This window comes from Vulpes lagopus, chromosome 5 (genome assembly GCF_018345385.1).
Source record: "Vulpes lagopus strain Blue_001 chromosome 5, ASM1834538v1, whole genome shotgun sequence".
Lineage (NCBI taxonomy): Eukaryota > Metazoa > Chordata > Mammalia > Carnivora > Canidae > Vulpes > Vulpes lagopus.
Genome location: NC_054828.1, coordinates 52,812,208 through 52,946,287, shown reverse-complemented (window position 1 = coordinate 52,946,287; position 134,080 = coordinate 52,812,208). Strand labels below are relative to the sequence as shown.

Sequence of the window (134,080 nt, the reverse complement as noted above, 5' to 3'; positions counted from 1 at the left end):
TGATTGGTAAACGGGTCCCAGCTTAACTTCTGCAAACCCTCACCCTGCCAGCGCACTGGGTTTCCTGTCTTGCTCAGGAAAGTCTTCCTTTCCTCCTTTAAACCTAAAACCTTTAAGTTCATTATGAAACAGTGATAAATAAAGCGATACAAGCAACGAACGGCCCACATTGTCTTTACAGCTAATCGCCGAGAAGCTGTTACCGGGCGGGGACCCTGGCGACGAAGCCCGACCCCACGACCCCATGGTGGCGACTCCGGGCAGGTTGCTTAACTTCCCCTGGGTCTCAGTTTCCTCATTATGCAAATGAGGGTACTGGCCCCGGAAGCCTGCACCCCTCACTCCCCTTCACCTACTTTTGCACAGGCTTCCGGGAATAAAATAAATGAGGAGGGCAGCCCCGGTAGCGCAGCGGTTTAACACCGCCTGCAGCCCAGGGCGTGATCCTGGAGACCCGGGATCGAGTCCCACGTCGGGCTCCCTGCATGGAGCCTGCTTCTCCCTCTGCCTGTGTCTTTCTGTGTCTCTCATGAATAAATAAAATCTTAAAAAATAAATAAATAAAATAAAATAAAAACTTTTCAGTAAAACGCTCCTGAAAAAAGAAAATAAATAAATAAATAAATAAATCGCTCCTAACGATGTTTTTAAGATGTATTGACTTGGGAGAGAGACTCGAGGGAGTGCACAGGGGCAGGGAGTGGAAGGAGGCCCAAGGAGGACAAGCACCCCCAGCCCCCCCCGCCCTGCAGGGCTCAGGGCTGCATCCCAGGACCCTGAGGTCATGCCCTGAACCCAACTCAAGACTCTGGCGCTTTACCCGCTGAGCCCCCAGGCGCCCCGGGGTGTTTTCTCCATTTCTGTATCGCAGGACCAGGCTCTCGGCTTTGTCTTTAAGCTCGTCTGCGTGTTCTGTGGCTTTTTTGTCTCACTGGCCTGCTCTCGGCCACAGCAGATGCAGCGTCCGTCCGTCAGAGCCCTTGCTCCTGGCCACGTCTCCCTGCGTCTTCACCCCCCACCCCGACGCCGGCACCCCCAGCCCCAGGGGCCCCTCTCCGCTCCCTGCGTCCGCGGTGACCTCCCTGAGAAGCCACAAGACCCGCCGCGCTGCCCCAGGCCTCCCGTTGGAGGGAGCTCAGGCCGCCCCGTCCGCGTTCCGGTGCAGCCTGGAGCCTGGGCGGCAGGTGGGTCACCGTTCCGCAGGGAACTCTTTTTCGTTTCCTTTCTCCTAAGAAAGACGCGAGGTCAACCCGGAGGTCCGTGGGCAGAGGGAGGAACTCGAGAGGGACCTTTGTTCACCAACGAAGGCTCTTCCTGTGTGTTGATCGTGCAGACACAGGGCCCGTCCGCCCCGTGCATCCCCGCCTCACCTCTGCCCTCGATGCCTTCCCGCTGCGCTCCTGGTTCCTGCCTGGCCTGGGCACCACCGGGCCTAGGAGAAGAATGAAGGAGAAGCTCCGTGACCCGCGTGCCAGCTCCCGACCCTCGTCCTCCCCCTCGGGCCAGGCCGATTCCGGGCAACGACCCCCGCCCCCCCCCCGCAGTCTGCAGCCTTGACCTTGGGGAAATCAGGGAAGCAAATGGCACCTGCTATGACCCCATTACTGCCCCCAGCAGAGGCCAGCCCACCTGCGCCGGGCCACATGCCACCTGCACAGTAGCCTGGGCTCCTGAGAACTCAAGGCCCAACTACAAGTGACCTACATGAAGTCAGAAGCGGTGTCGCTGGGCACCAACGTGACCCAATAACACCGCGGCAGCCAGAAAGGACGGGGATGGGCTCGCTGAACGACTCTCTTTTTTCAATCTGATTTTTATCGAAGCACAAGTGACCCACAGGGTCGTACGGGTTTCGGGGGAGCCGCACGACTGGACAGTTCTGTGTGCTCCCTCCAGCTCTCCGCAGCAGGTGCCGTCACTGGGCGCCACCGACTCGGCGGGCCACACTGCTGACTGTGGGCGATCCTAATCTGTAGCGTGGGGATGATGTCTAGGATATTTTGTGAGACGGAAACCACCGAATTTCAAAATCCTACATAAACGGGTCCATTGTAGTGATCTGTGTTCACGTACACGCAGGGCCACCGGGATAAACGCCGGAAAACCAAAGACACTAACTAACTACAGAGCGATGATTCTTGAAGTGACATCCCTGCACCAGCAACATCGGCCTCGTTAGGGAATGGGTTAGAGACGCAGATGCCCGGGCCCCGCGCTGACCCAGAGTCCGCAGGCCGCCCCGCTCGCTGGCATTTGAGAACCGCTCTGGGGGCGAGCGCTGACCCGGAGGCCGAGAAGGAAGAGGCCCGGCGCTCCGGGAACTTCCCTTGTTGGCTCCTCTCCAGGCCGTTGGACGGCGTCACGCCAGCGGGGAGCGCTGCTCAGTGTCACGGCACGTGGCAGGGGCTGCACTGCCTTAGCCGTGAGTCAACGCCACGGCCCCGAGGAGTATCCAACGGGCACAGATTCAGGGTCGAGAGGCCGGTGACACGGGGACGCAGGCACAGCACATGTGGCCTCTGACGCCCCGGAGGCAAGGCCGGTCCACACGGAGGCCTGAGCCAAGGCAAGGGAGCCGTGGGCCGCCTCCGCCAATGAGGGCCACCAGGCTGCCCGGTCCCTGCGGGTTGCAGGAAAGAAAAGGCACAGGGAGGCTCACTGGGTCAGAGCAGCGGGGCCGTGACGGGCTCTCGGCCGTCCATCAACTCGTTCTGCTGCTCAATGGTGGCATCACCGGCCCAGGGAGGGGCCCGTGGGCCCTGCAGAAGCCCAACGATGGGGAAGCATGGGTGGTCCCCCTCAGATACCCCTTGGTCCCCCACCCGGTCCCCCCTGCCCCCCACCTCTGGCCACGGAGCAGGCTCCTTTGCTTGCTCGTGGTGCTTGCAGCTGTCGGGGCCCCGGGACACGTGGAGCCAAGAGCGGGAACGGGCTGCTCATTGTGGGACCCGGAGCTCTGACCCGGAGCCCCAGGGCCAGAGCAGCTCGCCGTGGTGTCTTGACCAAGAAGTCTTTTCTGGAAGCACCTCGCAGGGCAGGTGGCCACCAGGGGCGGCTGCTGGGGACATGCCCCGGGGGCTCGGGTCGCCTGCGGGGACCCCCTCGGCCGCAGCCGCCCTGGCCGCCGACGGTTTCCCTCTGCTCCCCTCTCCCGGCGCCCGTAGCCTGACAAGGCGGCCGAGCTCAGGACGCGGGGCGGAGGCCACCCGGGCCACCGTGGAACCCCAGCCTGCACCTCTGCCGCCCGCCACGGCCTCCCAGGCCCTCAGCGCTGAATATCGGGCACGCGGAGCCCCGAGACATGCCGTCAGCCTCCTGGGTGCCAGCCACCCCGGCCCACCTCGGGGTGCCCTGCACCAAGCACATGGGCGCTAGCGTCCCTCTAGTGCAGGCGTTTGTCGTCTCCTCCTTAACCTCTTTAGATCAGGAAATAAATAGAGATGCAAGTTCTGGTTCCTGCTCCCCGTGGGTCACCGCCGGCGTCTCGCGGTCGCTGAGAAGCACGTGACGGGCGCCCCACTCACCGCAGGTGCTCAGTGGACGCGAGGCCCTTCCCGGGAGGGGACGCTGGGCTGTCCCCTGTCTCCGCCGCACTGTGGACCCCACGGGTGCAGCTCTGCAGGCAGGGCCTGGGCGGGGGGAGCCTGGGACTCTGGATTCTGGCTGCTGAGAGGCCAGGCCAACGGCAGGGGCGAGTGCTCAGCAAGGCCGCGGCTGCTCACCGGTGCCCTGGCAGCTGGGGCCCGAGAACAAGGGGAGGCCGAGGGGGGAGCCCAGGTCCCCGGGGCAGCTGCTTCACCCCACGCACCGAGCCCCCGGCCACCAGCAACACGCAAGGTCCGGCCCGGCAACGCCCCTCCCCTCAGCAGTTGAGCACCCGCCTTCGGCCCAGGGCATGACCCCGGGGTCCTGGGATCGAGTCCCACATCGGGCTCCACACAGGGAGCCTGCTTCTCCCTTGGCCTGTGTCTCTGCCTCTCTCCCTGTGTCTCTCAGGAATAAATAGATAAAATCTTAAAAAAAAAAAAAAAAAGCCTTTGAGGGTAGAGGGAAGAAGTATACCCATACTTTATACCATATGTTGACATAAATCTCAGACAAACACTTAGATGTATAAAATGAATTTATGAAATAGAAAGTAAATATACTTTATCTTGGTGAAAGGCAAAGCTTGATTAACATGATACTAAAAGCAAAAGCCATAAAAGAAAAAAAGGCTGATAAACATGAGTAACATCTAAAATATTTAAACACGCCTGGGTGGCTCAGCGGGTTAAGTGTCTGACTCCAGATTTCAGCTCAGGTCATGGTCTCAGGGTCACCGAACCAAGCCCACACCGGGTTCCAGGTTCTCTTCCTCTCCTTCTCCCTCCCCCTCTGTCCCTCCCCCACTCATGCTGTCTCTCTCTCTGTCTCTCTCTGTCTCTGTCTCTCTGTTTCTGTCTCTCTCTGTTTCTGTCTCTCTCTGTCTCTGTCTCTCTCTGTCTCTGTCTCTCTGTCTCTGTGTCTCTCTCTCTGTCTCTGTCTCTCTGTCTCTCTCTGTCTCTCTCTCTCTGTCTCTGTCTCTCTGTCTCCCTGTCTCTTTGTCTCTATCTCTGTCTCTGTCTCTCTGTCTCTCTCTCTCTCTGTCTCTCTCTGTCTCTGTCTCTCTGTCTCTGTCTCTCTGTTTCTGTCTCTGTCTCTGTCTCTGTCTCTCTGTCTCTCTCTGTCTCTGTCTCTCTGTCTCTCTCTGTCTCTCTGTCTCTGTCTCTGTCTCTCTCTCTCTGTCTCCCTGTCTCTTTGTCTCTATCTCTGTCTCTGTCTCTCTGTCTCTCTCTCTGCCTCTCTGTCTCTCTCTGTCTCTCGCTCTCTCCCTCAAATAAATAAAAAAGTAAATAAAATATTTAAGACCTTTAAAAATCTCTTCATAGGAAAAAAAGAAAGCCTTAACTAAAATGAAGTCATATAACAACCTGGAGAAAACGTTCCCAACACACCCGGCGGTCCAGCTACAGAATGTTTATCCCGATCAATGAGGGAAAGGAGAAGGGGAGCTAAAAATCGGCAAAAGAAAACATGCCCCCGGGCCACAGGGGAGACGCAGTCCCCCCGGGGGAGCCCGGGACTTGCGATTTACCGCATCCTGAACAAAGCCCGTTACTTCTGGGGCCAGATTCTGGGGTCCAGGACAGAGCTTACCCCCCCCTGGGCTGAACTCGAGCATCGACCTCTGCTGGGCCTCAGGTCCACCTGACCAGGCTGACTTACCGAGCGCCTCTACCTTTAGAAGTTCACTCTCCATCTATACCGCTTGCTTCCTTCTTTCAACGTCATTACACAGAGGACATGGAAAGCTGACCTGTCACCAGTATCCGATTTGGGGTGGTACTGGCTTCACTGCAGCAATGCTTAGGTTGTAGGAAAAGGGTCTGGGTTTACATTGCTTAGGGGAACCCTGGTGAAAGATTCCTTACTCTCTGGGTGACCACAGCTTTGTAACGCAGCCTCAGGTCCAGAACTGCGATGCCACCAGCTGTGGTTTTCTTCTTCAACATTCCTCTGGCACAAAAACAGGCACAGAGATGAGTGGAACAGAAGAGAGAACCCAGAAATGGGCCCTCAACTCTGTGGTCAACTAATCTCCAACAAAGCAGGAAACACTCTCCACTGGAGAAAGGACAGTCTCTTCAGTACACGGTGCTGGGAACACTGGACGGCCTCGTGCGGGAGAATGGAACCGGGCCACTTCCTCACACCACACACAAAGCCACACTCAACGTGCATGAAAGACCTAAATATGAGACAGGAATCCATCAAAATCCTAGAGGAGAACACAAGCCACAACCTCTGTGACCTCGGCCACAGCAACTTATTGCTAGACACGTCTCCAGAGGCGAGAGAAACGAGGGCAAAAATGGACTATTGGGACTTGATCAAGATAAGAAGCGTCTGCACAGCAAGGGAAACAGACAACAAAACCAAAAGACAACCGACAGGATGGGAGAAGGTATTTGCAAACGACACATCAGATAAAGGGCTGGTGTCCAAGATCTATAGAGAACTTATCAAACTCCACCCAAAGAACAAGTAATCCAGCCAAGACACGGGCAGAAGACATGAACAGGCATTTCCCCAAAGACGACATAGACGTGGCCAACAGACACATGAGAAAATGCTCCGCATCACTCAGCATCAGGGAAATACAGATCAAAACCACGATGAGATCCCACCTCACAGCAGTGAGAAATGGCTAAAATGAACAAGTCAGGAAACGACAGATGTTGGGGAGGATGTGGAGAAGGGGAGCCTCTTACACTGTTGGTAGGAACATAAGCTGGCACAGCCACTCTGGACAACAGTGTGGAGGGGCCTCCAGAAGTTGAACACAGAGCTGCCCTACAACCCAGCAACTGCACTGCTGGGGATTTACCCAAAGATACAGATGTAGTGACCCAAAGGGGCACCTGCACCCCAATGTTCACAGCAGCAATGTCCACAAGAGCCAGACTATGGAAGGAGCCCGCATGGCCAACGACAGACCAATGGATAAAGAGGAGGTGACGTACGTACACATACGATGGAATATTCCTCGGCCATCAAAAAGGAGAAATCTCACCATTTACATCAGTGTGGATGGAACCGAAGGGTGTTGTGCGGAGTGAGATAAGTCGATCAAAGAAAGATAATTATACGGTCTCACTCCTACGTGGAATGTAAGAAACAGCCCAGGATCATAGGGGAAGGGAGGGAAAACCGGGAAGAAACCAGAGAGGGGGACAAACCACGAGCGACTCAGCCTAGGAAGCCCACCGAGGGCCGCTGCAGGGGTGGGGGCCGGGCGACGGGCAGGAGGAGGGCGGGTGGTGCGGCGCGCGCCGGCCTGCGGGCCGCTGGGGAACTGCTGACCTCTGCATCCGAGGCTAGTGCCGCCCTGTGCGTCGGCTGATTTATTTAAACAGTAAAGAAGAAGCGTCCCTTCCCTCCCCCCAGACGCAGCGCTCTCTCCCCCGCATCATCGCCTCCCGACGGCGCCCGACAGCCCCGCCCGGCCCACGGCCCGGCCTCCTGGCCCGCAGCCTCCCCGCCGTGGCCTGCGTCCCGGGGCTGCCTGGCCGCAGCGCGCTCAAGGGAACAGCTGACGCCCTGCGGAGGGTCTGTCGGTGAGACGTGGAGCTCGAAATGCTTCATCCACTCTAGAGCCCTGCTGGGCAGCGTCGGCCCGCGGATTCATTTTCGGCCCCTTAGCAACCACCCGCATCTGTGGCAACAGCTCCAAGACAGAAGCTTCCAGCCGTCGGGCACCGGGGCTTCCTCTGGCTTTGCCTGCAGCCTCCGCGCTCCGCAGCTCCAGAGCTGAGCCCCGTCTCCGAGGCAAGGACCTGAAGGAACTTTCCCAGGAGATTACCAAGAATTCAGGCCGCCCGGGGGCTCAGCGGCGGAGGGGCTGCCTTGGGCCCAGGCCGTGACCCCGGGGTCCCGGGATCGAGTCCCGCGTCGGGTCCCTGCAGGGAGCCTGCTGCTCCCTCTGCCTGGGTCTCTGCCTCTCTCGCTCTCTGTTTCTCATGAATAAATAAATAAAATATATTTTTTTTAATTCTCAAGAATTCAGTCAAGCTCCACGGGGAACAAGCAGCGCGAGAGCAGGCATCTCCGGGCGCGGGCCGGCAGGGGCTCAGCCGCAGGGCAGCCCTACTTCTACGTCTTTGCCCCCACACCTGGAATCCCCGGGCCCGAGAGATGGTGAATGTCCAAGACGGAGCAGGAACCGGTCCTTATCCGCACACACTCCTCTCACGGCGTAGCAAGACGTCGACACTCCTCAGCCAAGCACTGGCGTCCGTACCCCCCCGACCCTGGGCAGACCTTGAACTCCCTGGGCATCGGACGGGCTACATCGATGCCACGAAGTCCCGAGGTTAGGCCGTAGCAGCCGCTGCGCTGCCCGGGAGCCGCCCTCCCGGAGAGACCAGCTGCAGAGAGGCCAGAGGAGCTCAGGGCCCACCCCCCAGGAGCACCAGCAGGCCTGCGAGCGGCCGACTCATGTCGCAACCGGTTCTCGCCCCAGCCCCCAGCTGCCCCCGAGGGGAGTCTGCCCCGAGGTGCCCTGCTCCTGACCCGCAGGACCCGTGTTCCTAACAAATGCCGCTTCTACGTGAGGTTTTGGAGCGATTCGTCAGGCAGCCAAAGCCGTAGGAGCCAACCGTGTCTTAAGCTGTGAGCAGAGCCCACTGCCGAGGGGCAGCCGCAAACTCGCGGCTGACTCACTGCGTCGGCTTGCTCAGTCCTCCTCTCCGAGTTACGAGTTACGGGGTTCTCGAAAGACGCCGCGCTCACTGGCGAAGCCCCGGCTCCACCCGCCCTTCAGCCGAAACAGCCGTGGGGCCTCCTAGTCATCACGTGGCCCTAAGCTCTCAGATCGCGCTGGAGGCGCCTATCCCGCCAGAGATGCTGGAAGAAGGCAACCCTTTTACCGAGGGACCTCTTCATAAAAGTCGTGTTCCTAGATATAAATGGATTACATTTATTATACATTTATTTATACATTTATTATATCTACACTGTCCCCTGCATCAGTCAACGACGGCCCAGGGTTGGATGCTGCGCACGACGTATCATTCCAAACCTTTGTATGAGTCTTAATGTTTCAGCTGTAAGAAATAGAAAACCTTACTAAAATTACTTTAATCTAGAAAGGGAAATTTCCAAATAGGGAAATTTGGCTTCTACGACAAGGGGTCCAGAACAGGACAGCTCCAGGATCGGCTCATCCGGGGCACATCGATGTCATCAAAGACCCAGCTCGCTTCCACCTCTCTGCTCTCCCGTCCTTGGTGGGTCCTACTCACTCTAGGTCCCCTCATGGTCCCAACAGAGCTGCACGGTTCCAGGCAGCAACACGCAGGGACCCACGGGCATACACGACGACGACCAAAAGGAGAGAAAAGGGACTATTTGGTATCAATTTCTTAACTTCAGCCACTTATGGTTTACCCCGTGGAGCTAGACGTGGGGCCCCTCTGAAGACATGGAAGGTCGACAGCAGACGTAGGGCCTAGGCATCAACCCTAAATCTGCTTAGGGAAGATAACAAATGAGACAACTAGACCCCAGTTACTCTCTCTCTCAGTACGTGAGGTTTCTCTTTTGCCGCTTCCTCCTTCCTCTGAGGATCCCGTAAGGAAGAGAGTCTGTTCCCAGTTCTTGCTACAGTGTCCTCAGCTCCTTGGAGAAAATTCATGACTCAAAGAGCTAAAAATCCGAGCTTTGTTATCTGCAGATCGCCTGCTTAGGACACTTGGGCGCCTTCTGTTCAGGGTGAAGTGAGAGGGAAAGTGGGGCTCCTACCTCGACTGACGCTCCTCGTGGAGGAGCTGGTTTGCAGAAACCGGGCCTGGTCTGGAGCGTGGTCCAACCCGCCCGTCACCACCGTTCGGCCGCGCGGGAGCTGCACACGAGCGTGGAGACACGGCGAGGCGAGGCGCGTAACCTCGTCGTTGCAGGCGCAGTCAACTGACTTCAGCTGTAGACGAGTGAGTCCCGCAGGTTTCCCAGGCCGAGGAGCCCCGGCCTGCAGAGATCTCCTCATGTAACAGAGACACAGTATCTCTCCCTAACCGCCTCTCACTCGCTCGCTTTCCTTCACCGAAGACGGCAAACCAGAGCCTGTCCCTGCCCAGCGGGGGACCGTGTGGATGAGCGTCATTCTCCGCGACACCGGACCCCCTTCTCCTCGGCCTGGAGTGACGCCGAACCACACGCCTGCCTGCCTTCACTCCCTCGCCCAGCAGGTACTTCCTGAGCACCAACGCTTACCACACACTGAGGATTCTTAAACACCATGAGAATGAGGACCCCAAAGGAGCTCACGGACTAGGGAGCGAGACAGACAAATGAACCCAACGGAGGAGATGCTGGAGAAGAGCGAGTTTTGGGAGGAGTCTCCTTCGTTCTGTCCTGGAAAGTTGACATTTGAGGTGGCTTATGGACATCCTGGTGAAGATGTGTCGTTTGTGTTTGTATATTTGGGGGGTTTTCTTGTTTTGTTGTTGTCGTTGTTTAAGATTTTATTTATTTATTCCTGAGAGACACACAGAGAGAGGCAGAGACCCAGGCAGAGGGAGAAGCAGGCTCCATGCCGGGAGCCCGACGTGGGACTCGATCCCAGGACCCCGGGGTCACGTCCTGGGCCGGAGGCGGGCGCTAAACCGCTGAGCCCCCCAGGGATCCCTGTGTTTGTGTATTTGAACCTGGAGTTCGACGAAGAAGTCAGAACCGAAGATATTAAGTGGGGAATCCTCCGCGTGCTGGTGACACTGGGGACAGTACAGATGAGAGCAAGGAGACGGGGAGGGCCGCCAGGAGGGTGAACAGCAACCAGAGGTCGGCACTTGGCGGGACCTAAAAGGGGCGTCTGTCTCCAGCAGGAGGAGGAGGAGGGAGCTCCAGCTGTTGGACACTGGTACAGTCCAGGAAGAGGACAAGAGAGAGCTCGTGGCCTTGACAGCACGGAGGCGACCGGTGACCGGAGCTCTCGGGCAGAGGGGGCCACACGGGGCGGGCTGAGAGCCGGGGTCCGCGGTCAGGGCAGGGGTGCAGACGGCGCTCCTGGGGGCTCCACTGCCGGCAGCCGAGCCGGGAAGGCAGGGGCACGCAAGGTCAAGGTGAATGTATTTTGCTCCGTTTTAAGGCGGGAGACATGACGTCACCCTTACGTTGGGGAAACAGACCCATGGTGAGAGGATCGCAGGGAGAGGGAGGGGAGCTAAGCACAGGAAGGGAGTCCTGGGGGGATCCCGGCTCAACGCCGACTCCCGGCCGAGAGGAAGCGGGGGGCTGAGTGCGTGCCCGGCGCTGCGGGAGCGGGCGGGAAGCCCCCCAAGTCTCTGAACCACGGGGCAGGTCCCGCAGCCGTGGAGGGCGGGGGGGGGGGGGGGCAGCCTGGAGTTCTAAGAACGGAGCAGAGTCTAAAATAGGCACCTGCTGAAGGCGAGGCAGCCTCACCGGGAAGCGTGGGGTGGCCAGGTGGGCCGAGGGCTCATCTAAGGTAAGGGGTCATGACCTTTAAATGGAACCCCCCCCACCCCCGCACCTTGTGTGATTCCCCAGCCTTGTTCAGCCGCCACGACGTGAATAGCTGGGTTCAACCACAGCGGTGACTGTGCCAGGAGAATCCAACAGGGAACGGGGGGGGGGGGGGGGGGGGGGGCTGTGATAAAACACTGATTCTGGAGCCGACCACAAAGGAAATGAGGCCGAAGGGAGAGATGGATAATGACAGAGCCGTAGGGGCAACGGATGAGTGGTCCAGGGATCCAGGGAATTCCGCAGCGTGGGGGCCCCGGAGCCGGAGAACAGAGCATTCGCGGAGGAGGGGATCCTTGCCACCAAACTGCAGAGCTAGGAGCAGCTGCTGGCAACAGCGTGATCCAGGCCGGGACCAAGAGACTGGAGGGCTGAGCTGGTGGCGGAAAGAGGATTCTGGAGGTTAGGTCAAGGACCAAAGGAGCCGGGGCGCTGCTGGATCACACAAGCAGACGCATCGCCTCGTTTCACCCCCACAACTCTTGAATTGTCCCACTTGACAGATGAGGGAACAGCCCCAGAGATACCCGGCAACCTGTCCGGTGGAACATGACTAACAACTTCCAGAGAACTCGGGCCCCCCTGACCTCCAGCTCAGGGCCAGCCCAGCTTCCTGTGTCACGCAGATCCAAGCCTCAGGAGAGCCAGCTCCCTAATTTTCACTTTGGATGAAAATCCAGCTTGAAAGGTTTGGCAGGTATCCCTTTTCCTGACTCCCAGGCATCTGGCAGCGGTCGGTGTATGTTTCCAGAGATCCTTTTCTGCCTGGAGGATGAAAAGGGGAATATAGTTCTGTTTGACTAAGAAACATGTCATCCCAAGGACTCTACACAACTTCCAAATAACAGAGACCTGTGCAAGCGGGAGAGACAGGAAAGTACTGAGTTGGATGAAAACATGAATTTTATTGCAAAGAGGCCTTTTAGGATATAAGACCTATTAACATAATCCTAGGTGGAGGCAGAAAGGATTTTCCAAGGCTCTCCCACATTGAGTGGCGCTCTGTATTTCGGAGGCCCCAGGGGCCCATGTGTCTCATAAGTCAGAAGCTTTGCCCCGGAGTCCTGTGTGGGCAGAGGTGGGCACCGAGAAATCAGCTCCGGTGCCTTGAAAGCCACATTCAACGTCAGCACGAGTCTGCTATGGCGAAGCCTCCAACGTACGACTCTGCAGAAAAAGAAGATGCTCCACAGCCCTCATCACTATCAGAAATGACCAGGATGGGGATCCCTGGGTGGCTCAGTGGTTTAGCGCTGACTTTGGCCCAGGGCGTGATGCTGGAGTCCCGGGATCGAGTCCCGCATCGGGCTCCCTGCATGCAGCCTGCTTCTCTCTCTCCCTGTGACTCTGCCTCTGTGTGTGTGTGTGTCTCTCATGAATAAATAAATAAAATCTTAGGAAAAAATGAAAACAAGCAAATGAATGTCAACAACACTGGGAAGAAATATAAATAGGATAGATGCCTTTGACCTCCCCGATGACCACATGGCAATAATCTTTGACCACTGGGCAGGTGACTGAGGCTGGCTACTTGGGTTTCCCGACCCCGTGACCCTTTGTCTTGCTGGTGGCCAACAGAATAGGTCAGAGTTGGAAACTGTAGTATATCCACTCAAAGAATACTTACTGCTCTCCTGCTATGTGCCAGATACTGTTGTAGGAGCCGGGGATCCAGCAGTGACCAATAGCCTTGACCCCATGGCCTATGCGTGTAAGCAGTTAACAAGGTCATCTCTTTTTGTTTTAAAAAAGATTTTATTTATTTATTCATGAGAGACACAGAGAGAGAGAGAGGCAGAGACACAGGCAGAGGGAGAAGCAGGCTTCATGCAGGGACCCCGACGTGGGACTCGATCACATCCTAGGGTGAAGGTGGCGCTAAACCACTGAGCCACCCGGGCTGCCCCATTTGTTGTTTTTAATTATTTTTTAAAGTGGGCTCCATGCCCAGTGTGGAGCCCAATGCAGGCTTAAACTCACGACCCTGAGATCGAGACCTGAGCTGAGGTCAAGAGTCAGACACGTAACCCAGCTGAGCCACCCGGGGGGACGCTATTTGTTTGTTTTTAATAATGAGTATTAGGATGAACTTCTTTGCCAAATGGCCACGTCGTTGCCTCCACCAAGTATCTTCACCACCCAAATCTTCCATAAGTAGTAAGTGTTCCTCCTGGCTGCCATTTACTGGTTGTACCGCCTTGTGCCACACATATACTATCTCAATGAATTCTTAAAAGAAACTTTTAGATCTGGATTTATTTAGGTGGTATTACTGTCCCTGTCCTACTGATGAAGAAACTGGGGCTTGCAGAAGGTAAGAAACTTGGCCTCAGGCATACGGCTCTTAAGCAAGGGGCACAGACGTGAATCAAGTGAAGTCAAAGCCTATGCTCTTATTTTTTTTAAAGGTTTTATTCATTTATTCACGACAGACACAGAGAGAGAGGCAGAGACACAGGCAGAGGGAGAAGCAGGCTCCATGCGGGGAGCCCGATGGGGGACTCGATCCCAGGACCCCGGGGTCACGCCCCAGGCGGAAGGCAGACGCCCAACCACTGAGCCCCCTGGGCGTCCCTCAAAGCCTGGGCTCTTAAACCAGCAGGCTATCCTGCCTCTCACAAGGTAACAAAATCAGTGAATTGCCTTTTTTTTCTTCCCCCTCTTATATCAAAACTCGATCAGACCCGGATTGTTCAGTTATTTGCTAGTAAACAGCACAACCGCCTTTCTGCGTCGACTGGGCCACAAACATCATGTCATCCAGGTGTGTCCCAGTCGGACCAGAGCTGAAGCAGAGACCAGCCACGGCCACCCTTGCCTGCCCTCGAGCAGTGCAGCGTGGATGAGGAGATCGTGTTTTCTCTCGGCGTGTGGTCTTCTGGGGCCTGCTTCCCCGCTCCCTGTCCCGGGAGGACACGGGCACAGGTGAGTTAGCTTACAGGAATGTTCCGGCGCTCCAGCGAGGCGCCATTTCCAAGGCCCCGGAGACACTGATCTTCATCATCTTTTTTTTTTTTTTTAAGATTTTATTTATTTATCCATGATAGAGAGAGAGAGGCAGAGACACAGACAGAGGGAGAAGCAGGCTCCCTGCAGGGAGCCCGACACGGGACTCGATCCCGGGACTCCAGGATTGTGCCCCAGGCCAAAGGCAGGTGCTAAACTGCTGAGCCACCCAGGGATCCCCTGATCTTCATCATCTTAATGAAACCCTCATCAGGTCATGTGCCCATTCCCCCACCTAGGAAAGACCGAGGCCCACCCCGAATTCCTCTTGATGATATTTTAAATAACAAAGTTACCTGTCACCACTGGCTGCTGGCATTCTCCAAGGAAGCAGCTGTCCTCTCTGGGTGAAAAAGAAAATCTGTTCTCTCCTGTCAGATCTGTGGTTTCCTATAGTAGGTTGGCAGGGGCCATTGCCTCATTCTTCATCTCGCTCTTCCTGGAGCCCTCAAGACCCTACCAGGTACACCACACGTTAACTCCCACCACAACGCCCTCTCCGTCCCTCTGGAGGACAAGGAACCCCGGAACGCCCTCGAAAAGGGCTCCGAGTCCAGGCCCCCGGGAGGTCTCCCAGTGTCCATTTGGTAGAAAAGGTTTTGCAAATCCTACCCTCTTGGAAGACCCACCCCACCCCATTTTTTAGTGGCCACCTCAGAGAAAGCCATGCAGTAGCCCTCAGTTTTCCACCAGGGCTGAAGCCCAGAATCGGGCTCTCATCTGCTCCGCTGGCAGCACACGCCAAGCTGGGTGCCAAGAAAGTGGTACTTTAGCCGAGGGGGTTCAAGCGGAAAGGAAAAGATACATAACTGCAGCTGTGCTGAGTCATGACATCAGGGCCTGGAAAGTGAAAAAGGTATGGGATGGAGCAAGGGGAAGGGTGTTTGCTTGGAAACCAGCTCACACGGTCCAAATTAAACAGGCTGTTTCTTCAAGTCCACTTTCCATCGCTGGCCCTTCTCCTTTACTAATCCTACCTCCCCTGAGATCCCTGTCCCTCAACCCAGTGTCTCACCCCCAGCAGGGTCTAGGGGGTTCTTCTGATCCTCCAGGGCCTGAGATGCCCACGTAAACTGGTATCGCTCGTCTCATTCTAAGAATGCCAAGAGCAGGTCAAGGCCCATATTTTCTCTAATTTCTCTCCATCGTCACTCGGTCATCCGTTGGAGCACTTGAACCTCTCTTCAGCCCGAGGGACGACAGCTCTTCCATCTTGACCATTCTCAGGCTGTTTCATGTATGTATCTTATCTTCCCGGGAAAACTGTAAGTCCCCTGGAGTCTAGGACTGGGTCATGCAGTCCTCTTATATGTGACACCGTGTGCCCTTATGGATCCGAATACAGCAGGAAGTGCTTGCACTTGTAAAGCTGCATTGAGCTAAATAGAATTAAAGAGGGGCACACAGCCAGACATGAAGCCACCGGGCACTCATCAGGAGGATGGAGAGGAGCCTCCAGTTTCAGGTGAATAAATCCTAGGATGGACTCAAGGTAAGTGCCAGGACCACGCGAGCCAGGACCGTTACCGCAGGCAGGTAAGCGGAGCGAGCGCTCCAAGGCTACACTGCGTGGCTGCACGTGGAATGGACAAAAGGGGGAAGAGCCTCGCTGCGCTTGGACCAGGCTCAACACCAAACCGTAGGCCCAGTCGAGCCATGCTGCCGAAACGGCAAAGCCCCTAGAGCGGGTGCGTGGTCGCTATTCATTTCTGCACTATTTTGCGTCTCCCTGATTATCCAGTTTTCAAGGAACATTTAACCTCAACCACTGCCTGTGTTGAAACAAAACGTAATTCATTAACGGGTCCAGTTGGACAAAGCAAGTCAGGGACAGCCGTGGGGATTTAACTGACAGCTCTGGAATTGCAGATCTACTCCAAGGACCGGAACCCTGCCTCTTGCCTCTCACTGACACGTGTGAGCCCTGAGGGGACCTTCATTCTTGGCCTCCCTTACAGATCCTAGCAAGACGGAATTTTCTGGCTACTTTATGAATGAGAAAAATCAGCAACCCGGGAAAAGACGGAGCTCGCTGGAGTGTCCAGTGAGAGGTTAATGGCAGTGAGAGGTTAATGGGGACGGGCCTCCGGGATCCCCTGCTCCACTGCTAGAGGAGTCTGAGCCCAGGAGCACCTGTGACCTCCTCAAGGTCGCACAGCCTGATAACAATGTTCTTGGCTTCCGTCTCTTAATTTCCAGCCCCAGGTTTCCCCAGCACGCCAGGAGGGAAATAATGCAAAGAATAAAAAAAGGGAGGTAAAACTCTGGTTAAAATAGAATTGGCAAGATAAGACTTCATTCCTTGTGGAATCTAAAAGACAAAACAAATGAACAAAAAAATCAGACACCTGTTTTTTTAGAGAGATTTGGACGAGCGAGGGTGGAGTGAGGGTCAGAGGGGGAGAGAGAATCCCAGGCAGGCCCCACGCCGCAGCTCAGAGCCCAACACGGAGCTCGACCCCACACCCCTGAGACTGTGCCCTGAGCCGAATCAGGAGTCAGATGCTTAACCAGCCGAGCCACCCAGGGGCCTCCCCCAAACAGAGAGCAAACAGATGGCTGCGGGGGCGGGGGGGGGTGCGGTGAAATAAAGGGGAGTGAGAGGCACAAACTTGCAGCCAAAAAATAAGTAAGTCACAGAGATGGAAAGAAAAGCACGGGGAACGCAGTCAATAATACTGTAATGACGTCGTGGGGTGACACATGGTGACCATGCTCACCACGGGGAGCCCTGAGGAACTCGGGGAGCCGCCGAGTCGCTGTGTTGTGCGCCTGGAGCTGGTATCACCCCGTCTGTCATTACGCTGCAGTGATGCGAGAAGGAAAAGAAGAAGAACCGGTGGGCAAGAAGGACAATGTCCTTGGAGAGCTCAGAAGAAAAGTCCTGCAGATCCCCTGGGACTGGCCGAGCAGCTCACAGTTGCCAGAAAAATAAGGAGCCCAGGCCCGTGTGTTGGTGTCCCGGGCGGCTGCAGCCGACACGCGGACCAGGCGTCTTGCCTCAGGCTCGTGTACCCCGCGTGTGCAGGCCTCGGGCCGTGAAACCTCGGTCACTTGTCCACGGAGACCGGTGGCCCTCCGGCCCACGTGGCAGAAGCGGCACACAACACCGCCGCCAAGCAGAGCCAAAGCCGCCCACGCCGGTCACACCCACGCTCCCCTCGGGTCGCTCTCCTTGACGAAAGTCCGGGTCCCAGGACACAGGCCCACATCAGCGAGGGCGATCCCCTCCCACCCCGAGCTGGGCGGCCCCTTCGCTTCTCGTGGCTGAGTCGGCACCGGCCAGTCCCCGGGGCCGCCTGCGGGCCTGGCGCAGAGCTCGGCTGTCCCGGGGCTCCCACGGGGTCTGGCCCGGCCCCCCAGGTGTGCTCTGCTCTGCCTGTGTAGACAGTGGACTTTTCCCCTCACGGTGCAACTACACGTGACTCCTCAGGAAGACCAGTCACCGGGTGTGCCACACGGGACCGGGAAAACCACGAAACCCAGAGTCCACGGCGGAAACGAACCGCACAGACGGGAAGTGGCGTCCTGTGGCCCGTGAGCCGACAACACAGCACAGTGAGCGAACTGCCCGTCTGACTGCTTTGTCCCACGCGGGTCCCCATCCTCAGCGGGAAGGACAGGTGTCCCCGGGGCCTTCTTTCCCCCGCGGCGGGTTCCCGGTGGCCGCTCCGCAGGCTGCCCGGGAAAGGGGGGGAAAGGAACAGCCTAGTCGTCGAGCGTGGGTTTCTTCTGCTGGACACCAACGGTCTCATCAGCACCCACCTAGTACCGCGAGCGGGCTCGGGGCGCCGGGGCGCGGGCGGTTGAGCATCTGACTCTTGATGTCAGCTCAGGCCATGATTTCTCTTCAGGCCTCATGCACAGCAAGGAGTCTGCTTGTCCCTCTCCCTGTATGCCTCCCCCATTGTCTGTCTCTGCCTCTCTCTCTCTCTAATAAACTTTAAAATTAATAATAAAGGGGATCCCTGGGTGGCTCGGTGGTTTGGCGTCTGCCTTCGGCCCAGGGTGTGATCCTGGAGACCCGGGATCCAGTCCCACATCGGGCTCCCTGCATGGAGCCTGCTTCTCCCTCTGCCTGTGTCTCTGCCCCTCTCTCTCTCTCTCTCTCTATCATAAATAATAAATAAATAAATCTTTAAAAAAAATTTTTTAAACAAAATTAATAATAAAAGTAAAAAGGGTCAGTTTTCCCCCATATTATCATAATAAAAGTTGGCACCAAGTAAGGAGAATCAAAAGAGCTGTGAATGCATGAGACATCCCCATGACACTCGTGGCTTTCGTGGCCACAGAATGTTAATTATTCTGCAAAAAAAAAAAAAAAAAAGCACAAGGCAAAGAAGCACTTATTCGTGGTTCCATACGGTCGGCTCTTCTCTTCACTAGGGAAAGGCTCATGTGGTCATCCCGTCGGGGAGGGGGTCCGGCCCGGACACGCGGCCTCAGGGACAGAGCAGAGCAGCACGAAGCAACCGCCTAGACGGCGCCCCGGGAAAGAGCGGGTGCAGCAGAGCCTCGAGGCAGCTCCAGAGGCGGGTGACACGGGAACCCCTGCTCTGCGAGAGGCCGGGCAGGTGCCAGGGACGCTGTACCGGGAGCCCCTCGGCGGTGCCTGGTGCCAGCCCAACGGCACGCACGCCCGTGGGGGCAGCCCAGCCCTTGCCACCTCCTGGAAATGACCGTCCTTCACGTCCTTCACGGGCCGCAGCCCAGGTGGAGAAGGCGCCGGCGGAGGCCCCAGGCTGACCGAGGACGGAGGAGGGCTGCCTGGGCTCCCCGAGGAGGGCTCCCCGAGGAGGAGGACCGAAGCCGGCGTCTGGGGAGACACACGAGGGAAAGCACCTGCGGGGGGGGGGGGGTCTGTGTGACGGGGAGTCACGTTTAAAGAGTCGGTGGGAACCTTCTATGTCAGGGCTTATTAATCGTGGAAAACTCGTGGGACCCGGTTCTCCCTCCCCCCCCGCCCCGTCTGTTAATGTGCGTTTCCGTCCAGTTTAAAGCCGAGGGCGTCCTTCTGTGACGAGCACGTGCGGGAGCGTAGAGGCCGACCTGTCGGGTCGCTCGGAGTCCCCTGACAGGTATCCGCAGCAAAGGAGGGTGACTCTGCGCACCCTCCTTCAGGCAAGTACATGGAGTAGGAGCTTCCGCACACCCTGGTGGGCAGGACTCGGCCCCTGACGGCTCCAGAGCCACTGCCAGACCTTGTGGCGGGTTGCACGAGCCTGCTCACCCCCTCCGCCCGCGAGGGCCGCTGGGACTTACTGTAAAGGGTGCAGCTCAGGGGGGGAACACCGCGTCCAATCCGGGGAATTCAACAATGAGGCATCAAAGCCAGAGCTGACTGCACACTTGCCCCGCCTTGCCCAGACGGAACCCCTTTCCCGAAGCATCTCACAGGTTTAAAACAGGTCCCGGAAGTCTGGCCACGCGGACGGGCCTCATACGTCATCTACTTGCTTCCCAGGCAAGGGCATAAATGCTGAGGATTGAGGGGTCTGCCTGAAGTCACAGAGCCGACGCCTGTCGGGCTGGGGCCCAGGCCTCCCTTCAACAGCACTCGGCAATATAACAAGCAGGAATCGGCCAGCGATTTCTATAAAGGACCAGAAAATATTTTAAGCTTCGCAGCTATTGTAACTACTCAGCTCTGCCTTTATAGCTCGAAAGGAGTCATAGACAATGTGTGAACACGCGCATGTGGCTCCAATAAAACTTTATAATAACAGGAGGCCGACAGGATTGGGCCCACTATCCTCAGTCCGCGGACAAGAGTATTGGTCATTCGCTGACCCCGTACAGGGTTCCGGGTCACGGCCGAGCACTCTGCGGGCGTTCTCCCAATTAATCCTCAACAGTCCTACGAGACTGGCGTGATTGCCACAGTCCCACAGATATGGAGAGCGAGGCTCAGATCGGCAGGGAACTGGCCCAAAGCCTGGAAATGGTAAGTGGCAGAGCTGAAAGTCTGTCCTAGGGCTTAACCTCCAGAGTCTTAACTAATCATCCATAGACCATGGTGCCTCCCAGATGCACTAAAACCTTTGGTTTCAGAGGTTGAATGAAACTACTTTGAAGACTGCTCCTGTCCAGACACACTGACTGAGTAGCCATTCCGGTTTGCCTGGGCTGCCGGGGCTTCTCAGGACTTTTTATGGTAGGACCGGGATGCTCTCAAGCAAACCAGCACGGCTGGCCACCCTACAATCAGGCATTTGGATGGTACGTTTGTGGCCCGTTCAACTGAACAAAGTGAAGTAGACATTTGTGGCTACCGAAGGCAGGGTTTGAACCGAGGCCCCTTGCCTTGAGTAGAGCGGGATGCCAGAGAACAAGTCACATGACAGGCCAAGAGAAGAGGGTTCCTGGGAAGAGGAGGGTAACAGGATGGGCAATTTCTCTCCAGAAGCCAAGAGGAAATCACACTTGTGCTTCCTGGTTGGCCTCAACCATTCTTTCTATTTCTCCTTTCTTAGGCTTACTCGGCCCTCCAGGGTCCTCCGGGGACTCCTGCTGGGCGTCTACACAGTCCCATTTGCACATTAATCAAATAAAGAGGGAGAAATCGCTGGAGAATTGGTCCTGGGGGAGGGTCAGTTGGAGCCTTGCGTATCTGAAACACACTGGGGTCCCTTGCCTACTTTTTAAGATGTCCCAACACACTGAGATTGCTTCCGAAGAGAATCTTTCCCTCTCCCTTCCCCAATTGCCCCTTTCCTGTGCTCCCATATCATCACTCTGCACATCACTCCCATAAAATATGTTGTTCTCCTGGGTGTATGATTATCAGTCGGGCTTGTGCCTCCCTGAGTACACTTTGGGCTCGGTGTTGGCCACTCCTGTTCAGTTCCATATCCTGGGTGCCCAGAAAATATGTCAAAAACAGGGGCGCCTGGGTGGCTCAGTGGCTTAAGTGTCTGCCTTCAGCTCAGGTCGTGATCCCAGGGTCCTGGGACGGAGCTCTGTGTGGATCTCCCTGCGCAGAAGGGAGCCTGCCTCTCTCTCTGCTGCTCCCCGCCCCCGCTCCCGCTCCTGCTCATGCTTGCTCTCTCTTTTTCAAATAAATAAATAAATAATCTTTTAAAAATATGTCAAAAAAGGGCAGCCCGAGTGGCTTAGCGGTTTGGCGCTGCCTTCGGCCCAGGGCATGATCGTGGAGACCCGGGATCAAGTCCCATATCGGGCTCCCTGCATGGAGCCTGCTTGTCCCTTTGCCTCTCACTCTCTGAATAAAAATAAATGTATAAATAGATAGGTAAAATCTTTAAATAAAATAAAATAATAAAAAATATGTCAAAAAGAAGTTCTCAATAAATGTCCATTGAAAGGGAAATGTGTTACCCCAAGAGGAGAAGAATGGAAAGAACAGTCTTATTAGACTTTTAGGACACCATGAGTGCTCCACATAGGTTTTGTTTTGTTTTCAATAAATGGATACAAATATGATCACCAAGTAGGATGCTGAGCACACAGTGGGTACACTTTTGAGCTTCTCTCAAGAGATTGGTCCGGTACATTTTAGTCTTTCCAAACTCTGAAGGCCATTCCTTAGGACAAAGGGTAAGAAAAAGAAATAAAAAGTATCCAGACTGAAAGGAAAAAGTAGAACTATCTCTATTCACAGATGATATGATCTTGTATATAAAAAAATCCTCGGGGGATCCCTGGGTGGCGCAGCGGTTTGGCGCCTGCCTTTGGCCCATGGCGCGATCCTGGAGACCCGGGATCGAGTCCCACGTCGGGCTCCCGGTGCATGGAGCCTGCTTCTCCCTCTGCCTGTGTCTCTGCCTCTCTCTCTCTCTCTCTGTGTGACTATCAAAAATAAATAATTAAAAAAAAAATCCTCGGGATTTTATCCTCGGGATAAAATCTTTTTTAAAAAATCCTAAGAGGGATCCCTGGGTGGCACAGCAGTTTAGCACCTGCCTTTGGCCCAGGGCGCGATCCTGGAGACCCGGGATCAAATCCCATGTCAGGCTCCCAGTGCATGGAGCCTGCTTCTCCCTCTGCCTGGGTCTCTGCCTCTCTCTCTCTCTCTCTCTCTGTGACTATCATAAATAAATTTTAAAAATTAAAAAAATAAAAAATAAAAAAATAAAAATAAAATAAATAAATAAAAAATAAAAAAGGGGATCCCCGGGTGGCTCAGCGGTTTGGCGCCGCCTTCGGCTCAAAGCATGATCCTGGAGTCTGGAGTCCCGGGATCGAGTCCCACGTCGGGCTCCCGGCATGGAGCCTGCTTCTCCCTCTGCCTCTGTCTCTCTGTCTCTCTCTCTCTCTCTCTGTCTATAATAAATAAATAAATTTTTTATAAATAAATAAATATTAAGAAAAAGAAGAAGTCTTTGGTGAGGATGTGGAGAAGTCGGAACTCTGTTGCGTTGCCAGTGGAGGTGTGAAGTGAGCGAGCCGCTGCGGGAACCGGCGCGGTCGTCCCTCAAAGACGTCCACGTGGGATCACCGAGAGGCCCACAGCTCCAGGCCGGGGTACACACTCGAGACCCCCGAAGGCACTTGTCCACGCAGAAACCTTCACACGGCTGTGTCGAGCGGTCTGTTCACAATCACCACAAGGCAGCAACAGCCCAAGCATCCAGAGGCTGATGAACGTGTGAACCATGCAGCGGAGCATTACTCAACTGCAGAAAGGGATGGAGCATTGACACACGCCACCGCACGGGGACCTTGAAGACGGCCACGGGAAGGGCGCCAGTCGGGGAAGACCACGGGCTACGCGCTCCCACGACCCCATTCCTATGGAGTCCAGGATGAGGAAATCTGTGGGAGCGGAGAGCACGCGGTCGCTGCGGCCTGAGGTGGGACGGGAGGTCGGGACGGCCGGTGCGGCAGGGCACAGGGTTTCCTCTCCAGGTGATCAACGTTCTAAAATGGACCTTGGTGACGGCCGCACACCTCCGCGTGAGCGCTGAAGGCCAGTGAACTGCACGCTTTAAACGGGGGAACTGTGTGTACGTGAGTCACATCTCCATCAAGCCGTTTTGAAGAAAATGAAAGTCTGTTCCCGCCCCACGCTTCCAGACGCCCGCACAAAGCCGCGCTGTCTCCAGGTCAGTGCCTGCCACGCTTACCAGGGCGCCAGCCCATTCCCCGACTTTAGGAAACTGATCCTTCCTGGAGACTTCTGGGCCCTTCTGACAGTTTGAGATAATTGGCCGTTTACGCACAGGGCAAACCAGCGCCTGGATAATGACTAAAGCCACAGTCCTGGATCACAGGGCCTGGAGTTTGGAAAAACACATGGACCGACCCAGCAGCCAGGTTGCCGTGAAAGGAGGCCTCAGCTCCTGATAACTCTCAAGTGCGCTCCTGGCTGCCTCCACCCTTCTCTAGCTCCTCCTTTCCCATTTTGGCAAGTTTCCCTCCCGCCTCCCACCCCAACAAACTCTTGACTGAGGAAAAGCAAGAACATTCCTGCCATCCCCTTTCCAACCGAACTCAACCCTCAACCGCCTCCAGGCCCCAGCTCACAGGCTCGCCCGTAAAGGCCACCGAACTCTCTGATCTGAGTTAAAAGCTCTGTGCTGTGTGTGCTAACAGGCTGGGGTTTTGCCTTTTCCTCTAGCTTGGGTCACCTAGGTTCCAAGCGGGCCAGCCCCGGGAGAAAGCCTCCCAATCAATGCCCTCGGCTGAGGCCTCAGTGTCCTGCCTCTGGAGTAATCCGGAGGACTAGGAAGCCGACCAGAGGAAAAACATGTTGCAACACAATTATTGCATTATTTCTCTATAACCGAGGTCTCCGGGGGGGGGAGGATGAAAGGTTCTCATACTTAATGAATAAATGCCTTGTAGCCCTCTTGGCTTTCCTTTGAAGAACTCTGAACCCATCGCAAATGCTCTCTCAGTCCTCCGTCTCGCCATCCCCTCAGCAAGGAGGGAGCTGGAGAAAGGAAACCCATTTCACAGATCCGGAAATGAAGGCAGCAAGAAGCCTGCTAACTCTGCCGATCCCCAAACAGTTCTCAGGCTACAACCTGCACCCTCAAGTTCATTTTTCACGTCTCTTCAAATGTTCCTCCTAGATGCCCACCACTTGCTTTTCCAGGTTGTGCCCACTTCCCCCGTGATGTCACTACCAAAGCCCACACCACGCGGATCCTCGCTTTTCTGGAACACACCGAATCCCGAGGCTAGTCATAGTATGTCCTATTCTCTAGTCTTTTTCCTGAGGACGGAGCGCCCCCAGCAGAGGGGTGCCCTGCCACAGATGGCATTTGGGGGTGTTTTTGTTTGTTTCTTCATCTGCTTTTTCATAATGAGTGAATTCCCTGCTTCTTCAAAGCATTGGCCATGACAGGAGGTAAAATAGCCTAGAATATTTTTTTTTAGAATATTTTTATATAAAAGAAACAAACACATAAGATTTTTAAGACGTAACAAAGGAAGGACATCTGTTGAGCTAAAACAAACTGGACTAAAACCCAATTCAATGGAAATGGAAAAGAAGGACACTTGGGTGGCTCAGTGGTTGAGTCTGCCTTCGGCCCAGGGCATGATCCCAGGGATCGAGTCCCACGTCGGGCTCCCTGCACGGAGCCTGCTCCTCCCTCTGCCTGTGTCTCTGCCTCTCTCTCTCTCTGTCTATCATGAATAAATAAATAAATAAAAATCTTTAAATAAATAAATAAATAAAAATAAAAATGATTGCGGGAGGAACCGATGGCAGAAATCCTCAAACCTCACCTCAGTCTGTGCCTCAGAATTGCTGGGCGCCCCGGGCCACTCCCAGGTGCTGGAATTTGTCGAGACAAGGCTGTGGCTCCGGTGTGTTGCAGGCCCCCCGGGGTTCTGACGCCCACCAGGCTGACCCCCGCCCTAAGGAGGAAGCCTAACGCATCTGACCACGCGAGGCCGCGCCCGGCCGGCTTCCAGGTCCAGAGTGTGTCACAGGTCCTGCTCTCAGAATCCGCCTTAACACAGTAGGAGTGGAAACCAGACACACAAACTCCACTTGGGGCGACACGAAGAGCCAACTGCAGCCCACGTGCTAACAGAGCACCTGGGAGAAGAGACCCGTTGGGGTGTCTGGGGGCCCAGGGCCTGACCCCGGGTCCCGGGATCGAGTCCTCGTCGGGTCCCCGCAGGGAGCCTGCTCCTCCCTCTGCCTGGGTCTCTGCCTCTCTCTCTGGGTCTCTCCTAAATAAATAAAAAAAATCTTACAAAAAAAAAAAAAAATAGAAGAGAATTGGCAAGAGAGGAGAACGTAATTACCTGAAGAGAGACTACCAAAGAGAAGCAGGACATTTCTAAGCAGAACTCCAAAAATGCTCAGAAGCCGGAGGCACCCCGAGTCACCCCGAGTCACAGAGGGGAGGATACGCAAGGGGGCTCCAACAGGAAGGTTGACTGAGGGCCACAGACGGACCCCTGGAACCTGCCCTGACCCCTTCCTGGGGGGGACCAGGCCGCAGCCTTCTCCCCTCCGGGAAGTGCAGTCCCCGGGTGGACTCCGAGCCTGCACCCCGGGAAGGAGCAGACGAAACGCCGACCCCACCTGGGCCTAACCCGAGGTCTCATCTGTCCTTGGGCCTGCCCAGGGACAGCGGCCGAGCCCCCACGTCTCCCTTGGGGTGCAGGTTGTGGGGAGCCTGTGCCCTTCGATAGAAGCGCCGTCCGGGGGAGGGACGGGGGTCCGTACAACCCGGCCCTCAAGCGCCAGGGGCAGCAGGACGAGCCTGTCCTGGCCCGACGGGAGGCAGGAGGCGGCGGGCAGGTCCCACAACCCACAGGTCCCGACCTGAGCAGATCCCAGGTGAGAGCGGAGCCTGCGGAGACACCCAGCACCCATATGGTGGCTCCTTAACTGCTCCTGCACCCCGCGGGGTCGGTGGGGCTCCCCTGGGTCGCGGCCCAAAGCCCAGAGGCCCCACCGCCGCCCACAGGCCTCCGGGATTCCTTGGCCGGCCCTCTGCGGCCTCCCGTGTCGGGGCTCCGTGGCTCCCACCTGCTCAGGCCGGCAGGTGTGCTGCCCCGAGGGGAGGGGGCGTGAGGGGAGCTGGAGCAAGGTTCTGGGGGGCCCCTGTGCAGGCCGCGGGCCTCCTCCCTCGGCGCTCCCGGCACCCGCTGCTCCTGGGCCCAGCACTGCCTCCCGGCGGCCTGGCCAAGGCTCCGGGCCCCTGGGTGGAGCCCCTGGTGCTTCCCGGCAGCCCTGGGCCCAGGCTCGCGGCCCCGGAGGAGGAGGAGGAGCACCTGCAGCCCCACACCTGCTCGCTCGGGCTCAGGAGACAGGAGGCAGCAGGGGCCAGGAGGGGGCAGGGGGCAGGAGGGGGCAGCAGGGGGCAGGAGGGGGCAGGAGGAGGCAGGAGGCGGCAAGGGGCATGAGGAGGCAAGGGGCAGCAGGGGCCAGGAGGGGGCAGGGGGCAGCAGGGGGCAGGAGGGGGCAGGGGGCAGGAGGCAAGCTCGGGCACCAAGGGAACTCGAGGCTCCCTCGACAAAGCGGCCTTCCCATTCCCTCCCTCCCTCTCTCTCTCCTTACAGTTCAGACTTTTCTAAGTTTTTCAACAAATATAACTTGCGGGAGGCTGTTCATCTATTTTGTATTACGGTGAGATCCGCATGGCGCTAATCTAGCATTTTAACCTTCCGCGTCACGCGTCTCGGGGCACGAATGTCGCGGCCGGCGATGCGCAGCCTCACGGCTAAGCAACTCCAACACAGCTGCGACCCGAAGGGAGACCTCACTGTTACAGGGCGCTCGCTGCCCAGGCACCCCCCCACCAGCCCCTGATTTGTGGGGCATTTGTCCATTGTCTACGTCTGTGATTTGGCCTATCCTGCATTTAGATTTTGTGTAAATGGAATCCTACGGCATTTGTCCCCCGGTGTCCAGCCGCTGTCACCCGCATGTTTCCTAGGCTCACGGAGCAGCCTGCACCGGCACGTCGCGGCTTTTCAGGGTTCCAAAGTATTCCGCTTGGTGAGCGTACCTCATTGCATTTATCCACTCATCCGTCGACTTTCTTCTGACAAGCAGGGCTTTTGCAATCCGAAAAAGAAATAATAATACCGTTTGGGATGCTGTTTGCTTTGTTTTATTTGGGTCGCCAAATCCCTTCTGTCGAGGAAGTGGGAGGAAGCTCATGTTCCAGCTCTTTCTCCAGCCACTGACCAAAGGCAAACACCGTATTTCCTCAACTCTAAGCCTCATGGTTTTTGTTTGCTTCTCGGTTTCAATTTTTTTTTTTTTAATGTTTCTAAAACGCAAATGCATCCTGCAACCTACTGACTCCTACAGCGGCTTCTCCTTCCCGTAAAGCGATTACCGGGCGTCATCAGCTTGAAGCCACAATCAACAGCAAGAAGCGGCCTCATGCCGCGTACTGCGAGGAAAGCGTAAGAACGGCAGCTGATCTGCGACACGACGCTCTGCTCCCCTGAAAAACAAAGATTTAAATTTAAATTATATGTACAGCCTGGAGGGACCCCCGGGTGGCTCAGCGGTTTGGCACCTGCCTTCGGCCCAGGGCGTGATCCTGGAGTCCCGGGATCGAGTCCCGCGTCAGGCCCCCCCCATGGAGCCTGCTTCTCCCCCTGCCTGTGTCTCTGCCTCTCTCTGTGTGTCTCATGAATAAATAAATAAAATCCTAAAAAATATATAATATATGTATAGCCTGGAAAAGCACCCACCCAGCTCTTGATCTCCACCACTTACGGAAAGAGCAGTTCTTGCGAAGACTGATGGAACGTGGATGTTTATCCAGGTCACCCTTGCGCTTACGTTCAAAAGGAAAATTAAGTGAAAACAGTCAATGAAGATTCTCCCAAACTCTCCTCACGTTCAGCCTAACCCTTGAGCGTCACTTGCCGGCTCTGAGTCCTCGGTGTCCGCGTTGTCCCGTCCGTGTTCTCCTCTGTGGGCCCTTCGCCGTCGGCGACACAGCGGCCCTCACAAGAGACTTTCGCCATCTTCCAGGCCGCTGCCACCCATTCTGCAAGGTTCAAGGCTGCCCTTTCCAGAAGTTCACGGGTTTTCAGACAACCAAAGCTTCCCATTCCTCCCTTTAAATGATTTGCTGCCTGAAAAGTCAAAGAGTAGAAGCCGTCCAGTCGCCCCCGGAAATAGCAACGGGGCGAAGGTGTGCGTGCCCCGAGCCGCTGCGTCACGATTGCCACCTGCTCAAAAGCCATCGAAAGGCATCATGTTGCAAGAAAACCCACAATTTCAGAGTTGCCTTAAAAAATTGTTTTAATCTCAGAATGCATGGACTGTGACGATCAATCCCTGAGGACGTAGCACGGAACACCGTGCGTGTGCGCCCCTGCAGAAAGGGAGGGTGTGAGGGGACACAGAGGGACGGCGGTTCGTCCTGTGGGCACGTTGGCCGCGAAGTAATCGGGGAAATGGGGACCCCAGAGCTTCGGGAAGGCCTTTCAGAGACCAGCCAAGCCGTCCTCACTCTACACCTGAGCACCCGGGGGCCCTAGAGGCGCACGACTCGGCGGAAGGAAGCCAGGCCTCCCGGCCCACGCGTGTCCACGGAGGCGCAGCACGCACAGCCCCGCAGCCGAGCGAAATCACATCACATCTTGCCAGGAGAACCGTGAGAGCCTCCGTGCCGTTCTCTGTCTGGGACTAAGGTCCAGACGCAGATGAAAATGCAAATTCCTGGGTCCTTAGAAACGCACGGAGGTTGTGTCCACTGACAGGCGGTGGAGCTTTGCCCCCGGGAGAGTCCGCTTGACCGTCCGCCTGTAAATCCTTCCAGAACTCCCTGAGCTGTGCCCGCTGCAGTCCTTTCCGTTCCCCCCTGAGCCAGTGGCAGCACCTTTCGGGGTCCCTCATTCATGAATGATTTCAGTGAGATCTCCGACGTGCTCACTTTTTTTTTAAATATTTTATTTATTTACTCATGAGAGAGAGAGAGGCAGAGACGCAGGCAGAGGGAGAAGCAGGCTCCATGCAGGGAGCCCGATGTGGGACTCGATCCAGGGTCCCCAGGATCACGCCCTGGGCCAAAGGTGGTGCTAAACCACTGAGCCACCCGGGCTGCCCCGACGTGCTCACTTTACGCGTGTATGAGAGGCATGATTTTACCTTTGAAAAATCACCCAGTAACTATCTCCGAGACAGTGTCAGTCAGTGACTCAGCCAGTGAAAACGAGGTGCACAGGGGCGCCCGCGTGTCTCACCAGTCGGACGTTGGCCTTGGCCCAGGCCGTCACCTCGGGGTCCTGGGATGCAGCCCCGTCGGGGGGTGGGGGCAGGGGGGTCGGCCTCCACTCCGGGGGAGCTGCTTCTCCCCTCTGCCTCTCCTCTCTGCTCTTATTCTCTCTCACTCTCAAATAAAATCTTTTTGCAAAAAAAGTTTTTAATAAATAAAAATTATGTTGACAGAGGTCTCTGCTTGAATGATAATAAAACTGCTTAAGAAATAACATCAGGGTGCTTCTCCCTATGCCTGTGTCTCTGCCTCTCTCTCTCTCTCTCTCTCTCTCTCTATGTCTATCATGAATAAATAAATAAAATCTTTAAAAAAAATGGGGACCCCTGGGTGCTCAGCAGTTCAGCGCCTGCCTTTGGCCCGGGGTGTGATCCTGGAGACCCGGGATCGAGTCCCACGTCGGGCTCCCTGCATGGAGCCTGCTTCTCCCTCTGCCTGTGTCTCTGTCTCTCTCTCTATGTCTCTCATGAATAAATAAATAAAATCTTTAAAAAAAAAAAAAAAAAGAAAGAATGTCATGGAAAGAAAACAGGAGACAACAGTGAAAAATACAATCTGATTCAATTATATCAAAAATATAAAGAAAACTGGGATGCCTGGAGGGCTCAGCGGTTGACCATCTGCCTCCGGCTCAGGTCGTGACCCCGGGGTCCCGGGATCGAGTCCCACATCGGGCTCCCCGCAGGGAGTCTGCTTCTCCCTTGGCCTGGGTCTCGGCCTCTCTCTCTGTCTCTCATGAATAAATAAATACAATCTTAAATATATGTATATATATATAAAGCAAATCAAATGGAAAAAAACAAGACAAAATATGAATAGGAACTGCCAATACTCATTACTCAAGTACTGGGAGCGTGCGGGGTGGGGGTCCTTCCTGCTTCTCTCAACAGTCTGCACCTGGCACATTTTTGCAGCGACCATAACTGCTCTCACAGTCACGCACACAATCTTTGAAGAGGAAAAACAAAAACATGCTCCGTACTCCGAGCAAGACCGAAGACACTGAGAAACAGGTAGGGCAGGGATTAGGAAACAAACAGCACCTGCGAGGCAATAAATGACCCAATGTCTCCACAGGGGAGACGGGACTGGCACTTCGCCAAAAACCTAAAGGACCTCTTGGCATTTCGTGGATATTTTATTTTTTCTTTTTTACAATGGAAATATGCAGTGGCGCAGTGTTTGCTCCTAAGAAAACAACTTCGAGACTAATCGGTGAAAAATAAATAAAGATTTAAATTTAAATTATATGTATAGCCTGGAAAAACGCGTACCCAGCTCTTAATCTCCGCCAAGATGCTCATTAGGCGGTGCGGCGGATGCTTATTACCTGTCCCTCTCAGAGATAGCACCGGGCCTGTTCTCTTTCATTGGGAGACCTACCGGAACCGCATTCTGGACCCTTCCAGAATTACCTAAACTGGAAAACCTTCCAAAACTTTGGGCTTCACACACGTCAGTCACTGGCATGAAAGGACACATGCCACGTAGAGACGAAGCATAAAGGCCCAAATAAGGTAATGAATTTGCTTACGCCCGTTTTTATATCTTCCTTTATAACAACAGTTTATTTGTAGGTTTGTCAGATGCTTTTCTTAGGCCAAAGCTTAGCCCCCCGCCCCCCCCCCGTGCTTCCCCATTCCTGGGCCTGGTTCCCTCCCGGCTGCCACCACATCAAGAGGGAAGCAGTGAAGGTAACGGTGAAGGGGCCCCGTGAGATCACAGGTGGCTCCATCCTCCGTGGCCCCAAGGCCCCCTGCCCCGGGGAGCAGAGAAGCGTCTGCAGCGGCATCGCCGGGGCCCGTTGCTGGACCATGGGAGTGACTCCCCGCACTCTTGCCTGAGTAAAACTTGATCCACAGACAGTGGGTTTATGTCTTTTTTTTTTTTTTTTATGATAGTCACACAGAGAGAGAGAGAGAGAGAGAGGCAGAGACACAGGCAGAGGGAGAAGCAGGCTCCATGCAGGGAGCCCGACGTGGGATTCGATCTCGGGTCTCCAGGATCGCGCCCTGGGCCAAAGGCAGGCGCTAAACCGCTGCACCACCCAGGGATCCCTATGTCATTTTCTTAAAAAAAAAAATCTGTCTTGGGCACCTGGGTGGCTCAGTGGCTAAGCACCTGCCTTGGGGTCAGGGCGTGACCCGGGGTCCCGGGATCGAGTCCCCACGGGGAGTCTCTTCTCCCTCTGCCTGTGTCTCTGCCTCTCTCTGTGTCTCTTGTGGATAAATAAAGTCTTTTAAAAAATAAAGTAAATGATAAAGTTATGGTGACGTCATTCTGGATGGCCTCCTTCCCCAGCTGTGACTTTTTCAGGGGTAGCAGCCAGGCCTGGCTCATCCCCGCGGGCGGCTGGGTGCCCTGGAGAAGGAGGGCGTGAGGGAGGAAGGCGGGGAGGAAGGTTCAGTAGGGCCGCGGCCTCCCATCATCTTCACTTCTGTCCACTTCTCTAAGTAATTTTAAGTCATGATAGACCAGGGGTGGACTCAGACCTTCTCTCTGCTCCGGTTACCCGACCCCAGGACACTCGAGCAAAGGAACTTGACGAAAGCACAGAACATTTGGGGGCGCCTGGCTGGCTCAGTCAGTTGAACGCAGGTCACGGCTCGGGGTCCTCAGGGGGAGCCCCCGCGTCGGGCTCCACGCTCAGCAGGGCCTCCGCTTGTCCCGCTCCCTCTGTTCCTCCCGGCCCTGCTCGCTCTCTCGCTCTCTCGCTCTCTCCCCTCAAATGAACAAATAAACAAAACCTTTAGAGTACAGGATATTTGTGGGATTCCCCCAGCGGCGCCCAAGGCAGGGCTGCAGAACTGAGGTGGGCCACGCAGAGGGGGCCTCACAGCGTCAGCTCCCACCGCTGTCACTGCGCTCCTGGGAATCGCTGGCAGGTTGGCTTTGTTTCATTAAACAGGTTGCTCAGAAAATGGCTAAATAAATAAATAAACAAACAAACAGGTTGCTCTGTCCAAAGAGACTATTTCACAGAAAATAGTCTAATGACGTTTTCAGTGAACCTTCTACGACATGCTCGAGCAGCCCCACTTGCCTTCCCTCTTGGGAGGTTGCTGTAGTGGGAACAGTCCGGTCAGGTTGTAATCCTCTATAGAAATGTCAGCTGATCGGTTTTTCTTTTTTTACTTATTTGTGTACTTTTTTTTCTTTTATACTGTAGACAAAGCTGGAGCCCATGTGCGATATAGAATAGTAGCTTTAAGTCATTATCTTCAAGGTCCCACAGACCTTGGGTTCAAATCCAGACTCTACCTTAATTGTCATGTGACCCCAAGCTATTTAATTTCTATGAGCTTTAATTTCTCCTTCTGTAAAACGGCCTGGTGAGCGGTAGTGAGCATCCGATATAACGCGCGTCAAGTTCCCCGCAGGGCACCTGCTCAAAAATATCAGCTGCCATTAATAAAACCGCAAATATCAGCCATTGCTGATCAGGTTATTACATGCAGGTAAGCCAAACCCTCTTGAGGAAGATAAAATGTCTAATCTCTCCACCCGGACGAGCCGGGGTCTGGGGTGTTGTGCAAAACTGAAGCTCTGGGGGTCCCCCGGAGAATCCACTGCCAGGGAGTCCCTCTGGGAGACTCAGTAGCAACCCAAAGACGTGGACAGAGGAAGAGACTCTGAGTCTGGGACAGCTGAGGAGATACCGCGGTAACCAGATGAACTCAAGGGGTTTCAAGTGGAAAGTAGAAGCCGGAGGTTAGGGAACCCGGAGACCCCAGCTCTGTTTTCCTGGGCACTAAAGTCCTCGGGTTACCTGCGGCCAGGAATCCATAAAGGCACCACCAGGGCCTCGCTCACGTCCCCATCCTTCTCCAACCCAGTGTCGTGGTGATAAACGTTTCACAACCACCTTGGGTGGGACGGCCGAGGGCATATAATTTTACTGATACAAGGGATGTCCAGGACATGATTTACCAATAATAGTAAAATATACAATGCTCTTTAGTGTAAAACAAAACAGAAACAAAAACAAATATTTTATTGTAAATACCAAAGCCTTTTACTGATTTTTTTTGCCAACCTCTCGTATGGATGGACAACCTAAGGTCGCAACTGGCCAAGGCGTATAGTTGGGACGTGACGGTGGACGGGTATTTCGTTCATAGTAACAAGTGACCTGCTCGTGATAATACCGGAGGAACACGTCCTCGCGCTTCTGCGACCGCCGATGCGACAGCCACAGATGTGATACGCTCGTCAATTCAATCTCCACTATTCGTGTTTGCTCCATCACTTCGAGTTCCAGAGTCATCGTACTTGTATCTTCCCGGAGAATGTTCTTTCCTCAGCATCCACGTGGCCAGCTCCCTCACTTCCTTTATGTCTTTACCCAGAAGTGGCTTTTTTAATATGGCCTTCACCCCCCGCCCCGGAGATGGCGACACCCCACACCCGCGCCCACACAATCCTCCCCCTCCGCCTTGTTGTTCTTCGCAGCAGGTACTTGGCTTTCTTACCCTCTGTGCACTTCTCTCGCATTATTCGTTATTCTGACTCCCTCACTATAACATAAGCTCCTCAAGGATAAGGGTTTTGTCTGCTTTGTTCACTGTTGAAACCCCAGTGCCTTGAATGGTGCCTGGTACATAATAATAATGGGCCTCGGTAAATATTTGCTGAGCGAGTGAAGCAGTGCACGAGCGCCCGCATCTAATCGATCTCATGAGTCACTGGCCCCACTGGTTCTGCCTCCCTTAGCATCCTGCTCCCCCCGGCCCATCTCCCAGCGCCCGCCGCCCCCACAGGCCCCTCTCCAGGGCACGACCCGTGCGGCCAGCAGCCCCCACGCTAGCCTCAGGGGGCCACTGTCCTACCGCAGCCCCACCCCAAAAGCTGATCGAGACGGGGGTACAACGCCTGGCCTCTCCGCGAGTGGAGGACACCTGTCGGCCCAAATGCTCTCTGGGGCTTCGGGTGGGGTTGGCCATGGCTTTGTCATGCCTGCGGCGGGGAGGAAAACTTTTCCCTTCTTCCCTCCTAAGGTCTTTGGCTGGTTGAATAATTAAATGACGTAAGGCAGATTAGCAGGAGAAAAAAAAAGTTAATTTCCAACGCACAGGAACCGCGACGATATGAGGCTCAGGCAGGCGGCGGGCGAGGAGAGGGCGCTCGGCCCTGGAACTTCAAAGGGGCGGAAGGCGATTCACAGGGAGATGGGAAGAGCAAATGTTTGGTAAATAAATGTTTGCCATACCAGTCAGATAAGTCCTGATACGGAAAGTTATCTCTGGTATTAGCTCCCTTCCTGGTACGGGCCCTCCATCTGAATTCCTTTAGGCAGTTAAGGGAGAAGTAAAGAAAATAAAATTAAAATTAAAAAAACAACTCTCCCTGAGTCTGCTGGGCCTCGATGACCCTCAGCTCGAAACATCCACGTCCCGCCACGGCGTCTTTGGGGTTCCACGTCTGCGCCCCCTCACCTGCATTGCAGTCTGGCTCCTCTCTGCCCGCCCCGGCTTCTCTCCCCGCTTCCTCAGGAAAGAACAAATGTCCTGCCCACCGAACTCCACCCCAGAGCTCGCAACGACGATCTCTCACCAGCTTTCGCCCATTAACTGCCTCTCTGGTCTCCCCGGCGTTAGTCCTCCCCTCCAGCTGCCCCCCAGTGCGGCCAAAGAGATCCTTTTGAAACCAAGCTTAAAAAAAAAAAAAACAGAAAGAAAAAGAAACCAACCTTAACGCCCTGTTTAAAACCTTCCCCGGCTTCCCGGTGCTCTTAGCACACAGAAACCAGACCTTTGACCAGAGGCCTAGCGTGGCCCAGCCCCTGCCTGCCTCAGGCCCGGAGCAGCCGCTTTCCGACGGAGCCCGGCACTTCTGGGTTTGCTCATGGGATCACCCCCGCCCAGACCAAGGGTTCTCAACTCCACTGCACATTACGTCCCCGGGGAACTTTTGCCCGTCTTTAGATCTCCACGCCCAGGCCAACCAGTCCCTGGAAGGGGCATCCAGGCATCAGGATTTTTCAAACCTCCCGGATGACTTCAAAAAGCAGCCAAGGGTGAGAACCACTGGCATGGAACCTTGCTGCTCAGCATGAGGTTCGCGGGCCAGCAGCTCTGGAGCCACGGGGAGCTGGTTAGAAATGCAGGGTCGTGGGGTCAAATGCCCATTGCACAGCCAAGGTGCCCAACAGCCCGGGCCGCCGGTCTGGAGCCCATCCCGCGGCGCCCACCGCCCTTCGCCTGCCACCTCACACCCCCTCCCCGCCTCCTCAGTGCTCTTCCCTAGGTGCCCACCCTGACTCAGCCCAAGCCCGGGGTGCTTCCCTGGCACCTGCACCCCTCCGGGCCTTCTCTCACCACGGAGCTGCAATCATCATGCAGTGATTCTAGTGAGCGAGTTCCCGGAGGGGGGCACTAAGACAGGAGCCATTCGCCCCATCCATTACTATGCCCCCCGCACCAAGAAAGACGCCCAACACATAGCAAGTAAGTAAATGTTTAAGTGTTGAAGTGACTTCCAAGGGCCCGGAGACCCCGCGTGCATTGCCACCGCGGGAGGAGCAGGTGAGCAGGTGGCAGGGAGGACAGCTTACCTGTCTACGAAGGGAGGGGTGCTGAGAGTGCGTGCAGCCCCCGAGACCGAGAATCTCGATGATAAACAGGTTGGTGCCAGAGTCTGAAGGACACAGGAACCGAAAAGGATCAACGTCACCTGGGAGGGGGAATAGAACCGGGCAAAAGAAGGGGCGCGTGGGTGCCCGTGAAGCACCCGCCTTCGGCTCAGGTCCAGGTCTCGGTCCTGGGATGGAGGCCCCCTGGCTCAGCGGGGAGTCTGCTTCTCCCGCTCCCTCTGCCCTGCCCTCCCCCTGTTCACACTTGCTCTCATGCTTGCTTGCTCGCTCTCAAATGAATAAATAAAAGCTAAAAAAAAAAAAAAAAAACTAGGTAAAAGAGGCAAGAGATGGACTCTAGAACAATGGAGGGTCAAGGATGTTCAGTGACCAAAAGAAGCTGCAGCCCAGACAGGCACTAGTAGATGTTAGACACACGGGACACTCGGGAGATTTCTGGATCTCAGACACACACACGCACACGCACACGCACATGCACACGCACACACACACACACACCCCTGCACTGACGGTGCAGCATCCTCCTCTCTCTCAGGACAGAGAGCTTGGGCTTTAGCGCAACCTCAGCGCGACTGCAGAAATGTACTCTGCTGGGACAGGGCGGACCCTGTGTCCTCGTGGGGACCGTCACAGGACGTGCCACTGGTCTCAGGCGTGGACGGGGGACCGAGCCCCCCATCTTCGGTGCCAACCAAATGGGGAGTACAGGGAGTGCGCCGACAGGGTCCGCTGGGCTGCCAGAGGCGGCCTTGGGACGGTGACAAGGGGGCTCCTACGGACCTCCCGCCTCCGTGGGGGTTGGTTTGGGAAAGCTGAGGGCGTGGAAGCACGGAAGCTGCACCATGAGGGCCTCCCGAGGCCGTGCACTGGTCCCATCACCTCACTCGAACGTCCGGGCAAGAGGCTGCAATCCCGCAGCACACTGGCCACGGACTTCATCCCTCTCCGATCACTCGTAGCCTAAAGATCCACTCGTGGTTCATCCACTCACTCCGCCAGTACTGGCTCGGGGTCGTTTACGCGTCCTCTCCCAGACCCTGGTGGTGCAGCGGTGAGATAGAGGCTGTTATTGCCCAGTGTCCCAGCTCAGCGTCCACGGGACGTAGTGTTCAGACATCACCGAGAAGGGTCACCAACCACCAGCCACCAGCCACGTGTATGTAATATGGTTGTTTTTATTTATGCAGCTATGATCATACGTACGAATTACCAGCTGCACAAATAGGCGTTTACGCCCCCTATTATTGTACGTTACAATATGCATGTCCTTGGTTATTTTAAGTTTTTAGGAATGTCACTTACGACACACAATTTACCAAACAATGGACATTTTATGTAGCCGTCCTCTGAGTACGACACACTGTGTCCATCCCAAAGTATCAATATCTGCATAACACTCCCAGAGCATCGTGGTGCACGCGACTTCACTTGCATTTCCAGATTTGGGCTTGGGGTCACAGGAGGAGGAAGAAGAAAGGAACATTTTTAGGGTGCCCGGGTTATTCTTACTTCTGCCTACAGACTTTACAACACAGCACGGTTCCTGCGATCTTCGAAGACCACACCTCTGTAGGCGACACATTCCAACCCCTGACCTGCGTCTGGAGTTTCTGGAAGGACTGCCACACCCACGACGCTGGAAGAGGCAGGTGTGGCCTCCACCTCAGGTGGACGAGCTTGATCAGATCAGGTTTGAGCCCAGGACCCGAAATCGGGGGGCCCCGCTGCTGGCTAGAAAGCTACCATACTTTTGTCCCCACAAACACTGACCTGGGGGCCCCGACATCCTAGGAAACGGCTGGCGGGTACTTGGGGAGGAGAGACGCTAGATCAGAGTGCGGGCGGCCCGCGGCCACGCAAGCTCGAGGAGCAGAAGCGCTGTCGGGATGGACGGGAGGACAGAGGGAGGGGCGGGCGGGGTGACGGGGTGACGGGGAGCGGCCTTTGCTCGTGCGGCTCCTACCTGCCCAGCTGTGTCCTGCCTTGGGTTCTGGGAGACCCCCGTGTCCCCGCCGCCCCCAAATAAATGCCACTTCTCACTTGACCTAGCACGGCTCCTGCAGGCCCGCTCACGGCAGGTGCCACTGTCTCCCGAAGCTGAAAATCCAAGAGCCCGGTTCTTCTGTGCCTGCCCTGGGGAGGCCTCGTCCCTGTGCCCGGGGGGGGGGGGGGGGGGGTCTGAAGGATGGCGACTGTTTGCAAGAATGAAAAATTAGAAACAGCCTATGAGTCCATGAAAGAGGGAATAGCGGAGTCACCAACCAAGCCGTGCGTTGCCTAGGCCGCGGGGATCAGCAGGGAAGCACCATGGTAATACCCAAGGTGCGCTGTTGGGTCAAAAATACAAGTTGGGGAAAGAAATGTGCAGTCCGACGTCACTTACATTTACATGTTTTTAAAGATTTTACTTGTTTACTTGAGAGAAAGAGAGCACAAGTGCGGGGAAGGGGCCAGAGGGCAAGGGAGAAGCAGACCCCACTGAGCAGGGAGCCAGACCTGGGGCTCAACCAGGACCCCGGGATCATGACCTGACCCAAAGGCAGCCGCTCAGCCCACTGAGTCACCCAGGCGCCCCTGCCACTTACATTTTTAAATAAGCCACGGACCCAAAACAATCTGATTCTCATCGGTCTGTTTCTGCGTGTGCACATACGTGCATAGAAAAAGGCCCGAAAGGAGCAATGGCCGAAGGGGACGTAGCTTCCTCTCGCCATGAAGTATAATCGGGTTCGAGAACACAATAACATGTTAACTGTGTGATTTTACATTAATAAAATTAAGGTTTTGGGATCCCTGGGTGGCGCAGCGGTTTGGCGCCTGCCTTTGGCCCAGGGCGCGATCCTGGAGTCCGGGATCGAGTCCCACGTCGGGCTCCCGGTGCATGGAGCCTGCTTCTCCCTCTCCCTGTGTCTCTGCCTCTCTCTCTCTCTCTCTCTCTGTGACTATCATAAATTAATAAAAATTTTTAAAAAATAAATTAAAAAAATAAAATTAAGGTTTTAAAAATACACACGCATGTACATACACATAAAAGAAAATCTGGAAAACACACAACGAACAAAGAAGCAAATAAAATGCTCTCTAACCCCCTACCAGCCCACTGGAGCTCTTGTGGAAAGCGTCGGGGGGTCTGCTCCGGGCCCCTCCGCCCACAGGGGAGTCCGGCACCATTCACTCCAGACCTCCTAATTCAAATGGGACCCCAGACTCTGCCAAAGGCCACGGTGCCCACCCACCGTTCGTGATTCGAATGCATGACACGAAACAAAATTCTCAATTTTCTCATGACTGCTTTAATGCTTTTTTTTTTTAAGCGGTGAAGATCAAGATCGCCCGAAACGGTGCTCTCCCCTCCCTTTCTTTGTCTGGGTGCATGTTTTGTTTTGCTTTGTAGTGTCGGGGGTTTTCGAGTCCCTGCCTCTTGGTATCCTAAACCCACACACAGTGGGCCTGTTGACTGATCCGCTGGTCCCTCCCCACCCCCGGGACGGCCGCATTTGGGAGACACACCCAGCCCGCCTGCCCCCACCCTGCCCCACGTCCAGCCCTCCTGCTCCAGCCTCGCCATTGTGTCCCAGGCAAGTTGCAGAACAATGAATTCTTAGCAGATGATGATGTCGCCCTGTGTCCCCGTTCCGAGCCAACCCCAGCTATGCCTGGCATCCGGGAGTCAGCGTTTTGTAGGCTTCTGTGACATTTGAGAGCTCACATCCCACTTCCTCCAGCATTTGGAGAAGAGAAGGGAAGACTGAGGGTGGCTCTTGTCACCACCAATGAGCTCATCCTTCTCGGAGATGCAATAAGAAAGCTGAATTTCACCCTGTGAATCAGGAAGCTTGAGCTCAGGAAAAAGCACACATTCCCCAGCTGCCTGGCCCCCCGCTGACCTTTTACTAAGAGGAGCTCCTGACTGGGCCTCATCCTACAGGCCTCATCCTAGAGGCCTCATCCTACAGGCCTCATCCTACAAGCCTCATCCTAGAGGCCTCATCCAACAGGCCTCATCCTACAGGCCTCATCCTAGAGGCCTCATCCAACAGGCCTCATCCTACAGGCCTCATCCTACAGGCCTCATCCTAGAGGCCTCATCCAACAGGCCTCATCCTACAGGCCTCATCCTAGAGGCCTCATCCTACAGGCCTCATCCTAAAAGCCTCATCCTACAGGCCTCATCTTACAGGCTTCATCCTAGAGCCAGGTAAATGATTGAACAAAGAAAGTTTTTTTTTTTTTTAACAAAGAAAGTTTTAGTGAAACACACCCTCACGCCATCCACCTGAGCCCTTTGGTTTCTGTGCCCACCCCACCCCCACCCCACGGCTTCCTTGGCCCGGGCCCTACAGTCCCCGGACGCCTTCCAAGCCTCAGTGCGAGGCAGCCTAGCCACGGCCAGTCAACCCCGGTTCCGGCTCCGGCTCCACAACTCTGTTCCGAGGGCAGATGGGCCGGTGTGACCAGCGCAAAGCCACGGCTCCCCAGCCACCTGCTGGGTAAATGGGGCGCGGCTCCGGCTCTCCTGGCACTTGCTCCCCTGAAGCCCCTGCGCCGCCTCCAGTGCACGCCGTGACCTGGCTCTCGGGCCTCCCGCGGGCTGCTCAGAGCCCAGGCCTGGGGGCCCTTGGCCTGTCGGATGGGCTCACGGGCGCACGCCCCCGTCCCCTGCCTCCAGGTGCTCCCACCACGGGCCAGTCCGCCGCTGCTCCCCCTGAATCATTGCCCTCCCTCTGTTCAAGCATCTCTCTGACTTCCCATTTGTTTTGCTCCATGGGAATCTTGAAGGCTTCCGCACCAGTGTCGGCAGGTTCCTGTCCCCCGGCCCGCAGCCACGGCCCCCCAACCCCGCAGGGGGCTGATTCACCCTGCAAGCCTCCAGCCTTTCCTGAGGCCGTCGAAGCACTACGCACGACTGGGGCGCGGGCCGGGCCGGGGGCTTGCACCCCGCGTGCAGCAGCCTGGCTGCAGCTCTCTAATAAGCGGTCCGGGTCGTCGTAAAGGCTCTAAGGTGTCCTTCGGTTCCCCTGTGGACTGGCGGTCATTGCCCTAGATCTCCTCTTTAACGGTACTGAAATCCCTAATGTTTTAATAACTTTAGAAAATTCCAATATCTCAGGCAATGAAAAGAAGGTTCTTGGGTTCTTTCTCTGCAATGGATTCCACGGGTTGAAAGCTCCTGGAGGGAAAAGCAAAACTACGGAGACAATGAAAAGATCAGGGGTTGCCCAGAGCACGAGAGGGGGCAGAGACGAGTGAGCAGAACCCAGAGAACTTCCGGGGCAGCGCAGACGCTCTGCATGGTCACATAATGGAGGATCTGCATCATCGTACATCTGCCCAAACCCATGGAATGTCCAACACGGAGACTGAACTTAATGTAAACGCAGGACGTTGGGTGATGAAGATGAGTCTGGGGAGGAGCATCTTGGTAACGAATGTACTACTCTGGCGAGTGGTGTTGATAATGGGGGAGCCACACTTGAGAAAGGGCAGGGATATATGGGAAATCTCTACATTCCTCTCGATTTTATTATAAACCTAAAACTGCACTAAAAAAAAAATTAAGTCTAAAAAAAAAAAAAAAGAAAGAAAGAAAAGAAAAGCTCTGTTGTCCTTCTTGCTTAGCTAAAGAGCTTCCAGGAGGCTCTTCAGAAGTACTCAGACTTCTAGGATTCTAGGAGCCTGACCTCAGAGGCATTCCGCTTCGTTCTCCATAAGGTCTTCATTTTGCTTCTTTTATTTTTTTTATTTATTTTTTATTGGAGTTCAATTTGCCAACATGTAGCATAACACCCAGTGCTCATCCCATCAAGTGCCCCCTCAGTGCCCGTCACCCAGTCACCCCCTCCCCCTGCCCACCTCCCCATTTTGCTTCTTTTAATACTCTTCTTTGATTCCCTCCACCCTTTTTCTTCATCTAGACCTGCTTTCCTCCTTTCTTTCTCTTTTCCTTTTCCTGTCCTTGTTTGTCATGAACATTTTTTTGTCCTCAAAGAGGCTGAGATGACGTCCCAGCCTGTATACTAGATTAGGATGGACCCTAAATCCAGTAACACGTATCCACATGAGAAGAGGAAAGAACACGCAGAGACACGCCGAAGAGAAGGCCACGTGAAGGTGGAGGCAGGCATCGGAGTGATGCAGCCGTGAGCCGAGGATACCCAGGACTGCCAGCAGCTGCCAGAAGACGGGAGACAGATATCAGATTCCTGCTCGGGGCTTCCAGATGGAAGCAACTCTGTCATCACCTTGATTTCTCACTTCTAGCCTCCCTATTAAAGAATACATTTCTGTTGTTTTAAGCCAAAAAAAAAAAAAAAATCAAAGTCAGCAGTGATTGCTTATACTAATGGTTGCACAACTCTGTGAACACACTAAAAGAAACTGAAGTGTATACTTCAAATGGGTGAATTATATGGTACGTGAATTATATCTCAATAAACCTGGGTTGTTGGGTTTTTTTTTTTTTTTTTTTTTTTTTTTAGTTTCTGGGGTAGAATTAATCTGGATGTGGACTGACGCTTGAATTTATTTAAAGTGATTGGGTTGTGTCTTTATCACCTTGCATATAGTGGGCATTAAATTCTTCAGAACGTGTTGTCCTCTGTGGTTCCCGATTTTTTTTAATGCATCCTCAACCTGCCAGTGGCCTTGTTTCCTCCCACTTTCAGGACCAGCTTCAGAGGCTTCTATACACATTCCTCATACATAGACTCATGCTTCTTGGGCTTCTGCCTACATTGATCCCAGTTCTGGGGCTTTCCCACCACACCCACCACCCGCCAGGGCCAGACAGAGAGACAGAGACAATAGAAAGAGGAGGAGGAAACTGTTCAAACAAAGAGAAAGTATAGGAAATAACATAGCACATACCCAGTGAGGAACATTTAGGTTGTTCTCACTTTTCCCCTCTACGGAGAAATGCAATGGCCGTTCCTGAGCACTGGTGTGCGAGTTTCTCTAGGGGATAGACTAGAGTGGAAATGCTGGGTTGTAAGACATATATATATATATATATATATTCAACTCCCCTAGACATTAATAAATTATTCTTCAAAACAGTTAAAATAACTTAGATTCCTACCAGCAGTCTGTAAGAGTTCCCATCTACCCATACACTCACCAGCCCTCAGTAGATGAGATTTCTTTTTTTTTTTTTCAATATAATGATTATAAAATGTTACTTTATTTTAGGGGTGCCTGGATGACTCAGTCAGGTAGAGCATGGGACAGTTGATCTCAGGGTCATGAGTTCAAGCCCCACATTGGGGATAAAGCCTACTTTAAAAAAAATTTTTTTATTTGTTTTACTTTTATTTATTTATTCATGATAGACACAGAGAGAGAGAGAGGCAGAGACACAGGCAGAGGGAGAAGCAAGCTCCATGCAGGGAGCCCGACGTGGGACTCGATCCCAGGTCTCCAGGACCAGGCCCTCGGCTGAAGGTGGCGCTAAACCACTGAGCCACCGGGGCTGCCCTAAAAAAAAATTTTTTTAATGAAATAAAATATTAGGTTGTTCTAGTGGGTATTTCTCTGATTACCAGTGGAGTCGAGCATCTGTCCATACGTTTGTGGATATTCAGATTCTTTCTCTATGAATCATCCATTCATATCCATTGCCAATTTTCCGCTAGATTATTTGTCTTTTACTTCTTGATTTGCAAATCTATATATTTCCAGGGTGCTAATAATTTGTCAGTTGTATGCATTGCTAACATCTTCACTCAGTCTATAGCTTGTCTTTTAACTTTGGTTATGAAATGTTTTAGTATTTGCCAGGTTTTAATCTTAATATTGTCAAATTGGTTCATGGGAGTTTTTGGATTTATTTGAGAAATCTATCTCTACTTTACAAAAATATTCTTCTGTGTTTTTTAAGTTTTACGCTTTTCTACCTTTGGTCTTTAATCTATATGGGATTTATCTTGTATGTGCTATGAGAGAGGGATTTTAATTTTATTTTTTTTCTCTGTAGAAAGCCATTATGGAGAGTCTCAGCCTATTTATTGAATAGTCCGTTATTCTCCATAATTCATAATGCCTCACCATTAAATTCAACTTCTCATGTACAAATGGGGACCTCACAAATGTATCCCTCTACATAACTTGCAATTTTAATATTTTTAAGAGAGAGAAAGAGTGAGTGGTGAGGGGGAGGTGGCAGAGGGAGAAGTAGAGAGAGAATCTTAAGCAGGCTCCATGCTCAGTGCAGAGCCCGACGCAGGGTTCAGTCTCATGACCCTGAGGTCATGACCTGACCTGAAATCAAGAGTCAGAGGATTTAAAAAAATAAAATAAAAAATAAATAAATAAAGAGTCAGAAGCTTAACCAACTGAGCCACCCAGGCACCCCTGCAATTTTAATTTCTACAGTTTTATGCTAAACCTTAGCAACCTAGGACTAATATCCCCACCATATTCTTCTTCAAAATTCTTAGTTGATCCTTTAACTCTTTAGCATTAATTTTGTTAAATTTCATGAAAATCCTACTCAAAGATTGACTTAAATCCCATTAAATTTATAATTTATGATTTGGTAGAAAATTGTGCTCATTCATAAATAGAGTATATCCTTCTGTATTGGTCTAATTTCTCCCAAGAAACAGAACCAATGGAGTGTGTGTGTGTGCACACGAGTGGACACGCGTGTACACACATGTATATACAGAGAGCAATTCATTTTAAGGAATGAGCTCACACAGTTATGGGAGACTGGCAAGTTCAAAATCTGCAGGGCAGGCCAGCTGGAAATGCCTGCAGGAGTAAATGTTGCAGTCTTGAGTCCTGAGGAAGCCTAAAGACAGAGTTCCTTCCTCCACTGGGGACTTTAGTCTCCTCTTTTTATTCTTTTCTTTTTTTTTTTTTTTTTTTAAGTAAGTTCTACACCCGACCCTGAGATTAGGAGTTGCATGCTCTGCCAACTGAGCCACCCAGGTGCCCCCTCAGTCTCTTCTTTTAAGATCTTCAACTGATTGGATGAGGCCCACCCGTATTATGGAATTATTCTGCTTTACTCAAAGTCTACCGATTTAATGTTAATCTCATCTAAAAAACACCTCCACAGCAACATCTAGACCAAACAACTAGGTACCATAATCTAGCCCAGTTGATACATAGAATTAACCATTACACTTTCTGTGTTTTAGGTCTTCTCTTATGCTCCCCATAAAGGTTTTGCATATCTGCTTAGGCCTATTCCTGGACTTACAGTTTTTGTTCTGTTGGAAATAGCATAATTTCTTGAAACTTGAACTGGGGGCAGCCCCGGTGGCACAGCGGTTTAGTGCCGCCTGCACACCAGGGTGTGATCCTGGATACCCTGGATTGAGTCCCACGTCGGGCTCCCTGCGTGGAGCCTGCTTCTCCCTCTGCCAGTGTCTCTGTCTCTCTCTCTCTCTCTGTGTCTCTACGAGTAAATAAATAAAATCTTTAAAAAAAAAAAAAGAAAAGAAAAAAAAGAAAGAAAAGAAAAGAAAAGAAAAGAAAGAAAAGAAAAAAGAAAAGAAAAGAAAAGAAAAGAAAAGAAAAGAAAAGAAAAGAAAAGAAAAGAAGAAAAGAAAGGAAAAGAAAAGGAAAAAGAAACTTGAACTGATGGACATCCCTGGCTCAGTAGTTTAGTGCCAGCCTTTGGCCCGGGATGTGATCCTGGGGTCCCGGGATCGGGTTCCCGATGGGGCTCCCTGCATGGAGCCTGCTTCTCCCTCTGCCTGTGTCTCTGCCTCTCTCTCACTCTGTCTCTCATGAATAAATAAATAAAATCTTAAAAAAAATAGAAACTTGAATTGAAGCACAGCATTCCTATGACAAACTGAGCAAACCATAAATGTACAACTTGATGAATTTTCACAAACATAATACATATGTAAATCTAGCAAACAGAAAACACAGAACTTTATCAGCTCCTAGAAGCCCCCTTGTGCCCTCTCGCTGGAGCTATCCACCCTCTCCCAAGAGTAACCACTATTCATATTTCTTTTTTTTTAATTCAGGTATAAATAACATAGTGTTAGCTTCAGGTAAACGATATGATTCAACAATTCTAGGGATCCCTGGGTGGCTCAGCGGTTTAGTGCCTGCCTTCGGCCCAGGGCGCAATCCTGGAGTCCCGGGATCGAGTCCCACGTCGGGCTCCCTGCGTGGAGCCTGCTTCTCCCTCTGCCTGTGTCTCTGCCTCTCTCTCTGTGTGTGTGACTATCATAAATAAATAAAAATTTAAAAAAAAACAATTCTACATGTTACTCGGTGCTTATCACAACAAATGTATTCTTAACCCCCTTCACCCCCTTCACCCATCCCCCTACTCTCCTCCCCTCTGGCAACCTTCCGCGTGTTCTCTCTATTTAAGAGATGAATGGGTAAAGAAGAGGCCATCCTTATCCATTCATCTATCAATGGTCCAGTGTCCTGACTTCTAACACCACAATTAGTTTTACCTGGTTTGGGACTTTATCTAAATCATATAAAGTATGTTTTTTTGGTAACTGATATCTATATCTTAACATTATATCCTACTGTGATTCTTGTCCTAAAGCGGCTTGGGCCCTCAGAACAGACTGGAACACCTATTCATCACCTTCTCCTTCCAGAACACATCCCTGGGCTTCTTGAGGAAACCCTATAAAGACAAGGTTTTAGGGCTTCGGGGGAAGGGTGAGGTGGGGAATAAAGGGCCAAAAGGGTAAGAAGGAAGCTACATAATTGCTTACAAAACCTTATTTTTCCACTTCCATGTTCCTAGGGTCCCCAAGGTAGGACCTTGGAAAGTCCTTCTTGGAAAACTCAGTAACATCTGAGGCGCCCTCCAGGACTCCTAAGGCTGAGCAAGATGTTTATAAAACTAACACTGGGGGGGGGGGGGCAGCCCTGGTGGCTCAGTGGTTAAGTGCCTGCCTTCATCCCAGGGTGTGATCCTGGAGACCCGGGATCGAGTCCCACATCAGGCTCCCTGCATGGAGCCTGCTTCTCCCTCTGCCTGTGTCTCTGCCTCTCTCTCTCTCTCTCTCTCTCTCTCTCTCTCTCTCAAATAAATAAATAAATAAAATCTTAAAAAAAAAAAAAAAACTAACACTGGGGCACAAAGGACTCAAAGGAAGAGTCTGAACTTATAAGCAGGGGCACATCCAGGGGCATAAATGAGGGGAATCTAATAAAGAGATGAGCTACAACCATGTGAACAGGTGTAGGGGTGCTGACAACAATGACTCCGTCTTTGGGCCTCCGTCTTGTTCATGTTCCCACAATGACCTTGCTCAGGGCTCCATGTTCCAGGCCCCATAGAGGTTACTATATGCCCTGAGCAGAACGCGGGAAGGCTTGTTCTGATCTTCCCTAAAGTGGCATACACAAGGCCCCACCTTAGCTAACCAGTAGGGACGACTGGTGCACAGAAGGCCCCACTTTAGATAACTACCCCATGACCTCAACACCGGGCCCTTTGCTCTAAAAACCTGAGCATGAAGGCCTGGACTTGGTGGAGAGGAGCCGCACCCCCTCTAGTTGCCCACCCGGTTCCCTGAATGAACTGTAAATGGTATGGAGGGGCCTGCTTCGCTTTTCAGTCTTAAAGTGTCTTCACAGCCTGGAGCATACTGTGCTGACCCTCCTCCACCTTCTACGGGAATAAAGGAAAGCAAGGATCCTGTGCTGAACCTTGCAACTAGCATCATGGGAGCTGTTTCTGTCTCTAGACCTGGGGGAGAACAGGGGGAGTGGCTGCTGGAACCCAGAGCAACCCACAGCTCTGGGAGAGAACTTTCCGATGGGAGCCAGGGCCTTCAGTAGAGAGAGGCAGCCAGAGCCAGCCCGTGGCCCAGCCACTAAGCATTCAGCACCCTGCTTCTTAAAGCAGAGGTCCACTGATTGGGATAAACAAAGTAAAAATCACTGAGTGGGGCTCCTGGGGGGCTCAGTGGTTGAGCATCTGCCTCGGCTCAGGTCGCGATCCCAGTGTCCTAGGATGGAGCCCTGCATCCAGCTCCCTGCTGAGCGGGGAATCTGCTTCTCCCTCTCCCTCTGCCCTGCACCCATTTCATGTGCTCTCTCTCTCCAATAAATAAAATCTTCAAAATGAATTAATTAAATAAATAAAAACTAAGAGGAGAACAGACAGAAAGGAAAATGTGATAATAAACGTTTCAGAGGGGCAGCCCGGGTGGCTCAGCGGCTGAGCATCTGCCTTCGGCTCAGGTCGTGACCCCGGGGTCCCGGGATCAAGTCCCACATCAGGCTCCCTGCATGGGAGCCTCTGCCTGTGTCTCTGCCTCTCTGTGTGTCTCTCATGAACAAATACATAAAATCTTTAAACACACACACACACACACACACAATAAAGCATTTTTTTAAATCACCCTCCATGGATGGAACATGAGCAAGATCACTTGGCTTTAACTAGGCAGCCAAAATGGTCTCACGAGGAGGTTAAATGCTACGCAAACTACTTCAATGTATTTATATGTCATTTAATCTCATAAGAGAGTGAAAATATTCATTTTTCTTGCACAAAGAACAAAAAGCACAAACTCTAACAAAATTGTGTGATAATCATAGGAGGCCTGACGGGGTAGTGGTCATCCCGTGGATGGCAGGCCCCCACCCCTGCCTGTCCGCAGCGTACCCTCCGCCTCCTCTCCCCAGGCCTGAGTCACCAGCCCTCTAAGGTAGCTTATTACAAAATAATAACCACAGTCTGTGCGTGTCTCTATTTTATTGTATGTTTTTAAATACATTTAAGAAAAAATACCTGCATTGTTTTGAGAGCTTGTTTTTTGTTGACTTTAGGATTGGCATCACCTCATGTAGAGACATTTATCAACACTGATTCAACCTCATTTTTGGTTGGGATAACTGAGAGGCCAAGGAGAGGAAATGATCTGCCCAAGGTGGTGGGTCACTCTTTGTTTCAGACTCTTAGGAGGAAAAGAGACTTAGAGAAGGCTCAGGGGCGTGTGAGGACCCCTCCTGGTCTCTATCCTGGCGCCCGGGGCCCCTGAGGGACTGGTGGGCCGCTGGCATCCGTGGGGAGAACCAGAAGACCTGAAGCCATTGCTGGAACTCTCAAGACGTCCAGTAGCTAAAACAGAGATCTGGTCCTTGGGCTTTGTGGGGTATTTTATTACGTTCTTGGTATGTACGAGCACCTGGAGAGTCCCTAAAGAACAGTCGGAAGTAGATGAACCTGATTCGCCCTTCACAGCAGCAAGCCCCAGGAGCGGGGAGCGGCTGACCTTGCAGAGGCCGCAGTGACGTGTGAGCCCTGCAGCCCCAGACCCAGCCCGGCCCGGCCGGGGAGCTCACACCAGAAGCCGCCAGAACCTGCCGCCGGATCATCACTTTTCATGTAGTGACCCCTGCTGCCGGGACCTGGAGGTGCAACGTGCAAACCGCCGCGCCTTCTGGGGGGGCTCGCACCCTCTGTTCTCCTCCACCCGAGGCCTCGGGAGACCCTCGCTCACCTACAGCAAAGCCCAGGGACTGGAAGCCAGTGTTGGTGCAGATTCCACTGTAGATTCGGAGGAGACCCTGCAGGAAAAACCCACGAAGCAAGGGGCGGCCCTTAGAGGAGCCTCTGCCAGAGGGGTGCTCCCGGAGTGACCCCGAACCGTGACGTTGACACTGGCAGAACGTGTGGGCTTCTTTCGGGCAGGAACTTGCAGGCTTAAGACTGTTTTCGCAGATTGGTTCACTGACCTATCCAAGATTGCAGTTAGAGAAAATACTTCGATTTATAAGTTCCGGGGGAAAAAAAGACATTTGGGGCCAGGGCTCAGCGCCGAGGTGATGGTAGATGCAAACGTGCGTCCTGTAATCACCTGGGAGAATCGACAGAGTGAGGCCGTCAGATCGTCTAAGACGTGACTGTACTTTTTTAAAGATCATCAACAAAATAGAAACACGGTACTAAGCACGTGTAGGGGATGCACAAACTCTGAGAATATTCGGATAGTTGCACCGGCTGCCCAACCTGCCGCACCGGCCGTGAGGGCCCGGCTACAGGCAAGAGCAGCTGCACACCCCTGCGTGGACTCGGGGGCTGTGGCCAAGGCTGAGCTTGCCCTCAAGGAGGCGGGATCAGGATGGGTCCCCGGGTCAGGGACGTAAGCTGAAGCAAGACCCCAAACAGTTACCATCCAAGCCGCGGCAGAGACAGAAGACGGGGGACCCACTGATAATTAGACTTGCTGCCCAGGGGCCGGCCCGAGACTAGTCAGCGCGACACAAGCAGAGACTTCCTCCCCCAAGCTCCCTTACCCGCAGGTACTGGGGTGCTGGGTGGCCCAGTCAGCGAAGACCTCAATTCTTGGGTCCAGCTCCGGCCTGATCTCAGGGCTGGGAGACCGAGCCCCGTAGAGCGCCGCAGTCTGCTTGTGCTTCTGTCGCCCGCTCCCTCCCCTCCACCCCTCCCCGCTGCGTGCTCTCTCCCTAACATATAGAATCTTTAAAACATAAATATATACAAATAAATGTAGGTTATAGAAAATGGAAGGATTCTATAATCTTACATAACGTGGAATCCAAAGCCGAGAAAAGTACAAGGCAGGGGCGCCTGGGGGCTCAGCGGTTGAGCATCTGCCTTCGGCCCAGGGCATGACCCCGGGGTCCCGGGATCGAGTCCCGCGTCGGGCTCCTGCAGGGAGCCTGCTTCTCCCTCGGCCTGTGTGTCTGCCTCTCTCTGTGTCTCTCATGAATGAATAAATAAAATCTTTAAAAAAAAAAAAAAGCACAAGCCAGAAAACTATAGGTCATTCTCATTTCCCTTTTTCTTTTTTTTTCTTTAGACATAATGGACACAGGACATTATATTAGTTTCAGTTGTACAATAGAATGATCCAACCCCCGCATTTTTCCAGTGCTGGTATACTTCACGAAACAATCACCACAGTGAGTCTATGAACATCCATCATCACACATTGTCACAAACCGATTTCCTAGTGATGAACGCTTTTAAGATCTGCTCGGCAACTTCGAAATACACAACACAGTATGATATGGTCACCGTGCTGTACCCACATCTCCGTGAGGCCTTTCTCATTCATGAACAGTATCTTTAAAAAAAAAAAGTTTTTTAAATTTATTTCACCGAGAGATAGAGCTAGAGAGCACCAGCGGGGGGAATGGCAGAGGGAGAGGGTGAAGTAGGCTTCCTGCTGAGTACAGAGCCCGACACAGGGAGCTCGATCCCAGGACCCTGGGTCCTGACCTGAGCGCAAGGCAGACGCTTCACCGGCGGAGCCACCCAGGCGCCCAAGAACAGCGTCTTTTTTTTTTTTTTTTTTTTTTTTTTATGATAGTCACAGAGAGAGAGAGAGAGAGGCAGAGACACAGGCAGAGGGAGAAGCAGGCTCCATGCACCGGGAGCCCGACGTGGGATTCGATCCCGGGTCTCCAGGATCGCGCCCTGGGCCAAAGGCAGGCGCCAAACCGCTGCGCCACCCAGGGATCCCCAGAACAGTGTCTTTTAATCCTAAATAAAACACCAGCAGGTTGGCCCCAGAAGTGCTGAAAGGAACTACGTATCACGACCAAGTATGATTTTTTTAGATTTTTTTTAATTTATTTATGATAGTCACAGAGAGAGAGAGAGGCAGAGACACAGGCAGAGGGAGAAGCAGGCTCCATGCACCGGGAGCCCGATGTGGGATTTGATCCCGGGTCTCCAAGACTGCGCCCTGGGCCAAAGGCAGGCGCCAAACCGCTGCGCCACCCAGGGATCCCCCAAGTATGATTTAGCTGAGGAATGTAAAGATGCTTCTACGTTACACCTGTCATTAATGAAAAAAATAAATATTAACACACTCCATTATATTCACAGGAAGAAAAGCCCGTGATCATCTTCGTAAATGTAGAAAAACAATTTTGCAAAACTCAGTGCCCATTCTTAGGAATGGATCTTGCTAATCTTGTCAATCTGGGCAGGAAGCAGAGAGGAACTGGCCCAGGCAGGGGCGGGCGGGGCGGGCTGGCCACCTGCCACCTCTCAGGCGGCCCTGCTCGCTGCAGGTGGAGGGCGACGCCCCGGGCCTCGGGCCTCCGTCAGGAGCTTCCCTCCTCAGGGCGGTCGTTTCTCTTGACCTCGCTATGAGAAGCAGGACAAGGTCCTTAAGGGAAATTTGGCGGCGGACTGAAAAGTGGAAAAGCAGACGATCCCACCTATTTCCACCTTCAAAACAACCTGGCACATGTGTCGATGTATCTTAATCTGTCGGAAAATTTGCCACTTTGCAAGTGTTTTTATGAAGGTGGGTACAGGGATCTGACCAGGTCAGCGTGGCCCCGTCACCGGTCAGGACACCCCACGGGGCTGGCGGGGTGCGGCCTCCTGCTGCCCCTCTCGGCCCAGCCACACCCCGCTGGCCAGACGCCGCCGTCCTGCTTCTCTGCCTCCGCTCTGGGCCCAGCCCTCCTCGCCCCTGCCCTGTGGCCTGACCTGGGGTAGCTGCCTCCCCCTCGCACCCCTGCAGCCTGACCCTCATAGCAGCCTCCCCCCCCGCACCCCTGTGGCCTGACCCTGATAGCACCCTCTCCCTCTCCCCCCCTGCGCCCCTGTGGTCTGACCCTGATAGCACCCTCTCCCTCTCCCCCCCGCACCCCTGCAGCACCGTCAGGCCTCCACCACCAGGTTCCCGCACCTCTGGGTGCTCAGGGCAGGGCCAGCACCTCCCGGGTCCCCACCGCCAGTGCGGAGGGCACAGTGTCACTCGGAGCCGGGCCTGCCGGGCCCCACCACAGCCTCCAGTGACAGGCTGTCCAGTGCCCAGCAGGGCGCTCAGCCCTTCCCAGGCGCTCAGGTGCCTCGGGGGCAGCCCCCACCCCCACCCCCAGGCGAGGGCAGGATAACCTGGGCCTCCTGCTGTCCCGGTCTTCGGCCCCCGGGCACCGAGTTAGGACCAGACCTGCTCCAGGGAGGGCAGCGATCCTGCGAGCCCACCCTCCCTGCTTGTCACCAGGTGAGCCCAGAGCCGCTGGTGGATGAATCAGCCACAGGCTGCCGGCAACGCCGGTCCCGGTGCCACGCTTGCTTCACTGACTCCTCAGAACCACCCAGAAAGGCACCATTTTCAGAGAAAACAAGGAGCCCAAGGTCTTTGAAGCTGCTCTTTGGGAGCCAAAGCGGCTATCAGGGTCCCTGACATGCGCCAGGTGTGCGGTAAACGTCACTTCTCCCTCCAGAAAGTCAATGGTCCCTAATGAACGAAAAATACCAGGCAGGGCCTGCGCTCCGTGAGGGTTGGGCCGCGGTCACAGGGTTGGGCCGCCGTCACAGGGTTGGGCCGCCGTCACAGGCCCTCCGCCAGAGGAAACGCGGCCCCACGGTCCTCGCACTTCTGTTTCCACCTCGCTGATGTGCTCAAGACAATCAAAGTGAAGAGAGGACCAAAAGCATCCCTGATAATAAGACAACAACTCTAGGGCACGTTACAGTTCTTGCTATTAGGGCGTGTTTATGCACTCGTGTGCACGCGTACGTGGACAGGGTGACAGGATCCTGGTGATGACCTACCGTAAACCTGCTACCAGGACACCTCTACGAGGAGTATTTTGTGTCCTCCGGCGATCCCAGTAAACCTGCCGCACACCAGTTCACCTGCTTTTCCCAAGTTACAGGGGAGAGAGAATTCTGTCCAGCCTTACAGGGATTTACACAGGCAGGACAGCAGGGAAAATGAGCAGGAGGGGGTTTTCTTCAAGTTGAAGGAAAGGAGGGGAAGAAAAAAAATCCCATGGTAGCGAGCCGACTGTTGGTACCAAAGATAGTGACGCAGGGCAGGCCCTTAGCAAGCAGCTACTAAGCGAGGCTGAGCCACGCCCTCAGGAATCAGAAGAGCAGTGTGGACCCAAGGAGGAAGGACCGCGTCCGCTCGGGAAGTGGGTGAGCCCAGGCCGTCATCAAGGCAATCCGGGTGCAGCTAGGACCACAGACAGGCCAGCCTGTCGCGTCGAAAACAGATCCACACACCGGCCCCTGCCACGTGGAGAGCTTTCCCAGGCTAACCTCGTGTCCAAGTAGTATATCTGGGCAGCGACCTGGCCTTGGGTCTTTGTGGAGGAAGCACCTAATAGTAAAAATAATAATAATTTTAGGGGATCCCTTGGTGGTTCAGCTGTTTAGCCCCTGCCTTCAGCCCAGGGCATGATCCTGGGGTCCCGGGATCGAGCCCCACGTCAGGCTCCCTGCATGGAGCCTGCTTCTCCCTCTGCCTGTGCCTCTGCCTCTCTCTCTCTTTCTATGTCTCTCATGAATAAATAAAATCTTTAAAAAAAAAAGCAAAATTTTAAAAAAATAATAATAACTTTAAAGTGTTGCTGAGTGAGCCGCAGTATTACACGAGCTAACCAACTGTCACTCTCTTGCTTATCAATTACGATCAAATGTTTTAACAAGAGAATTTTTATATAACAAAGAGAGATATTAATTGCAGAGAAGTTAGAAAACTCCATGTAAACACTCAGAAGAAAATTATAATCATTTATGATCCCATCACCCATATATAACAAACCTTAGCATTTTATTATATAACTCTTCAAGCTTTCATATGTAGAGATATAGATATTGATATCAATATAAATAGATACAGATATAGATATATGATCATGATGTAGGCTCTTTGGTCTCTTGATATCTTCACCCAATCCAAGGGAAGGGACATCTCTTCATGTCGATAAAAACACTCCTACAGCAGCAGGCTTTACACCTGCAGGGCTCTCCATTGCGCGGTACTTTTATTAGTTAATCAGTTTCCTATTGTTACATATTACTTGCTTCCAAATAGGACTATCGTGGGGCACCTGGGCGGCTCAGGGGTTGAGCACCTGCCTTCAGCTCAGGGCATGATCCCTGGGTCCCGGGATCGAGTCCCACATCGGGCTCCCCGCAGGGATCCTGCCTCTCCCTCTGCCTGTGTCTCTCATGAATAAACAAAAAAAAATCTTTAAAAAAAATATGACTATTGTAAATGCCGTAGTAAACATACTTATTCATGTCTTTCCCAACAAGTCTGATTATTTCACTAGGTTCCTCCCTTAAACCGAATTTTGAGTATTTATGGCTTGTGATAGACATTGCCAACAGCCTTGCCCTGCGGCTCAGTCCCCCCAACCATTCACATCCTTACATCATTACCCTATTTACATCACCATCCTTGTATGGATATTCTTCTCTCCTCTCATTCTTTTTTTTTTTCTTTTTTAAGATTTATGCGGGGCTCCGTCTCATGATCCTGAGATCATGATCTGAGTGGAAACCAAGAGTCCGACGCTCAACCTACTGCTCCACCCAGGTGCCCCTTCTCTCATTCTTACCTGTGATTGGCTTTATCCTGATATCTAACAAATTTAATGGTACTATTAAAAAAACATTGATTTGTTTTATTTTTGATTTCTTAAATGTTTAGCAACGCTGAATGTTATATCACATGTGCGTCCATCTCCTAGGGCTACTGTAACAAAACACAACAAGTCGGGTAGCTTAAAACAACAGAAATGTCTCACAGCTCTGGAGGCCAGAAGTTCAAGGTCCAGGTGACAAGCTCTGTCCACGTCCAGCTCTGCCTCTCTACTCTCAGGCCCTGTGTCCCTCCCACTGCTAAGAAATCATTAGGTGGCTTCTATCCTGCACTTCGGGAAAAGGATACTCTCAGGCTGCCCAAGGCCCCCTCTGTCTGGACCTAAACCACTCAGCCGTCATCTCTCTGGATTCCGGTCACCATCCTAGGGTTCTGCAAAGTTAGATGCGTCCCCTCAGCTCTGGGATTGCTTAACCGTCTGGGGGTTTATCAGGCCCCATCCCAGGGCTTACTCAAGTGTTTTCATTCATATTAAACTTTCAGTCTTCTACCTAACATTGATCATCAGCTGCATGCTATGTTTCCCTTTATTTGTACATAATGACATGAAAGTACTTATCATCTAAAAGCAAGATGTCAAAGTATATATATTCTATTACTTCAGTGTTTATTTTTTTAAAAAATCCACATAGGAGAAAGGACTGGAAAGAAATAAATAAAGACCATGTGGGGGAGGGTGAGGCATCTGGAGAGAGCAGAGCAACTAGGGCTAGAATGGAGTCCCTGCGCCGCCATATCAGCCTACCTTCAGCTGCTTTATGAGAAATAAATGTTCATTATGTTTAATCCAAAAACTTAAGAAAAAATGCCAACAATCGTATTTAAAATAGTAGGGTATTGGGCAGCCCCAGTGGCTCAGCAGTTTAGCGCTGCCTTCAGCCCAGGGCCTGGCCCACGTGGGGCTCCCTGCATGGAGCCTGCTTCTCCCTCTGCCTGTGTCCCTGCCTCTCTCTCTGTGTGTCTCTCGTGAATAAATAAATAAAATCTTTAAAAAATAAAGTAGTAGGGTACTATTTATGGATTTAAAATTTTTAATTTCCCTATTTTTTATTGCGTTTGTCCGGTTTCCAAATATTTTTGATTAATGACTTCTGTAATGAAATGCATGTATTCATTCATTAGACAGACCTTTACTAATGGGTTAGTATACACCAGACACTAAGCAAAGAATTAAGGAAGAACAAGGAAAAAGATAAACATGGTCTTTGTCCTCGAAGAGGTTTTAATCTACGGGAAAAAGAAAAGGGGACACAGGACAAGTAATGAGCAGTGGCGATGGGCACTGTCATGGGTAAGTACAGGATGCTAAGAGAATATATGACGGAGCAGCAGAGACAGTGAGAAGTAGGCAGTCAGAAAAGTGTCTGAGGTCCTAAAGCAAGTTTTGACGAATTTCAAAAAACAGAGTATGTTTGCTAATCGTAATGCAGCCACTTCTCCGATTAATAGGAACAATTATTTTAAAAATATCCATATTCTGGGACGCCTGGGTGGCTCAGTGGTTTAGCAATTCCTTCGGCCCAGGGCCTGATCCTGGAGTCCTGGGATTGAGTCCCACATCGGGCCCCGCAGGGAGCCTGCTTCTCCCTCTGCCTGTGTCTCTGCCTCTCTCTCTGTGTCTCTCAGGAATAAATAAATCAAATCTTTAAAAAATATATCCATATACTTGGAAAGTAAGAAAAGCATTTCTAACTAATCCATGAATCAAAGAATCCATAATGGAAATTAGAAAATGTTTGAACAAAAAGCTATATTCAAAACTTGTGAGAGTAGCTAAAGCAGTATACGAGGGACACAACCTTAGAAACACATGTACCGTTGACCCCTGAACAACAGGGGTTTGAATGGTATATAGGATTTTTTTCAATAAATACAGTACTAGGGCAGCCCGGGTGGCTCAGTGGCTTGGCACTGCCTTCAGCGCAGGGCCTGATCCTGAAGACCCGGGATCGAGTCCCACGTCGGGCTCCCTGCATGGAGCCTGTGTCTCTGCCTCTGTGTGTGTGTGGGTCTCTCATGAATAAATCAATAAAATATTGTAAAAATAAATAAAAAGTAAAGTACTATAAACTGTATTTTCTCTTTTGACTTTAATATTTTCTTTTCTCTACCTTACCTTATTATAAGAATATAGTATATAATACATATACACATTCACAATATGCCAATCACCTGTTTATGTTATCAGTAAGGCTTCGGGTCAACAGTAAGCTATTAGTTTAAGTTTAGGGGGGAGTCAAAAGTTAGACGCTCAGTGGTTGAGCGTCTGCCTTCGGCTCAGGTCCTGATGGGGTCCTGGGATCGAGGCCCACACCGGGCTCCCTACCGGGACCCTGCTTCTCCCTCTGCCTGTGTCTCTGCTTCCCTCTGTGTCTCTCCTGAATCAATAAAGACAACCTTAAACACAGACACACACAACAGTTAGATGAGGATTTTCCCCTGGGGTGGGGGTCAGGGCCCCTAATCCTGCATTAACCCCGCATTGCCCCAGGTTCAACTGTACCTACATCCATGAACTGCCAGAAAGCGAAAACTTAATCTGTAGTAACCGAAAGCAGATCAGCGGTTGCCTGGGTCCGGGGGTGGGGAGTGGGGAGAGAAAAGGTGGAGAGGAAGCAACCGGCAAGGTTTGCTACGGCCCCTCCAGCTGCGGACCTGAGACTTGCGCTTCCATCTGGATGTTAATCATATTAAGTGTTTTTTTAAGAGTCTGAAGGAAGACGGGAGAAGAGAGGGGAGGATGGGGACGGAGCCGATGTGCCCCCTCCAGCTCAGGGGGCTCAGGTTCTGCAGGGGGGCTGGGCCTGGATATGAGGGGCGGGGCCTGGACGGGAGAGGGCGGGGCCAGGTGGGGGAGGGGAGGGGCGGGTGATGGGGGCGGGGCCAGATAGGAGGGGAGTGGCCAAGCGGGGGAGGGGCGGGGCCGGGACGGAAGGGCGGGGCTGGGAGAGGGAGGGATTGGGGCCCGGCGGGGATGCGGGGGCGGGGCCTGGGCGGGAGGGCGGGGCCGGAAGCGGGAGGGAAGGGGCCCCGGCAGGGAGGGGGGCGGGGCCAGGCCGGGAGAGGGCGGGGGCCATGTGGGAGGAGGGGCGGGGTCGGGTGAGGGGCGGGGCCAGGCCGAGAGAGGGCGGGGTCAGGTGGGAGAGGTCGGGTGAGGGGCGGGGCCTTGACGGGAGAGGGCGGGGCCAGATCGGAGGGGCGGGGCCGAGCGGGAGGAGGGGCGGGGCCGGGACGGACGGGCGGGACCGGGAGAGGGAGGGAGCGGGGCCCGGCGGGGATGAGGGGGCGGGGCCGGGGCGGGGGCGGGCCCGGCGGGGAGGAGGGGCGGGGCCGGGAGCGCGGAGGCGGGCGTGCAGTTCCTCCTCTCGGGCGGCAGGCGGCGGCGCGCAGCGGGAGGGCCGCGGGGCGGCGGCGGCGGCGGCGAGGGGCGGGCCGAGCGGGGCCCATGTGGGCGCCGGCGCCGAGGGCTGCAGCGCGGGGTCGCCATGGCGGAGCTGCAGCAGCTGCGGGTGCAGGAGGCGGTGGACTCCATGGTGAAGAGTCTGGAGAGGGAGAACATCAGGAAGATGCAGGTAGCGGGCGGGCGCCCCTGGAAGCCCCTGGAAGCCCCTGGGAGCCCCTGGGAGCCCCGCGCGCGGCCGCGCCCCAGGGCAGCCCGGGGTCAGAGCCGCAAGTGAGCAGCCCGAGGCCCGGGAGGGCGCGGCCGCGGGTGTCCTGCGGGCCCTCCCCGGGGTGCGCTTCCGTGGCACTGCTGGACTCCGGTTCGTGGGTCGGTGCCCCCTGCTGGAGGACACAGGACGAGCTTGCTGCCCCTGACCCCGGGCCAGAGTCCCTGGCTCTGAGTGTGGCTCCACCTGCGGCGCCCCCAGCCTTCCGTGCAGCAGGCGCCGAGGGGCCCCGCAAGGCCGCGAGGCATCCCGCTGGGGCTTCCAGGGTGACTTCCCGTGGGAGGGCTTAGGCTCCTGCTGCCTGTTAGGAGAGCGCTGAGCGTGGACGCTCCCGCGATGCACTCCCCGCTCCCCCCGCCGCGGAGGCTTCCCCCCTGACCTCTGCCTCTGCCCTCCCTCCCCAGGGCCTCATGTTCCGGTGCAGCGCCAGCTGCTGCGAGGACAGCCAGGCGTCCATGCAGCAGGTGCACCAGTGCATTGAACGCTGCCATGCGCCTCTGGCTCAAGCCCAGGCCCTGGTGACCAGTGAGCTGGAGAAGTTCCAGGTGAGGAATATCCCAGGCAGAGGACCCCAGTCCTTGATGTTCTTTTGCAGGAGATGACAAGCATTTGTTCAAAACCCTTGGCTTTAATGTCTTGGTGACAGTCCTGTGGACCACCAGTCTTCCCCAGGGTTTGACATTTGGGGAAAACTCCTGGAGGTGGAATGCCAAAAGTATTTCCCATAGAAAAAACGGTGTGAAAAGGAGTTGATGATCAAGAGCCTTTTTCACCCACAGACATGAAATACAGTATGTACACTATTTATAAAGCTTTCTAAAACATGGATTAATTCATTCTTAAACTAGTAAAATCCCCAGGGAAGTGGAGTAGGCTAGTCACGAGGTGCAGATTAGAGCAATATCCTGCCATCATGTTGTAGACTTACCCACACGGGGCTGCCCCTACTTGCTGTACCCAGAGGGCAGCCCCTGGGTCACTAAAGAGCAGTCATTTATAGGAAGCATTAGGATCACTGACTCATTGATGCCTTCTTCACAAGCCCCTCTGGGGCCACTAAGGCCAGAAAGTATCCACTGTATCTCTCTCTTAAGAAAAGTGTAGCCACAACTTCACGTTATTCCCTTCCTATGACTGTACCTGCCTGGAGCCTGGAGAAAGCACAGCCCACTTCTGAGCCAGTTTTTCATGGCCTGACAGTCAGAATTCTTCAAAATTACTGATGCTATGAAGGAGTAACTCCTCCAAGATCCTGAGCCCGCAGAGGTTTGTGTTCACTTTGACAGCTAATAGGTAGGGTCTTTGACATTTGGATTCTTGAACAGCTGTATGACTTTCTCCTTCTGTTCACTTAGTCTTCCAATTAGACTTACCCTTCCACTCTGTCAGAATTGCTCTGGCCACTCTCCCCCGTGGAGCTAAATCCAGTGGTCATTTCTCATCCTTCACCTTATTCAACCCATTTGCAACACTGAGGCAGTGCTCACTCTCCTCCTTGAAACAATTTGTTCAGTTGTGCACTGAGACTCCTCACTCCCTGGTTTCCCACCTCTCTCCTTGGCCACCCTTTCTTGGCCTCCTTTCCTGGTTTCCCCCTCTAATCAGTGAGCATTGGAGTGTCTAGGGCTGTCCTTAGACCTTTTCTCTTTTCCGTGTAATTCTCCAGTCTCATAGCTATAAACATCTATAAATATCCTCTGTATGCTGACAACAGCTACATTCGTTCATATCTCTAGACCAGATTCACTCGTGATCTCCAGATTCATATATCCAACTGCTTCTTCAGCATCTGCACTTAGTCTGTCTTCCTTCACTGGGAATGTAAGTTCTATGAGGGCAAGAACTTTATCTGTTTTACTCATTGATATATTCCCCAGCATTAGAAGAGTACCTGACACATAGTAGATAATAAATATCTGCTGAGTGTTTTTCTGTAGCAAAGACAGATATTAAAGAATCAAAATGTTTTTAGCTCTTAACTATAGCTGACCAGCAGTAGCCTCTAGTTACTTCCCACTTCCTGGGAGGGGCTTCTAGATAATTTCTTCTGTCATTTAGGGCACCTGGTGGCTCAGTCGGTTAAGCATCTGCCTTCAGCTCAGGTCATGATCCCAGTATCCTGGAATCGAGCCCCGTGTCGGGCTCCCTGCTGGTGGAGAGCCTGCTTCTCTCTCTTCTCCCCCCTTGTACTCTCTCTCTCAAATAAATAAAATCTTTTAAGAAAAAAACTTAATCATTGATTTGCTTTCTTGTAATGCTTTGTCTGGACCCTCCTGGTACCACTCTCAATTTCAATCAAGATTCTGTATGTCAAGCTGAAATAGGTAGCCTGGGGCCTAACACATGGTAAGCAGTTGGTAAATGGAGACCAACCTTTCAGCCTTCTCTACCCTCTTCCTTCTTGCCGCAGGACCGCCTGGCCCGGTGCACCATGCATTGCAATGACAAAGCCAAAGATTCAATAGATGCAGGAAGTAAAGAGCTTCAGGTGAAGAGGCAGCTGGAGAGTTGTGTGACCAAGTGTGTGGATGACCACATGCACCTCATCCCAACCATGACCAAGAAGATGAAGGAGTCTCTCTTGTCCATTGGGAAATAGAAGTCTTTGCAATTGGCCATCGGAACTGACAGCGGGAATCTATGTAAAAAGAAACAAGACTTTTGGTCTTTTAAGTGACGTTTATGAAGAAATTAAGGTTGGCAGCAAATTTGAGGCTTGTGTCACTTGCCTCTGGACACTGGTTCCTTTACGTTTCAATCCTAGAAAGTGAAGTGGAAAAAACTGGTGCTAAAATTTGGGTCAGAGATGGCACAGGAGAGTTTTTATTAGCCTAAATTTCATGTGCTTGTCCTGGCAGTAGGGATCTCCCTTGTACTAAGCCAGAGCCCTGCAAAGTATCAGATTCTTCTTACTACACAGGTACCAACAGGCTGGCAGGTTCCTGTAACCTGCCTGCAATCTGGTGGTGTGCGCAGAGGTGTTTCTGTTTGTTGCCAACCTCCTGTTTACCAGAAGGATCACCAAATCGTTTCCATAAGCTGTCAAACAAAATCCACAAGGTCACTAATCTAGAAGGGAAAAAAAAGGTTTCTGGGTCTTGGTTTTGCTTGTTTTTTTTTTATATAGAAGGGCATGCAATGGATTTAAGATATGGAGTTGGGAGAGGTAAGAATTTTGAACAGTTCTTGTGGTTATCTGTTTCTGGCCATCAAGATGTGGGTGTGCATTTCTTGAAATACACATCCCATCTTTCAGCTAGGAGAGACCCTGCAAAAACATGACAGGTGATGTTCCATTGGGTATGGGAAGCAGATCTTCCCTCTGGCCAGCTGCCATGACGGGCCCTGAGGCTATCTGCAGCAGAGCGACAGGACAATCTCACAGTGACACTCTCCTTTTTGAAGGGAAAGGGGTTTTTGATTGCACCATTTACCAGCATCCAGGAATGAACACTGAAGGAGGAGCTCTTGTCTTCTTAATTAAGAGAGTTATTAAGTACCGGCTTTGGAAAAACCTGGTTTTTATGGGATGAAAACCTAAACTCAGTATTGCTTATTTTGCCCCCAAAATAACAGAGTCCTATTCAGACAATCACTTGGTGACAGGAAGGTCAAAGGAGAAAAAGTAGGCAACTCAAGGGTGGGCTGTGATCCCTTTAAAGCAGAAGAGGGGCAACCCCCCACCCCATTACCAAATGCCACCCTTGCCCCAGGACCTTTGCAGCAAGCCGTGTTCCTGCCCCAGCTCTAGCACCTTTTCATTTTGATAAAGACCTTACTGTCTTTTTACCAACTTACTACTTGAAATGATGATATAGCCTGCGTTTGGTGTCTCGAGGCTGTGATCTATTTTCCTAGTGGTTCAGTTTTAAAAAATAAATAAGGTTTAGTTTTTTCCTCCACTACGGCGTCTCTCGTATGCGAGCAGTGAATCTATAACTTTCTTAGGATGCTTCTCTTTGTAATGTGTAAAATAAGTGAAGACGTCATGAAGAGTAAAAACTCGCTGTGATTCAGACGCGGGACTGGTTCATTGTAAATGGGGGAAAACAGGACCAGCTAAGGCCCTGGGACTCGGAGTCCATTAATGTAAAAACAAACCGTAGGAAGGCTAAACCATCCATTTCGGGACCGTAGCTGCTTGTAAGCAGCCCGAGGCGGGAAGTTGGGCAAGTGCCACCTGTAGGATTTTGAGTGCTAGGAGAATGAGGCTCAGCCTTTCATTCGTATTTAAACAGAGCCATTCCTGGACATTAGGGAGAAACTGAATTTTGGAGAATCATCCTCTACTCAGAATTACCGAGGCCTAAGACTTTTTTATTTTTTATTTTTATTTTTTTTAAGATTTCATTTAACGAGAGACACAGGCAGAGGGAGGAGCAGAGCGCCCGATGCGGTGCACCGCAGACTGGTCGACGTTGGCAGGACCAGAGCCCAGCCCTCCCGAGCGCGTGCGCACTGGGCGCGTGCGAGGACGCTAACCCGCGCAGGTCGCAAAGCGAGGGATCCGCCAGCTGCGCCGACGACTTAGAGACCCAGCCCTTACGTCGGTTTCACCAATCAGGAAACGGAATTGAGGAGACGCCCGGAAGTCCCGCCCCCACGTAGCCGCATGCAGGCCAATCGCTGGCAACGCAACCGGAAACTCGCGGACGTTCGGCAAGTCCGGGGGCGCCCTCAAAGTATCGCGGGAGGGAATGTGACCTCTGCCGGCGTTTGATTGGCGGCTGGGGCCGGTGACGTCGGGCGCCAAGCGGCGGGAGCGTGAGGGAGGCGTGTGGAGGCCTCTGCGAGCTCGCCGAGTCGGCGCCATGAGCAAGGCTCACCCTCCCGAGTTGAAAAAGTGAGTACGCGGGAGGGCCGCGTGCGGGTGGCGGCGTCCGTGCGTCGGGGCCCCGGCCGGCGAGCCCTCCCCGCTCGGGGGGCGGCAGAGCGGCTCCGCGGGGCGCGAGGACGGGGCGGGGCGGCGGTTTCCTTGAGGTTGTTCTCGGAATCTCTCTCCGGGGCGCCCGCGGCCCAGGGCGTGACCCCGGGGTCACGGGTTCGAGGCCCGCGTCGGGTTCCCTGCGTGGAGCCTGCTCCTCCCTCCGCCCGGGTCTCTGCCTCTCTCTCTCTCTCTCTGTGACTATCATAAATAAATAAAAATTAAAAAAAAAAAAAAACTTCTTAAAAAAATAAAAATTTTAAAAATAAATTTTTTTTAATCTTGTGCAGAAGACTTGGACGTCACGTGATCTGTTACCAGCGCTGTGGGGGAACGTTCTTTTTTTTTTTTTTTTTAATCAAAGAAAAGTAGTTTTTTTTTTTTTCCTGCATCCAGTAAAAATCTCCTCAAAACCGGAGGTTCCTACTTCCGTGGGCCCGGGTTCGGGGGCGCTGGGCCGAGCGTGTGCAGGGCCTCCCGAGTGCCTCCGTCTCGTGTCCGCCGCGCAATGCCAGGATTTCTGCACGTGGTAGCGCAGGAGAACGGGACCCGGGGTCGCTTTGTGAAACGGCCGCCCGCCCTGTGCGTGGGTCACGTCCTACCAGCCTCGTGGAGGAGTCAGACTGCAAGAAAAAGCCGTATTTAGAAATTGTGCTTTTTTTTTTTTTTTAGTTTTTTTTTTATTATTTATTTATCAGAGACACCGAGAGAGAGAGAGAGGCAGAGACCCAGGCAGAGGGAGAAGCGGGCTCCATGCAGGGAGATGCGGGACTCGATCCCAGAACCTTGGGGTCACGACCTGAGCCAAAGGCAGCCGCTCAACCGCTGAGCCCCCCCCCCCCCGGACTGGCTTTAGGGGCGCCTTGGTGGTCAGTCGGTTAAGGGTCCGACTCTTGGTTTCATCCCAGATCCTGATCTGGTGAGATCAGCCCCGGTGGGCTCTGGTCTCAGCGTGGAGTCGGCTTGGTGTGTCTCCTCCTCTGCCCCTCCCCACTGCTCGCCTGCTCCCGCTATCTCTGGTTCTCGCTCTCAAGTAAATCTTTTATTTTATTTATTTTTTTTTAGAAAGTTTTTTTTTTTATTTTTATTTATTTATGATAGTCATCACAGAGAGGGAGAGAGAGGGGCAGAGACACAGGCAGAGGGAGAAGCAAGCTCCATGCACCGGGAGCCCGACGTGGGATTCGATCCCGGGTCTCCAGGATCGTGCCCTGGGCCAAAGGCAGACGCTAAACCGCTGCGCCACCCAGGGATCCCTCAAGTAAATCTTTTAAAGAAAAAAAAATAGTTTAGTTTTACATTGAAATGCATATTTGTATCAAAGCCATTTTTTTGTGCAAAAACTCCATGTATTTTAGCTGGGTCTTTTGAAGTGTTCATCGTGAGCCCAACGTTTAGAAAAATACAACTTATTTTGGAGCTCTGTCTAAAACTCTCTTTCATTGACAACTTGGCAAAACCTAAGAAGTATTCTCTGGGTTCTTCAGGAACTGGTGAGATGCTAACTATTTTTAGAAAAAGAACCATCCTCTACTTGTAATCTTAGATTACCCTTTTCATTTCTTAACAGGTGCTTTTGTTTCTTAACAGATATTTGAGAATTTCACGGGATGAAACTGGTTTTAATAATTTCTCTCATCTCTCGATTTCATGTATCGTGAACTCCTTTGAGACCGTCCTCCAAAATGACCTTCAATTTTTTTTCTCTTTTATTTTTTCACAGATATCTTCTACTCTTATACTCTTCTCCTGGTTTAGCTTAATTCATTGGTTCTTAACTGTGGGGTAGGGAGCCTGGTTCTACCAGCAGGCCGCTAGTGTGTAGAAGCTAGAGACGCTGCTGAACATTGTACAACGCACTGGACATCACTCAACAGAGTTACCTGGCCCCAGATGTTAATAGGCCGAGGTGGAGATACTGAGACCTAACCAAATTCTCCATCCTACTTCCTAAAAATCACTGCCACGGTGGTCTTGCCAATGACTGGATTCTGCTTTAATAATTTATGACTATCTGAACAGTAAAGTGTAGACTTGTTGGCACGGCGTTCAGGCTCTTCCTTCTGAAATGCAAGTGCCAAATATGGCACACGCTAGTGTGGAGTATCCCATTCTAAAGCCAAAATGAACCATTTGCATTTGTTCAAACTTTCTTACTTCCTCTGTGACTTTAGATAATCTTTCTGACCCTTGGTTCCTCATCTGTAAAATAGTGATAATAACAAAATCTTACTTAGGGCTAAATAAGTTCACATGTGTTCTATTTGCTGTCTTTTATATGTATCCTACTAAAATTTATTTTATATATTCTACAACGTATTTTGGGTTTTTTTTTTTAAGGTTTCGTTTATTAGAGAGCATGTGAGGGGAGGAACAGAGGGAGAGGGACAAGCAGACTCTGCACTGAGTATGGAGCCCTACTTGAGGCTCCATCTCACAACCCAAGATCATGACCTAAGCCAAAACTCAGGCGCTCAAAGGAGGTGCCACCCAGGTGCCCCAGGCCTGTGTCTTAACTTACCTTTGAATTCTCTCATACATTAAAATTGCATGAAATTTCAGGGGTGCTTGAATGGCTCGGTTGGTTAGGTGTCCAACTCTTGGTGTCAGCTCAGATCATGATCTCATGGGTGGTGAGATGGAGCCCCCTGTGGGTCTCCACGCTCATCAAAGAGTCTTCTTGATAGTCTCTTTCTTTGCCCCTACCCCACTTTTGCAAGTGCTCTCAAAAATTTTTTAAAGATTTTATTTATTTATTTGAGAAAACATGAGCAGGGAGAGGGGTAGAGGGAGAAGCAGGCTCCCTGCTAAGCAGGGAGCCCTTTGTGAGACTCAGTCCCAGGATCCTGGGATCATGACCTGAGCCAAAGGCAGACACTTGAGTCACTGAGTCACCCAGGTGCCATTGAACAAATCTTTAAAAATTGCATGAAATGTCATATTTTCTAGCCTGTAACTGGAAGGGGTAAAAACTTGTTTGCATGATTTCATGCTCCCATAACACTGCTGAGATGGGATTTCCCCATTCAGATTTTTTAAGGCTTCAAAATATGTATTTATTTTGCTATAAAATATTTATGTGTTGAGGGATATCTTGAACACCTAAGTATGATGCTTATATTAAAACAACACTCCTGGGATCCCTGGGTGGCGCAGCGGTTTAGCGCCTGCCTTTGGCCCAGGGCGCGATCCTGGAGACCCGGGATTGAATCCCACGTCGGGCTCCCGGTGCATGGAGCCTGCTTCTCCCTCTGCCTGTGTCTCTGCCTCTCTCTCTCTGTGTGACTATCATAAATAAATAAAAATTAAATAAAAAATAAAACACTTCTTATTGTCTCAAATATAAAATAAAATAGCTATTGAATTGGATATGGTTTGATTATCTTCTAATTTCCTCACAACTTTGGTTTTGATACTAACCAAAATATATAAACAAATCTTTGTTTTTAAGAAAATAATAAAACCAGAAATTAGATCAGTCTTGAACAAGAATGTTTTTGTAATTCACATCATAAAGACTTAGTTTGGGGCGGCCCCCATGGCACAGCGGTTTAGCGCCTCCTGCAGCACGGGGTGTGATCCTGGAGACTCCAGGATCGAGTCCCACGTCAGGCTTCCTGCATGGAGCCTGCTTCTCCCTCTGCCTGTTTTTCTGCCTCTCTCTCTCTCTCTCTCTCTCTGAATAAATAAATAAAGCTTTAAAAAAAATTACCAAAAAAAAAAAAAAGACTTAGTTTGATGTACATTATTAATGTACTCTAAATCTATTTCATTTTTATTTATTATCTTGCCCTTTTCTAAATTACATTGTACAAGTGCTAAATGAGGTACCGTGGGGATCCCTGGGTGGCGCAGGGGTTTAGCGCCTGCCTTTGGCCCAGGGCGCGATCCTGGAGACCCGGGATCGAATCCCACATCAGGCTCCCGGTGCATGGAGCCTGCTTCTCCCTCTGCCTGTGTCTCTGCCTCTCTCTCTCTCTCACTGTGTGCCTATCATAAATAAATAAAAATTTAAAAAAATAAAATAAAATAAAATAAATAAATGAGGTACCGTATTCTCTCCTCTACCACCGTACAAGTTTTTTTATTAAGTTTCATTATTTTTATTGTGCAATTTTAGCAAATCATATTGATTGTACCTACTTTTATGCTTACTTAGACTTAATTTTTTTAAATCAGTCATGTAATATGTACCCCCTTTTGCTTTTTCAGATTTATGGACAAGAAATTATCATGTAAGTTTCTTGGGTTTTTTGTTTTTAATTAGTTGCTTTCTACATGTGTCTTGGCAGTATATAACGTTTGGAGCAACTTCATAAGAATTTAAATCATACAGAACCTCTCATTCACATCCATTAATCAGGTTTATCAAAAACTATATGCAGACAATTTTGTTTGCCTAAATTCTGATATGTAACAGATTCCACACATACTGTAGACTTTTCATTATTTTCTATAAGCCTTCCCTCATGTAGACAGAATTAATGGGATTTTCCTATTTTGTGATATTCGAAAGTATATCACCCTTTTTTATCTTTTAAAAGCACAGGACTTTGACCAAAGCTGAAAATCTGACCTATACAGTACCTGGAATATATAGGGGTTAAGACCCAGGCTTCAGAGCAAGCATCCTTCCCTTTGAATCCAGCCCTAGCCCGCAGTACCTGTATAACCTTGGACCAGTTTCTTAAGAAGCTCTATACTTTAGTTCCCTTGTGAAAAGTTAGAATAATTCTATTTGACAGGATTTTTATAAGTTTATTTTAGTTTTTACCCTTTTTTTATTCTAATATTAATTCCAAAGTAGTTAACATACAGTGTTGTATTAGTTTCAGGTTTACAATATAGCGATTCAGCACGTCCATACAACAGCTGGTGCTCATCACAACACTGCACTCTTTACTCCCCATCCTCCCCACTTGGGTTTTTATGTTTAAATATGGAAGTAAATGTGAAATGTTTAGCTCACTGCTTGGCATATAGTAAGGATAGAGGCTTATATATCTCAAGTACCTGGGTTTTATTCCACCTGATTCTTAATAGTTGATACTTAATGCTCAGTTTTATTAAACTACTTTTTTCCTTTTTATAGTGAAATTAAATGGTGGCAGACATGTCCAAGGAATATTGCGAGGGTTCGATCCGTTCATGAATCTTGTGATAGATGAATGTGTGGAGATGGCAACTAGCGGGCAACAGAACAATATTGGAATGGTGGTAAGTAAGGATGGAAGGTTTCTCTTAGAGATTTCATATTTTGAAATAGGGATTAATTTCCCTTCTATTAAATTCTTTTCTTAAATTGAAATTAGACAGATTGGGCAGCCTGGGTGGCTCAGCGGTTTAGCGCCGCCTTCGGCCTGGGGGCATGATCCTGGAGACCCGGGATTGAGTCCCACATCAGGCTCCCTGCATGGAGCCTGCTTCTCCCTCTGCCTGTGTCTGTCTCCCTCTCTGTATCTCTCATAAGTAAATTAATAAAATCTTTTTAAAAATAAAATAAAAAGACTAAAAACCCAAGCAGTACTAGCACTGAAGCACAAAAGGGACAGTATGGAATTCTGGACCTGATAGTTCCAGTTTGATTTGGAGAATTAGGCCTAAACATGGTGAGAAAAGAGGAAGATTCCTGTACAACAGAGGTATCCACCCACTAGCCTTACTTCGTGTATGATGATAGAAGGCAAAGAAGTATGTGATACATAGTATTTTAGAAAATGATAAATGTGACACCATTATATTTTGTTTTTTAATAATTCCCCAAAAGGCCTCAGATCTGAAAATCTTCGCTTTCTGAAATAACTTCCCTGCCACACTCTCCTTCTAGGGAAAGAGTGAGAAATGGACACGTAGGGAGAGATAGGAAAGAAGGCTAGTAGTTTTTCATGCTTTGGTCAGTGGGACGTGTTGTTAACCATCTGTTGCAAATAAGCCAGGAATTAAAACCCTGAGAACTAGGTAAGCCTGTTATTTAGCTTTTTTCTTTTTTCTTTTTTTTTTTCTTTTTTAAGATTTTATTTATTCATGATAGAGAGCGAGAGGCAGAGACTCAAGGAGAGGGAGAGAAGTCGGGCTCCCAGGAGCCCGATGTAGGACTTGATCCCGGGTCTCCAAGATCACGCCCTGGGCCGAAGGCAGCACCAAACTGCTGAGCCACCCGGGCTGCCCTTTAGCTTTTTTCATTTCCATCCCTAATGCAGAGAAAGAGGAGAAGTCTGTAGGCTCCTTCAGTCCCCATCCTTGTTTTCAGGGCATTATTTATTCTCTTCGTGCTGCCCTTGGCCGCCTCGTCATCATACTCCTTGCTGTTCGTCTCTGCCAGGCCCCACGACACTGCCCCCCCTTTCCCTCTGTCAGCTGCAGTAAACATTGGGGTCATTTGTTTATTTAACAGGTGCTTCCTGAGCCCTCTGTGTGCCTGCCCCACTGTGCGGCACTGGGGAGTATTGCCCCGCCCTCCTAGAAATGACAGTTGTGTGAGGAAGACAACAGTATACATGATAAATAAATGAATGGAGGGGAGAAAGAGAGTGGGGTTTTGTCGGTTTTTTTACTCCAGCTGCCTGCAAGCATAGCTCACTCTGCTTGTAAGCAGATGCCTCCATTTTGAATATTTCACCTTTCCAGCTCTCCTTGACCTGCTGATTGCAGCATGACCTGCAGTCCGCAGGGGCTCCTTAGGTTCAGTCCCTTGCCTTCTATCTAGTCTGACTTATTTTTCTGCCATCTTGAGCTCAGTTACCAGCCTTTCCACCTACGCTCGTGAGTACCCTTCCTCACTACTCTGGGAGGCACTGTGGTCCTAGAGCTTTTTCTTTATCATTTCTTTCCCCGCCCCTAAGCTCTCCCATTCTTTTAATGCCAGAACAGTGGTTATACCCTCAACTGTGAAACTTCGGTTTATTGTTGGTTTCATGATTTCTCCCAGTACATTAATATGGTGCTTGGAGCCTTCTAAGAGTGGGTACAGACTGTTTCCTCCTTCCCATCACGATTTTCTACTACATTCAAATTAGATTCTTTCCTTATCCCCTTTTACTTTATCATCTCAATCTTGAGTTTGGTCTTCCTGTCAAAATTCTACCCCATTTTTAAGAACCAACTAAAATGCCATCTTCACAAAGCATACTTTACAGAACTTCCATCCTAGTTTGTTCCCTAAGTGATCTTACACCACTAACCTGATGTTCCAAGTATTTTTTCCATTGACTTATGGATCCCTTGGGGCAGAGATGGGTATGTTACTTGACTTTAGAAGGTGAAATGAGGGCACCCGGGTGGCTCAGCGGCTTAGCACCGCCTTCAGCCCAGAGCCTGATCCTGGGGTCCCCGGGTCGAGTCCCACATCAGGCTCCCTGCATGGAGCCTGCTTCTCCCTCTGCCTGTGTCTCTCATGAATAAATAAATAAAATCTTTTTTTTTAAAAAAAGGTGAAATGAGTCATGGGAGACTTTACATCTCAAAGGGGTACTTGTTAGTCTTAAGTCTAAAAAGTATACATTTTATTAAAAGGGGGCTACTGGCTTCTTGTCATGGTTAAGATTTAATGTCCCTGTGGATTGGAAAACTGACAAACTGATCTTTAATACTAAAAAACCATAAATTTTGTGGAAATTCTTTCATCGATGTCTGTCAAATAAATTGTGTTCTAATTTTTTTTTTAGGTAATACGAGGAAATAGCATCATCATGTTAGAAGCCTTGGAACGAGTATAAACAATGGATGTGTTCATCAGAAGAAGAAAACTGCTTCCACATGTCCCCTGTCCATAGTACCTGTTTTACTACAATATAAAAATCAAAAAAAAAAAAAAAAAATCAGGTCACCTGCATTTTCATATTGAACTTTTTTGTTAAATAAACTTTTATAATAGTCAAAATTGCTTTCTCAGACATTCTGAATGTAGAAAATTGAGTATTCTTATTCTAATTTTTTCTAACATGAACTGTTCCTGGTTGAGACTGATTTGGTCCAAGGCTTTTATGCACTAGTATAGGAAAATCTGATTAAATATGAAGCATGACAAAAGATACCTTTTTTCCATCTTTTAACCTGCAGACCTACAAGGTTTTTTTCTGAAACGTTAACTAATTTTCAAAGCCCGTTACAGTAGCTTTGAGGTACAGACTTTCTCCAAGTACATCTACATTCCAAGTACAGGGCAATTGAAAAAACACAGGAAGTAATAACACGGTGGTTTATTTTGAACATAAATGGGGAATTTAGAATACAAGAATAGAACTCTAGAAAAAACATTCCAGTGTACTCTGGTTCTTTGGAGTATACAGGGTGGTAACGCTGTCCACAATACTTTACCTAGGTCACACATTTTATGGCACACAAACTCAGATGAAAGATAAATTACAAATGGTTGAATCATCAGCCTAACCTCAAGAAATCTACAAAGCAAATGCTTATGCCTGTACTTTTTGTGATCTGGTGAGAAAGCCAGAAATCTTGAACCACTTTAAAACTGCAGAGAATGAGGTATACACAGATGAACGTGCAAGGTACTTGGAAAACAACACAATGGATGGCTTACGCGTGTCTCTAAAACATTACAGCCAGAGAATAGGGAGAGGGACCAAACCAGCGTCATCACAGTGAGGAGAGTGGATGTCAAGTCCAGTACATTTTTATTCCATTCTTCTCCGGCGGCTCTTTAAATCTTCACTGGTGTCGACTGGCGTTGTTTTTTGCAACCACACGGAGTAAGTTACAGAACCGGTTTTCCTAAGTGCAGCTCCTAGACCATCACCTAGGAAATTAAGATACTGAGATATTCCATGGCATATTTCCATCTACCACTGCAAACGCACTGAAAGCACACTCTGGGGTGGGGCCCAGCAGTATTTTAAGAGCACTCCAGGTGATTCCGATGCATATCCAAGTTGGAGAACCACTGGAGTAGAACTGGTTTTCAGTCAGCTCCTGCATAATTTTTACCAGTCTCTTCTGTACAAAGATGAATAGCGTGGTCTACTGAAGTAACAGGCTCTGATAGTAATTTTCTTCCAATAAAAAAAAAATCTTTAATCCTATATCCATTAAATCTATTCTGCCCGATCATCTGTTTTGCCCTGAAGCTGTTGCAGGTGCCCTGATGGAAAACTTAAAAAAACTTAGAATAGGTAGGTCTGATATAATGGCAACATCTTAAATTGGTGTTATTGTAAGTAAATAATATATCCCATTGCAAAAGTCTGTGAGTGATAGAAATTTTCATTACCAATTTTTATTTACCAATCTTTAGCATACAGAGAACACAGTATTACATTCTCTACAACACTGTCCTCATTAAAACCACCACAAAAGGAAAAATGTGACTGCTTCTTAACATACTTGTGAAGAATACAATTTTTAAAAAGCTGATCCTTTGACAAAGTGTAATTTTAATCCCTGCCTTTACATCAAACGTATTTTTGGCAGTTTTATCAGCATATTAATATTCACAACTGTAGTAATCATTTTAAGAATCTGTTTTCTTACACCATTTTGCTAAAGTAGCTACTGCAATAATCTTACGGACTTTTTCTTTTCCAACAATAGGTGTTAACTTTGTTACAGTTACTTTTAGAATTCACAAGTTTTTACTCAGTTCCGTCCTCCTAATGACTGACTATAAGGACAGCCATTCAGGATCTCTTTATCTGATACAGAACTGGTTCTGTATTAGAATCACTTGAGCTTTAAGATATTAGAGGTTATTCCGTGTGCAGCCAAAGTTGAGAACTGCCTTAGAAACAAGATTTCAGCAATCATTTTCTCACCCCAAATGCTAGTTTTAGAAGCATTTAACAGTTTGGACATTTGCTGGATTTGATCAAGTGTGGGATTCGGAGTCTCGTACTCCAGTGTCCACTGCTCTGGAATAATCCACGTTGCCTGTTGTCAGACGGACCGCGCTTACTGTCAAGATCACTACTAGAGTTCTTGTCGAGAGGAGTCCTCCACAAAATGAATCTGCTTTGATAATGGATTAGGTTTCCTGGGACTTTTAAGGCACTGAAACCCCTTTGGAGATGTCTTAAACCCCCGCATCAGTGATTCCCAACCCAGGTTGCACCTTAGGGACTTTTTAGCTACAATGCTGAGGTCCTATCCTCAGTCTGTTAAATCAGAATCTCTGGTTGCAGGGTGGGGGAGGGGGTAGTCTATCGATAATTGTTAAAGCTCCCTAGGTGAGGATTCGATGATTGAATGCCAATCTCTTAAATCAATCGCCTATGTATTTGCTTTCATTTTACTTGGGATTTTTGTGGGACAAAGTTAATCTACTGAGGCTTCTGAATCTCACCCCTAATAAAATCAAATTAAAATCAAAATCAACAATTAAAAGAACATTCAGAAAGTCAAGGCTTCTGGCATGGGCACATCTACTTTGACAAAAAGGTATAAATTAACTAAAGCCAGGCATATGACCAGTTCCCAGAGTAGTCTTAAGCACGTGACGAAGGTCACTGACCGCTGTGAAGCACAAGTGAACTAGTCCCCCACTAAATTCTTCAAGTGCTCAGCTTTAAATGCTCTAAGGTTTTACTCAAATTCCAGCGCCCCCCCCCACCCCCAGACCTAGTAAATCAGAATCTCCAGAGGAGCTGGAGAACCCACGTGTTTAACAATCTCCAGGCGACTCCATACTGTGATGGGTACTAAGAGAGTCCAGAAATTTTGGAGAGGGCATGAATGGAGTAGTTAACACCTTCCCACTTCATCAGAAACTTGTATTTCCTCTTAACTCACTGGGTTTACTTTTGTTAAACAGACTAATTTATGGCAAAACATGATTCAAAAATCCTCCCTGCTCAGATTGTGTTCTTTTTTGCCAGAGACACTCCATTTGGAACCAGGACGGGGGAAAGGTGACTGTTCTCTCATAGCTCAGTTTTGAGCTTCTCATATAAGTCCTCCTGGTCGATCATGTCCGTGCGGCCATTCCAGCGGTGATAGGCGAGCAGCGCGGCATTGTGGGCCGCAATGGCACTCATCTCCATGGCGCTCGCTGCGCACTCGATGCCGTTGAGGTAGTAAAGTCTGTCATGGAGAATGATGGAGGGGCATTTCTCTGGAGGCCTATAGTGAGGATACGCAAGCCAGGGCTGCTTCACGGCATAATCATAGGACAAAAAGAGCTTTAGTATTTGTTCTTTAGTGAGAATTTCTTGGGAAAAGATCTTCCAAACGTATCCCCTATCTCCTAATGGTTGAGGACGGTCATTTTCTGTTACAGAGGACACAATCCCAATGCTGTTAATGAACAAATCTGAATTATCGGTGGTTAAGATTGTACTGAGATCGAATTTGTCTAAGGCTCTAGAGCTAAAAAGAGTTGAATTCAACTGCCCCTTAATTAAAGTTGTCACTATATGTTGGTAATACTGATGGAATTCCTCAATTGGAGGATCAAAGTTGAGGAAAGTTATATTGGACATTTTTCGATTCAATGGAGTGGCCACCAAGACAATGTCGTAGAAGTCTGAACGGGTCTCAGATCCACTTTGGTAGGTGACTTCATACATCTTTGCAGGATTTCCTAGAGGAAAGCACACATTTTAGTATTTCTAGCATACTATACACCTTTATATAATAAAATAAATAATTTTATTACCTTAATAAGTTGATAAGGTATGAGATAGTTAGAGAATTCTAAAGAATCAAAAGTTTTACCCTTTTAATATAACTGCCAAATTGAGGCCAGTTTTCTACTGGAAGAGAAATAATACCTTGTCAAGAAGTACAAAATATGGAATCATACTTTTAAGAATCAGACTATTTTTATTTTTATTTTTTTAAAGATTTTATTTATTCGTGAGAGACACAGAGAGAAAGAGAGAGGCAGAGACACAGGCAGAGGGAGAAGCAGGCTCCATGCGGGGAGCCCGATGGGGGACTTGATCCCGGGTCTCCAGGATCAGACCCGAGGCTGAAGGCGGCGCTAAACCGCTGAGCCCCGGGCTGCCCAAAAATGAGACTATTTTTAAATCGAGGGAGACATGCTTCTGTACTTGGCACATCTGGGAATATCTGTGTAACCCCATCATTTGGAACTGGGAGACGACAGGAGAGTGGCTTTTCTCTCTGAACAATGATTTTCCAGAGGGCAAATCAGGAACACCAAAATTTCAGGCTCACCTGTGTGCTTGGTCCTTGTTTTCTCCTCTATGTACAGAACTGAGCCAGCTATGAGGTTGCTTCGGGAGGCCCGGAGGAGCCCTGAACAAACCAGCTTATTGCCACCTTGCACTGCCCACAGGCCGGAATCCGCACAGGACATGGACACTGCGCCTGTCCGAGGCGGGAAAAGTGCATTTTAGTTCTCACTCGAGGAAAGGTCCCTGCCCGTTCTCTTCCCAACTTAGGGGAGCTCTGCTCCAAAGCTCGCCAGACATTGCCAAGCACCCCTGGGGGCAAAATCTCTGGAGGCTAAGGCCTCTCCCCACTGCAACGGCACAGGCCCACCCAGGCATGACGTGAGACCTGACTGGGGTTTCAGAGCAGGTACGCGTCCCCACGTCCTGGCCCCAAGTCAGGCCTCGACTTACCCACAAAGCCGTTGATGTTCATGCTTTGCCCGTAATTGACCCGCATGACGGGCGCGACAATCTCATCGAGGAACTTCTCAGAGAAGCCTGCTTTCTGCAGCGTTTCCAGGAGTGTCCGGTTAAGCATTCCCAGGAACTCGTCCCCGCCTAGGGAGTGCAGCAGCCTCTCGACGCTGCTGAAGGCGTAGTCGTGGGACTGGTAGCGGTAGATCCTGTGGGAGAGAGCGGCCACTAGGCCCCAGCAAGACTCGGCGTGCAATCGGCAGTGCGCTCCTCGGGCTGCCCCGGCCCGGAACCCCCACCCCCAGGCCCCCCACCGCCTCTTCTGCATCAACAGGTCACCGCCTCACCTTGAAGGAGTCGCCGTGTCCTACGTCCTGTTCTCATTCCGCGTGTCCCCCCCAGCAGCGGTCAGACACGTCTAAGGTCTAACGTACCCTGCCACCAGACGAGGCCCTCCCCACCCACCCCCATCCAACCGAAGTGTAGGCTGGGGGGTCGGGTCCCTCCTAGCATCCGACACGCCACCCTCAGCTCATTTAATTTCAGACTTCAATATTTTCACTTCTGCTTCTCCCACCAAAGAAGAAAACACTGGCAGTCTTTCCAGTCTTCCCAACATCTCTTGCTACTTCACTCATTTCCCAGATCTTAACTCGGGATTTATATTCAAACAACTCAGATGAATAACTGATCTACCTCTCTCCGGTTTCTTTTTTTTGAAACATTTATGAGTCTCCCAGAAACCCTAAAATACATCTCTAGTCCTTACTGAGTTATGCAAAAACAACTTATTGCTGCTTACTACATAAACTCCTGACCTTCGGGGAATTTCAGAGTCTAACTCAAGTCTAACTCCTCCTTTCAGAGTCTAACTCAAGTTTAACTACAAATAGAGAAACAAGTAAGAGGGCCTAAAGGCCCCGTGACAAGTACAAGTCTCCAGCACCAGCTGCCCCCCGGCCTCAACCACACACCCACCCTCCACGTGAACATGCCTGACCCGCTCACTGACCCCTGAACATGCTGCGCATGGCTCCCCCACGCTGCACCACCTCCTCTCCAGCTACAATACACTTGGAGCTTGAGCCCCACCTCCCCTGCAAAGTTGCCCAACTATTGCTTAATTTTTAGAAAATACCACCTGACATTTTCCTGAACTTCATGGACTTAAAGAAATATCCATGCAGTAATTCAATATGTAATTTTTCAAGTTGCAAGTGATAAAAAAAATTGAGAACGATATGACTCCTTTCCCTCCACGTGCTTGCCGTTGGTGACAAGTAATAAGGCACATACGCAGGTCAGTATATGAAGCAAAGAAAAAAATAATGCCAGAGACGGATCTCTATCAGTGATCTGGGGGGGGGGGGGGTGTACACCAACTTTCTTCTCTCCCGGTTGTAATTTTGAGCAGGGACAGTGCCACAGCCGCTTCAGTATTACCTACTAACAGAGCAGTATCCAAAGCACTGAATACATTTTTGTGGGGAAAACATATCAGTGCCCAAACTGAGAAACTAAAATAACTCCTTCAACCATATCAAATGGTTTTTAGTCCCTCAGGAGTTTTAAAAAGCAGAGAACGAAAACACTGAGTTCTTTAGGAAATAGACTGAATATCTCATAAAATATAGACTGACCTTTGGCTAATGGTCAGCAAGACAAAACAGTAGCCAATTAAGTGACATACAGCGTATCAGAGAAATGAGTCCGCGCCACCTCCTGCCTGCGACCCTGCCCCACTCAAGCCTCCAGCAAAGGCCTCCTAAACCTGAGACAACGGAGGCCGTATGAACAGTGAGCCCTGCAGCTGTTTTACAATACTAGTTGCGTTGGTACATATTTGCTAAAAAGCTAGACGTGTATTTCTATGAATCAAGCTGCTTTCCAGCCCTTTTTTTTTTCTAATTTTTTAAAAGATTTTATTTATTTATTTGACAGAGACAAGGAGAGTGAATGAGACCACAAGCAACGAGGTGGACAGGTGGAGGAGGAGGGAAAGCAGTCTCCCCACCGGGCAGGGAGGGCTGCTGCAGAGGGGGCTCCAGCTCAGGACTGCGGATCAGACCGGATCAGGACTGGAGCCAAAGGCAAACACAACTGACTGAGCCACCCAGGTGCCTCTTTTTTTTTTTTTTTCTTTTTAAACTACATTTGGATAACCGTTAACATTTATTCCTTAAACAAATATTTATGGAGCATGAACTGTGAGCCAGGTATTCCAGGTGCCAACGATACAGAGGTCAACAAAACAGAGAAAAAAATCCCTGATGGAGCTAGTGTTCTAGTTGGGGAAACAGGTAGTAAAAAAATTAATGTGAGTAAATTATTTAGAAGTTTAGAGGATAGGGATCCCTGGGTGGTGCAGTGGTTTGGCGCTTGCCTTTGGCCCAGGGCGTGATCCTGGAGACCCGGGATCGAATCCCACATCAGGCTCCCAGTGCATGGAGCCTGCTTCTCCCTCTGCCTATGTCTCTGTCTCTCTCTCTCTCTCTCTCTCTCTCTGTGACTATCATAAATAAATAAAAAAATTAAAAAATATTAAAAAAAAAAAAAAAGAAGAAGTTTAGAGGATAATAAATGTTAAGGAGAAAATAAAAAAGCCTGAGAAAGCTTAGAGTTGCCAGAGTCTCAACTCTAAATAAGATGGTCCCCAAAAACAGAATGGTCAAAGAAGGCCGCACTAAGAAGAGAACATCTGAGCAGAGACCTGAAGGCGGTGAGCGCTGCAGTATCCAGAGGAGACAATATTTCAGATAGAGGTAAGAGCAGTGCAAGAACCTGACGACAAAGCAGGCCTGGTGTGCTCAGAGAACCATGAGGCCAGTGCAGCTCACGCAGATCCAGGACAGCAGGACAAGGCACAGTCAGATGGGGGGGTGGGCAGTGAGACATGAAACACTTCTGGAAGAGTGGAGCAAGGAACACTGGCAAAAGTCAATATCAACTTTCGCAACACTGAAAATAAGCCAAAGACTTGTCAAAATCCCAGGAGTATTTTCTCCAGAGAAATGGCTGAATCTCAGTAGGAACAATGAGCCCTGTGGCATCTTAACCTACACCTTATCCCCGTCCCCACTTGCCAGCAAGGTAGCCTTCCAAACCAGCACTTGCAACCGTAACACCTGTGAAGCCCGCAACCTGGCAGCCACCGAAGAGGGTAGGACAGGTCTGCAGATCCTCCAGTGCCCACCCCAGGGAAGTGTCATTGGACCTAGCTGGCAGCTCACTGAAAAGCTCTACCCTCGGGGCTTGTCTCTACAGACCTGATTCAGAGCTTGCTCCCTACAAACAGCCCATCCCCAGGGCATCTGTCCCAAAGTAATCACTGGCAATTTAAAATCACAGCTACTGGGGCGCCTGCGTGGCTCAGTGGTGGAGCGTCTGCCTCCAGCGCAGGGCGTGACCTCGGGGTCCCGGGATCGAGTCCCACGTCGGGCTCCCTGCATGGAGCCTGCTTCTCCCTCTGCCTGTGTCTCTGCCTCTCTCTTTGTGTCTCTCATGAGTAAATAAATAAAATCTTTAAAAATAATAATAATAAAGTACTAGAGCAACTATGTGAACAATGTCTCCCCAAATATCAAGACTCGAACTATTTTTTTTAATTCTAGAGTTGAAAAGTATCATATCTGAAATTGAAAATTTCCTAGAGAGGCTCCATAGCAGATTTGAAATAGCAGAAAAATCAATGAACTTAAAGATACATGTAAACTGAAATTATACACTCTGAGAAACAAAGAAAATAGATAAAAATGAGCAGAGTATCAGAGAACTGTGGGACGATATAAAGCATATCCACATACACATAATGGGAATGTAGAAGGAGAGGCAGGAAAAAAGGGTGGGGTGGACAAAAAAATACTTGAAGAAATAATGGCCAAACTTCTAGAAACTTCAAATCTGGCCAAACTTACTACATTTGAAAGAAAACATTAACCTGCATGTCCAGGAAGCTAAATCTAAGCAGGATAAATTTAAAAGATTCACACCCAAATATATAATAGACTGGAAAGATAAAGAATACTGAAAGCAACAAGACAAAAGTAACTAATCCAGAAAAAGGGAACTTTAATAAGATTAACAGCAGACGACTACTCAGAAACCATAAAGGCAGAATGTAGTGGATGACATATTCAAAATGCTGAAAGAAAAGTCTATCAACCAAGTGTTCTATATCCAGCAAAACTATCCTTCAAAAATGAAGAGAGATTAAAATAATCCTACGTAAACAAAAACACAGAATCCAATACTGCTAGGCCTTCTCTACAAGAAATTAGTTTAGAGAAAGACCTTCAGGCTGAAATACGCTAGACAGAAACTCAAATCATCATCAGGAAATGAAGAACACTGGTAAAGAACACTGTATCAGTAAATATAAAGGTATGTATGTTTACCATTCTTTTCTCCTATCTTACTTAAAAGACAAGTGCATAACACAGTAATTAGAAAACTAATGACCGGGATGCCTGGGTGGCTCTGCGTTTTGGTGCCTGCCTTTGGCCCAGGGCGTGATCCTGCAGTCCTGGGATCAAGTCCCATGTCAGGCTCCCTGCATGGAGCCTGCTTCTCCCTCTGCCTGTGTTTCTGCCTCTCTCTCTGTGTCTCTCATGAATTTAAAAAATAAAATAAAATAAAATAAAAGAATAAAAATAAAAATAAAATAATAAAATAAAATAAAATAAAATAAAATAAAATAAAATAAAATAAAATAAAATAAGAAAACTAAGGAGAAAACATGTTACAAAGAAAACTCTCTGTAACATATAAGGATAACTTGTATGACAACAGTACAAAGGATAGTGTGGTTGGTATTAATACAACATTAACATTATTTTAAAGATTCTCTCCTCTCCCCAGCCCTCCCCTGCTCACGTGTACACACACTGTCTCTCTCAAGAAAAAAGAAAAAAAAAAAAAAAGAAAAAAGATAACCGGGCAGCCCCGGTGGCTCAGCGGTTTGGCGCCACCTTCAGCCCAGGGCGTGATCCTGGAGACCCGGGATCGAGTCCCACATCGGGCTCCCTGCATGGAGCCTGCCTCTCCCTCTGCCTGTGTCTCTGCTTCTCTCTCCTCTCTGTGTATTCTCATGAATAAATAAATAAAATCTTTAAAAAAAAAAAAAAGAAAAAGAAAAAAGATAACCAAAAATATATACTAGAAGAAATAAGAGAATTAAAACTGCACACTAGAAAAACAAATAAAAAAATAAACTGCACACGAGAAAAAAAATTTTTTTAAGATTTAATTAATTTATTTATTTACTTATTTATTCATGAGAGACACAGAGAGAGAGAGGGGCAGAGACCCAGGCTGAGGGAGAAGCAGGCTCCATGCAAGGAGCCCGATGTGGGACTTGATCCTGGCTCTCCAGGATCATGCCCTGGGCTGAAGATAGATGCCCAACCACTAAGCCACTCAGGTGCATCTGAAAATACATCTTTAAAACAAAAGAAGGCAGGGGCACCTGGTTGGCTCAGTCAGTTAAGCGTCTGACTCAGATTTCAGCTCAGGTCATGATCTCATGGGTCATGGGATGGAGCCCTGAGTCAGGCTCCCTGCTCAGTAGAGAGTCTGCTTGAAGATTCTCTCTCTCTCTGCCCCCCACCCCTGCCAACTTATGCTCAAACTCTCCCACACGCACGTGTGTGCACACATGCACTCTCCCTCTCTCTGAAATAAATGAATTTTTAAAAATCAAAAGAAGGCAGCAATTAGAAGATGTGTTCTGGAGATCTAATTCACAGCACAGTGATTACAGCCAACAATAATATATTTTCAAAGTTGCTAAAAGACTAGATCCTTTTGGGCAGCCCAGGTGGCTCAGCGGTTCAGCGCCCGCCTTCAGCCCAGGGTGTGATCCTGGAGACCCGGGATTGAGTCCCACGTCAGGCTCCCTGCATGGAGCCTGCTTCTCCCTCTGCCTGTGTCTCTTCCTCTCTCTGTCTCTCATGAATAAATAAAATCTTAAAAAAAAAAAAAAAAAAAAGAAATACATTTCAGATTCAGATAGAAATCAGTTGGAAGCAAAAAGATGGAAAAAGATAAGCGACACAAACGGTAACCGAACGACAGCTGGCCCCAGGAGTAGCAGAGAATGGAGCCTTGAAGACCAAAGCTGTTACCAGAGGCACAGAAGGACATGACACGACGATAAGAGGGTTGGGGTGTGGGGAAGTCCTATCAGCTCTAACCACGCGCACCTGCCCACAGGGGCCGGCAGCCCCGGGGGAGCGGGCCCTAACTCGGGGTGAAGACGGCGCCCACGCCCCACACCAACACGGGGGACGGCCAGTGGCCGGCTGGGGAACACGGCCCGCAGCAACGGGAAGGCACTCCCCGCCGCGAGGCTGAAACCCCAGCACCGACCCCGTCTCCTTGGCATACCGTGGCCACCTGGCCGTCGTGTCCCCCCGGGATCCTGCTCACATCCCCCACGTCCCTGGTGTCTCCTCTGTGCTCTTCTCTCTTATTCTTATAAGGCCGCCGGCTACATCCAACAGGGCCCACCCTAAAGGCCTCGCTGTAACTTAATCGCCTCATTAAAAACCCCATCTCCAAATGCAGTCACTCTGAGGTACAGGGGCTCAGGGCTTCAACACGTGAAGGGGGTGGGCGTCATTCGGCCCCTAATAAAGAGGAAATAAAGAATCAGGAGATAGGATTACCTATGTCCTGTCAGGTCTTCCACGCCACTGTGCAGATTTTGGCCGTTACTCGCATGAAATCGAGGGCCACTGAAAGTTTACTTTTCTAATTTAAATTCTAGTTAACATATAGTGTAGTATTGGTTTCAGGACAATTTAGTGACTCATCACTTACATATGACTACCTTGGTGCTCGTCCCAGTAATTGCCCTTTTTAATACGCATCACCCACTTAGGTCATCCCCCCATTCACCTCCCACCAGCACCCCTCAGTTTGTTCTGTTAACTATAAAGCCTCTTATGGTTTGCCTCCCGCTCTCTTTTTATCTCATTCTATTTTTCCTTTCTCTCCCCTATATTCATCTGTTTTGTTTCTTAAATTCTATGAGTGGAATCATGATATTTGTCTTTTTTTATTTCTGTTAGTATAATGCCTTCCAGTTCCATCCACATTGCTGCAAGTGGCTATATTTCATTTTCATGTCTGAGTAACATTCCACTACATAGAGAGGTAGAGGATATATACATACACACACCCCCACATCTTTATCCATTCACCTGCCGATGGACGTTGGGGCTCTCCCCATGATGTGCCTATTGCTGACAGTGCTGCTATTAGTAGGTGCAGGTGCCCCTCGGAACCAGCACTTTTGTATCCTTTGGATAAATACCTCGTAGTGCAATGGCTGGCTCGTAGGGTGCTTCTATTTTGCCACTGAAAGTTTCTGAGTGGAGAAGTAATGATGACTCATAGATTTTAAAAACACCTCTTTGGCTGCCAGGCTGAAAACAGACAGTGGTGGCACACGGGCCAAAGCAGGGAGGTGAATCAGGAGGTACATTAGCTTCCAGTTGCTACTGTAACAAATTACCACAAACTAAGGGGCTTAAACAACACAAATGTATTATCTCATGGGCCTGCAGGTTGGAAAACCAAAGTCAATCTCACTGGGTCATAGAGTCAAGGTGTCAGCAAGGCTGGTCCTTCTGGAAGCTCAAGGAAGAATTCATTTTCTTGTCTTTTTCAGTTTTTATAAATCACCTGCATTCCTTGACCTGTGGCACCTTCCTAGCATCCCCCCAACCTCTTGCTTCCATCCTCACATTTCCTACTACTCATTCTATCCTTCCACCCCCCTCCTGTAAGGACTCTTCTGATGACACTGGGCCCACCTAAATAACCAGAAGTCATCCCACTGCACCTGGGTGGCTCACTCAGGAGAGTGTCAAGGTCTTGGTTTTAGCTCAGGTCGTGATCCTGGGGTTGTGAGACTGAGACCCAAAACGGGCTGTGCACTCCGCGGGGCATCTGCTTGAGATTATCTCCCTCTGCCTACCCCACGTGCATGCAGGCGTGCACGGGCTCTCTCGCTCTCTCTCTCTCTCTCTAAAATAAATAAAATCTTAAAAAAAAAAAAAAGATTCCCATGTGATTCCAATGTGCAGCCAGGGTTGAGAACTACTGCTTTACTGAAATGCAGGGGAATCTGTAGGTCCAGACTGCTCTTTGGCAGCCTCTGTAGTTCCCACTTCTGATTTCTGCAACACCCCAGAGTATCTCCAACACGGGGTGATATTACCAACAGAGCTGACCCTTGAATAACCCAGGTTTGAGCTGCACAGGTCCAAGTAGGTTCTGGTTTTGTTTTTGTTTTCAGATAAATACAGTGGAGTACCACAATTGTATTTTCTCTTCCTTATAATTTTCTTAATAACATTTTCTCCTCTCCCGCTTACTTTACTGTAAGAATGAGACGTAACATACAAAACATGTGGGACGCCCGGGGGCTCAGTGGTTGAGCGTCTGCCTTCAGCTCAGGGAGTGATCCTGGGGTCCTGGGATCAAGTCCTGCATTGGGCTCCCCTGCAGGGAGCCTGCTTCTCCCTCTGCCTGTCTCTCTCTCTCTCTCTGTGTCTCTCATGAATAAATAAATAAAATCTTTAACAAAAAAATTTTTTTAATTTAAAAATAAAAATAAACATACAAAACATGTGTTCCTTCACTGTGTATGTTCATAGTAAGTCTTCCTGTCAACAGCAGGCTATGAGCAGTTAAGTCTTGAAGGAGTCAAAGTTATACTCAGATTTTCAACTATGCAGGGATTGGCACCCTAACCCCCCTTATTACTCAAGAGTCATTTATTTATTTATTTAACAGCTGGTACAGCATTAAACAGAAAGTAGACGGATGACAGCACTGGAACTGAGCCAAGATTCCCTACTGGGGGCAGGGGAGGGGGTTTGGAGAGGAGGCAGAGAGGGAGGATGGCGTCACACAGGGCAACAGCTATGTCCCTCGTCCAGCAGTGTTTAACTACTTTAACCACTGGCACAAGCTGGCTCAATACCAGCATTCTCTCCAACTTTCTCATAGGATCTGATAAAATTATCAAAATAAGAGTTTTATGTTCTTGATTTATTGAAACAGAAATGTAGGGTGTGTGGCCCTTTGAACAACATAAGGATCCGTGCTGTATAATCAAATATCAAAGACAGACCAACGGGAGGCAATAATCCCATAAAGTAGGGGAACTGTTTTCTAAAATCAAAAATGGGGGCACTTGGCTGATTCAGTCAGAAGAATATGTGACACTTGATCTCAGGGTTGTTGAGTTCAAGCCCCACACTGGGTGTAGAGATTACTAAAAATATAAACTTTAAAATAAAAAATAGTGGGATCCCTGGGTGGCGCAGCGGTTTGGCGCCTGCCTTTGGCCCAGGGCGCGATCCTGGAGACCCGGGATCGAGTCCCACGTCGGGCTCCCAGTGCATGGAGCCTGCTTCTCCCTCTGCCTGTGTCTCTGCCTCTCTCTCTCTCTCTGTGACTATCATAAATAAAAATTTTTTTAAAAAAAATTTTTAAATAAAAAATAGTATAATCCTGGGGCACCTGACTGGCTCAGTCCATAGAGCATGTGACTCTTAATCTCTGGGGTCGAGAGTCCAAGCCCCACATTGGGCGTAGAGTTTACTGGGAAAAAAAAAAAAAAAAAGAAAAAAAAAGAAGAATCTGTATCCCATCCCTACATATTTTTCACAGTTCTACAGTATCCAAAAATCACTTGAAAAGTAATTTTTAATCTCTCACAGGGCAATTCTCTACATGTCAGGCAAGCTACTGGTAATAAAACTTACACACACGCAGGGCTGTATCTGATGCCATCTGAACCTGATTTTCCTGCTGAGCATGCAGCTACATGCCACCTACCTTCTTGACAAAGTGACTGGCTATATCTACGCAAATTCTACATATTTCTTAGTTATTGGTTTATTGCTTGTCTATTAGAATGTATATTCTTTGAGTACAGGGACATATTCTAGATTCTACATCCTCAGGATCCAGAATAGTGCCTGGCCCCTAAAAGTCAGTCAATATTTGATAAATGAAAAAATGAATGAATGACTAAAACAATCTGTACTGTAGCTGACTTTAACATGCCCACTGGGAAAGTGTTTGAGGAACTGACCTAACAAGGATGTTTAAAAAGAGAAATCCCAAATTACCATAAGTCACAAAACCTAGACTATATTTATCCTCCTCAATCCTTATACCTGTCCTTGTCAATACGTGGTCACATATCACATAGAATTTTAACTTTTTAACAATTATTTTACTACATAGAAACTCACAGTAAATGAAATATCATTAGCACTTACAAATTCAATTTCTCCAGCATCTAAATTGTAAACCAGCATAAAAATTAGCACATGCCAATAGCCTTTAAAAAAAAAAAAAAAAAAAAAAAGGGATCCCTGGGTGGCGCAGCGGTTTGGCGCCTGCCTTTGGCCCAGGGCGCGATCCTGGAGACCCGGGATCGAATCCCACGTCAGGCTCCCGGTGCATGGAGCCTGCTTCTCCCTCTGCCTGTGTCTCTGCCTCTCTCTCTCTCTCTCTCTGTGACTATAATAAATAAATAAAAAAAATTAAAAAAAAAAAAAAAAAAAAAAAAAAAAAAAAAAAGCCAAAAAAAAAAGCCAAAAAAAAATAAAAATAAAAAAAAAATAAAAAAAAAAAGCCTGCATCTTCCAAAGCTAGACTTGTTATTTTATGTTATTTTTCCCAATTACCATAGCAACACACACAGAAAAATTTGAAAATACAGAAAAACAAAGAAAAAGTGGCACCTGTATTCTAACTGGAACGGTGCTGGAATTTAGTACCTCGATTTCAATTCCTGGGGCACAGAACTGATACTCTGCCTCAGACTACTGGCTCGCTGAAACATCAGGTCACAATTCACTAAATCAAATCAAATATCTTATCTCATTTAAGTCTTATGATCCTTTCTACGAGCTCCTATACATATGACGTCATTCACCTAAACAGCACCAGCTCGGTGCAGAGATTAAGAGTGAGAACTCTGGGGGCGCCTGGGTGGTTCAGTCAGTTAAGTGTCTACCTTCAGCTCAGGTCATGATCCCAGGGTCCTGGGTTCGAGCCCCTTGTGAGACTCCCTGCTCAGCGGGGAGTCTACTTCTCTCCCTCTCCCTCTGCTGCGCCCACTCGTGCTATCTCAAATAAATAAATAAAACCTTTAAAAAGAGAGAGAAAGAGAGAACTGTAGAGCCAGCATGCTCTAGAGTGGGAAGTCCAGCTCCACCACTTACAAAGTGAGTGTTCTTTTTTTTTTTTTTTTTTTTTTTTTTTTTTTTTTTTTTTAAATTTTTATTTATTTATGATAGTCACACAGAGAGAGAGAGAGAGACGCAGAGACACAGGCAGAGGGAGAGCAGGCTCCATGCACCGGGAGCCCGATGTGGGACTCGATCCCGGGTCTCCAGGATCGCGCCCTGGGCCAAAGACAGGCGCTAAACCGCTGCGCCACCCAGGGATCCCCAAGGTGAGTGTTCTTGCGCAGTTGAAACCTCTACGCCTCCACCTTCTACATCTGTAAGAAGCTACTAACAGTACCTGAGAGAGCTGTCTTAAGAAGTGAAGGAGTTAACACCTGTAGAGCATTTAAGTGTGTGTGGCAAAAACTAAATAAACCGCAAAACACATTTTCAAGAGCAAAAATTAAGTACTCTTTCAATTTTCAAGTGGATATAAATGGTCTGCGTATTTTATACAAACCATTTACCGAACAATCTGACAAACAGACCTTACAATTAGGTGGAGAACTGTTTCAAGAAACTAAAATTCCTAAAGATCATCTAACCAAAAGATCGTAGGGTAAACGGAAGGGGGAGAAATTACCTCATAAACTTGTCCAATATATCTTCTACCCACATGTGCATCCGGAGGGACTGAAATCCATAGTGCCAAATTAGTTTAATCATGTTCATTATAAACCAGCTGCTCTCCTCAAACACCAGAGTCTCTCCATTATACACCCCCATTAGGCCGCCAGAGCTCTGGACAGTAGACAGACCTGCAGAGACAGAGAAAGGGTTAGCTAAACTCAGTGGTTTCTCTGTCGAGCAAATGAAAGAAAGTGTCATCTAAGCCATGACGAGCCCTCTATAGAGTGTGTGAATTCCGGGCTTCCCCCAGTTCTGTTAAAGCTCTATCTTTAGAACAGTGTGTGACACCGTATTCATTCACTATACCGTCCTAAAGCAGATCTCTAAAAGACTGGTCAGATGGTCATGCAGATATATCAAAATCAGACTGGCTATTTTTATTTGAAAAAGACTAAAAAAAAAAAAAAAAAAGACTAAAAAGTCCAAGGAAAAGGAAAAGGTCAGAATACCAACTGAATTCAACTTAAAAGAACAAAACAGGAAAAAAATTAAAAATTAAAAATAAAAAAATAAAAAAATAAAAAAAAAAGAACAAAACAGGGCAGGGCACCCCGGATGGCTCAGCGGTTTAGCGCTGCCTTCAGCCCAGGCCCCGATCCTGGAGACCTGGGATCGAGTCCCACATCGGGCTCCCTGCGTGGAGCCTGCTTCTTCCTCTGCCTCTGCTCTGCCTCTCTGTCTCTCTGTGTCTCCCACGAATAAATAAATAAAAAATCTTGAAAAAGAACAAAACAAAAAAACAGAAACGTCAGATGTGAGTATCTGCCGCACAAACTGTTCCTGGCATCCAGTGGCCCTCATGGAGGAAAGAGGCCCAGGAAGCATCCATGAGATGTGCAGGCAGCAAAAGGAAAGGAGGCATCCCCATTCCTGTGTGAATCCTATTTTGCTCATTTCAGATAACTGGAAGGAGGCAAAAATTACACCATATTCCCTGAGCAAAGGGCCTGCAGAGGCCTGCCCGACTGCCCGAAGCCTGCCCAGCTCCTCTGCTGGCAGGGGAGCAGTCAGGTGGCCCAGGTTCCAGGCACAAGTGCGGGTGCAGACGTGTGCACACAGGAGCACATGTCTGCACCCATACCTGGGCCTCAGTTTCCCAGCTGTAAAACGAGCACGCAAGGTCTCTGCGAAGTCACAGCATTCTTTGCTTCTTCAACATGAACCCAGGGCTCTGAGAACTAAGAGCAGCAGCCCCAGCCTGTAATTCCAGATAACTGAAGCTACAGATAGCCGGTGTCCCGTTACCGCCAAGTGGCTCTGAGACAGCGGCTCCCAACGGAGCTGCACTAATCGCTAGCAGCAGTGGGGAAAACAGTTTTGCCACCTTCCCTGCAAAACAGACAACTAGCAGGACTTCCGGTTCCCTATCTGATGAGCCTTCCACGGAGGGCCACGCAGAAAGCTGCCTGGCTCTAGACGTTACATACCCAGGTCCTTGACGAATCGCTTCATGTGCAGGTTTAAGGGGTGGATGACGGAGCCTCCGGCCTCGTATTCCTGCCCTCGCACGGTCACCGTGGCCAGGCGGCCTCCCACCTCTCCTCTTTCCAACACATCGATCTTCACGTCTTGCCCAAACTTCTGCCGCAGGTAATAGGCTGCTGAAGTGCCCCCGATCCCAGCTCCAATAATCGCTATGGGTGGGGGGAAAGGAAGTTTCTTTCCATCCTGCGCAGCTCCGTGGGGTTTTGGTTCTGAGGAACAGGTGGGGCTCGGGGCTCGGGGCTGGGGTCACCCTGCAGGGGAGCCCGCAGAGGGGGCAGCTGCGAGGAAGGGCTGGGAGGCGGCGGGCTGGGCGCTGGGCGCTGGGCGCTGCCGCGGGCACAGGCTGACCTCAGCCGGGGCAGGTCCCCAGGGCTCCCGCAGGGCTCGGCGCAGGCGCCCCCGGCCCGTCACCCCCCCCCCGCGGGCCTGGGCCCTCCGCGGCATCTCACACGCAGAAGCCGCCATTTTTGCCGAGACTGGTCCCGGCTCGGCCCCACGGATGCGCTCGCGGCCCCACAGCACAGGGCTCCGGGGAGCAGGGAGAGCAAGCCCGACGCGGCCAGGCCGGACCACACTCCGGAGCGTCTGGTTTCCGCGGTGCAGGGGCCGCAGGGCAGGCGCGGGGCGAGCAGGCGGAGCTCGGCGGCGCGGGCCGGGTGATGGGGGGCGACGGGGGGCGATGGGGGGTGACGGGGGGTGACGGGGCGTGACCGGGGTGATCGGGGGTGACGGAGGGTGACCGGGAGCGGGGCTCCGCGCAGCCCCCGCCGGGACCGCGCGCCCGTCACCCGCACAGCGAGGCGCGCCCCCCGCAAGGAGCCCCGCAGCCGCCCCGAGGCCGTGACCTAGGCGGAGGACACCGCGCGCCGCCCGGCCGGGCCTGGTGCCAGCGCGCTCCCGCGCCCCTCCGCGCCCCCCCCCGCCCCCCCCGCGCCCCCTCCGCGCCGCCCCCGGCCCCCTACCGATCTTCTCCGGCGGCGCCCGCAGCTCGGCGCTCCCGGGGCACCCCCAGCTGCACAGCAGCAGCCCCAGCCCCACGGGCGCCCAGACGAGCTCCCCAGCTGCGAGCCCCATGGCTCCCGGAGCGCGGCGGTCGGCCGGCGGCTCCCCACGCTCCGCCCGCGGCCGCGAGTCTGCGCGCTCCGCACGCCCCGCCCGGCAGGCCCCGCCCCCAGGCCCGCCCCGTCCCCGGCAGGCCCCGCCCCCAGGCCCGCCCAGGTCCGCCCGACAGGCCCCGCCCCCGATAGGCCCCGCCCCGGGACCTCCAGGCCCCGCCCCAACAGGCCCCGCCTCGGTCCTCGCGTCAGGCCCCGCCCCCAGGCCCGCCCCGTCCCCGGCAGGCCCCGCCCCCAGGTCCGCCCGACAGGCCCCGCCCCCGATAGGCCCCGCCCCGGGACCTCCAGGCCCCGCCCCAACAGGCCCCGCCTCGGTCCTCGCGTCAGGCCCCGCCCCCAGACCCGCCCCGTCCCCGGCAGGCCCCGCCCCCAGGCCCGCCCGACAGGCCCCGCCCCCGATAGGCCCCGCCCCGGGACCTACAGGCCCCGCCCCAACAGGCCCCGCCTCGGTCCTCGCGTCAGCCCCGCCCCCAGGCCCGCCCAGGTCCAACCCCGGGTCCAGCACCGGGCCCCTTTGCAGTCCTCCCTCAGCAGGCGCGGCCCCCGGCACCCGCACCCCACCCAACAGCCTCACACGCCCGCACCCCGCACCCCCATACCCGACCCAGCACCCCCGCACCCCACCCAACACCCACACACACCCGCACCCGGCACCCCGCCATCCCCGCACCCCCAACACCCCGCACCCAGCACCCCCTCACTCCCAACACCCCTGCACACCCGCACCCCAACAGCCCCTCACCCCACCACCGGGTACCCGCACCCCCGCACCCCAGCGCCGAGCCTGGCCCACTGGGCCCCCAAGCCGGTCCCGCCCCGAAGCGCGCTACTTAGGGACCCACCAGAGGCAGAGGCTCCCTGCCCCCCCCCCCCCCGTGTATTCAGGTGAAGCCCCGCCCCTCACCGGCGCCCCCCTGACCCTCCCATCTTGGGGGGGGGGACGCACACAGCTCAGGCCCTTGCCGGGTGACCAGGGGACTGTCGGGCGGAGAGGAGTGGGTGAAGCGCGGTCGGTAAAAGGGAAAACGAGGGCGACCACTGACGGGTGGCCCCAGGTGAGAAGTAGTGGCAGATACGGACAAACGCAAGGTGCCCGCCTCACACCCAGAACCTTAGGCAGACGTGAAAAAGAATGTGGGATCTACCCGTGGGACCCAGGAAATTTAGCAAAACTCCCCTACCCCTGGACAAGCAGAGCAGGACTGATCCCATTGAGTGCTGCCCCCGCCACCTCCCCTATGACCCCCACATGACCTGCTTATGGCTTAAGGCGCTGCCCCACCCTAGTCCGGCCTCTGGGCACACCCTAATCGGACATGGGCTCATAACAATGTAACCCTGCTTTGTGCCCGCCGAACTGCAGCCGATTCTGACCAAGGTAATAGGGCAGCTCAAATGCATGCTATAGGGTAAGATGTAATTCAATCGGCCACCTGCGTGTGGACCGACACGACTGTGCAACTATCTGCGTATCCCATGGGCCACTAAGCTGCTAGGCCTCTTAGTCTCGGGGTCCAAGTCCCTGCTCTGCTGTGTCGGGTGCACTTGGACCCAAGCTCGAGCTTGTAAATAAAACCTCGTGTGTTTGCATCGGTGTCGGTTCCTTGGTGGTTTCTCGGATTCACAATCTTGGGCACAACACTATCCTGGTATCCTTAGGTGAGAAAACCTAGTGGCTGAGTGATGAGCATCGTAAGATCCCATTCTGCAAGTACAATACCCCACTTCCACCCTCCTCCCCCCCCCCAAAGAAAGAAAACAAAACAAAACAAAAAACCCGTATGTGGACATGAAGAACAGCGTGGATGGAAAGAAAATAAGTCAGATAAAAAGAAAGAGTGAATGTGGAAAGAGGGAGTGTAAAACCCAGGGCAAAAAGCATTCACTCATTGGACAAATAGTTAATGACTTCCTCCTAAGTGGCAAGCGGTGTTGTAGGTGCTTGAGAAAAACCAGTGCGAAATGTTGTGCCCAAGATTGCGAATCTGAAACCACCAAGGAGCCGACACCGATGCAAGCGCACGAGGGTTTATTAGCAAGCTCGAGCTTGGGCCCAAGTGTACCCGACACAGCGGAGCAGGGACTTGGACCCCGAAGTGGGTTACAGCTGGGTTTTTTATAGGCTGGTCTAGGGGATTTCCAGGAGGGATGGAAGAATTCTAAGATGGGACTTTCTACCACGGGCATGGGCTCTGTTGTCTTTCTGATATGGGATTCTCTGCCGAGGGCAATTCTGAGCTCTGTTATCTTTCTGACATGGGATTACCTGCCGAGGATGTTGAGGATATTCTGCAGTTTTTCCCCTTAAAGTTCAGCTCTTATTCGCAGGGACCTAAGATGGCTGTACTGTAATTTTTATCAGCCTCCACATAAAACAGATTTTTTTTTTAAGATTTTAATCATGAGACATACAGAGAGAGGGGGAAAGACACAGCAGAGGTTGAGAAGCAGGCACCATGCAGGGAGCCGGATGCGGGACTCGATCCCAGGACCCCGGGCTCACACGCTGAGCCAAAGGCAGACACTCAACCACTGGGGCACCCAGGTGCCCTACAAAATGGATTTTTAAAAATATTTATTTTAATGAGGCAGACAGTCTAGTGGAGGGACACATGTTAATCAGAATAAACAAATGATGTGTTACGGAGGGCAGGGTAAGAGGAATGGGGAATGGCTTGCAGTTTTAAACAGGGTGGGCGGTAGGCCTCGCCGAGCAGGAGAGCATCTGAGCAAAGGCTTGCAGGAAGTGAGGGAGGGGGTCAGCACCTGGGGAAAGAGCTTTCGGTGTAAAGAGAATACCTGTATGTTTGAGGAACAGCAAGGAGGCCAACAGAGCAGAGAAAGAAAGACGGAGTGAAGGTGGTATTAATGGAACAAGATGCAAACTCTACAGGAAACGAAGACTCCTAGTCAAGAACGTAAAAACATGAAGAGTGAGCCGCAGTCTTCACTACATCTAGAAATTACAAAGAAAGAACTAAACTCTGTCTTCTGTCCAAACTACATTATCCCCACAAGTAATTATCAGTGCCTTAAGCTACTCGGCCCTCAATAAAGGTTTGTTGGTTGATGAGGACTGACCGTGTGAGTGACCCTGACACGGGTGTCAGCTTTGGAAGCTTCCACTGCTGCGGCTGAAACCTGGGGAAGGAGTTCACTGAAAGGACACTCGGGGAGGGACAGCGAAGTGGAAGGGGGGCAGAGGCTCTCTCATTCCGCGCTCTTGCCCTTTCAAAATAACACTGCCCCTGACACCCCAGGAGGTTTCCAAAAGGATCACGGAGGAAAAATGTCATCGAACATGTGAAGAGCAATAATAAGGCGATACAGCAAACATCCATACGGCGCAGTTCAAAAAAGCAGACTCCCCCGTAGGAGACTAAACACTAAGGTTGTCTCCTTGACCGAAGTCGAGCCAGGCTCCTCTGGGCAAACTTCTCCGCTGGGCAGGCCTTAGCCTATTGAGACTCGCACAGAACACTAACATTTTCTAGCAGCTCAAAGCGGTGTCCTCGGGAGGGCCCCAGTACCTTTACAGGGCCTGTCTAGAAAACTCAAGGCTGCCAAGGCTGCACTGTGTGTTCCAGCAACCCCTGACCCGAGAGCCCGACTCCCAGCCTCTGCGAGGGCAGGAGCCCAACTGAGAATCACCGGTTACCACCCTTTCTCTCAAATTTTGTCGTCGTTCACTTTCTGGACTCTGCAGGGCCCCTGCTCATCCCCATCCCCATCCCTACATTCCCCCTCAAGATGCCAGGTCACATCGGTACAAACTGCAGGCAACCTCGGTTTACAATGCACTCTTCCGTACTGCCATAGTGTATTATCGACTTTTTCCCCCCAGATTTTATTTATTAGTGTATTACCGATTAAAAGTAAAACTTTAGGGATCCCTGGGTGGCGCAGAGGTTTGGCGCCTGCCTTTGGCCCAGGGCGCGATCCTGGAGATCCGGGATCGAATCCCACGTTGGGCTCCCGGTGCATGGAGCCTGCTTCTCCCTCTGCTTCTGTCTCTGCCTCTCTCTCTCTCTCTGTATGGCTATCATAAATAAATAAAAATTAAAAAAAAAAAGTAAAACTTTAGTTCAGTCTTTGCTTATCTTTGATAACACTTAAATCTATAGTTCTGGGCAGTCTCGTTAGCGCAGCGGTTTGGCGCCTGCCTTTGGCCCAGGGCGCGATCCTGGAGATCCGGGATCGAGTCCCACGTCGGGCTCCTGGTGCATGGAGTCTGGCCTCTCTCTCTCTCTCTCTGTGACTATCATAAATAATAAAAAAAAAAATACTGACTAAACTGGCACATTCGTTCTGTGTACTATTTTGCACCTACCAAAAAACCAATAAATTAGATCAGTATTGACTGAACCTGGAATACCTATGATGTAAGTTTGAGAAATGAAAATTGCGAAGTAATATCCAGGGACTAACCGCATTTCCCTCACATTTTAAAAATAAAAATCCCAAGTACTTATATACATGTGCATTTGTTTGATTATAAAATGAGATGTGAAAGCTTACTGATTGATTTGTTAACATTAATTACCTCAAGAGGGAGAGAAGGAGGGAATTATTACTCTTTTCCTTATTTATCTATATTGGCTCACTTGTGATAGTGAGCCTGTATTAGTTTTATAACTTTAAAACTTCAATATACAATGTACATGTTAACACATATATTAAAATTGCATATTTGTGTATTTATATATTTATATTTAATATAATATATAAATTAATGTAAATAATTATATGGTGTTGTGCAAATATATACTTAAAATATATAACAATTTAAAAAAAATTTTTTTTTAAATTTATTTATGATAGTCACACAAAGAGAGAGAGAGAGAGAGAGAGAGAGAGAGAGAGGGAGAAGCAGGCTCCATGCACCGGGAGCCTGATGTGGGATTCAATCCCGGATCTCCAGGATCGCACCCTGGGCCAAAGGCAGGTGCCAAACCGCTGTGCCACCCAGGGATCCCTATATAACAATTTAAAACTTATATAACAAAATAATAAAGTTTTCATATTTTATTTTTTTTCCTTTTTATTTATTTTTTTCTTTCTTTTTTTTTTTTCATAAACATTTTAAAGCTTAAGGGATGCCTGGGTGGCTCAGCAGTTGAGCATCTGTCTTTGACCCAGGCCATCATCCTGGAGTTCTGGGATCAAGTCCCAAGTCAGGCTCCCTGCATGGAGCCTGCTTCTCCCTCTGCCTGTGTCTCTCTGCCTCTCTTTCTGTGTCTCTCATGAACAAATAAATAAAATCTTAAAAAAAAAAAAAAAAAGATTTTAAAGCTTAAAAGATACTTGTGTTACAATCTGTACAATGGAATTTTATTTGGCAAAAGAATGATCTATTGATACATGCTACAACTTGTATGAACCATAAAAGCATAATGCTAAGTGAAAAAAGCCAGTCACAAAGAATCACATATTGCATGATTCCATTTATATGAAATCCCCAGAATAGGCAAATCTATAGAGACAGATTAGTGTGTAGGAAGTCGGGTGGGGTGGAGAATGGAGAGTGACTGCTAATTGGTAAGAATTTCTTTTTTGGAGTGATGAGAGAGTTCTAAAATTGATCATAGTAATGGTTGCAAATCTGTGAATAAACTAAAAACCACTAAACTGTACACTTCAAAAAGCTACTTAAAAAATATATTACCCACCATTAACACTTGTCTTATTCATCCTTAAAAGACTAATATTTGATCTCTTTTGAGTAAAATCAAAGAACATGCCCCAGATTCTAAAGACAAGTCCAAACATAGAAATCTTAAGGTGAAGTCTAAAGAAACTGTCCTAAAGAGGACATCACGTTTTTGGACGTGTACATTCTCCTTTATTTAAAGATATTTCACATCGTTTATAAAATACAACACGAAATGCGTCATAATTACACCGCACCACATTTCAGAGTCCTAAATGTCCCCCCTCTTCGAGGAGGACTGAAATTTATATTTCTTCTTCTTCTTCTTCTTTTTTTTTTTTTTTGAAATTTATGTATCTTTTGACTCATTTAGATTTAGGATCCTTTGACCGGTTTGCATTAAATAACTTTCTTAAATATTTTCCAAACTAAAAAAAAAAAAAAAAATTCCAAACTGCATTGAGTGCACCAAGGGGGGGAAAAATCTGAAAATATTTTCCTGGCTCTCCAAAATTTGGTTACTAACAAGACAAATTCTTCTCACTTAACGTTAATGAACAATAACTTAGTGGAATAGGAATAGCCGTTCAACTGTTTTGGGATGAGGGAAGGTAAGATCCTTTCTTACATCAATGAGAAAACAGCAGATTTTTGACTCAATAAACCATCTTTATTTTTATTTTATTTTATTATTTTTTTCCCAATAAACCATTTTTTTATTTTTTATTTTTTTTCCAATAAACCATTTTTTAAATGAACAAACGTCATCCTCTTGCAAGCACAATCGTTTGCGTGTATTTAGTCCTAAAAGATTTGAGCGAGGCCAGTGCCCAACAGCGCCGCTGGTGTAGTGGTATCATGCAAGATTCCCATTCTTGCGACCCGGGTTCGATTCCCGGGCGGCGCACGTGCGTTTTTTCTGGTTCCCAACCATCCTTAACACGCGGTGGGTTTAGCCGTTTAGCTAAGTCTTCCCTCCTCGGGTAACATTGAGAATTTTTCAGTTCCACGAGGGTTTTTATTTCGTTATCAATCACTGTGCAAACCCCCGAATCCAGAGCTGGAAGACAAAAAAAAAAAAAAAAAAAAAAAAAACCTTGAGGCAGGTCCCTAAGCAGCCAGCCCTCACGCCTGCGCAGTCTGACCCACCCGCGGGGCCGGCAGCACAGCGGCTGCGCAACCAGTGAACCCGCGGCCCGAGCGGGGTTGAAAGTGCAGGACGGTTCTGCGCCTGCGCGGCCCGGTCGCTCCGCGGGCTGCTCCTGAGCGCCGGGCTCGCCGCCATCTTGTCCTGGGGCTTCATTGTTCGCGCTGCTCGCGGCCGTTGGGCGAACTGCCGCGGAAGGAGGCGGCGGAGGAAGCCCCGGGCGGCCGAGCAGCCCCGCTCCCCGCGGCCGCAGCCGCTCCGAGGACCCGGGAGGTGGCAGAGGGTAGGGAGCTGGACCGCGAGGCGCCGGCGCGACCGCAGCAGCCATGGAGGACGAGATGCCCAAGACTCTGTGAGTCCGGGGCCGCGACCGGGGCGGGAGGGCGGGGGGCCCGGGGCGGCCTGGGGCCCGCGCGCGCCGCGCCCTTTGTTCTGCGGCCGCCGGGGGGAGGGGCGCTCCGGGGGGCGGCGGGGCCTCAGGGGCGCAGCCCGGCCTCCCGCGAGGTCCCTCCCGGCCCCCCGCGCCCTCGACCGGTCCCTCCCCCTCGGCACAGCCGCCTCCCGGCTCTCCCCGCTTCTACTTCGGCCTGCCCCGGACACTCTCCCGCCGCGGGGTGCTCCCCGGAGAAGGCTTGTCCTCGGTCCTCGGCGGCCTGAACTTGGCGCTCGCGGCCGCCGCCCGGAGAGGGAGCGGGTGCCCGTCAGGGTGCCGGTCCGGGTGCCCGTCCGCGTGCCCGTCCCACGGTGCCCGTCCGGGTGTCTGTCCCGGTGCCCGTCCGGGTGCCCGTCCCACGGTGCCCGTCCGGGTGTCTGTCCCGGTGCCCGTCCGCGTGCCCGTCCCACGGTGCCCGTCCGGGTGTCTGTCCCGGTGCCCGCCCGGGTGCCCGTCCCACGGTGCCCGTCCGGGTGTCTGTCCCGGTGCCCGTCCCACGGTGCCCGTCCGCATGCCCGTCCCACGGTGCCGGTCCGGGTGTCCGTCCGGGTGCCCGTCTGCATGCCCGTCCCACGGTGCCCGTCCAGCTCCCTCCGCGGCCGAAGGGCCCACACGCCCGACGCCCTGAGGATAGTAAGGCTGCTTTAAACACAGACACACACACACACACATTCAAAATTGGAGGTCTGTCCCGGAGGCGCATCTCTGTCCCGCCGGGGGAAGCGGACCGAGTGCGTCTATGTCTCCGCTTGCTCCCTCGGGGGTCGACCCGGCGCCCCACGGGCGGGCGGGGTTCACGGAGCAACAGGTGGTAAACACCCCCCCCCCCACCGCCCCGGGCAGGGGGCTCGCGGGGAACGACCGCCGCTGCGGTGTCTCCGGGCCGCGCGCCCTTTGTCCCCCGGAGTGTTCTCGTGGCTTTTCTCTAAAGAAGAGGCCTCGAGGAGGGGTTGCGGACCCGGCCCCGCGTCCGCGCCCTGGGCGGGCGGGCGATGGGACACGCTCCACGCGTTAGAGACGCGACCTTAGGTTTCTCTCCGCCACTTCAGAGGCGTTAGCGCCGTCGGGAGGACAACGCGACGGTTGTTGTTTTGTTTTTTGTTCCACTCTGATAAGTTTCCCGTTTTTAATCGGCTGTGAGAGATCGAGTCGCACTTGTTTCTCAGTAGACGAGTAAACTTGTGGCCAGTTTGTCCCACTGTCACCTTCAGTGTCTTTTCAACAGGGCGCAAGAATTAGTGGGCGTCCCTTGTTCTCTGAGAGACGGTCGTACCTACAGATCAGTGTCCCCGGAGCCCGGTTCCCCGGGCGCGGCCGACGGGAACCATTTTCTCCCCCTGCCTCTTTTTGCCAGAAGTAGCGACAGCCAGCAGCATATTGGATTAAGCGCTGATCATCTTTTATTAATGTCGTTGAATCTAAGATTCTCGTATGATTGTGAAATTTTGATTTCAGAAACTGCCAGAAATATCTGGGAACTTAACCTTTTTATTACGTTGATTTGGGAATGTCAAATAATGAAGACAACCTCAGCTCTCTCAGGCCAGTCTACAAAAGCAGGTAGTTAAATTGTACTAGCTTGGGGACAGGGGACCAACCATTGCAGGAGAAATCATGAAAGAAACTTTATTCACTTATTAAATGCTTACGATTGTCAGGTTCTGTGTTAAATGCTTTACATGCTTGTTTAATCTTCATCAGAACTGCAGTAAAGAGTCCACTTTGCAGCTGAGGAAAAGCAAAGCTTAAAAGTCTTAAGTAACTCACCCAGAGTCATAGACCTTTCTGTTCATCATCCGCAACCCTCCTGTCCCCAAGTCCTGACACTTAGAGCTGGACGTGCTTCCTGTTCTTCCCTAGGACACCCCCATCCAGCAATTCCTCCCCACTGTAGTCCCCGTTCTGACTGCCTGTGGTCTCCCTTTTGCCTCCCTCAACCAAAACTCCTCATTCTTCGGGTGAAACCAGACTTGATAAGACTCGAGTAGGTGTTAATCCCTAAGGTTTCCCAGCAGTGTTTTTACTTTTAATATAAAACGTTTGTTTTAATGACCCTGCAAGTCAGGGTCTTTCATTATGTTTCTTTTTCTAGCACAGTGTTCAGTCTGTAGTAAGTGATCAGTACATTTGTCTTAAAAGCTGGTACAGTTAATTCTAAGCAGTGAATCAGGATTTCATTCATTCTTGAGGAAAAGGTAGTCACATCTCTGTATTACCTGTCTATGGAAATGCCTTAGAGGAAATAACTTCATTTGCCACAGATGAGAGAGCAGCATGTTAAGCTAGAGATGGCCAGTGTCAGCAGTACTTTGGAGACATACTGTGAGAAGTGGTTGGATTTGGGTATATTTTGAAAATAGAGCAACAGGACTTACCTATAGACTTTATGTGGGGTGTGAGAATGAAGTCAGTAATAAGTAGATTTCCTTAAAAATGTGTAATACCAATCATCTAAAAAGTTTCAGCTATCAGAAAAGTGACAAGTGTTTGAATAATAGTAAGGTTATGCTGCTGGTGTACCATTTGCACATAATTTCCTAATTAGTAAAAAACATACACATTTCCCTGTAAATTAGAGTCAGGCAAAATGGGATAATTTTAAAACAGTTTGAAATTGTTCAAAAGTAATTCTGAGAGAGCCTCTTTGACAGTTATTTATAGATTACTTAAAATATTCCAGGCAGTGCTCTTGATACTAGATATATAGTATGAGTAAAAATGAAAATCTCTCTCTCTCTTTTTTTTTTTAAGAGTTTACTTAAGTAATCTCTGTATCCCACCTGGGGCTCAAACTCATGACCCCAAGATCAAGAGTTTGCATGCTCTTCCAACTAAGCCATCCAGGTGCCCCACTGAAAATCTCTACTCTTAAGGAATATATCATTAAATAAAAACCTATTCATGCTTTTCACAGAAACTTCATAATCAAAATTTGCATTTTTATACAGTGATTACAGCTCAAAACAAACCCAATACAACATTCTGCTTTGTAAATTTTTACTGTCAGTTGAATTTTCTAGAGCTATACTAATAAAAATGAATATTGTAAATGTTTTAGATTCCAATTTTATAACTATTTGAATTGAGTTGTCAGCTTCAAAAATATGTATTAAACTGATATGAGATCCTATCCCTGGCAGGACTGTCGTGTTAACTTCCCAGGTAGCTTTTTATTTTGAAAAATTAAAAACCAGGGGATCCCTGGGTGGCTCAGCGGTTTGGTACCTGCCTTTGGCCCAGGGAGTGATCCTGGAGTCCCGGGATCGAGTCCCACGTCGGGCTCCTGGCAAGGAGCCTACTTTCCCTCCTCCTGTGTCTCTGCCTCTCTTTCTCTCTATCTCTATCATAAATGAATAAATAAATCTTTAAAAAAAAATTAAAAACCAGAAAAATAACAAAAAAATACTAGAACTCAGGTACCTTTTATCTGATTTACCCAGTTGCTAATAGCCAAATTTGCCTTATTTAGGTATATTCTTTTTTGATGAACCATTTAAAAAGACATGACATTTCAGGCCTAAGTACTTTACTATATATTTCCTAAGAACAAGGTCATTCTCTTACATAACTATAATACAATTGTCATTAAGTAGCCTACATTGATACAATATTGCTAGCTAATGTACAATCTGTATTCATTTTTATCCAGTTACTCAAGGAAGACCTTTTTAGTCCGTGGAAGTCCAGTTGTTTCAACACTTACTCTTGCTGTCCTCTCTACTTTCCAGTTCTTTTTTTTTTTTTAATTTTTTATTTATTTATGATAGTCAGAGAGAGAGAGAGAGAGAGAGAGAGAGGCAGAGACACAGGTGGAGGGAGAAGCAGGCTCCATGCACCGGGAGCCCGACGTGGGATTCGATCCCGGGTCTCCAGGATCGCGCCCTGGGCCAAAGGCAGGCGCCAAACCGCTGCGCCACCCAGGGATCCCTCTACTTTCCAGTTCTGCACAAGATTGGGGTACATAATCTCAGTGGTGATACAATACATAACATGGGATACTTTAATCCATGCTGTTAACAACAAGTCCTTGGAACAGCTAAAAAAAAAACAGCTAAAAGGAGGGGGGTATATCTTAAGGGCAGCCCCGGTGGCCCAGCGGTTTAGCACTGCCTTCAGCCCCAGGGCGTGATCCTGGAGACCTGGGATCAAGTCCCACATTAGGCTCCCTGCATGGCGCCTGCTTCTCCCTCTCTGCCTGTGTCTCTGCCTCTCTCTGTCTCTCTCTCTGTCTCTGTCTCTCTCTCTCATGAATAAATAAATAAAATCTTAAAAAAAAACCAAACCAAAAAAAAAAAAACCAAACCAAAAAAAAAAAAAAACCAAACCGCATTTTGAAAAATAAAAACTTAAATGTAAAAAAATCATATTTTTGTTTAGTGGTCCAATAGACATGATAGGGAACCTTGGCTTGCCACTGCTCCAATATCAGTTTTTTTTTTTTTTTTTAAGATTTTATGTATTTATTCATGAGAGACACAGAGAGGCAGAGACATAGAGGGAGAAGCAGGCTCCCTGCAGGGAGCCCAATGTGGGACTCGATCCTGGGATGGGGATCACCCCCTGAGCCAAAGGCAGTTGCTCAACCGTTGAGCCACCCAGGCATCCCCCAATATCAGTTTTTTAATTGGTTGGGATTTTTTTTTTTTAATGTAAGGAGCAAAAAAGTTTAAGCATAAAAGGTATTTATAAAAACAAGATATTGGACGTTCCCACATATACAGGAAATTTATGGAACCTGGCTTAGAAAATGTTCAGGAGGGGCACTTCGGTGGCTTAGTGGTTGAGCATCTGCCTTTGGCTCCTGTTGTGATCTGGGGTCCTGGGATGGAGTCCTGTATTAAGCTCCCCATAGGGAGCCTGCTTCTCCCTCTGCTTACATCTCTCCCTCTCTCTATGCCTGTCATGAATAAATAAAATCTTAAGAAAGAAAGAGAAAGAGGAAAGAGAAAGTTTAGGAAAGCGAGGCAACTGTCAGGCCCACAGTCCTTATCAAGCCACAGAAGATCCCAGAAAGGGTGCTACTACTACATCCACTGAGGACCACAGCTTCCACTTTCACTGGACATGGGACTCCACTGCTGTTTGCCACCAAAGTGGGTTTTCTTCATTCAGTCTCTGCTTCTTTAAGCCCTATCTTTGTTGTCTTCGTTCAGGATGGGTTTCTCTAATCACATCTAACCTAGATCATATGCCAGGGAGTCTACAAAACCATATCAAGCCTTTTCAGCTTCTGTAGAGAAGTGAGCCTCTGTCATAGAGTGAGGATTTCTCTAAAAATAGGAAGGAAGATATTTGTTTGGCAGCACCTCCCAAAAAATAATCTACTGCACCTATAACTTAAATCTGTGGTGTTAATAGGAAATACTTTGGCTTCAGAAACAACAGAATGTAACAAAGCATGGAACAGCTAAAGAAACATGTATAAAGATGAGAATGAACTTTTGTATAGGGCACTTGTTTATTTTTCCACTGAAAGTATCATGAGTATAAAAGCAATCTGCATTTTTCAAATTTGGGTTCTCTGTTTTATTTATTTATTTTTTATTTTTATATTTTTTAAAGATTTTCTTTATTCATGAGTGACATACACACACACACAGAGGCAGAGACACAGGCAGAGGGAGAAGCAGGCTCCATGCAAGGAGCCTGACATGGGACTCTATCCTGGCTCTCCAGGATCACACCCTGGGCTGCAGGCGGCACCAAACCGCTGCGCCACCGGGGCTGCCCGGGTTCTCTGTTTTAGATTAATATTTATTTAGCAAATAGATTTGGAAGGCAGTCACATTAAGTTGCTTCTAAAATTTTTGAGATAGCTATTAATGGTTAATTTACTGGTAAAAATGCTCTAGTGGATTATTTTTATTTGTATGAGGAAGGAAAAGAGATTTTGTCATTTGATTTCTTTGATAAGAAAATGTTACATACGTTACTTGTAGTGTATTGTAATGGTGTTGAAGGTTGAGAGCAACTTTTTTGTATAACTTCCCCTGAAGAGCTGTTCTCTAAGCAAGTGTATGTAGAGTTAATTGATGGAGGCTCCTGGAGCTTACAGTATACAACAAATCACATTAAATAGACAATTGTAGAGTAATACAAACCTTAGTGCTTTTTAAAGTAGCATTAAAAAAAATACATATCTTCAAGTAGGTAATACCACTCGAAATATTTCTCAGAAAATTAGACAGTTTTGCAGAGTAGATAATAGAATTTCAGCTCCCTGAATACTGCCCACTTGTCACTAGATTATCTAGCTTTACCGAAGTAGATGTTAAAATTAAATTTTCAGAAGAGCCGTTTTTTTCATTTAGGCATATGCAATCCTGAGATTATCTTTTTTAAGATTGATTGATTGATTGATGGGAGGGGCAGAGGGAGAAGCAGGCTCCCTGTGGAGGAAGGAGCCTGATGCAGGACTCCATTTTAGGACCCCAGGATCATTACCTGAGCTGAAGCCAGATACTTCACCAACTGAGCCACCGGCGCCCCTGAGATTTTCTTATAAGCATAAGAGTTGGATGAAAATAGACCTAGAAGGCTTGTAGAGTTAGTACAGAGTTCCCATGTAACCTTCACGCAGGTTCCCTTAATGTTGACATCTTACATAACCATGGGATAGTTACCAAACTAGAAATTGATATTGTTCAATACTATTAACTACAAGGTTTATTCCAGTATCCCCAGTTTCGTTTTGTTTTGTTTTGTTTTTTGCTAATGTCCTTTTTCTATCCCAGGATCCAGTCTAAGATACTATATTGCATTTAGTTGTTATATCTCTACTCTCCTTTAACATGTGAGGAGATGCCTTTCATGACTGTGACACTCTTGAGAAGGTAGTGTTTCCTCACTGTACAGTGACTACTCCCCACCTCAACCCCGCCCCAACACTATTAATTAGAATTGAGTGACTAAGACTAATCTACACTCAAGAAGAGGGGAATTAAGCTTCACTTCATAGAGAGAGGTTTGGACATATGTTAAAATAATTCATGGGTTAAAATATTTAATTTAAAATATTTAATATTTTAGAGGAGATATTCTGAGGCTCTACACATACCCTATATCTCCTTAAAATTTTGCATCAACTAAAAGATCCATGGTGGATCTCATCAGTAGCAGTTATTATTGTGCTGGTTTTTTTTTTTTTAATTAATTTTTATTGGTGTTCAATTTACCAACATACAGAAAAACACCCAGTGCTCATCCCGTCAAGTGTCCACCTCAGTGCCCGTCACCCATTCCCCTCCAACACCCGCCCTCCTCCCCCCTTCCACCACCCCTAGTTCGTTTCCCCGAGTTTGGAGTCTTTATGTTCTGTCTCCCTTCCTGGTATTTCCCAACATTTCTTCTCCCTTCCTTTATATTCCCTTTCACTATTATTTATTTTCCCCAAATGAATGAGAACATACACTGTTTGTCCTTCTCCGATTGACTTATTTCACTCAGCTATTGTGCTGGTTTAATGGTGATTTCCCTCACTCCTTTTAAATTAATTAGAATTCTCCAAGAAAAAGTTAACCCTTCTCCCCAACTCTAGGTTATAGTCAAGGATTAGTCATTGCATTTGGTTGTCATTGTCCTTCAGATTTCTCTTAAGCAAGAACAGTCTTCTCTTTAAAAAAAAAAAGGACAATTTTTTAAAGAGATCAAGTGGTCTTACATAATGTTCCACATCTGAATTTATACAATTGTTTTATATGCCCAATATCCCATAAACTTAAGTTTAAATATAAGCTTGACTAGATTCAAGTTAGAGCTTTTTTTTTTTCTTTTTTTTAAGATTTTATTTATTTATTCACAAGAGACACAGAGAGATAGAGGCAGAAACACAGGCAGAGGGAGAAGCAGGCTCCATGCAGGGTCTCCAGGATCAGGCTCTGGGCTGAAGGCGGTGCTAAACCGCTGAGCCCCCCAGGCTGCCCAGGTTAGAGCTTTTCTATTTGAATATTTCATAGGTACTACTGTATAATATATATTGTACATGTAAATGTTATCCATAAAATGATTTAAAGTTTGAATCGGCCAAGGCTTTCTTTCTTTCTTTTTTTTTTTTTAAGATTTATTTATTTATTTATTTATTTATTTATTTATTTATTTATTTATTTATTTATTTATTTATGGGGGGGGGGGCAGAGACACAGGCAGAGGGAGAAGCAGGCTCCATGCACTGGGAGCCTGATGTGGGACTCGATCCCGGGTCTCCAGGATCGCGCCCTGGGCCAAAGGCAAGCACCAAACCACTGCGCCACCCAGGGATCCCAGCCAAAGCTTTCTTTTTTAAGGTAGAGTTTTCCATTTGCAATTTTAGTAATTTGTTTAATAACTCTGCCAACTTGCAAGTATCCATTTTCACACCATCCTTTCACCTAATGGTTTTGCATCCATTACTGATTCTTGCTTGAGTTAATCATTTCAGTAGGACTTACATATTGTTTACTAATTTAATCCTCTCTACACTTAATTGGCTAGCATTTTTCTGTAAAGAAGAGTTTTTCTCTCATCAACTAGAGCTATTCGATTATGCTACATTGGAGTTTCTCCTCAAAGCAAGATAAATGCTTAATTCTTTCCCTTTAATTACAGACATCCAGAATAAGGACATGATGTAATAGTAGCCTCCAACACTAGAAAAATTGTTGGCTGTAGATGTTTCAGTTGATTTTTGAGTATCATTACCTGATCTTTAGATGTTGTTCCCTTAAGACTCAGCTCTTCTCCTTTTGCAATTTTACCCTGTTCCAGTGCCTTCAAAGTAAGCACTCACTGTGTATCTATTAAGTGGGTAAGTAGAAAGAAAGAATTGGATCCATACTTCCTGGAATTTGTGGATGTTTATTTTTCTGGGGAGAAAGTCTATACCTTTCATTACATTCTCTGAAGGATTCTTTGCAGAACAATGAGAAACTACAGTTGTTGGGAGACTACATTCTGATATCAGAAGTGATAAACCTCAGGGGCACCTCTGGGTGGCCCAGTTGGTAGAGCATCTGACTCAATCTGAGGGTCTGAGCTAAAGCCCCCACATTGGGTCTGGAGCTGCTTTTAAAAAAAGTGATAAACCTCCAACTCTTAACAGGTCTAGAAGTAATCTCATTTCAAAGTCCCATTTTGAAAATATATTTATAAAGTCTTTTTAAAAGATTATCCCAATCATGTGGTTTTGTAATACACTATTTATGCTAATTAAGTTTGTTAGTCACCAACGCATATTATCTGTTAAAAGCCTCTCCTGGAATCCTTCTATTCTTCATGGAAAGGTTTCCCATCTCTGACCATGTGCTACACTTGATAAGTGATATGATTTTTCAAAAGTATATTTATTGTGTAAACCAATAATACCTAAACTGGATAGTGTAAAGGGAATTGTGTGAATTAAAAATTGAGAGCATCTTAATGTTCTCAGTAATACTGTGGAAGTAGAAATAATTGCAGAACTTTCCATGATTGATTGTATAAAATATTCTATACATCTAATGATTCATTTGAGATTTTTTTTAAGCATGTCTTCCTAAGACCTGTAAGCCTACAGACTTAGAAACAACAGGTGTAATTTGCAAAATCTTGACTAAACACACACGAATCCCCTTTATTAGTGGTGTCACTGTATTTACAAGTAGTGTGTCATACATCTGCTTTGAATCCCAGAATTTCCTTTTCAGTAAGCAACTTTTAGAAACTGATGCAAAAAAAGCAAATTTAAAATGGTAAGTTGTTTTTCTTTGTGTTTCAGATATGTTGGCAACCTTTCCAGAGACGTAACGGAAGCTCTAATTCTCCAGCTCTTTAGCCAGATCGGACCTTGTAAAAACTGCAAAATGATTATGGATGTAAGGGTATTTTACTTAGTTAACTTTCTTCTTTTTTTTTTTTTTTTTTAAAGATTTTATTATTTATTTATTCATGATAGAGAGAGGGAGAGAGAGAGAGAGAGAGGCAGAGACATAGGCAGAGGGAGAAGCAGGCTCCATGCAGGGAGCCTGACGGGGCACGTGATCCTGGGTCTCCAGGATCTCACCCTGGGCCAAAGGCAGGCGCTAAACTGCTGAGCCACCTAGGGATCCCCAGGAATACTTTTTTTGTTGTTTGTTTTTAAAGTATGCTCTAGTCCAATGTGGGGCTTAAACTCATGACCTTGAGGTCAAGAGTCACATGCTCTACCAACTGAGCCAGCTAGATGCCCCTCTTTCAGGAACTCTTAATTTATACTGGGGTGCCAGACTTAGAAGAGCATACAACTTTGGATCTTGGGATTTGAGTTTAAGCCTCATGCTGGGTATAGAGATTACTAAAAAAAAATAATCTTAAACATTGTAGCATCATTCATTAAAAAAAATAGTTTATACAGTCTGAATTACTAGTAATTTTAGTGAATTTAAATCAGTCTTAGGGCAGCCTGGGTGGCTCAGTGGTTTAGTGCAGCCTTCAGCCCAGGGCATGATCCTGGAGACCTGGAATCGGGTCCCATGTCGGGCTCGCTGCATGGAGCCTGCTTCTCTTTCTGCCTGTGTCTCTGCCTCTCTCTCTGTGTCTCAAATAAATAGATAAAATCTTTTCAAAGAATAAATAAATGTCTTAGCCACTGAATTAAACTTATTTTAGTAATAAATAAAGGAGGAAGAGAATAGAATTAATCATTTTTAGAGCAAATAAGAATTGTGTGTAGGGGGCACCTGGGTGGCTCAGTCAGTGGGTTAAGTGTCTGCCTTCTGCTCAAATAATGATCCCAGAATACCCAGAATAGAGTTCTAAGTCACGCTCCCTGCTCAGTGAGGAATCTGCTTCTCCTTTCCCTCTGCTCCCACCGCCCCCCCCCCAATAAATAAATACAGTCTTTTTTTTTTTTTTTTGCTTTTTTTTTTTTTAAGAGCTATATGTAAGCTCTTCTTTTAAGGTGCATTGAAGCATCAGACTTGTTTTGTATGTGATGTCAGTTGATTGGCTCATCTGGAAATAGTTATTACAATTACATTGGGGAATGTTTTTTTTAATTTTTATTTATTTATGATAGTCACACACAGAGAGAGAGGCAGAGACACAGGCAGAGGGAGAAGCAGGCTCCATGCACTGGGAGCCCGATGTGGGATTCGATCCCGGGTCTCCAGGATTGTGCCCTGGGCCAAAGGCAGGCGCCAAACCGTTGCGCCACCCAGGGATCCCACATTGGGGAATTGAGTCAAAAATAATATACTGTGGGGATCCCTGGGTGGCGCAGCGGTTTGGCGCCTGCCTTTGGCCCAGGGCACGATCCTGGAGACCCGGGATCGAATCCCACATCGGGCTCCCAGTGCATGGAGCCTGCTTCTCCCTCTGCCTGTGTCTCTGCCTCTCTCTCTCTCTATGACTATCATAAATAAATAATAAAATTTAAAAAAAAAAAAAAAGGTGGATGGGAGGTCATGCTCACTTCTAAAAAAAAATATATATATATATATAATATACTGTGGGGCACCCGGGTGGCTCAGTGGTTGAGCATCTGTCTTCAGCTCAGGTCGTGATCCCGGGGTCCTGGAATCGAATCATACATCGGGCTCCCTACAGGGAGCCTGCTTCTCCCTCTGCCTGTGTCTCAGCACTCTCTCTCTCTGGGTTTCTCATGGATGGATGGATGGATAAAATCTTTAATAAAAATAATATACTATGAAAATGTGTGTGTGTGAGAAAGTGTTTTTAAGTGTCATGATTCAAGTTTTTCTTGCATTGTGGCACTTCCCATCCACCAGACCTTAACATATAGAAAAACATTGCAACATTCATCTGTAATTGCTGTTAACCTTGAATCATAGTATGTATAAAAAGACAAGTCTAAATTCCAGTCCATTCATACTGTTGGACTTATGTTCATAGTTATGAATCTTATACTCTCTGAAATCTAAAGTTTGATAGTATGAATCCTTGGATCTTTTAATCTAAAAAGTACAGTTTTTTTCTGGGTACAAATTAAGTAAAAATAAGATTCTTTATAATTTGATTATACTGATGTGTAAGCTACTTTGTGTAACCACATTCTAATATCTGACAAAACTGACCTTTATAGTAGAATTACCATTAAGTGTAGCATTAGTTTGAGTTTATGCAATTTTTTTTTAAAGATTTTATTTATTCATGAGAGACACAGAATGAGAAGCAGAGTCAGGCAGAAGGAGAAGCAAACTTCTCTCAGGGAGCCCAATGCAGGGCTGAATCCCTGGACTCAGGATTATGCTCTGAGCTGAAGGCAGACGCAGACGCTCAACCACTAAGCCACCCAGGTGTTCTGAATTATGCAATTTTAAAAGCATTTTTATATTTTTTAACTTTTTTAAAGATTTTTATTTATTTAGAGAGAGATTGTAAGGGGGAGGGAGAGAGCGTGGAGCCCACTGTAGGGCTTGATACCAGGACCCCAAGGTTATGGTCTTAAGTCATGCTTAATTGCCTGAGCCACCCAGGCACCCCTCTTTAATGTTTTCTTAAATAAAATAATGATTGTCTCACTATTAAATTTTGTGGTTGCCTGCTTACTCAACATTCTTAAAAATCATTGCTAGTGACTTTTTTAAATGGCTAATTATCCTTGAAATAAAACAGTAGTCTCTTTATTCTGGTATCACTCTAGTCTTTTGAATTAGTTTCCTGTTTTAATAATTCTGCTTAGGAGATTATGGAAAGAACTTGAAAATGGACTTGAAAGTCATTTTGTATGTTGCAGATAGGTGGAAAATATGGGGTGTTTTTTCTGCCTTTTTTTTTTTTTTTAAATTTTATTTACTCATGACAGAGAAGCAGAGACATAGGCAGAGGGAGAAGCAGGCTCCATGCAGGGAGCCCAATGTGGGACTTGATCCAGGGACTGGAATCACGCCATGACCCAAAGGCAGATGCTCAACCACTGAGCCCTTGGGGAGTCCCTCTTTTCTGCTTCTTTAATTTACAATAAAGCAGCCAAGCTATACTTAATCAGACCTCAACTACTTAGAACACCAGAAAAGAGGATAATTTTTATTTTTATTTGATTGATTTAAAATTTTTATATTTATTTATTTATAGATTTTATTTATTTATTCATGAGAGAGAGAGGGAGAGACACAGGCAGAGGGAGAAGCAGGCCCAGGCCCTATGCAGGGAGCCTGATGTGGGACTTGATCCCGGGACTCCAGGACCAGGCCCCAAGCTGAAGGCAAAAGTTGATGTCAGAAAGTCTGCACTCGGGATCCCTGGGTGGCGCAGCGGTTTGGCGCCTGCCTTTGGCCCAGGGCGCGATCCTGGAGACCCGGGATCGAATCCCACGTCGGGCTCCTGGTGCGTGGAGCCTGCTTCTCCCTCTGCCTGTGTCTCTGCCTCTCTCTCTCTCTGTGTGACTATCATAAATAAATAAAAATTAAAAAAAAAAAAAAAAAGAAAGTCTGCACTCTACAATCTATTCTAAAAACTTTATTTACCAGAAAACCTCTTCAGTTTTCAGAGCCTGAAATAGGTTTAGGAAGGTTGGCTGATATTTTCTGCTACTTAGCAACTTAGAGGCAGCAAGAATATATGTACATGGATAGCAGTAAATGGTAACATATGATAGGGAAGGGAGAGTAAAGATGATTAAAAGCCAATACTGAGACTTGAAAGCATAAGAGTCTAGTCAAACTTAACTAACATCTGTATGACATCTGTTGCATAAAGAAATGACTATATGATGGGGAATGTGTGTAGCTTAGATATCCACCCATCCATAGTTAGGATACTTAACTCATTAATACATGATTGAATTATATATAGTAGTATAGGATAACTTGAAGAAGATAATGTTCTTTTAAAAAATAAATAAAAATAAAAACAATTCATTTTTAAGTGTTTACTTAGCTAAAGATTTGCTTATGGAACGGATCCCTTCATTCTCCTTGGCCTGATATTTGAGATATATAAAACTTCACATAATAGGAATATCCAACTTAAATTTGGCTTTTGTGTTTCTTCAACAGACAGCTGGAAATGATCCATATTGTTTTGTGGAGTTTTATGAGCATCGTCATGCAGCTGCAGCGCTAGCTGCTATGAATGGGCGGAAGATAATGGGTAAGGTAAGCTGTCATATTTAAAGAAGGTGACTTGGAAAATTTTAAGTTGTATATGGTTTTGTTTACCATTGATTGATTAATTGTGCACACAAGCAGGGGTGGTGAGGTGGTCAGAGGGAGAAAGAATCCCAAGCAGGCTCCACACTCAGTGCAGAGCCCAACATGATCTCACAACCCTGAGATTGTGACCTAAGCTGAAATTAAGAGCCAGACACTTAACCAGCTGAGCCACCCAGGCGCCCCCAATTTTGTTTACCTTTTAGAAGCATGCATTATATTCACTTTATAGAAAAAGGTCACATTTAATATTTAAAAGATGGGATAAAGCTTTTAGAGGGCATGTTTATGTTGATATTCTTCATGATGCCACACACAGTAAATACTAAAATAGTTATTGAATTACTCAAGCTTGGATGAAACATCTAGAACTTTGGATGCTAATGGGGAAGAATAAAAAGAAATGACTGTTACTTTATTTTATTTTATTTTTTTATTTTTTTATTTTTTAAATTTATTTATTATAGTCACACACAGAGAGAGAGAGAGAGAGAGAGAGAGAGAGAGAGAGGGGCAGAGACATAGGCAGAGAGAGAAGCAGGCTCCATGCACCGGGAGCCCGACGTGGGATTCGATCCCGGGTCTCCAGGATCGCGCCCTGGGCCAAAGGCAGGCGCCAATCCGCTGCGCCACCCAGGGATCCCCATGACTGTTACTTTAGATAAGAAAGGATAGTTGAATGTTAACAGAAGTATGTAAGATGTGGATTTGCCAACATTTGAGTAAGTGTAGGTTAAAAGAGAAGTATTGAAACTTTGGCCAGAACTAGTATGCTCTTGAGTGTTCGTCTCCAACATATACCTTCCTATGTGTTTATAGATGAAAATCTTGTAATACCTGATTTTGAGCTTTATTTTTGTGGAGTATAAATGTAGAAACCTTTTTTTAGGAAGTCAAAGTGAATTGGGCAACAACCCCCAGCAGTCAAAAGAAAGATACAAGCAGTAAGTATATTTTATGCTCTTTGAACATTTGTTTTTATTGTACACAGTAGTTTTATTGTAAAGCATATAAACATCATACATGTTTGCAGTAATGTTTTGATCGTTATCCTAAGATATGATTGAATGTGTTTGTGTTAATAAATTTAAGAACAAATCTAATCTTTGTCATCAGGTAGTACCGTTGTCAGCACACAGCGTTCACAAGGTAATTGTATCTTCTTAAACATAAAATGAAATCTCTTGAAAGGGTATTCACTAACCACTTGAAGTTTTTTTGTTTGATATTGGGGGGAGGTGGGAGGGAGGAGGTCATATTTCTGTTTGTCTCTCTGGCAGTATATTTCCCCCTTCTTCCCAGTGTTGACCAAATGTGGCTTGTCCACTATAGTGCTGTTTCAAGCTCTCTGACCCCCTTGGTAGCAGCTGATGCCTTAGAAATAATTTCACCAACTAAAGGTGAAATTTCACCAACCCCTGCTTCCTTGAGGTCACGATCTGTGCTTCATACCAGATCTTCCGATTGGATTGCTTGAGTTGCTCCTGAAATAGTGTTTCTCAAATGGCAACCCAGTATGTTGCTTAAGGCCTGCCAAATGGGGGTAACTTTTCCAAATATACTTTGTCAAAGTTGATATATGTGTTCCTTTTAAAGTGTTGATCCAACTATTTTGTATTTTTTTAAATGTTTCTTTTTTTGAACGTTGTCCTTTAAAAAAAAAAAACTTCACATATGGGATCGTTATTTCTCTCCAATGCTTTTTTAATGGTCTGATATAAAGTGAAGGGATTACTGTTTTCATTCTGTTGCCTTCAGTCTTAGTTCACTTGCACATGGATTCACATAAACTGAATGGTGTAATGTCTGGGCAACCAAAACTGTTGGCTTTTGAGAAAACTGTCAAATACTTTAACATCAAACTGTTGCAATGCAAGGTATTTCTTTGATTGTTCTTCACAAAATATGGTTAAACCACGTATATCATGTAGCTAGCTTCAGCAAATTGTCTTAACTGAGGCAAATCTAGTCTACATAACTCACAATACCACTATTTTATTTTAATTTTAAAACTCTAGTGGTAAAGTGGATAAATGTAAATAATCACTATTAAAATGGTAATTAAGTATAATTTTTAACAATACTTTTTATGTATTATTAGTTTATTTTCTTAGACCAGTATAATAATTGGCTGTGAGTAGAACTATAACTGTCAGTTTCCAGTTAGATATATCAGTCTTAAAGAGAATCTTTCCTATATTATCACCTTCATTCATTATGTGTAAAATTGATAGAATTTGTATAGATATAGGATAGTATTTTACTTATACTTTATTTAATCCATAAATTAAGATTATTTTATTGAATAGATTTTAGTGTATTTTAAATTCTAAAATATTATTTTTCTTTTCACTTCCCCCTCCTTCCCCTTATAAGATCATTTCCATGTCTTTGTTGGTGATCTCAGTCCAGAAATAACAACTGAAGATATAAAAGCTGCTTTTGCACCATTTGGAAGAATATCGTAAGTAACAGAAGACAAATTTAAACTGATTTTAATTAGAAACAGTCTTATGTAGAAGTAATATGAAAATCTATTATGAATTTTAAACCCTTAAATATAATTCGCTATGTTGTTTAGAGACTATTTAAGCCGTTACCAGCCAAAGATTGTTTTCCCATTGATAAATCTTTGGTCTTCGGTTATTTTAAAATCCTTTCTCAGGTTAGTGTTAGCTCTTAGGAGACAAATCTGCTATTGTACATATTGTTTCTTATGTAAGTGTCTTGCTTAGCTTGGTCATAATCTTTAGTAACCTTGTGGTGTGACTAAGGAATTTAGACCCTTGTGGGGCATTTCTATGATACCATGCATTTTGTTTTAATATATTTTAACAAAAAGAAACCTTAACAATTCAACATAAAAAAGCAGTTGTTAAATGTTAGTCCTCAGATATCTACCCTTTTGTTATTGTTGTTACTGTTAATAGTAATGCTTTTCAGTATTTTGTGGAGCAGTGTCTTGCTTGCATTTGTTATTATTATTTTTTAAAGATTTTATTTATTTATTCGTGAGAGACACAAAGAGAGAGGCAGAGACACAGGCAGAGGGAAAAGCAGGCTCCATGTAGGGAGCCTGATGTGGGACTCCATCCCGGGTCTCCAGGATCACGCCCTGGGCCAAAGGCAGGTGCCAAACCGCTGAGCCACCCAGGGATCCCCCTGCATTTGTTATTAATCGTACAGTTTAGGCCCATTGTAAATATCTCGCGCTAGATAGTGTTCATCATAAAAGAACTTTAATTGAAAAGCATGCCATAGTAGAGTAAGAATAAGTCGATTATAATATTTTCTTAGAAGTACTTGTTGAATTTAGAAAACAGGATATTTGGGTTTCTCGTTGCTTTTTTATTGTTGTTCCAGCTAGAAGAGTAGTAAAAAGGAAACTTTAGCTTTGGTTTGGTTTCAGGAACAGACCAACAGCAGAAAAAGAAGGTGAGGAAAGGCTGGAAAGTAAATCCCAATAATATTGGTGGTAAATTTGAGGAGTTTTCATTTGAAGAGTTGTAATTCATTGGTAGGAGGATGAAAATAAATAGTGACCAGGGAATGGTCATAAGTAAGGGGCCAACTTTAAAGTCAGTCAAAAGATTAGGGTTATAAATGGACTCTTCTTTTAGGTGACATTTTTCTTTGTGAGAACTGATTAGGAAAATAAGTAAAGTTCTAGTTTCTTGATTGTTCCTTTTGATTGGTCTTAGGGTTTTGATGATGGTTAGCTTGCTTTGAGATACCTAGACTGGAAAGTCTTAACCTTTGGCCTCTCGGAAGCTGTGTAAATCTCTGTATACAAAATTTTGTTTGTTTACATTTTGGTATGGAGTATCTTTGTAAGTTTTATCCTATTTTCAGAGTAGTCACAGGACCATAAAAGGATTAAAGAAGGATTAAAGAACCCTGATCTAGATCTTTGCTGCTTCTTCCTTAGAGAATCCTTTCAGAAATAAGTAAGACTTAAATATATTTCAAGGCTAACATATCCTGAAACTTAACTTTAAAAAGAAAAAGATTTTCTAACATTTTAACAGACTCAGTAGCTATTTTATTTAAATGCTTTGATTTTGATTACAGTAGCTTTTCTGAAAACATGGAGATTTTAGTTTGGGATTAGATAAAGAATAGTTTAATAATCAGTGAGCTTAAGTTAAATGACATTCCAATTTTAATAATGACTTTTTAATCATGGATCAGTAATTTCTTTTTGTTAAATATGTTGGTATCATAATTATAGCCTAGATTTTCTTATGATTGACCATGATTACTGTTGTATATATATTTTTGGTAAGGCTTTTTTTATAACTTACAATTTATAGATTATAATTTTCAGTTGAGGTAATGTATAATGTATAAGTTTTAGGCTACCCAAGGAGTTAGTGTTTCTAAATTTAAAAGAATCATTTTCAGTTGGTAGCATCATTTCCTGATTTTTTTTGTTAAAGGAGATAAATTAATAATTATATATTGAAAAATTCCCAGGATAGTCATATTCTCTGTAGAGATCCTGCAACAGTACTTAATTTATAGATGGTATACAGTAAGTGGTGGCCTATTAAAATATTTAGTATAAAAAATGTAGTACTTTCTTATCCTAATTTATATAGTTTTATAAGCTATTCTTTGAGCTTTAGGATAGTCTAATTTTGGTATAGAAGTGAATCAGTTACCACATTAAATGCATGTGTACCATACCAATAATTAAGTATTTTTTTTGTATTGAGAAGTGACTTGCATTAGTTTTCCCTTTCACCACCACCTCTTTGTCATTTTGACCCTAAACACTTAATAAATCACTCCTAAATTGATCGAAATATGCTTATGTATACTATAAAATTATATTGCATGGCTTTCTGACTTGGGTTTTTGTTGTGAAAGTGCCTGTTTTGTTCATGTGTCCTGAGAGAACAAGCATTGTGACATACCTGGCTAACTTAAAAGCAGATTGCCTGTGAAGCACAATTTGAGTCCAATTTTTTGAGGTATGGAGTTTTAGCTATCATGGCTGGGTTTTTTTACTCAATCTCAAATAATAGGGCTCTGGTTATTTTGCAGAGTATCTCTGAAGAATGGACAGAATTGCCCTGGCTAACTACAAGCTACGGTTCACAGTGGATAAATGTTGGCGTGCTTTTTTACTTTCTGACTTTTTAAAATTTGCTTTTATATCTTATAGTTTCCAATCAATCTTATATGATTGCTATTTTAAAATTCAGTATAAAATCTTTTCTTATATAGTTAAAACTAAAGTGTGTGTCTAGTGTGATTTAGCATTTCTGAAAACATCAAGTTCTCAAAATTTACCCATAGTCCAAAAGGGGGGTGTATCAATTGATCTGAGAAAACAAAATAATTTAATTAATTTAGGAAATATACAGCTTTTTATTCTCTTAGTTTCCAGTTTTCTATTTTAATTTTTTAATGATTAGGTGGTATATAGTGTCAAATAGAAACTTATAAATTGCATGGTTAAAGAAAGCCATTCATCTAATGTGCCTGTGAACCCTATAAATGGTTAAGTAATTTCATATGAATAGCTGCTTTTACCATGCTTAATATTTAAAAGTTTAAAAACTTTTTGAAGTGGGCAGCAGTTTTTGTACAATATATACATCATATATATCTAAGAAGTTATTGATTTGCATGTTTATTAAGCCTCATTTGCTAATACATGATAAATTTTATAGAATAAAAGGTGAATGTGCACTAAAGGTTCATTTTAATGAAGATGAAACATAAAAATGAGTTGTGTATGACATTCTCATTTGATATCCAGAAGAGAGTTTGCAAACCTAAACTTGTGATTATTTCTGATTTCAGAGATGCCAGAGTGGTAAAAGACATGGCAACAGGAAAATCTAAAGGATATGGCTTTGTCTCCTTTTTCAACAAATGGGTGAGCTTAATTAAAAAATACATGAATTGTGCTTTAAGAGTAAAGAATAAAGATAATCATTTTGTTTTAGTAATTATCTTTCATCTGCCATTTGGTCACTGATAATTAACACTTTGACAAGAGGATATCTTTTTTCTCCTGTTCGGTCATTTATTCAGCATTTATTTAGCACCTGATGCATGAAAAGTACTGATAAAATGTATTCAGAATATAGAAAGTAGAGATGTTTAAATTATCAAAGGTAGATTTTGAAAATCTCATTTATGTATTTAATTCATTATCTCCCTATTTATATTCTCAAAGTTTATTTTTTTAAAAGATTTTATTTATTAGAGAGAGAGGCAGAGACACTGGCAGAGAAGCAGGCTTCATGCAAGGAGCCCGATGTGGGACTCAATCCTGGGACTCCAGGATCACGCCTGGGCTGAAGTCGGCGCTAAACCGCTGAGCCACCCAGGGATCCCCTATCAATTGGTTCCTATATAACATGTTTTACTAAATTATTTTATTTGTAGTAATTTTCCATTGGTTCTTGGGAGTTTTTAAAATATAACAATCATATTAACTGCAAATCCATATCTTTGTGTTTGTTTTTAAAGATCTTATTTATTCATGAGAGACACAGAGAGGCAGAGACACAAGCAGAGCGAGAATCAGGCTCCATGCAGGGAATCCCTGGACCCCAGAATTACAACCCGTGCCTAAGGCAGATGCTTAACTGATTAAGCCACCCAGGCACCCCTTGAACATTTTCTGTACATATAATTGAATATAATATGTTCTTTGCTATTCCCTTATCCTGTGTCATCAGTCTTTCCCTCTCCAACGGGTCATTCCCATCAACCAAAAAACATGTTCTAGTATGTATTAATGAAAACCATGCTTGGGGTACCTGACTGGCTGAGTTGGCTCAGTTGTGAGATCAAGCCCCAGGTTGCGTATGGAGCCTACTTTAAAAAAAAACAACAACACACACACACACACAGGGCAGCCGGGGGTAGGGGGTTGGGGGTGGCTTAGCGCCACCTTCAGCCCAGGGCGTGATCCTGGAGACCCAGGATTGAGTCCCACACCTGCTTCTGCCTCTGCTTGTGTCTCTGACTCTCTCTCTATCTCTGTCTCTCTCTCTCTCTCATGAATAAATAAATAAAATCTTTAAAAACACACACACACACTTGACCCCATATGCCTTTCCTATCTATCTCCCCATTTTACTGCCGTAATTCACAGACTTCTCAAAGCTGTGTTTCTGTGGCCCGCACTTTTTCATCTCCAATTGACAGTCATACATACACACACCCCATAAAAGATATTTTCCCTCTTTTGTGAGTAGTCTTTTTTTTTTTTTTTTTTTTAAGATTTTATTTATTTATTCATGAGAGACCCACAGAGAGAGGCAGAGATATAGATAGAGGGAGAAGCAGGCTCCCTGTGGAGAGCCTGATACTGGACTCAGTCCCAGGACACTGGGACCGCAACCTGAGCCAAAGGCAGATCCTCAACCACTGAGCCACCCAGGTGTCCATGAAGTACCCTTTTTGGTTTGTTTTATTTTATTAAAGATTTTATTTATTCATGAGAGACACACGGAGGCAGAGACACAGGCAGAGAGAGAAGCAGGCTCCATGCAGGGAGCCTGATGTGGGACTCGATCCCAGACTCCAGGATCACACCCTGGGCTGAAGGCAGACGCTAAACTTCTGAGCCGCCCAGGGATCCCCCCTTTTTTTTTTTTTTTTTAATTTTTATTTATTTATGATAGTCACAGAGAGAGAGAGAGGCAGAGAAGGGATCCCCTTTTGTGAGTAGTTGTATTTGTTTCCTAGGGCTGCTATATCAGTACCATAAGCTGAATGACTTAACACAATAGAAATTTGTTCTCTTAAAGTTCTGGAGGTAGAAGTCCAAAATCAAGTTGTCATCATGGCCACGTTCTCTCCCAAGGTTCTGTGGAAGAACTCTCCCTTCACAGTTTCTGACAGTAGTCAGCAATCCTTTGTATCCTTGGCTTGTAGCTACATCATTCCAGTCTCTCCTTTTGTCTTCACATGGCCTTCACCCTATTTGTGTCCACATTGTCTTCTTAAAAGGTCGTCATACTGGATTTAGGGCTCCTTAATCCAGGATGATCTCATCTTTCTTTTGTTGTTGTTTTTAAGTTTTACTTATTTTTGAGAAAGTGTGTGCACGAGTCGGGGTAGGGGCAGAGAGAATCCTCAAGGAGACTCCCTGCTAAGCATGGAGCCTGACGTTGCAGGGCTTGATCCTACAACCCACGAAATCACCACCTGAGCTGAAACCAAGAGTTGGATGCTGAACCCACTGTGCCAGCCAGGTGCCCTTGGCATGATCTCATCTTAACTAATACATCTGTTTCTAGTTTGGATCACATTCACAGTTGGGGGCAGATGGTAGTTAGGACTTTATGTCAGGGATGCCTGGGTGGCTCAGCAGTTGAGTATCTGTCTTCAGCTCAGGCTGTGACCCCGGGGTCCTGGGATTGAGTTCTGTATTGGGCCCCCCACAGGGAGCCTGCTTCTCCCTCTGCCTGTGTTTTTGCGTCTCTCTCATGAATAAATAAATAAAATCTTTTTTTTTTAATTTTTATTTATTTATGGTAGTCACACACAGAGAGAGAGAGAGAGGCAGAGACATAGGCAGAGGGAGAAGCAGGCTCCATGCACCGGGAGCCTAACGTGGGATTCGATCCCGGGTCTCCAGGATTGCGCCCTGGGCCAAAGGCAGGCGCCAAACCGCTGCGCCATCCAGGGATCCCCAATAAATAAAATTTAAAAAAAAACAAAAAAAGACTTTAATGTCAATTTAAGGGACATAATTCATCCCACAACAGTAAATATGTCATGGAATTCAAACTGATAAGTATGGTAAACAGTGTTTGTTTCTTTTTAAGAATATGCATTTCCGGGCAGCCCCGGTGGCCCAGCGGTTTAGTGCCGCCTTCAGCCCAGGGTGTGATCCTGGAGACCTGGGATCGAGTCCCACATCGGGCTCTCTTCATGGAACCTGCTTCTCCCTCTGCCTGTGTCTCTGCCTCTCTCTCTCTCTGTGTCTGTCATGAATGGATAAATAAAATCTTAAAAAAAAAAAAAAAAAAGAAGAAGAAGAAGAAGAGACCTCTTAAAAAATAAAAAAGGATATGCATTTCCTTTTTATGTGTCTCAAGAATGGCCTTAACCTTGAATTTGCCTGTTTTCTCATGGTAGGTTCTAAGCCCACATTTGACATACATAAATCAGAATTGCAGCCCATTTACTTTTCAGTCCACCATAAGCTGACTTTTGTTCTCATTCTGAACAAACAGCTAGGATACTACCACCTACTCATTTCAAGTTTATCACTAGATTTCTGCTTCTTTGGCTCTGTAACAGTACACTTCTGGGATTTCTTCCTTTATCATTGGAAACAATTTTTTAGTCACCTTCTCTAGTAGTTTTTCCTTTACTCAGTTTTCAGATTTTGCTTTTTCCAGGATTCTTCTTTTTCTCTCTAGTCTTTCCTCATAACTCTGAAATTCCTATCTCCAATTCACTTTATTTCTTTGTGCTCCATATTTAACAAGTGATTTTCATTTAGATGTCTTAGAGACATCTCAAACTTAATGTATCCTTAATGGGGTTCTTTGTTTCTTCCTCAGACCTGTTTTCCTCCTCCCTCCTGGGTTTCCAATTTCAGTAAATTGGAACTAACTAACACTATCCTCCCTGCTGCTCAAGAAGGAACATAGGAGTTATCTTTGATTTCCTCCCCTTTTACTTACTGTGCATCACCACAATTCTTGAGTCTTCCTATAGGTGATATCCACTGCTGTGGGTATTGCTTTAGTCTCAAAGTGTCTTTTTCCTCTTATTACCCTTTTCCCTAAACCATTCCCTTTCTAGTGCTAATTATGGCCTTGTTAAAACATAAATCAAATCATGACAATCTCTAACTTAAAATCTTTTAGTTTTTTCCTCTGGCACCCATTTTAGCTCACTAGATTCCACTGAAACTGATTGTCTTGACCACGCTTTTTTCATAGGACGCCTGGGTGGCTCAGTGGTGGGGAGTCTGCCTTTGACTCAGGCCGTGATCCTGGAGACCCAGGATCGGGTCCCACATCAGGCTTCCTGCGTGGAACCTGCCTCTCCCTCTGCCTGTGTCTCTGCCCCTCTCTCTCTCTCTCTCTGTCTCTCATGAATGAATAAATAAATAAAATCTAAAAAAAAAAAAACATGCTTTTTTCAGATACATACCAAATCTTTCCTGCCATAACGCACTTTGCAAAGCTTTTCTCTACAAGGGCTTCCTTCCCTAATGTTTTCACTCAGCTAGCTCCTATTCCTCTGTTTCAACATAAATAATATATTTCAGAGAGACCTTCTCTAATTATGCTAAATTAGATCCCAAAGCCCATGTTCTCTGTCATCCTTTTGTGTCTGTCATGGCATTTACCACAATTTGTGATGTTTATTGTGGCCCTAAAAGAATGTCAGCTCTGGCACCAGAGACCATGTCTGTCTAATCAATTGGTGAATTCTTGGTGCTTAATCTGCTGCCTAGAACATGATAGCTATTTAGGGTTTACTTGTAGAGTGAATGAAAAACCAAATACTGTCATTAGTTTGTTGGATTGTGTAAAGTAAGATTTTGCATCCATAATAGTTATTGCATGAACTTTATAGTAGTTATAATAAGGGCTTTGAGGTAATTAACATTCCCAAAGTCTGATACCCAAATGAAAGATAATTTAAAAGCACCGTTGCATTTTAGGAAACATATCATATATGGTATATTTTATACAGCATTTTCATTCAGTGGACATTTGTGAAAAGCAACTGAATTTTCTCTACTGCTAATAGTCTGTCAACATCAATTAATGGTGGCTTCTTTGTCATTTCTAATGTGCGGAACAGGATGCCGAAAACGCCATTCAACAGATGGGTGGCCAGTGGCTTGGTGGAAGACAAATCAGAACTAACTGGGCAACCCGAAAACCTCCAGCTCCAAAGAGTACATATGAGTGTAGGTGTATTGGAGAAGAAAAGGAAATGTGGAATTTTGGAGAAAAATACACTAGATTTTAAATGTTAGAGCTGTTCCCGGAGACTTATTGCAGAAATAGATGAGAAGCAAATCAAGACTACTGTTCAAAATGTACTTAGTTTTCATTTTTGTAATCTTAAATAAATGATTATCTCTAATGTCAAGTCTCCTATTAAATAGAGAATATTAAGTAATTTTTTTAGATATTGTTGGGGATGTTTAATCCTCAAATGTATTATGTGTTACGTAAGCATTTTAGTCAAGGTAAAAATTACCATTACAGTAGTGTAATTGATGCTGCTTTTCTGTTTCTGAACATTTTATTTAATGAATTTAAAATATTAAACTTTTCCCTCCTCAGCAAACACCAAACAGCTATCCTATGATGAGGTTGTAAATCAGTCTAGTCCAAGCAACTGTACTGTATACTGTGGAGGTGTCACTTCTGGGCTGACAGGTATGGAAACCTTAACTGTATGGCACATTGAGGATAATTTTTTAACTGAATGCTTGATGTTTATAGGATTTTATATAACTTGGTGTGGTTTGTTTTTGTATTTTGTCTAACAGAACAACTAATGCGTCAGACTTTTTCGCCATTTGGACAAATAATGGAAATTCGAGTCTTTCCAGATAAAGGATATTCATTTGTTCGGTATGGGTAGTTTAAAAAACAAAACAAAACTTTTTCCCCCCAAAATCATTTTGAATATTTAACTTAGTAGTTTTCTTAAAAATTTACCTTGGCTTAAAAAAAAAAAAAGAAAGAAAAAAATTTATCTTGGATAAAAAAATAGAAATTTCTCTAGCATTTAGCAGTATTTGCCGCTGTTTTTTTAATGGCTCCCTCCTTATAACCACAAGATCAATAAGACATTCTCTATTAAAAAACAAACAAACATGGGGATCCCTGGGTGGCGCAGCGGTTTGGCGCCTGCCTTTGGCCCGGGGCGTGATCCTGGAGACCCGGGATCAAATCCCACGTCGGGCTCCCTGCGTGGAGCCTGCTTCTCCCTTTGCCTGTGTCTCTGCCTCTCTGTCTCTCTCTGTGTGACTATCATGAATAAATAAATAAAATCTTTAAAAACAAACAAACAAACAAACAAACAAACAAAAAAGACATTCTCTATTAAAATAAATTTCTCCAGAACTACAAGATTTTTGAAAAAATATACCAAAGAAAATAGACTTCTTAACATGCTTATTTGTGTGAACTGCCTGTTTACCTCAGGCTCAGCTTGATTTTTAAAAATAAGTTTTATTCATAAGTAAACAGTTTATATTGGTGATTCTTAATATTGTTTTCAATAGGTTCAATTCCCATGAAAGTGCAGCACATGCAATTGTTTCTGTTAATGGAACTACCATTGAAGGTCATGTTGTGAAATGCTATTGGGGTAAAGAAACTCTTGACATGATAAATCCTGTGCAGCAGGTGAGAGGGTTCTTGACTTTGGACAGTAATTGCTGGCGTGATAGTAGGTTATTTTAAAATGAAATTATTGATAATCCTTGTTAATAGTTTCTAGCTAAAATGATAATATATAAGGGCTCTTAACATTTGGTAGATTTATTCACATACTATTTGGAAACTCACAAATGTGTTTGATTCAGTTGAAACAAAAGCTATAAATATATTTAGAACCTTGGCATTTTCTTCTAGATTTTGCTACTTTTGTTTTTCCAGGAAGCTTTAGTGGTTTAAATGTGAACCCATAAAAATTTCTGTGAGGGGATGCCTGGGGTGGCTCAGTCAGTTAAGTGTCTGACTCTTGATTTTGGTTCAGGTCATGATCTCAGGGTGATGAAATCAAGCCCCAGCTCTGTACTGGGTGTGGAGCCTGCTTAAGATCCCCTTTCTTGCACTTTCTTGTGCTTTCTCTCTTTAAAAAAAAAAAAAAAATTCTGTGAAGAAACTGTGTAAATTAAGTGCAGACAGCATAAGAAAAGCTAAACTATATAAGCTATATGGAATAAGTAATCTTTTATATCTTCCCTTTCTATTTTAGTTACAAAACACTGAAACATTGTACAGTTTAATATTTATTATGGAGACATTACCTACTGCCTTATATATATATATATTTTTTAAAGCATCCATCTTACAGACTCTTGTTTATCCTTTCATTTTAATTGCATTCATGGCCTTATATGTTATGGCTATACGTTTGTGGTATATTAGGACAGTATGTGTGCATATAACTTCAAATAATACTAAATTACCTGTTACGATTTTATTTAATAGCAGAATCAAATTGGATATCCACAAGCTTATGGCCAGTGGGGCCAGTGGTATGGAAATGCACAACAAATTGGCCAGTATATGCCTAATGGTTGGCAAGTACCTGCATATGGAATGTACGGCCAGGCATGGAATCAACAGGGATTTAAGTAAGCATATTTGCTCTTTTCTTTTATTATTAGCATTTGAAAAGTTAAGAACTTAGGAAGAGATTTTAAGTACTTAGTAGGTAATGTGGTCCTCTGTCTAAGGCAAGTTTCAGCCTTTGAAGGACTTAGTTTAGAGCTGTTTCTAATTTATAGTTTTAAGTATATTTCTTTAAAAATTGTCTGGAAATGAACTGCCCTGAGGCATAACCAATGTTAAAAGAATTTTGGTAATGCTGGATAATGAATCAACTAATATTTAAGGAAGAAAATGAGAGCTTAATAATTGCTAAGTTTTTTATGTGACCTCTGATCATTTAGCCATTCTTGGATACAGTTATTTTGATGATGATTGTTTTATTTGTTCTGCTTTTTTTTTTTTTCTGTGCTAAAGGGTAGGTTTATACATTAATATGGGTACTTCTTGTAACAAGTTTGTGCCCCATGTTGGTGTAGCATTTACTTAAAAATAAAATATCTAAAAAATATATAAGTGAAAGAACCTTATTTGTAATGTTGAAAAATACTATGAGCTTACATACACTAATAATTGTTTTAATTTCTTTGAGTAATATAAGTGGCAGTCTCTATTGTGCCAAATGATGAGTTTCTTTCAGGTAGTGGTTTGTTCAGTGTATGTCTAACCCAGATGCACAGTTTTCCTTTCTGAGGTTAGAAATGAGTATTTTCTGAATTCAAAGGGAATAAATGTTTACAGATAAAGGGGTTTTGTTTTTTCTTTTTTTAGCTATATTAAACTAACAAAAGTAAACTACAAATTAAACCTATGAGGATGCTTGTTTTTAAGAGAAAAAACTTTTGCCTTTGTTTTCCTTGGCATAACCATTATTATTATATTTAGGCTTAAGTGTTTTTTTCCATGTATAATGTTATTTTTTCTTGGCATTTTAACCGGTGGATTTCCCCTCCTCTCTGCTTCTTTCACATTTTCTACCAGTCAAACACAGTCTTCTGCACCGTGGATGGGACCAAATTATGGAGTGCAGCCACCTCCAGGACAGAATGGCAGCATGTTGCCTAATCAGCCTGCAGGGTATCGAGTGGCAGGGTATGAAACCCAGTGAAAAAGGACTCCATAATCTAAAGCCAGTGGCTTGAGGCTACAGGGAGTGTAGTAAAGCCGTTGTTTACTTAAAGATTTATCAAATCAGTCAGTGCAAATGTCAGATACAATGTATTTATTTAAAAGATTCATTTTTTAATCATGAAATTACTTATCATCCACATTGTTTTAAAAAGAAACAAGATGCTGGATGTCTGCCAATTTTTGCCTTCATTACCTTTTTTGATAAAGTTTCTCAGATCCTTGTTTCAAATACAAATGCAGGGATTGCTGCCACTTTTTTAAAAGTAAGAGGCAGAAAATTGCACAATGTTGAACTTTTTTCCACTAAAGTAGCGTGCAGTTCTAGTTTGCATTCCTGATATGATTTAAAACATGTAATATAAAGATGTTAAAAAAAATGAAGAACCAAAACTGTGCAGAGTCTAGAAGTTCTTTGTAATCTTCAGCTTGTGCACAATTCTGTTTTAGGGTTTTGTTTTGTTTTTTTTAAAGCATTGTTTGAACTGTCCCATCCTCCACTGTTTTCCCTTTGGGGTTTTAAAATATAAATTATTAGTTTACATCATTTTTGTAACTACATTTTTCACAAATTTGTCTTGCCTTATTAAATTTCTGTAAAATATACTTAAATGGAAAAAAATGACGTTCACTTAGATTGAAAACTTTTCTCAGATGGATTGATAATTGCATTCATTTTGTGTTTTATATGAGAAGGTGCCTCAAGAATTCCCTCTTGGATTTGTTTAAAGGATTTTTATCTTCTGTGATAAACTTTGCTGTGTACCAGGAAATATAAAAACAAAAACTTGCTACTAAAGAAAATCTCTGAAATGTGAGAAGTTCTTATGAGCCCGTGTTAATTTCATGTGTCAACTTCTACATTTACGTGTATTGTTTCATTCTGTAAAATGTTTTAGCAGTTTAATATTTTGCACAGTTAGCAAGCTTTGTATGTCATTTCCTTCTTAAAGGCATCATGCAGAGTTGACAGGAGATTTATAAGGTTTTAAGTTGTTTGCATGTGAATATCAAATACACACTTTGGTAGTCTTTGAATACAAAGTCATCTGCTCTTGTTTTTCAAGAATTTTGAGACACAAAGTTGTATGTAAAGGAATATGTTAATTTGCCATTTTCTAGTTATATTTACTCAAAAAGAGTAAATCAACTGAATTTTAATATGTACAAATGATAGCTGTGAAACTGTAGACTATCCTATATCAGGCTTGGGGTTCGTTGTGAACTTCAAAGTTAGCCTGAAGGACCAGCCGGGCAAAGCATTTTTTAAATGTTCAGAGGCCAAAAGATAAACAAACAAAAAAAAAAAACCTTAAAATCCTACCTCCTTAAACAGCCTTCAAAGAGGAGAATCCTCAGTGCAATCATTATTTTTATTCTTTTGGTACCTGTTTTCCCGGAGTTCCCAATTTTATTATTTTGGGGTGGCTCCGAGCATTAAGAGGTTTAATCTTTGATGGCATTGTTCTAGTTTTAAAATTTCTAGTACATTTCAGAGTCTCTTAGAAGAGTCGTGGGAGATTTTGTTTTGTTTTCAGTGAAAGTCACAGACTTCCTTCTTCCTTTACTCACAAAGGGGAAGAGTCCCCCATATACATATTTGGATGGTTTGTTGTTTTTAAGACCTTCAGAGAGCTCCTAGTATTTAGTAACAGAAAAGGCCTGTGAAATCTTAACGTTCCTGGCCTTGTCTCTTCCAGATAGGAGCAAATTAAGCTGGTCTCTAAAGCCAATATTCATGTAAACCAGAGCCCAGGAAAGACAGCTCATAAGTGTATAATTCTCTGGAGCTCAATTCTATGCAGTTGTACTGATGTTTAAGTCACTGTGTATTTTTAAGTGTTGATACATTAAAAGTTGCTTTATGGAAGATGAGTAAATTTTTTAAATACTCGGGAATTTTATTTCCTTGTTAACTTCTACAGATCAGGGCATGCAACCAGAAGCAGCTTAAATGAAATACTCAAAAATAAAATATCAGGAAGCTATTTTTCGATTCTTCTGGTTTATGTTTCTATTTTAGGACCCTCATTTTTCTTAGTCAAAAATATTTTGTTTCCTGTACATCTGTGGACTGCAGGGTAAATTATTTGGACAGAAGTAATTTAGGCAAAAGTATAGTTTTCTTTGATTATCTCAAGTAACACTTATTAGCCAATATATTTTCTTATTGCACAAATCTTAAAGTGTACATTGACTACTTTTTGAGAAGAAAGTAGTATTTCTCAAAAAGTGACTACTGAACAAATTGACATTTCAGGAACATTGATAACTTTGGTTTAAATCTTACTCCTAGTGTTAAATCATTTAAAGATTTTTTTTTTTTTTAGTCTAAAAATCATACTGGTTAGTATCAGGTAAGAAAATTAAAAGTTTTAAAAATGGTTTCGTTCTCTGCAATATGCATTCAGATTTTACTATAAAATACATCTGGTACTGTAAAGAACCTGAAGTGATTAACACTTAATGGGTCGTTAATCCAGTATTCTTTGCCCTGACTGTTTGGATATTAAAGTTCCTTTATGTTTTCTATAACCTGTGGGATTTTCTTGCAGTGATTATTGTGTGTGAAAGATTTTTCTTTTTGGTCTAGCCATACTGTTATATTCACTCAGGTATTTGTTAGCTTTTTTTTTTTTTTTTTTTTTTTAATCTTATTCCAGAAATCATGGTTTGCATTTGGTTACTGTTTAATACCACAAAGAATTGGCATTCTGTAGATTTATCTCATTATGAAACCAGGATCTCATTTTTCCTTGTTGATGTTATCTTCCTGTTGAAAATGAGTTACACATTCTAGTTTTATTCTCCTGTTTTGTCCCTGTGTTTGCTCGTCTGCTTTTGTATGTGCATTAGATTTCAGTGGACATTTGAGAAGGCAGTTGGTAGGGACTAGATTATATTTACAAAGAGAATTAGGTTTACTAAGTACTGTGGGGTGCTCTTGAGGTTATGGTTAAATTGGAAAAGTAAAATGTGTTTGTAGGACTGAAAAAGCAGACCTGGGCTTTTAAAGCAGTCCCTGTCTTTAGGGACACCTGGCTGGCTCAGTTGTAGAACATGTAACACTTGATCTTGGGGCTGTGAGTTCAAGCCCCACATTGAGTAGAGATAAAGTAATGATTTCTAAAGTCAAAATCATTTTTTTGTAGAGAGTTATTCCATCTTTTCCAGTCACTGCATTTTGACTGTTGTATTTAGAACTGTAAGAACCTGGGCAGCCCGGGTGGCTCAGCAGTGTAGCGCCGCCTTCAGCCCAGGGCGTAACCCTGGGGACCCGAGATCGAGTCCCACATCGGGCTCCCTGCATGGAACCTGCTTCTCCCCCTGCCTGTGTTTCTGCCTCTCTCTCTCTGTCTCTCATGAATAAATAAATAATAAACAAAACCTTTAAAAACTGTAAGAACCTACCCTCCATAACACATTTTAATTTAAAAGCCTTAATAAAATGTTTATGAATGTGTCTCAGTTGAATAAGATTTTATATTAGGCCTCTGAAGTTGGAGGCAGCTGAAGTTGTTCTGATAGTAATTCAACTATAAAAGGAAAAACCAGACCTCCAACTCAGGATTGCTAGGGTTGGAATAGTGATTAAGCACAATTTTACTAGGTTAATGAGATTCCTAGCCCATTATCCTTGTTCAGCTCTAAAATACCAATAGCCGCAATTGTGTAGGTCATGCGGGCTTTGGAGGATCTTTATATGGAAAAAATAAACAACTTTTGTTTTTTTGTTTTTGTTTTAAGATTTTATTTATTCATGAGAGACACACACAGAGAGAGGCAGAGACACAGGCAGAGGGAGAAGCAGGCTCTGTGCAGAGAGCCCGATGCGGGCCTCGATCCGGGGACCCCAGGATCACGCCCTGGGCTGAAGGCAGACACTCCACCACTGAGCCACCCAGGGATCCCCAAAATAAACAATTTTTGAAAGAAAAGACAGATGCTGACATTTGATGGTCCCCACCAAAAAACTAGCTGGTCACCAATCCCCTCACAGTGGAGAATTCAGTCACTAAGCCCTGCTCTCGTACACACGTTCTCCAAAGAGGTGTTCGGTGTTTCACTTTTAAATAAAGACAGCTAGTTGTAGTAGTAGTGTTTTCAGAACTTTGAATTATATATCCGATGACACTTTATACACACATGCACTATCATGGATGACCATAGAATAAACATTTTTAGACCTGCAACTTAGAGGATTTTCTTCCTTGAATTCCCTAGTTCTCAGTTACTGCGTAAGCTCCATAAGAACGAGAGATCAAAATGTCTAGCAATGGGACCTGGCGTGGGAGTCCTGGAGAACAGCTGTGAAGCGATGTGGCAGCCAGTCCAGAATGATGGTCAGAGGGCTCAGGCTCAGCTTGGTCATCTGAGGTGTGGGCTACGTAGGTAATTAGAGAATGAGCCATTTTACACGGTGTAGGGTGTAGGAAGACTTGTGTTGGAAGAAAATCAGGCAAGTGACAAAAGGCAATTGTCAGGAGAAACATCCTTCCAGAAAGGAAACCACCTTCCCTTCCTGGGCCAGATACACATACTAAGGTATTTCAGAAGCTTTCCTGAATTACGTTAGAAAATATTTGTATTATTCCACTGCTTAGAATATTGTATGTTGGATTTCCTCTACCTATCTTCTGTTTCTGTCATTTGTTCTTAGTTCTTTTGATCTGTTTGCTTTTCTCATTTCTAATAACTGTTCCTTAACATGCTTCCTGTGGTCGCCAGATTCACTTGTGCCCCCTTTAACGTAGTCTTCATTTCCGAAATGGTTTCTTTTAATCCCTTTCACCTGTTTCACACATCAACCCACTTGCCTCCCCTCTGGCAACCATCAGTTCTCTATAGTTAAGAGCTCAGTTTTTTTGGTTTGTCTTTTTTTGTTTCTTAAATTCCCCATACAAGTGAAATCACATATAAGACAAATCATTTATGTTTCTGATTCCTTTCACGTAGCATTATCCTCTAGATCCACTCATGTTGGCAAGTGGCAATATTCTTTTTCATAGCTGAGTAGCATTCATCATGTGTGGTGTGTGTGTTTACACGTGTGTACCACACATCAGTATCCATTGATGTATCAGTGGGCACCTAGGCTGCTGCCATAGTTTGGCTGTTATAAAAAATGCTGCAATAAACCCAGGAGGCATATATATTTTTTGAATTAATGTTTCCATATTCCTTGGGAAGATACTTAGCAGCAGTGGAATTACTGGATCATATGGTAATTCTGTTTTTAGTTTTTTGAGGAACCTCTATACTGTTTGCCACAGTGGCTTCACAATTTGCACTCCCACCAGCAGCACGTGAGGATTCTCGCCAGCACGTTTCCTGTGTTTTTTATTTCCACCATCTGGACACATGCAAGGAATTCTTATATTTCTTAGCTGCATTTGCTTCATTAGTGTTTTTTAATTCATGTTAGAATGTTGATATATTTGCAGCTGCTTTGTGGGAACATTTTTCATGTCTTTTCCCTAGGGAAATTAGGTAAGTTTTGCTATTTCATATTTTTTTAAATTTCATATTTTTAATTAGAGCATCTGCACAAGTGCTGTGTTTATTTCTGCTTATTTGTATTTGAAACTGTTTGGAGAATGAAGGAGAGGAACCCCGTCCAGTTTTCTCACCTCCCTCTGGCTACAATGAATTCCCTCCCTTGGGATATGACCTTGTTCAGAAGTTAGTGCATCTCCCTCCCTTCTCCACTGCTCCCAGCACTCACACAGTTGTTCAGTCCTTACTGCAGTCTCCACGCAGGGTGAATATTTGCAGAGTGAGACCTGCCATCAGTATCCCACTCATCCCATTCCTGGTGCACTGCACTCTGGTGGCCTCCCATGCAGTACCACTCGGTGTGGAACTTCTGAGTTTTCTCTGCCCTCTTAGTGTCATCTAAGGTAGTGTTTGGGGGGATTCATGGTCCTATGTTTTCCTTATTGCTCTCCATGGTTTCTAGGAGGGATAGAGAGACCCAGAACCAGGCTGCTAACTTTATACAGAATCAGAAGCCCAAAAGAATCTTATAAACAAGTAAATTCGATTGTGACACACATACACACCCCTACTTGAAAGTTTTTGCTTCAAATTGCATTTAAGATGTAATCTAAAGTCTTTAATAAGGAGGGCTCCTGGCTGGCTCAGTGGGCAGAGCATGAGATTTAATTTTGAGGTTGTGAGCCCAAGCCCCAGGTTGATTGTGAAGATTAAAAATAAAATCTTTTTTTTAAAAATTAGTATGGTCTGCAGTGCTTTCTGTGCATTTTGTATTTTCCAACTTCACAGCAAGTCATTCTCCACTCTCCCCTAAGCCTTTCTGCTCCCCACTCCTCTCTTGAAGTTTCTTTTTTTTTTTTTTTTTTAGACTTTTATTCTTGAGAGACAGAGAGAGAGAGGCAGAGGGAGAAGCAGGCTCCATGCAGGGAGCCCAACGCAGGACTCGATCCTGGGTCTCCAAGATCACATCCTGGGCTGAAGGCGGTGCTAAACCACTGAGCCATCCGGGCTGCCCTACCTTGAAGTTTCTTGAATAAGTAAACACTTCATGTCAGGAGACAGAGACCAACACTAAAACTTTGAAAAGGAAATTTTAATATAAATAGTTGCTAAATAGTAAGAGGTGGTTAACTACTAAAAGGGATAAAACAAGGACTGTTAAAGGGATCCAGAAGTTGCAGGTGAAAAAACCAACCAGCTACAGTGAAGGAACTGGGGGTTTAGGAGAGCCTTGAGACCTCTCCAAACGGGACCTGGTTACCACAGAACCTGGAGCCTGGTTGAAGAAACATGCCGGAGGGCGTGGGCCGGACCTGGTCCAGAGAGGTCCTTTGCTGTTGGCCAGAAAGCATGAGCAGGTTGGAACTGGTCAATGGCAATGATCCACCTGTGAGGGAAGTGTCTTCCCACCACCATCTCCTCCCATTGTTCCCCAGTGCCCTCTGACCAAGCCCAGCAGGGAGCCAACAGGCAAGAGATGTTTGGCAAAACCAAGCAAAGAAGGGTGGATTGGGAACGGGGACTCCTATCCTGGGGCCTTGCCACCTGAATCCCTTTTGCCTGCTTTGTCTTCAAGTCTCTACTTAAATGTCACTTCCTCTCAAAGGCATTCCTTTACCCCCAGTCTAAATCATAAATCAGTAGCTTCTCAAACCATCTTATAGCATCTGTGATAATCTTTTATTTTTTTGTGATAATCTTTAATTAAATACAGTTGACCCTTGAACAATAACAGAGGTTAGGAACACCAACCCTGCTGCACAGTCGAAAATCTATGTATAATCTGACTTTCCCAAAGCAACTATTAATAAGCCTACTGTTGATTGGAAGACTTGCCAATAATATAGTTGATCAACCCATAATTTTTAAGTAATAAATATATATTGTATTTTTAAAGTAGGCCCCACACCCACCATGGAGCCCAATGTGGGGCTTGAACTCCTAACCCTGAGATTAAAGATCTGAGCTGAAAGGAGTCAGGCACTTAACCTACTGAGCCATCCAGGTGCCACTACATTCTATTACA

The 134,080-nt window shown here is 47.5% G+C and overlaps 4 protein-coding genes and 1 non-coding gene across 25 annotated transcripts; 4 read left to right on the top strand and 1 right to left on the bottom strand.

Annotated features, from left to right (window-relative positions):
- The first annotated feature begins 58,544 nt into the window (after nucleotides 1-58,544).
- FAM136A (family with sequence similarity 136 member A) lies at nucleotides 58,545-62,861 on the top strand. Its single transcript, XM_041754868.1, has 3 exons — nucleotides 58,545-58,747; nucleotides 59,248-59,388; nucleotides 61,254-62,861. Exons 1-3 carry the CDS (start codon nucleotides 58,661-58,663, stop codon nucleotides 61,440-61,442), a joined length of 417 nt encoding a protein of 138 aa, XP_041610802.1. The 5' UTR covers nucleotides 58,545-58,660; the 3' UTR covers nucleotides 61,443-62,861.
- Nucleotides 62,862-63,548: 687 nt separating this feature from the next.
- Nucleotides 63,549-71,646, top strand: SNRPG (small nuclear ribonucleoprotein polypeptide G). Its single transcript, XM_041754869.1, has 4 exons — nucleotides 63,549-63,686; nucleotides 67,980-68,002; nucleotides 68,860-68,984; nucleotides 71,432-71,646. The coding sequence occupies exons 1-4, from the start codon at nucleotides 63,655-63,657 to the stop codon at nucleotides 71,480-71,482; spliced, it is 231 nt and encodes a 76-aa protein (XP_041610803.1). The 5' UTR covers nucleotides 63,549-63,654; the 3' UTR covers nucleotides 71,483-71,646.
- Nucleotides 71,647-71,950: 304 nt separating this feature from the next.
- Nucleotides 71,951-90,823, bottom strand: PCYOX1 (prenylcysteine oxidase 1). Its single transcript, XM_041754867.1, has 6 exons — nucleotides 90,648-90,823; nucleotides 89,628-89,834; nucleotides 88,154-88,328; nucleotides 76,310-76,521; nucleotides 75,900-76,052; nucleotides 71,951-75,300 (listed from the first exon to the last, which is right to left on the bottom strand). The coding sequence occupies exons 1-6, from the start codon at nucleotides 90,757-90,759 to the stop codon at nucleotides 74,642-74,644; spliced, it is 1,518 nt and encodes a 505-aa protein (XP_041610801.1). The 5' UTR covers nucleotides 90,760-90,823; the 3' UTR covers nucleotides 71,951-74,641.
- A 6,463-nt stretch (nucleotides 90,824-97,286) lies between these two features.
- Nucleotides 97,287-97,357, top strand: TRNAG-CCC. Its single transcript has one exon. It is a non-coding gene; the product is annotated as a tRNA-Gly (tRNA).
- A 279-nt stretch (nucleotides 97,358-97,636) lies between these two features.
- On the top strand, nucleotides 97,637-129,090 carry TIA1 (TIA1 cytotoxic granule associated RNA binding protein). Of its 21 annotated transcripts, none has more exons than XM_041755010.1 (14): nucleotides 97,659-97,949; nucleotides 99,486-99,590; nucleotides 107,761-107,863; nucleotides 111,980-112,078; nucleotides 113,022-113,076; nucleotides 113,249-113,281; nucleotides 114,509-114,596; nucleotides 117,947-118,022; nucleotides 122,936-123,044; nucleotides 123,427-123,522; nucleotides 123,636-123,720; nucleotides 124,377-124,500; nucleotides 125,314-125,456; nucleotides 126,412-129,090. In XM_041755010.1, exons 2-14 carry the CDS (start codon nucleotides 99,538-99,540, stop codon nucleotides 126,536-126,538), a joined length of 1,191 nt encoding a protein of 396 aa, XP_041610944.1. In that variant the 5' UTR covers nucleotides 97,659-97,949; nucleotides 99,486-99,537; the 3' UTR covers nucleotides 126,539-129,090. The 21 variants fall into 21 exon arrangements, 18 of the variants coding, with proteins under 18 accessions (XP_041610944.1, XP_041610949.1, XP_041610943.1 ...); XM_041755009.1 differs by having other exon boundaries at nucleotides 97,661-97,949; nucleotides 125,311-125,456; XM_041755011.1 differs by having other exon boundaries at nucleotides 97,662-97,949; nucleotides 107,761-107,857; nucleotides 125,311-125,456.
- The last annotated feature ends 4,990 nt before the right edge of the window (nucleotides 129,091-134,080 follow it).

Excerpts from the sequence above, each read along its gene's own strand:
- FAM136A (XM_041754868.1), top strand. The coding sequence starts at position 58,661 with ATGGCGGAGCTGCAGCAGCTGCGGGTGCAGGAGGCGGTGGACTCCATG. Across the intron at positions 58,748-59,247 it reads AGAACATCAGGAAGATGCAG|GGCCTCATGTTCCGGTGCAG; the intron begins GTAGCGGGCGGG and ends CTCCCTCCCCAG. Across the intron at positions 59,389-61,253 it reads GTGAGCTGGAGAAGTTCCAG|GACCGCCTGGCCCGGTGCAC; the intron begins GTGAGGAATATC and ends TTCTTGCCGCAG.
- SNRPG (XM_041754869.1), top strand. The coding sequence starts at position 63,655 with ATGAGCAAGGCTCACCCTCCCGAGTTGAAAAA. Across the intron at positions 63,687-67,979 it reads CACCCTCCCGAGTTGAAAAA|ATTTATGGACAAGAAATTAT; the intron begins GTGAGTACGCGG and ends TTGCTTTTTCAG. Across the intron at positions 68,985-71,431 it reads AGAACAATATTGGAATGGTG|GTAATACGAGGAAATAGCAT; the intron begins GTAAGTAAGGAT and ends TTTTTTTTTTAG.
- PCYOX1 (XM_041754867.1), bottom strand. The coding sequence starts at position 90,759 with ATGGGGCTCGCAGCTGGGGAGCTCGTCTGGGCGCCCGTGGGGCTGGGG. Across the intron at positions 89,835-90,647 it reads GGCGCCGCCGGAGAAGATCG|CGATTATTGGAGCTGGGATC; the intron begins GTAGGGGGCCGG and ends CCCCACCCATAG. Across the intron at positions 76,053-76,309 it reads GAACATCAACGGCTTTGTGG|GCGCAGTGTCCATGTCCTGT; the intron begins GTAAGTCGAGGC and ends CGCCTCGGACAG.
- TIA1 (XM_041755009.1), top strand. The coding sequence starts at position 99,538 with ATGTCAAATAATGAAGACAACCTCAGCTCTCTCAGGCCAGTCTACAAA. Across the intron at positions 114,597-117,946 it reads GCACCATTTGGAAGAATATC|AGATGCCAGAGTGGTAAAAG; the intron begins GTAAGTAACAGA and ends TTCTGATTTCAG. Across the intron at positions 124,501-125,310 it reads TGATAAATCCTGTGCAGCAG|CAGAATCAAATTGGATATCC; the intron begins GTGAGAGGGTTC and ends TTTATTTAATAG.